General features: G+C 36.2%; 1 protein-coding gene across 1 annotated transcript; it reads left to right on the top strand.

Annotated features, from left to right (window-relative positions):
• Positions 1-54,028: 54,028 nt before the first annotated feature.
• Positions 54,029-133,502, top strand: ofcc1 (orofacial cleft 1 candidate 1). The gene is made up of 20 exons (XM_026200818.1): positions 54,029-54,341; positions 54,691-54,834; positions 57,688-57,792; positions 58,506-58,595; positions 61,116-61,294; positions 66,453-66,539; positions 67,533-67,594; positions 68,332-68,458; positions 70,813-71,052; positions 75,072-75,335; positions 76,901-77,042; positions 83,215-83,309; positions 87,302-87,393; positions 98,615-98,851; positions 103,045-103,297; positions 104,157-104,320; positions 112,101-112,260; positions 126,483-126,665; positions 132,136-132,250; positions 132,359-133,502. The coding sequence occupies exons 1-20, from the start codon at positions 54,338-54,340 to the stop codon at positions 132,430-132,432; spliced, it is 2,817 nt and encodes a 938-aa protein (XP_026056603.1). The 5' UTR covers positions 54,029-54,337; the 3' UTR covers positions 132,433-133,502.
• The last annotated feature ends 10,677 nt before the right edge of the window (positions 133,503-144,179 follow it).

Below are 144,179 nucleotides of genomic sequence, written 5' to 3'. Positions count from 1 at the left end.
AATAATACAAAAAAATAAACTGATCTGGAGGCACAAGTGTGCATATATTGACTACAGTTTCAGTGAATGAGGACTCATTTATTTTGGGCAGACATTTTTTATTTTGGGCAGAAAAAAAAAAATCCTGGTTATCATAATAACTTGCAGTTTATATTGGGAATATGAAGAGAAGAGAGTGAGTGTGTGTGTGTGTGTGTGTGTGTGTGTGTGTGTGTGTGTGTGTGTGTGTGTGTGTGTGTGTGTGTATATATATATATATATATATATATATATATATATATATATATATATATATATATATAATGCCCACTAGGCATGCTGCTTTCTGGTTTGTCTGTAAATACTTGATGGTGATAGCTGGAAGGCCAACTAGTAAACTATTGCTGTAGTCCACTCTTCAGGTGACAGGAGCAGGAGCTGCACAGCACAGCCAAATACTATCGTTATTGTCTGATTTTCCTAATATTATAGAGCTAACATCTGCAGTGCTAGGCCATGGAGATTAGCTTTGTAGATGAGATGTTTATTTTTATTTTTATTTTCCTTTATGTAAAAAAATAGATGTTTGTTGACGGGAGAAAGCATCAGCGTTCTCCGGTTTTTACAAGTGCCTCCCTGTGGTTCAGGTAATCGGCCCAGTAAAGCCACCGCGTCTGTGTTTGCTTTAGAAAATGACTTACACCTTGTCACCGTACATCAAGCTTCCATACATGTGCTGCCAATGTGCATTTCAGTATATAAAATGCTTATGTTGGGCTGTATAATCTTTTAAATCGTTTAAAGTAACCAATTAATGCCTCTACTAGCATAATAAATTTGGACATCAAACTCAGGTGCTCCATGGAAAAAGTAAATATCATTTTAGTGTGTTTAGCTCAGCGGTTTTACGGCTCAAAGTAGAGTGCATTTCACACTTCAAAGCATGAGTTTGGTTTTCTACACTCCCATAAAGGATCTCCCTTCATAACACCAGTCTGTTTATGATGGTCATATAACCATAATTAAACAGAGACATGTGTTTCCTTGTGTTGCCTGCAACAGGGATAACTATGGAGACAGGAAAAGCTCTCTCTCAATTTCTTGCTGTCTCAACTGTTTTTAACATTATTTTTCAGAGTGAGCTCTCTTTAGTAAAGAGTATGCTCTTACATTATTTCCTCCACTAAAATGTAAATGTCCTGAACTAAATGCAGATTAAATTTATCCATGACGGCCCACAGAGAGAAAAAGAGAGATAAAGACAGAATTCCCCAGTGATTCATGTATCTGCATTGTTTCATTCTGTTAGTTAGACTATATTATTATATAACTATGTCTTGGGTTTTTGAAAAGTTATAGGGAGATTAATTTCTATATTTTATCAGTTGAAGAAACACCAATTTATAATGTAAAGCCAAAACATGTACTTAGTAACAAGCTGACTGAGTTATTACTGGTCAAATTCAGCATATGGTAGCAGGCACAAACATATATATCATGTATTGGCAAAGTGTAATCTACAGGAATTTACAGCATCATGAACGCCAACTTTACTGATTACTTCAGCTTCTATAATTTGCCCCATTGCATCATTTCAGTGGGATTTATAGTCATGGTCCACATTTCTGAAGAGTGCCGCCCACTTGTGAATCTGAACGACCTCACAGCAAACATTCACAAGCCTCAACCAGACAAAACTATAAAACAGCTCACTAATCATTTCAATCCACGGCAGGACTACAAACTTGACATAACCTGATTTGTTTTGTTTCATGCTTCCTTTTTGTTTTACCTTTTCTCAACTGACCACTGATTTTGAATGACGTCCTACAACAGTTGGTGCCAAATGCCAGTCAAACTTTTAACCTTCTCAAGGTCAGTTCTTTTCAAACTCTTAACCACATTTTCTCACTTCTGAAATGCAATGACAAGCTGTTATTGAGGCTCTGATATAAAGAATGGCTGATTTGGTTAGTTTTGGAATCAGTTGACACCCACAGGCTTCTGTACAGGTATTTGATTTACGAAAAGGAGGAGTGTCTGGCACAAAGCAGAGTCTCCAGAGAGAATCTTTCCTCTGATTTCCCTTGAAATCATAAACAGCTGTTGTTTAACTAGATCGGATCAGTGTCACACGGCTCCAGGCCAGAATAGGAGCCATAGCAGTCCTGATCATGCAGTCTTGTCATCTCAATATACCTTGTACTTTCACTGTCCTTCTCTCTCTTGTGCAGTTTTATGTTCACTATAAGGCCTATGACATGTTACCTGGGAATGGGAAGAGAAATCTGAGACTGTGAATATTTAAAATTATTATTATTATTTTTCTTTATTTTTTATAATGGAGTGCAATATGTGTGTTCCAAATATCCCTCACAGGGATAGCAAAACCTGAAATATTTGAAATTGTGACAAACAAAGTTTGAAAACAGCAAATAATGTTTATTTAACGTTTATTTTATGTGTAAGGGGTAGTTTTAGGGTTGGATTAGTAGATAAAAAATATAGTTTGGTCAGTATAAAAGTAATATAAGTCTATGGAAAGTCCCTACAATTCACAGACACAAATGTGTGTGTGAGAGAAAAATAAAAGAATTCCACATTCTCCATGCAGCATGTGCAAGCTCCATGCTAGCTAGTGTAGCAAACTTAGCACATATTTCAATAAAGCCCCTTTCACACTGCCATTCCGGAAAATCCATGGGTAATGTGTCCCGGCAATTGTTCCCAATTCGCTAGATTTTGCCATAGACAGTAAAAGAAATTGACACAGCGACCCCATTGAATTCAACGGAGACAAGTGAAGTAAATTAGAAGTACGCACTTCCTGGGGGTTGAGAGTACTGCGCAGACTCAAACTGAGCTTGATGACGTAGATGTGACGTGAGCAACCTGTCGGACAATTGTAATTCTTCTAATAACTGTGCCAAGAAAAATCTGAATCACCCAACGAATCTTGCTGAGAAGGCGAGTGTGAACAGGAGCAAATTTTGGTAAGTATTCTGATTAATTATTTTGTCATTTTGCATAGTATTTAGTATTAATAGTCCCCCCGATTGCCTCATAGACAGTAAAAGATTGCCTGCGAGCTTCTCCTCCTGTCCATATGGTAATTTCTCTACTGTGCGACAGAGAGTCGCAGGTTATGACGCAATCGTTAGCCTATTTTTACAAAAACTACTTCTACGGGACCATAACGTAAGATACAAGGTAATGGAGTCTTTTAAAGATTTTCGTGTTTCTTTAGAAATAATTAATGGACAAATGAAGTCTTTAAATGCCTCAGATATAACGTTATTCACTGTCAAAGTGAAACCCAAAATGAATGGGAGTCAATGGAATGCTAACAGCAGGTGGGGGTCCACTAATCAATGGTGGTGCCCGGGAAAGCTTCAACAAAATATGAAACCCTGCCCCCTGGATTTCGCACTTTCACACTGGCAGTGATCACCCGGAATCTGTGCGTGGGTTCACACACAACCCGTAAAGGTCCCTTAAAGACAGGTGACATTAGGGTGTGACATGTAACGTGTGAGTCGAAAACACTAGGCAAGTTAACTTACACTGAAGCTCGTGAACGATCTCAGATTCAGCGCGGAAAGTGAGGAACTAACTGATCTCTGCTTCATTACAGATTGCACATATTTGTTTCGTCGCAAACGTTGATCTGCCTTCAAAACAGTCTGTAAAAGAGTCACGCGGTAACGCACATCATCACTACAACACACCCTTCATGGCATTAGTTCTGGCTTTTGTTCACACATCACTCGTTCCGGGATTGAACCCGGCAATGTTACTAGGTCCCCCGACCCGGGATCAATCCCGGAATCAATCCCAGGACGTGTTTGCTTTAACACAGAAGGTGACCCAGCAATTTTCCAGGTCGAGTGTGCAGTGTGAAAGGGGCTTTATATACTTATTCTGTATCATAGTCCTTCATTAGCTTAGTTAGGGGAAAACAATATTTTAGTAACACACCCACTCTTCTTGCAGTGTCTAAACTCGCTATACTGCTTCAGATAGAAATGCAGTAGAACTAGACCTTACAGCCAGGACCATTCTAGCCTTCGGATGGTAATTTACAGCTCTGAGAAGAACCCTACACTTGAGTATGGTCCAAATCAATAAACCTTGCCACAATAAATTCTTGTTTGGACCAATCACCTCCTGGGGGCAAATCCTAAAAAGGCAATCTGAAAAGTAGCTTCAGTTGAAAGTTGAAAGAGCAGGTGTCCTATATTATCATTACAATATTTTGCATATACAGGACATAAATGCTGGCAATCTTTTTTGAACCCTGCCAGTGTATTTTATGTCTGTATATGTGAAAGTATCTTTTTAATGGTAATGAGTTATATTATTGTACATGGATGTCATTGTGTTGTGAACATTTTTTTTTTTTTTTACATACTATGAGGTGCGGCAGATGAAGCTAGATTCCTATAGAAAAATAATATGGTTCTCTTGCAGTGTATTATACAGTACAGTGAAATGTTTCTGTATCACATTGAAAGAGACGGCAGAGAAAATAATAGCACATCAGTCCTCTAGTCTGGCTTTCAGTGTCAGTTACTGTCTGACAAAAGACCACAGACCCAAGTACAGATCTACAGGGCTTATTATGAATTATGAAAATAAAATTATAAACAAACATCCAAGATTATTTTGATATTATTTCAGAAAATAGCTACTATAGAAAAATAGTGTAGAGCTGGCCATACAGTGTGTTTCTGTTCTACACAATTGTTAATTGTCAGATTGTATGACACAAATGAGATTTGCCAGAGCAGACTGTGTAACATTAATGGCCATTTATTTCTTACTGGAAATGTACAAGAATAATCAATTGTATCACATTTAGCTATTCAACTAGCTAATGAAATTTTTAACCAAAATTTTTTTTCAGTCTGCCACTGTATGTCTATCTATAAGTAAGGAGCGAAAAAACAGACTGCATCTTAATAATCATTAGAAATCGGAAAATTTGCTGTTAAGAAGTGTCTTAAGGTCAAAATTTGAATAAAATTTAGCTTGATGCAACCATTTTCACGTGTGTGGTCATGGAGGTGAAGATGAGATCAAGGCAGTTCTAGAGAGGTGTGTTATGACACCATCAGCACTGGGTGGATGTTTTTGGCTTTGGTTGTGTTTAAGCTGTATACTTTGTTTAATTGTGTCTCTGTGTTGAAGAATTTCTTTAGCAGAGTGACAGTTTTATGTTCATGTTTCAACAGATCCCGGTCAATGTCAGACACACTGTAAGACACAACAGAAATAAATGAATTGAAACTGCACATTTGCCATTTTCCACAGAGTGTCAAACACCCTTAACTATCAATATGTGGCACTGCAGAGGCGGGTTTGTATAAGATTGTACTTCCTGCTTGCATACCTTATATAAACAGTAACAGTGAACACCTGGTGTTTTATTGCTTTCAAACTTGAATTGTACTTTCCATTTTCTCCACAGATAATTCTTTATAAAATGTTTTCAAATAAAAGTGTGGCTAAATTGTGATTCTCTGTGCTCCACTGAATTTATTCTATATTAATTTATTATACATGATTAATATTAATATGCATTAATATAAATAATATTCATATACATTTATACTTTAGTTATTTGTTATACTTTATATATTTAAAATATATTTAGGGTTTAAAAGACAACAAACTAATAAGTTTATCAAATTGAATGTGCTGACACTATCTGATTAGAACAAAACTTGAAATGATTTGAGCTGAATGAAGGCACTATTGTCTTCTGTAGAGGTGCTATAGCTGTATTAAATGGGTTTCATAATTGACAAATTTTGCAACATCAACTCTGTTTTTGAACTTGAATCAACATTGTGCTGACCCAAATCTGAATAATGACTCTTGTTGTCTTTTGTAGAATTCTATTTGTTTTATAATTGATGAAAAACACTAAATTGATTTGAGCTGAATAATTATACTATTGCTTGTTACAGCTGCTTTACAGCAGAATTCAGATTTGTCAAATTTTTGATGAAGTTTGAATAATTGGTGCAGCTATGAACATTAGTATTTTACTACAAGAGAAGCAGGGGAAGATATGATATGACAACCAACTGTATGCAGCTAAAACACAGTACAACTTACTTTTTTTTTCAGCAGTGTGTGTTTCTCAAAAAGGCTAGCACTGATTCACAAAGCTTTATTTCACAGGAGGGAATTGGCCATCAGACACAGAAACACTAATTTCCCATTATTTAGGGGGGTAGTGGGCGGTGTCAGAAAAAGACATTAGAGCTGAGCGCACTGTTCATTAGCAGACAAGAGTGACGGCAGGTATGTTGTCCCATTAATTAAAATAATCACATCATAGGTACTGGAATAATTCATTAACTCAGATTTAGTTAAGGCTTAATTTAATATGTCACTGTTGGTCAGGAGGACAGAAGAAATGAAGTGAGGAAAGACAATGAGGATATTATGCTACAGGACTGAAATTGTCAATTTGTGTTGGACTGCTCCGTTGGGGACAGCTTTCCCTCTTTCTGCAGATCTATCATTTCATGAAACAGAAAAGAGGCAAATGTATGGGGGAGGAATATCAGTCGCTTACTATTTTTAACTGCCCCATAAATCTGTTTTTAAATTCCCTTCCATTTAAAATACCCTGGTGAAGCGTGCCTTCATACAGCCTGTTAAGTACCACAATCCATGTATGGCGCTACATTTATCCTAACAGTGTAATTGGTCCAGCTCCCTCGGCTGGTGGCTCAGTTACCGGTCCTCCCCCAGGCCTGCAACCAGGAGAAATCCCAAATTGCCCAAGGATCCCACGCACAAAGAGAGAGAGAAAGACAGGTACCCTCTCTGGAAACATCAACTCCACAGTTTCCCAGCATTTTTGTCTCCTGTATTACCACAAGGCCAGCATGCTCTATCACCCCTTCAGCGACGCCAATATCAAAAGCTAAATTTAGACAAAATGGTGCTCAACAAGAGATGCTTAACAAAATTAGTTTTGAATGTTGACATGCAATTACAATCATTAATAAGTGTGCCAACAGCATAACCAAATGCAATTACAAAAATAAGGACTGTTTTCGAACAGGTTTCCCCCCCAAGAAATGCCATATGACATTGCTCCAAACACACTGTACTATTTTAGACACATTCCATTGATAGGTGCTGCATGGGGCTGGTCAGGTGCTTAAACAAAAAGAGCAATGTTTAAAAAAAAAAAAAAAAAAAAAAAGTAAAAACAATTTATTAATTGCAAAGAACTGATGGCCAAATAACATTTTGTCTGTCATTTTTATTTTATATATAACCAAGATTTTTCCTGAAACCTGTTTAAGTACACCTTAGGGGATGCATATCCATGTTTGGGAATCACTGAACAACTCCATGCTGGCTAATAGTTCCACTAGAGGGAAGTGTGTTTGTGTATGTGTGTTTGAGATATGGGCTGGTTCTACAGTCAACAGATGAAAAGCATCACACACAGACACACACACACACACACCCAGAAACACACTATCACCCTGAGCACATTTGCTGTGTGGCACCATGCACGTTACAATTACGTGCAGGAGGACAAAAGCCTGAGAGAGGGGCGGCAGAAGGCCGACTGGCAGCGAGTTTCACCTGCAGCTAAACTCAGAGGAGGGGCCGGAGAGGGTGAACGGCGCATAATCAAGCCCAGCACTAATTTAGAGACTCCAGCTGCTCCTGCCAGAGGGGCCCAGGAACACCTACCACTAACCCCAGACGCTCTCTCTTGCTCGCTTTTCCTGTTAATCATCCAAACGACCTCCTCCTTTTCTCGCTTCACGGATGCCAAAACAAAGAGGCAGCAGTGTCAAACACCTTCAAATGTCAATATGTTTGGGGTGGAACTGCAGGGGCGGGGCTTGTATATATGTTGTGCTTCCTGCATACATACCTTTTACGAACATCAACAGCGAATGCCCAGTTTTCAGATTTGTTTTCTTTTAATTTTCTCCACAGTGAATTCTTTAATGAAGAGTCATCAAAGAATAGCAAAGGCTACATTATTTTCATTCACTTTAATACATGTTTCATTCACTTTATTCAAATGTCAGCAAATTCTGACTTGTGAACTCATGGAGCATAAAGATGTAAAGACAGAGCATTTAAATGTCACATATTAGGAAAAAAAAGTGATAACAATCCCATATAAAAAATTTAGGTTCAGTGTAGAAACATGTTGTCATTTAACCTAAAAGCAATTCATGTGGTAACATCTAAATTTGGTAAAAAAATAAATAAATAAAAAATAATATTTTTTAAAAATAATATTTTTTTAAATAAAATTTATTTTAATAATAATAATAAAATAAAATAACTTGTATTCATATTAGTAAACAATACTGTTCCATCATAATGAATAACTACACAAGAACACATGAGTAATGCAGTGTTAGTGTTCTAGTACCTATTATTAACTAACAATGAACTCTGATTAATGAATTAGTAATTAATAATAAATGAAAAAAAAAAATACTAATTATTTAGATCAGTACTCTAAAGTGAATAACTTGATAGCTCTCTAGTAATGATTGAAATCATTGTAAGATTTTGAAAGGTTTTGTAAAGTACTGGATAGTAATGACTCAAGTGATACTACACCCATCTAAAGAAACTTTACTAATCTAAGGAAATTACTAATTATTTGGATCAAGATTCTAAGTGAAGATCAAGATAACTCAATAGTAATGACAGAGTTTTTTGTAAACTCTTTAGGTTTTTGAAAGGTTCTGAAAAGTAAATCTTTTCAATGGATTTGGTAACACTTGAGTCATTACTAGTGGGTTACCATGATTCACTTTAGAACTGATCCAAATTATTGGTAATTTCTTTAGAAAGATGTAATAACAATTTAGTCATCACAAAACCTTACAAATACCTTACAAAATATAAGCTTACAGTTACTTCAGACAATATTAGGGAGTTATAATGTGTTACAGTTTAGAATACTTATCCAAATAATTAGCAATCCCTTCTGAAATATTTGGTAAAAATTGAGCCATTGCCAGTAGATTACCATAATCTTCATTTTAATTTATTTTTCTTTAATTGTACACTTTGCATTATTCATATTAATTATGGACCTGTATATAGTAGTACACCTCAGTTCTCCAGGAGGTATGAAAAATAGAAGCTACTGATTAGCTAATAGTGAACTTCCACTTTCACTTCCACTGAGTACTATAACTTACCAATTCATTAATCAGAGTTTATGTTAGGTCATAGTTACTAGAATGTTAAATGTGGTGTAGTCATTTGGAACACTATTCTAAAGTGTTACTGGTCAAATAGAACAATTAGCTGTGCTTTCTATGTGAGATTGCATTGATGCGTTATATCGCCTTAACTTAATCAACACTAAATTCTACACAAGATAAATTTTCATGATATAATCAGCCCTGAACATTTCTGCACAGAATTGCTTTTATCTGCATTTTTATTCTGATTATTGGCGATACATTTGTTATATAGTATATTTGTAAGACAAATATTTGTAAGATTGATCTTTTTGATTAGGTTGTCTGACCAAACATTTATATTTAGTGTTCCATTTAGTCTGTTCTGCGATGGACATAATCCACACAGTTCTGATGGGACATTAATGGTCAGTGCCTGTAGATGTTAAACAACACCAATATGTCTGTCCACAAACAATTCATAACATAATTAGCAATTTACAGTACACATCTACATAAACCAGTCACTCATTTAAACTACAAGCACACACTGTAAACATCACCTTCGCAAGGAATAAAACCCTTTTATATATTATAAATTATTTTTATTCAGAGAAAAACTTTTGGTATCTATATAAATGACCCTGCTTTTGAGTTGAAATTGTGGTTGTAAATATAGTGTAATTTACAGTATATATTAGTGTAAGAAAACATGACTCAAATAATGTGCAGATAGTCACACATATGCACACACACACAGCTCTTCAGGTGGTAAAGCTGAAGCCACAGATTTCACAGATGTCACAGATTTTCCCCCATAAAACCTTAATGTGTCACTCAATGCTTCCTAAACACATGAGGCTGCAATTGCTTTCCCTTCAATCTCAACAGCTTCCTGAACATGGCTAGACACTAAATCACGCACACTCTGGTTAACACATATTTTTAACAACATGTGTTGGTTATTGTGTCACTCGCAGAGGCTTAAATAAATAATAATAATAAATTGCGAAAAACACTTTGTTTTGATACAATATGTATGGTAAGTTCATGTTGTGTGTGTGTGTGTGTGTGTGTGTGTGTGTGTGGATGTTGACCAATTTCTTATTTATGATGTAAAATGATTCCTAGAATTCCCTGCATGACCCTTCCTTGACATTTGTCAATATTTCATGTAAATACTTTTTTGTTGGCAGTTATGTATCAAGATGTGTTTAATGTTATTTAGTTAATATTTACTGTGTTATTGTGATGTCATAGGTCATATATAGTTAGCATAGCATTTTAAGGTCATGTTTACTGGCCACAATAAGTTTTTGACCGTTTTTGAAACATAATAATTCTTCATCCTATGATAATACTGTGGTTTCTGTTGTGCCAACTCTCTTAAAAATAAAGGTGCTTAAAAGGTTCTTCACAGCGATGCCATAGCAAAAACGTTTTTGGTCCCACAAAGAACCATTCAGTCAAAGGTTCTTTAAAGAGCCATGTTTTTCTTACATTTTATAATCTAAATAACCTTCTTTCACCACAAATTACCTTTTGTAAAATAGAAAGGTACTTTATGGAATCATTTAGACAAAAAAAATTATTCTATGGCACCATGAAGCACCTTAATTTTTAAGAGTGAAGCAGATTTATGTTAAGCGAAATGTGTTTGTATAATAAACTAATATCATATGATAATAAATGGTTACCATCTCAAAATGTACACAGTAATTCAAGCGCAATATAATTATTAATGCTTCAAATCATATATATATTTTTTAAACAGTAAAGCTCTGAAAAACATACATAACTCAATAACTGAATCATTAAAATAAAATAAACAAAATAAAATAAAAAAACTACGAACAAGAAAACAGGAACAACAAACCCTGCATCGCGTACACAGAGATACACATGTGTAAGAACAACAGAACAACAGTAAATGCAATAGTACTGGATGATTGTATGATGAAAGATTGTGTACTTTTCTCATCTCCCCTCCACAGTTCTAGCCTACACGATTAAATAAAACCTTGCCTGAGTTTCACTAAATGCATTAGACCAATCACATTCCCTAGACAGAGATTAAGGGACTGGCCTCATCGAATTGGATTACTCAGGACAGTGTGCTTGCTCTAACACTGCTGTCTTGCCGAGAAGGAGCGTTTGGACACTCACATGTCCTATATTGCGTCTTGATTTTGTCTAATTTCACATGGCTTTCAATCATTTCTTGTGTGATAGGAGAGGGGCGGGGGTGGGGGGAGTGTTTAAGGTTCAAGCCCCGCAGCAAATAGCTGTGATACTGTAATGATGACGGATCACAAGAATGATTGACATCACGCCACATTCGACAAGATCCACAGGTCGACAGCACAGATAAAAATATGGAGCAATCAAAAGAAAAAAGGAACAGAAATTCAATTGGAAATCACACTTTGGAATGTTTAAGATCAGAGAGAAAGTGAAAAAAAAAAAAAAAAAAAGTATGTTTGGGTTTGCTAAGCTATACTTCGAGTACACATTTTGATATCTGAAAAATAAAATACTTTAGAGATATTTAGGGACATTCATTTCATTAATAAAATGTTTTCATTTTATTACTCTAAAAATGTTTTATCTTAAACATAGGGTAGGGGTTACTCTACTGTCATTAGAAATAAGTAAATTCTATTGCTATGCCCTCATTTAGTTAAGTGTGTGTGTGTGTGTGTGTGTGTGTGAGAGAGAGAGAGAGAGAGAGAGAGAGAGAGAGAGAGAGAGAGAGTGTGTGTGTGTGTGTGTGTGTGTGTGTGTGTTGGGTGTGTCTGTGGGTGTTACACAATCTGTGGGAAGATTCCTTAGATGCCCAGTTTGATTAAAAATCAGGATTCCACACACACACACACACACACACACACACACACACACACACCTGACAGGCGCTGACAGGCAGTCAAATCTTCTCCACACCCTTTCCTGTGCTCCTGCACACTGCACTGTTCAATCTACAGGTTGAATATCATGACTTGGCCACAGGTATGATCTTTAAATGTCTATGAAGTTTGTTATATCCGTTCTCATGGCGCACTTGGTTAACACAGACCTGTGGTGTCACTTTCAATATGCTATAGGATATCAGTGAATAGGATATCAGTGAATTCAAAATGTGCGTAATACTCCACGTCTGAAGAGGAATCTGGATTCATTCCAGAAACGGTGTGTGAATGTAATAAAGGCATGTTAACACACACAAACAGAACGGGGTCAGGCTTAACTTTGTGCAGAGACACATCTGCTAACACATCTGCTCTGCTTTCACCTTGAGTCACTGTACACAAACAAACACGTACATTGGACAATAACACAACAGATAACGTCATGTGTGGTGGCACTTCCTGTGGAAGAACCTGCATCCAGTCAGTGATCATGACTGCCTTAAACACAGAAACAGTAAACAATAACTTTATCTATGGCACACACACACACAAACACACACACACAAACTATTTGAGAAGGCATATTAATCACTGTATGACGTGTAAATGGCAGACCACTCCATCATGTAGCCATGTCACACTGTTCAACCCTCATTCACATTTTAAACATTCAATCATTCAGTTCTCAAAGCTTAAACACAGACCCCCCCACCCCCCACCCAAACACACACACACACACACACACACACAAAATAATACTTTTTGAATTTGTAAAATAATTACTTAATTTGCTTAATTAATGTATCATTATTTACATTGTAGTATAGTATATCTATACAGTACCTACATTTTAACAAACTAGGTACAATTTACACCAAGTATTTTATTGTTTCTATATAAAACTGTATACTCTGTACACATACCCTAACCCAAGCAAAACTAACTAACTAACTAACTATCTAACTAACTAACTAGCAAACATTATACTGTACTTTTGAATAAATTTGTGGTTAAAGTCAAGTATTCTGAGAAACAGTAATCTCAGAATAACTCAACCACTACAACCACTAAGAAAAAAAAAACAAAAAAAAAAAACAACCAAGAATCTCAAAGAATATTTCTTTCTTTCTTTCTTTCAGCCATTTTTGTACCGTATATGTACTGTATTATTATACAATAATACCATGGTACTGGTCCAAAAAATATATGTTATATGTTGTAGCACAGTTGTATTATAAATGAACAAAATAACGTGATGATATAAAATGAGTGACTACTTAAGAGCAGTAAGCAGCTGATGTCACGTCCTCACCCAAAGCTGATTGGTTGGTTGATGGAATAGAAGGTTACCTCAAAGCCAATCAGATGAAATCTTTCTTTAGCTCCCAGCTACCACAAATTGAAAAGATTTGCATCATGACAAACGTGTCAGGGCAGAAGAGCTTTGTGCAACAACTCAGAGTAATAATAAAATGGGCAATAAAACCAGTGGGTGTTGTTTTTGCCAGCAAGTGTGTGGTTGTGGCACACATGTGTTGTGTGTAATGCAGTGTTTGTCTCTTTCTCTCTGTGAAACAGACCTAACACACAGCAGCCTGAGGTCACAGGCACAGCCTCTCTCCCTAGGGGCGTGTGTGTGTGTGTGTGTTAGGTGTTCCTACAGAAACACTGGATGCAACTCTGACACCCTGAAGGATAACTGCACACACACATACACTAGGGTGGATTGAGCTAGAGATTTTAGGAAAGCCTTGCATTTTTCAGGCTCATCTTTCTTCATATATGTATATGGGATTACTTGGCTATCATTTAGGGACAGAATTGTCTATAAGTTAGCTAAATTTAAGTCATCAGTTGTCTATTATAACAAACAACACATTAAGGCGTCTTTGGTGTTTCCATGTTTTCTACAAAACAAAACTGTAAACGAGGGGTTATGATGTCATTGGCAGGCTACAGAATGATACTATGGACACGGTACATTAGTTAAAATTGCTTATTTCTCTGGATTTAAACATTCTTCGAAACATTTGGGATAAATTAAGTACACAAGTCAGCAAATTATGTAACACTGTTCTAGAGGTTTTTGGATATTTGAATTAAAAAAACCTTACATATTGTGCCCTTAAATTATACTTACAGAGTATGCTTTCATAACTATTTCTTAACACAAACACAATTTGTAATGTCAATGTAATTTTTTTTAAGCTTATTTTAATAATCTTTTGTTGAGCTTTAAATGAGTACTCTTATTTTGATAAGCATTACAGCACATGTTTATTACTCAATAGTACATTTAAACACTCTTCAGCTAATTCAGCTTGCATTTAATATAATGTAAACGGTCACTTAAAAAAAATCTCCTAATATGCTGCTAATTAACAGTTAGTAAGGTGGTTGTAAGTTTATGTATAAGGTAGAATTATGGATGTAGAATATGGTCATTCAAAATGTTTTTATATGTAATAATAAATAGACAACATTTTAATTATAGGTATGGTATATAGGTATGGTAATAAGCAACTAGTTAATAGTGTGAATTGGGCCTTTACTAAATACCATGTAAACTCTAACACATTTTTGTTTAGTTGTAAATAACGTGCAATCAAAAGATTGAAATCATTACATTCAGTTTGCTCATAAGTTTATTACTTCCATAATAACTACCCCTACTCCTTAGCATGCTACACATTTAGGAATTGTACTTGTGTACCCACAAGGTGTTAGAATTTATCTATATTTACATCTACATACATACATGGTGCGCTTCCATTTAGAAAACTAATTTGTGCAGGCAGGTATGTATGTGTGTGTGTGGTTGAGTATCATGAAGCATCCCCATAACCCAGTGTGGGAGCTGTCAAACAGCACTAGTCTCAGCTTGCATGACTATTTTAAAGATATAGCCGCCATTATTAGCCTCTGATCCCCCCCCCCCCCCATGCACCTTTAAACTCCATGCACTAAATCTAAATTATACATCTTACCACCACAGTACACAACATTATAATTTATAAGTATGACTGACCCACTCAGTTTGCAATCATTATACACTATGTGTGCCATCCTCTGGGGTCTAATCAACACTGGAAACTACATGTTCTGAAATCATACGGTTTGTCTGTTTGAGGATCAGACCAAAATGTATTTAATGAAAATCATTCCTTTCGCTAAACAGTAGCTCTTAAAGAAAATATACAGTCAGGTACATATATTTTTATACACAGGCACAATGTTTATTATTATAGCTGATGGCCAAAACTAATTCAAGTTACAGTTATATAATGAATATGGGGTTGAAGTGCAAACTCTGAGCTTTAGTTTAAGGGTATTCTCATCAAAACTGTACATCTCTACATCAATTAAGCAGGTAAAAGGTCTGGAGTTGATTCTAAGTGTCCATTTGCATTTGGAAGCTGTTGCTCTGAACCCACATCAGGCAGTCAATGATCTCTCCATACAAGTGAAACAGACAATTCTTAGGCTTCAGAAACAAATAAATCCATCAGAGAGATAGCAAGAACATTTGGAGTAGCCAAATCAACATTTTGGAACATTCTGAGAAAAAATTATGCAACATAAAAAGGCATGGGTTTCAATGAAGGAGTTGTTCTGGATGATCAGCGAATCCTCTCCATGGTAAAGAAAAACCCTTTAACAAGATCCAGCAGAGTGAAAAACACTCTTTAGGAGGTAGGTGTGTCACTGTGAAAGTCTACAATCAAGAGAAGACTTCACAAGTGCAAATACAGAGGGCTCACCACAAGGTACAAACAAGGCCAAAAAAAAAAAAACATTTAAAAAGTCCACTTCTGGAGAAGCATTGTTTGGAAGACTGAAATTAAGATCAAGCTTTACCAGAATAACAAAGAGAAAAAACGTATGGAGAAGGCTTGGAACAGCTCATGATCCAAATCATCATCTGTGAAACATTGTGGAGCAAAGTGATGACATGCTAATGTACTGTATGGCTTCCAGTGGCACTGGGTTACTGGTGTTTAGTGATGATGTGACAGAAGAAAGACTGGATGAATTCCGGAATGAATAGAGTTGTACTCTCTACCCAGCTTCAGTCAAATATAGCAAAGTTGATTGGGCGGCACTTCACAGTACAAATGAACGATGACCCAAATCATACAACAAAATCAACCCAGTTTTTGAAGGTAAAAAAGTGGAATCTTCTGCAATGGCAAAGTCAATCTCCTGTTCTCAATCTGATTGACAATGCATTTTACTTGCTGAAGAAAAACTAAAGGCAGAAAGACCCACAAACAAACAACAATTGAAGTCAGCTGAAATAAAGGCCTGGCAAAGCATCACAAAGGAGGAAACCTGGTCTCTGGTGATGTCCATGAATTCCAGACTTAAGGCAGTCATTGCTTGCAAAGGATTCTCAACAAAATATAAATGAATTAGCATTTTCTAATGATCATATCTATTTGTCCAATTACATTTGAGCCCCTGAAAATGGGGGGACTGCATATAAAAATAGTTGTAATTTCTAAGCAATTTATATTTTTGTTCAACCCCTTGAATTAAAACCTTGAAGTGTGCACTTCAATTGAATCTTGATTGCTTTATTTTTAATTATGTTCTGGTGGCATTCAGAGCCAGGACAGTCTGGCGCTTCTGACTCACAGCCTGTAAGTACGTTTACATATTTAAAGAATTTGCCACTGATGAATCAAATGGGATTTTTGACCAGTGTAGAGTAGCGCTTGTTGTTTCTAATTTCTCTGATCATAAATACAGACATGGTATTATGTTTACGCAGTGCGAAATGCAACGCAACACGTAAAAAGACAGTATAAGTCATTATAATTAGTAATTATGTCCCCAATGGATGCAACAAATGCCTCATTTCTAATGGGTTTTAATGGTTTTTTGAAACTTAAACCGCAAAAACACATTGCATTACACCAATTACACAAAATAATCTACTTATTTAGCAATGTCATATGACCCCTTTAATCAATGCTGTTTTGTCAGTCATATTAACACAGTTTTGTAGTTCATTTCAGAGGACATTTCTATTCAAGTCGAGTCATTCCTATGAAAATGAACTTGAGTTTCATATGCTTATAAGGTCATGTGCAAGTTAAGTTATGAAGAAGAAACACATTTATTAGCTATTTAAATCGAAAGTTTGTTTTATATACAGCTAATTATAAATACAGACTGATTAAATTTTGTCAGATTTAGCACGCTTCTCACTCACGTGCCTGTCTCTAACTTCTGAGGGATCCTAATGGACATGGAACCTCACATATGACTGATCTATAGGCCATCCATTCATAGTGTTTCCCTGACTGTGGTCCTAGATGCTACGTTAGGAGCCAGTTTTCCCACAACCCTACATAGAACAAGTGGTTTGAATAATGGTTGGATGGAAGTGACTCATCTTCATGGGTAAAAACTATTTGAGCCAGACAAATGTCATTCCTACCGGAAAGTGCACAAGAGGCACAACCAACAGAGTGTTATGTTAGACTGTTGCTAAACTAATGACACAATAAACAAAATACTTTTATTTAGCCTATTACTCAAGTAATATAATAATATATTATATATAAGCATATAAGTGTGAACTGAATGTAAAATGTGAACTTAATTGCAAGTCATTTGGAAATAAATTAAAATTATAGTTAAATGGATACTTATGGAATTAGATAAAATTACTTTTTTACCAAGTAGATTACATACTTTCATGATTACTTCTATTGTCTTTGAAATATGGATTATATGAAACTATGGCATTCATTGGAAAACTAGAATAACTTTCACTGAAACTAGTTGTTACGGAATACCACAGGAGGCTGAGGATAACAGAAAGACAGTTTATTGAGGCACAAGCAGAGGAGCGGGTAGTGCTGGGTAAAGTGATATGGAGTATTGCTGTGATGAAGTGATCCGTAGTAGCTGGGTTAAAGGCGTCAAAGGAGGGAGGTTTACCACACACACGCACGGAGATGCCTGGGAACTTCTGGAGATCGCTGGAGAGAGGTAAGTAGAGATAGAGTTAGTCCTTAGAGTTAGCATACAGGTAAGACATTGTTGCGAACGAGACTGGACGCTGACTGGGTGCGTGTGTGTGTGGTATTTGTAGTGCAGAGGTGTTTGGATGATGATGAGGGTCAGGTGGAAGTGCTCAGTACTCAGGTGAGGGCGTGCGTTGTGAATGAGGGGAGGTGGAACCTGGAGTGTTTGTAACACTAGTATGTAAGTTATTTAAATAAATGAGTAGTTATATATTCGTAAGTATGTTTTATTTTAATATGTGCTTTAGTATGTTAGTCAACACATCAAAATAAATGTACTTTTTGAAGCATGAAAAAAAAAAAAACGAAATATGAAATATGATTAAAACATTATTTAGCACTTATTTTTCCACAGAATTATTATTTTTATTTTTTAATTGCACAATAATCTGATATATTTGTTAAAAACCACACAGAAGCCAGAATAATGTAGACAACAAGTGAAATCATAATGGCATGTTTAATATTGAGTAGACTTGGGCCAGTAAGCAGCCAAAATACCCTTGAAATGCAGTAGCAATTCACAACACCACTGAAAGCCATCCAGTAAACCCTAACAACCACAACCACAACCACACACACACACTCACAAACGAACAACTACTTAAAAAAAAAGAGTCAGATTTTATATATATATATATAAATATAGTTTGTTTTTACAGCTCTGCTGTTAGACACGGCATGGAGTGATAGAGCAGCGAGTGTGATGAGAAATGTATTGATCTGAATGGTTTGTTTCCTCTCATCAAAAAAGTGTATGTGGTGACAGACTACTATATTGACTGACCACACTGAGGTCCTTGGCTGGTGTGAGTGTGTGTGTGAGACAGATGGAACACAACAAGACTGTACTCTTTTATTATTATTACCATTCACAACAACTAAAATGTGACAAACCAAATACTGTTTCCATACAAAAGAGTGTAATGAGGTTTATTTCAAGTCGCTGTTTTGTTGATCTTTGCGTTACCATAAAAATGCACTGTGGTGTGGGAATCTAACAAATAACACATATGACTCTCATTAAGATTTCTCAGTTTACTGTTCATCAAGGCTGAGCAAAACCCTCTCTGACCCCTATGGAGGGTTACAAGCCCCCAGAACACCTCCTATCCCCAGGCCGGGAGTTCCTGTGTGACCCTCAGTAGCCTTTCACACAAACCCTTAACGTGAGAACCCTCACAGCTGCTGCAGTGAGAACCACTGTTACATTTCCAACACACTGATTCCACCTCCATTAGCCTAAGCGGCTTTTAGATGGGTAATACTGAAGATACGTCAAACAAGCTCGAGCTTGCTAGCTAAATACGAGGGTTCACTCACTCCTAAAGATGCAATGTTCAGGTAAGTCCAGGCCTGGGCCTGCATGATAATCAGAGGTAATGTTAGAGGCTGTTCCTCTTTGTCTATGTCTATGTGTCCATTCTAATAGAGGCTGACAGTTAGCTTTGCTCTTTTATGATCTTTGCGTCACTTGGAATCAGTCATTGTGAAATCAAGCGGTAAGAGGAGGGCAGGGCAGGGCGTATGTGAACACCCTCCCTCCCTCACTGCATTCACACACACACACACACACACACACACTGGCCACTGTGTGGGTAAAAGCCTGGCCGTTCTTGGGATGTGGGTCACTCTGCCCTGGCCTGTAAAGCTGTATTGATTTTTTTCTCCAGTCAGAAAAAAACTAATATGCAGCCACTATCTCTCCAGTGCTTCGAATCATTCCCTTGCTGCTTTTCTCTTTTCCATCCTATAATAGACAGACAATGGATGCATTTGACAGAGTGGAGAATGATGATTTGAGAGAAAGTCAGACAGACAAGATTTCTTCTTACCCCCACCTCCTGCTTAAAGAGTGTGGAGTTTCACCCATATGTTTGTCTGTCAATGCAGAGAATGCAGTCATTTGGAAGGAACTGATTAGAATCTTTCTGTTTGTGTATACATCGCAATAGTTAATAGACTAAATTTGTCCACAAAAGGTAAATGTGTACCCCAAAAGGTAAATACAAAATAATTAGTGCTGTCAAACGATTAATTGCGATGAATCACACCCAAAATAAATATTTTGTTTACATAGTAAATTTGTGTGTACTATGTATATTTATTATGTGTACAAACCCATGCATGTATATATTTAAGAAAAAAAAAATCATATATACATTAAATATATTTATTTATAATATAAATTATATGAATATAAATATATACATGTACACACATGTAAATATTTTCATTTTCAAGTATTTAATTTAAATATGCATAATAGATATACATAGTACACATATATATATATATATTATGTTAATAAAACGTTTATTTTGGATGCGATTAATTGTGATTAATCATTCGACAGCACTAAAAATATAATTTAGGAACAATATTAGACTACAGTATATCTGAAATAATTTTTGGGATTGGCCCCTTAAAGCAAAAAAAAAGTTATTCAGAAATGTATGTATGTATGTACGTATATATTTGTTTGTTTGTTTGACTGTTTTATCTGAGCTGAATGTTTAACATGTTTATGTGCAATATGTATAGGTCACTGTATTTGATTGAATTAGATTTTTTTTTTTTTTTACTTGTATTATTTTGATGTTTTCTGAACACTAAGGCTTGATAGATATTTGTTCATAAGTTTTACACATTAATACATTTATTGTGTTTTTATGAAGAATCATCTAAGTAGTATTTTATATATTGTATATATAAGTGTTTTAATCATATATTTTGTGGATCACTCCTCTCAATGTATTCCACCATTCTGAAGTAATAAACAAATAGCAGTATCAACATTTAAACATCTCCTTTTGTGCTCCACAAAATAAATAATGTACATCATAATCTCACAGCAATTTGTAAGTATTTTATGCCTTGGTATATTGCTGGCTTATTCTCATGAATTCACACAATCCTTTCTTTTAGTTTTCGTACGATCTCCTTATGCCCCACTGACAGTTAGGTTTAATAGTGGGTGGACCTTTATGCTTAAGTTTTTTTTTTTTTTTTTTTTTTTCAAATAAGTATGTTTTCTGTATGAATCACATTGTACAAATTCATACAAAATCTTCAGTTTGTAAAACAGTATTGATTTGTCTTGAGAAATGTTTGGAAGGACAGATGAGTTTGTAACAATATGAGAAAGATTAAATGATGTCAACTTTCATTTATGGGTGAACTATCACTTGTAAATATTTAATGTTTTCAACATCATATGCTGAAAAAAAAAAAAAAAAAAATGTTGTCAGTTTTGAGAAAACTCTGACATGTAAACTGAATTTGGAACGACAGGCCAAAACCATGAAAATAAAATTGAACAACACATGTCAAGAGTTCAGAGCCCTCCCAACATCATCATGCGATGGACTGACCTTTCCACCCCAAGCTGATCTCCAGTAATTCTGAGCAGCCAATGCTGAATAAACAAAACTAGTACGCATTTCAACCAAAACTGTGTATGTGGCAAGAAGGGAAGGTTTAAGTTAAGAGATGCTATAGCAGAAACGCACCATACTCAGTGCCCCACCAGTGCCAGTTTAGCTCTCTCATTAGCTTGCTATTCGTTATCAAGTATGCTGTAGGCCTTTTCTCAATTATACTCATTTAAGTTCTGCATGGTAATTACATTCAACTCTGCTACCTGTAAGGTGGGCAACTGTAAATTAATTTTGTAAGTTTTTTTTTTTTTTGTCTTTTTCTCTAGGGAGGTCATGCTGATGGTGGGACATTATTCAATACAGCAAAGTAGCAATACAGGAAAAACACCTCATGATGAGAGGCCTGCATTAAAACAGATTTGGGTAGCACATTTGGAATACTGCTCTGCCATTAATGATTAACTAGAAAGGAACAAATGACTAAAGCAAAATTAACACTTTAGTAACTACTGTTAAAAGGTTAGTTCACCCCAAAATGAAAATTAGACTATGTTTTACTTACCCTCAAAGGATCCTATGTGGATATGACTTTCTTCTTTAAGAAGAATCCAGTCAGAGTTATGTTAAAAATTGTCCTGGCTATTCTAAGCTCTATCATTGCAGGTCACCGGGTGTTGAAGTTCCACAAGTTGTCAAATAAACCTTGCATATCCATAATAAAATGTGCCGCAGATGGCTCTGGGGGATGAATAAAGGCACCCTGGAGAGTGTGATTTCACCAAGTACAACATGTTCCTGGATTAACATCCTTGTTGATCCTGGAACAACATTCCAATCAACCAATCAGAGATTGAGATTTAATTTTTCAATAAATATCTGTTTAAGACTTACAATCAGGGGTAGGTGCTTCTACACCCTCATTAATCAATTATCATTTCCCACAGATTTAGGAATAATTATGGCTAGGGTTAGGTTAATCGGTAGGGATTGGGTTAAGTCTATATTTTTGGAAAATAATGTTGATCCAGGATCATCAAATGATGTTAATCCAGGAACATGTCTTACTTTGCAAAACCACAGTGACCATATATATATATATATATATATATATATATATATATATATATATATATATATATATATATATATATATATATATATATATATATATTATAATAACTGATCCAAATGCTTAGTTCTTACTATTACTTACTAATTCATTAATCAGTTTCTTGTTGGTTAATTGTAAGCCTAGTTACTAGAGTACTAATCTTGTGTTACTCATGTGTTCCTGTGTAGTTATTAACTATTGATGGAACAGTATTCTAAAGGGTTAATCAGACTTACAGTAAGAGGCGTATAAAAATGACATGAATCTTTATGCAGATATGGCAGTATTTACATATGGCCACTTTGTGCATTTTGACTTTGGGTATATTATTTAAGACAGCTCCTATATGGATCCAAAACTTCTGCAGTACCCTTTTTAATGCAAAAAACAACCCCCTGAGACAAAATGCCAAACAACTGGTGATTCAACAGAACTGTTTGAATGGGGACACAGCATTACTTAGCTTTGAATGATCTAAATCTTCAATAACTGAACTCTATAGGAAGATAAATGTCCAGGAACTGGAATAAAGTAGCAAACAAACTACATTGTTCTTTTAAAAAGCAATCTACTAAAATGTCACAAGTTTGTTGCATCAGTCTGTCATATTAGCCATTTATCAAAAAGCTTTCTAACACTCTCTTGACCCTTGTCGCTGAATGATTCTGAGAGTCTTTCTTTCTGTTCATGGCATTTACAGCTTGTGTGTTTTGTATGTCAAGTGCACTTGGTGTATTTCGAGTGGCTCTCATTTCCTCTGCGGCTTTAACTGCTTGTTCAAGCGTCTTGCTGATTAGTGGTCAAATAAATCAGGCTCGGGATGGTGACACACACACTGATGAGCTGTAGTGCTTGTTTGTGACACTGGAAACACTCAACATCTACTAATGACTAATTTGCTAATTGCCAAATTCCCATTTTCAGATGGGTTCCTCATGCTTTACACGCAGAGTCCCACCATCTAAAATATATTCTCCAGAATGCTGCCTTGATGACAAAGTTTGTTCTTTTAAAAACGCTGACAATATTCCCATGCTTGAATACAATAAAACATTGTTAAAAAAAACACACACAATATGATACAAATGCCCTTTGTGTTTCTGCTAACACTAACAACAGTTTTCCTGTCACATACCCACACACACGAAACACTCACAGACATCAAGCGTGTTTGTGGTGGCGTACTGCTCTCAGGCATTCAGTGTCAAATGAGAGACTTTAATAAAGTGAACTGCCACTACTTTAATGCGCTGTGCATTCTAGGAGCAACCGCACAGTTCAAAGTACTGCAGGAAAAAATCATGACAGATGCCAAACGTTTAATCTGTGCACAGGGCTGAACATTTGTGCATGCTGTCAGAGAGCTGTATATTCTGAAAAGGGCTTATGATCACATTTCTGCATAGTACTCATGAATCTGTGGACTGCTTGGCCTGAAAGATATACTCAACAATTATACAATTACGATTATCAGTTGCTTTATTGTGCTCTTGAGAACAGAGGTTCTTTAAATATGTGGCTGTTGTACCACAGGCAGATTTTTATTGCAACAAAAATACATATAATTTCGTTGTTGTTATATGGCATCACATTAAAACTGTTCTAGAAACATTTTACCATATTGCCATAATTTAATTACAGAAAAATTACAGATCAGAACAACAACAACAACAACAACAACAATAATAATAATAATAATAATAATAATAATAATAATAATAATTATTATTATTATTATTATTATTATTATTATTCCCTTATGCACGTATGCATAAGAGTCAGAGTATGAAAAGTTTGTTTTTTTTGGTAGTTTATTTCTGGTCTCCACCTGCATACTTGTGTAATGTATGTTTCTGGCCTTTTTCCTCACTTAAACAAATGATGGGCAATAACTCATCCAAGCTTAGTTTACTGACAGATCAGATACTGTGTGTGCATAATTCTAACATCATTCTATGTATAGGGGAAAAGAGAAATACTCCTGACGTCTTTTCACACAAACACAACACTGTAAGGATAATATGACCTTGCTTTGCTCAGTATTGAATGATTAACTAGTTCGGTCTGATGATTAAAAGTTCAAAAGAATCTGGAGTTAATGCACATGAGCTGAATGTGCTACTGGTTAACGGCTCACTCTCTGAGTGTGTACAGGTGCAGCGCTCAGATGATCAAGGGCTATTTTAGACATGCTGGTTTCCCATTTACCCAAGACACACAATTATGCATACATACATCATCTCATTTGTGAGAAACTGTTACCCTTCGTACAAGTTTTCTGTCCATGGTTAATATTTTCCTCATGTCAGACTATTATCTAACAGGGAATCAGGTGTCCATTAGTGGTTCTCAACTCAGGTCCTGGAGCACATTTTGGACATCTCCCTAATTAAACACACTTGTATCAATTCATCAGCTCCAAGATCTCAAATCAGTGTGTCAGATACAGGAGACATCCAAAATGCATTTAGTACTGGGGCTACTCCAGAACCAGGGTTGGAAACCTTTTCATTAGGTCATTCTGTGTGGAAAGAGGAGCTTTAACATTTGCACTTCATTCAGGAAGCGTAGGAGAAATACTTGTCTGACCTTTTTTTTTCATGTGCTTTATTTTACAAACTTGCTACAGCAATTATTTCAAGAGTTTCTCAGAACACTTAGCATAAAGCCATAAACATAATGAGGCCTGGCACCAAAATGAAAGTGTGTCAATAATTCTGAATACTGTAGAAGTTTACACAAGCAGCTACAGTTTGTGCTAAACAAATATTAGCATGCAAGTGCATCACTCCATCTGAAGAAATATGATTAGCAGCATTTGGCTTCTGAGAAAGTAAAAAGTGAGTTTACCATTACGACATCCCAACACACTTTTGCAGCTTTTTATGTGAACATGAGTCTTTGTGATGTCAGACTAGTTTCCTGGTTAGTGTGAAAGTAGGATTCTAACTTATGCGTGCACCATCTTCTTGGAAAGTGCTGTGGGGTACATTTCATGATTAGTATGAATGCAACTCAACCTGGAAGTAACCTGGTTGCAGCAACCTGCAAATTATACTAGATGATATCATTGAATCATTTTTGGAACATGAAAAGTTTGGACCTCATTGTGGACCAAACAAACAAACAAAAAAACAAAACAAAACAAAAAAATATATATATTTTCCTAAATGCTGTGCAGAAGAAAGCAAGCCATACAGGTTTGGAACAACATGGGTGAGTGATGATATAATTTTTTTAATGAAATGATGAAAGAGAGATTCATGGTCCATCATCAGAATACAACCAACCCCTGTCAGGAAGTGATGCCAACAGCACCTCAAGATGTTCTCTAAATGCTCCCTGCAGGTCCTGATGTTCTAAAGATCAACTCCTAATGATGACCTTAGGCCAGTTTCTCCAATTATTTGTGGTGCCCTTTTGACAATCATGTCAGTCTCATGCACAATACGACCACTAAACTAGAGATGCTTTTCCATGCCAGGCTCGTTCACACTATCTTTCCTCTTTTCTTTATCACAGTGAGCAGGCATGCCGCATTCAAAGAAAGCAGAAAATTCTCTAATAGTCTTATTCCTCACTTTACCATGCATATTAAATATATCACGGCAGACACAGCCTCTGAGCAATCCAGTTTGTAAAACACTCTGTAAATATCACACACATCACAGCTGTAGTTTCACTCAGATATCAGCTGTGCTCTAAATCCCACTCACTCTCTACTGTCTACTTCTAAGCATCCTAAGTGAAATGAAGCTTCAGATGTGATTCTTTTGGACCACTCCCTTGACAGCAATTCTGTGTTCATAATAAATAGCATTTCTCATGTGAAACACATTAAAAGACGTGACAAACGAAATGCCCATTTAACCCTGATACAGCTTTTGATGAGGTACCTTAAAGTAGTAACAGTACAGATACACAATTTCTTAACATGTAGGTACTATACACTACTTATACAGCAGTTTGTTACCATGCTATCATTGTTAGCTGTAGTTTATGCATACATATTTAACAAAGTATAGTTCAAGTGAATTTGTTGAAATTGTCAGGATTGTGGACCTGTTTTGTTGTGTTTTCCATCCCCGTGTGCTCCGTGACCCAGTTTCTCCCTTGTATGATTGTGTTGTCATGTAATTCAGGTTTGTCATGTTAATTGTCATCATTACCCCATGTATTTAAGTCTGTGCGTTCTTTCTTTGTTGGATCTACATTGAGATGTACGAGTGTTTTCTCCAGTTCCTGGTTTGGATTCCCCCTTGTGTGTATTCATTAAAGACCGTTTATTCTAATCTGTCTCCATCATTTACAAATAAAAAGTACATTAGTTTAGTTTCACTTTTGTTAGTTAGAATTTTTATTTAAATTGTTTTCATATCAAGTTCAAAATACAGCAATGACACTAAGCCCAGTATATATTTCATATTATAAAATATTAAATATTTCTAAAATATGAATGATGTTTTTCACCATGTGATAAGGAATTAATTCTATGTAATCAGATGCTAAAAAAAAAAAAAAAAAAAACCTTCTCAAATGATATCTGAGGCCTGCAAATCCGTTGTTTTGTGTCATGACCAATGCATTTATTCCCTATGATACCCTGTTTACATCAGAAGTTGAACTGACATAGTTGAAATGCATACAAATACGAGATTTGAAATATTTCAACATAGTGTAGTGCTGCGGCTTTCACTTTTGAGTAATCTAGACATGAATAATAAATTAGCCTTCAGGTTTATGTATTTTTTCCCTGATATGAGCTGTGTTATTTATAGCTTCATCTTTATTACAAGCTTAAATATATGACAAAATATTATGACATTTTGATGGTGGAAGGGGCTGGTGCAGGCCAAACAAACATTTACTTAATCAATCACTGAAATTTAGCATTAGGCAATACCTCCTGCAGCGCCACTGCACGCGCACCCAAACCCACACCAGACTCGTCCTGCCAGACTCTGAAACATGGTTTGAGTATCTTTGAATTCATTTGCATCACTGTTTAATGGTGGATTATTGCAGAGAGTGGTGATTTTATTTTGCTGCATTGTTTTGTTTGAGTGACCTTGAACGCACGGGCCAAAGGCACTGAAGTAAAAAAAAAAAAAAAAAAAAAATCAATTAAACACAGTTTATAGCTGAAACAAAGAAAAAAAAGGGCTAATTGAACAGCTGCAGCCTGATGAAATGCTACTCCATATGCTCAAGTGAAAAAAAAAAAAAAAAAAAAAAACAATTTCTGTGCATCTAACAGAGGAAGAGAGAGCGAAAAGCTCTCATTTAATCAACTAACATTGATATTACTTCTGGCAATTAGAGGCATGCTGATAATGATATGAGTTTTCAGCTGTAAATAATTATGCTGCCTCCAGGCCATGCTTTCCTTCCTCACTGTATCTATAAACAATAATCAAACCACCAGGCGAAAGTTGAGGGGCTTTTGTTTGTTGCCGTGCTGCAGTTTGGGGAAAAACATCGGTGTGGCCCCCTGGTGTTGCCCTTGGCGGCTCTGACCTTCAGGAGCATGGTGCTGGCAGCATGGGGAGCTAATGCATCGGCCTATCGATCCCTACACTTTCACTTCAAACGGCCTGTGTGCATGCACGCTTATTTAGCCCGAGAGCAGGGTGGGACGCGGAACGCTCCTGTGGCCTAATACTGTGAGAGACATGCAGCGGATTGAAGATTGCTCTTTCACTGGTGCAATCTGAGATTTAATAATGAGGAAGATGAACACAGACCTCACGCAGCTCTGTTTTAATTGTTTAGCAGATTCAGCTTTGAACAAATTGCAGTCTCAGTAAGTGCATGGGTTTGGCTAATTTTGGCACATGGATTAGCAGTTAGCACCTATCTCAGTTTTTTATTCATGACCCTGGACCACAAAACCAGTCACAAGTTGCACTGGAAGACTATTTTGTAGCAATAGCCAACAATACATTCAATGGGTAAAAATTATAGATTTTTATTTTATGCCAAAAATCAATAGGCTATTAAGTAAAGATCATGCTCCAGGAAGGTATTTTGTAAATTTCCTACCGTAAATATACATTATAAAAACTTATTTTTTTTTAAGTAATATGCATTACCAGGAACTTCATTTTGCACAACTTTAAATTAGATTTTATCTATATTTATATTTTGTTGCACCCTCAGATTCCAGATTTTCAAATAGCTATATCTCGACCATACTGTCCTATACTAACAAACCATACATCAAAAAATCTTATTTGTTCAGCCTTCAGATATATCTTAATTAAAAAATAAAATTAAATAAATAAATAAATAAATAAATAAATAAATAAATAAATAAATAAATAAATAAAATGGACCCTTATAACTGGTTTTGTGGTCCAGGGTCACATTGGTTACACGAGTCAATTAAGAACCAACAAAGTAAATTAAAACAAATCCAAGTGTATCAGAAAACAATGCACACATGTGTATAGGGGTGAAAGAGGCAAGCTGTTTTGGACCTTTTAGTCTATAAGGAATATTCCTTGGTGTAGAGAGATTTCTGAAGTCAATTTAAATATAAGAAAACACCCACACCTACAAGCACACAAGCAAAGTACAACATTATACAGCCTGTAGCTATATAGTTTACATTCATTTTAACCGTTAAACAATCATAATAGACAAAGCCACTATTCTGATGAACAAAAATTGTAATTAATAATAATAACATGTGACAACCTGCACCGACCTGAAACTCTTAGTTAAACTCTTCATTATACATAATACACTCACAAAAACACACACTAAATTAAACCAAAAGCTATTTTCATCAATATAAAATAATAATAATAATAATAATAACAATAATAATAATAATAATAATAATAATAATAATAATAATAATAATAATCACTTAGTTCTCATTAAATTTGTTAAATACATTTACTATCAGCTCAGATTATACTTTTGTCTCACAGCAAAAAAAAAGAAGAAAAAAAAAGAAAGTGTGGCAATTAATGAAGCTGTAAATGTATCACCTCAGGAAATTCACATCAGTAACAGCAGCTCGTGAGGTATTGTAAGCACTGAGAGCAGCAGACAGTGAACTTTGCTTACTAACTTCATCTGGTGTGAGTATAGACTAAGATGAAGAACATAATTAAGAAAACACATGGAAGGCTACTCGAGGTCCACGATTAATTAGCCTCCTGTCGATATTCTCATCAATACCCGATTAACAAATGACACATTGCCCTATGAATGCTATTGATCTGCCTGCATTTCACAGCATTAATAAGCTGAAGCCTCCTAACAAACTGAAAAGCTGACAAAACAGAGGAAAGTCATTTCTCTCCAACAGCTTGTTGATCCGCTTTGACAGAAAGGCCTGTCTAATATCAGAGAGAAACTTGCTTACTTTACAAGTTCAGACAAAACAACCAACTAAAGCTCATTAACTCAGTGTCAGTGATGCAAGTTCTTTTTTTTTTTTCTTTTTTTTGCTCTACTAATTACGATAAATGATTACTACTGTAGATTACTAGCTATAACCAACTAGAGACTCTGAAGTAAATATGTTTTATTGTTTTAATTTTATTTTAAGATGCATTATATATATATATATATATATATATATATATATATATATATATATATATATATATATATATATATATATATATATTTATTTATATATTTATTTATTTATTGGAAGTTTTTACCAAAAGCAACATGAAGAGTCACAGAAATGTGTTTTATATTATTTTCTTTCAATTACAAGCCTCTACATTTACTGGATCTGTATGTTCTCCTCTCATTACAGAACTATTAAATAAACAGTAGACTCTTCAGCCAGGTTTAGCTCCAGACACATACTATATGGTCTCCCTTTTGAAAAACGACTGCAAAGTGAGGTAAAAAGGGACTCAATATAAATTAATGGTGCCCTAGCAGCCCAAGGTTTAGTCCCCTTACGCTAATGATAGTAATGAATACTTAGATGAGGGATGATCAGGCCTGTCCTCCAGTCAGAGCTTTACGCAGGTTAATTAGGTAAGATAACATCATCAACCTCTTTCATGCCTACACATGGAATTAATTGGATAAGCTGAAGCTGGATTCAGGTCTATATATAATCATGTGAACAATCAACGGGAGTAATGGAGAAGAGACGCTGGCCACGTCACAAGATGTCTTATTTAGATTCTCTAACAACCTGCCTAATAAGCACATGGACACTAATGGCATACTTTACAGTAATGAATCGGTAAAGTAGAACAATAGCAGCGTGGCAGTTGCAGCATCTGTAAAAAAAGACATCATGGGCAGTTTGATGTGCTTATCATAATATTAAGTAATTAGTCAAAGCATGAAGACATGATGAAGTGTGGTTTAATAAAATCATGCCAATGAAAATGTCTTTGAGGAAAACATCAATCAATCCATGATTTGAGTTAAGATATGAAGGCACTTCAATTATTGTTATTGATTTGTATATTGATATTATTAACACTGTAATGATTTATGCCATATACGGGTGATACTTCAATTATTGGAACTCCGTCCTCCAGGACTATTTAATGAAATAATTAGATTAAGACACATTATAGCCGAAACCCACCCGATCAGGCATAATCAGATATTTATTCAAGGACATGCAAACACATTTTAAAATAGATGAAATATAATTTAATTTTTCAAGTAGTAGTCAGAAGTGCCCTAACTGAAGTGACATCCAATAATTAGAATTACACACATCATTTTATTTTATTTTTTCAGAAATCAGAAAAAAAAAAAAAAAAAATCATAAGTATCTTGTGACGGGTCTTGTTATCCTGTGTGTGCATAACGGGTGTGTTCTTAGGCCAAACATTTACCATGCTGTGTTGTGTCATATACAGGAGAGCAGTGTGCTGTGTTGTTTAGCACCTATCATCCATCACAGCAGATGTTTGGCTCCTCTCATTGGCTTTGTGTGAAGTACGTTTGTAAATTATGTATGAGGAACTTTTGTGTAAATTGTCATACTACATAATATATGTTTACAAAGCTGCATGAAAGCTCACCTTAGATGGCAACTCATTACAATAATTGATGCAGAGAGGTAACAAAGGGCTCTTTTGCACATAAAGTCACTTTCTGATCTCCATCAATAATGAAAGATCATTTAGAATAGACCGGATAGGCCATCTGCTACACGCACCTCTCAACTCATCAGCCGAACCGACAAACATAACATTTTCCCTCAAAGATCATTGTGTACAGACACATTATAAATGTATGTCATGAGGGAAAATTAACACACATGAAACAGAATTGTTATAAATTAAGCAGCACTACTGTGGTGAAGGTTTGGCTCATGAATATTAATTACATTACGTGACTGGACACTCCAACAAAGTTACCAAGCAACGGCAGCATCAATTAATATGCATGAGGTAAGCCTTCACCGTAGTTCAGTGAACTCCAAGATACGTCACTGTCACCATAGTAATGGACACCTCACATGACAACTCTAATAACATCAGTAATGTCTGTGTGACCCGGAATGTTTTTTTTTTTTTTTTTTTCTAATCAACTTTGTTTTGTTTGGACCTCTGCAAACAAAAAATAACTTTTCTTAAATTATTTTAGGTTTAAATAGAGTATTAACTGAATGAATGTGCTTGTTTTATTGTCATAACAGCACAATAACATCCCACAATGACATCCCAGTGTTTCATACCTAACTGAGGTAAGTGATGTAAGAAGTGTTTTTGTGTGTCATTGACCCCAGTGTCATAATGCCTCAACATATATGTCCTATTGAAATGCTGTTTTGTTTGCAGTGAAATAATAGAAAAATGCTACTTTTATCTGCATTGTGCTCTGTTTGGTGTTGAAGGAGCAGAAGATTTTAGGTATAATTGTGCAGCGTTATAGAGAGTACACTTTCTCCATGAAACTACCAAAATATTAGTGTTTTTGAACATCTGTAAAAACTAATTTGTTTACTTTAAAAATTAGCAAAATGAATTTACCCTCAATTCAGTTAAGTTTTACCAAATTAAATCAAGTTAAAAAGGAGTCTCATATACCCAAAACACTCTGAGTATTTTTTTTTCCTTAATGTATTTTATTGTGAGTACTCCTTACGTATTCTAAGCCACAAATACTATACTGATACCGAGAGCGCACTGCTATGTGACTAAATAATACATTTCCTTTGTTTTATTCAATGGTTTATTTGCTGCTGTTGTTGTTGTTGATGCCAATATTAGCAATATGTTTTGTAATTTTTAAGGGTTTATCTTATTATGAAAACATTATTTTGTTGTAATCATTGTTGTGAATACTGGATGTTGATGACTGTGCATGTCTACATAAATACTACTGTAATACATTTATTGCACCATAATTTAATCATGTTACATTAAATGTAGATTGGTGTTAATAATCTAGTTTTGAGGCATATGATCATAATTTTTTCATGATCTCTCTTCATTCAATAGCCCAAGTGATTGCGAGGGCTTGAGTGCTTCTAAAGTAGATTCTGGTCATTTTGAAACAGAAATATGTTATTTAAAGCATTTTGAAAATAAACTAATCTCTACACTTCCTTAATTTATAATTGCTTCTCTTGGTTTGCTGGTTAAGGAAGGGGTATAGCTACAGCTACCAGGGCTTACTGGGCATGTGCACATAAATAAATTTGTCAATTTTGTCACACCATATATTATATTATATACTATATTACATACTATATATATATATATTAGGGGTGTAACGATACGCGTATTCGTATTGAACCGTTCGGTACGACGCTTTCGGTTCGGTACGCGGTACGCATTATGTATACCGAACGGTTCGTTGGAGTAATTAATTATATTTAAAAAAAAAAAAAAAAAAGAGAGAGATAGAAATATAATGATATGCGTTCAACAAGGTAGCCCAATAACCCAAACAACGTAACAGGCAACGCCCCTGACACTCCCGAAGAAGAAAAAAACACCATGTTATATGTTTATGTTAGGCTACTCAGCAGGCGCTCGCTCACTCAGTACGCGCTGAAGGCTCGTTGCAAAATAGCCAATGCGTTTAACAGACTAGAAATGAGAAGATCCCCCAATAACCAACAGGTCTGGTGTTTGGGTGCACTTTGGATTCCCTTTAAGCTATAATGGTGATGGCAAGAGAGTGGTGGATAAAAAAACAACGGTATGTCGCATCTGCAACATGACAGGGTACACCAGCGGGAATACAAAAAAAAAAAAAAAAAAAAAAAAAAACACCAGCGGGAATATCTGGGATATATGCGTCAGTACTATCTGGGAAAAGACGAAAAAAAGTAGAAACATGCACGCAGCAAACTATCCCTGCAGCATTTAGACACTATAGCTTACAGGGAATCCAACCCAAACACCAGACCTGTTGGTTATTTTAGGATCTTATATTTCTGGTCTGTTAAATGCATTAGACATTTTGCAACGAGCCTTCAGCGCGTGCTGAGTGAGCGAGCGCCTTAGGGGCCGTTCACATATCGCTCCTAAAAACGCGTGGAAAACGCTAAGCACGTCTTTCTCCTCCTTTCCAAAGCGCTCGGGCAGAAGCGCTCATGAGGCGTCTGTCTTTGCTAAGCAACAATTACGTGCTCTCTCCATGAGACGCGGAAATTTCAGCGAAGGATAAATGGATTTGCAGCTCTAAAAATCGCTTGCAGTAGCTCTGCTACTAAATTTATTTCAAAATTACAATCCATATACAACTACGATCAGCTGTTCCTTCATCTTGGCTGAGCTCTCAACCTTGTTACGGGAAAGGATGAAGCTGATTGGTTGGTTCTTGTCACATGACCCTGCGGTGCGCTTGCGGCATTCTGAAAAGTTGAGATGTTTTTCCATTTTGCTGTATCTAAAACGTATCGAACCGAACCGAACCGAACCGTGACATCAGTGTATCGTATCGAACCGAACCGTGAATTTTGTGAACCGTTACACCCCTAATATATATATTATACTATACTATTATACTATATATATTATACTATTACTATATATCACTATAGTATATATTGGGGTAGGTGTAGACGTTAATAAAATACAATTTAATATTAAGCTAATTTAATTCATTGTTACTTTCAGGACAGCTGTAGCCCATCTATCAACTGACATTCAACTGGCTTTACTATGTACAGAAGCGTAGCGATTTTAAGGCAAGTCATTTCACTTGGGGGCCATTTTTTTAAAAGCCTCTCAGGCATGCAAGTGCAGCCCCTATCTCTTTGAATTGGGAAACATTAAATTCTCCAAAACTGTTTGCCAAGCTTACAATTAAATTTAAATTTAAAATCACCAAAGAAATGTCTCATAAATGTTGTTCCTTTTGCTCAAATAGCGTATAAAAAAAGCATATTATTCAAATTAGACCAGCCACTGTGTATGCACAGTCTTAGGCCCAATCCCAATTCTACCCTTTAGCCCTTTCCCTTTCCACTACCACTCCGTTTCACGCATTCTGAGCGAACAAAAAGCCACATACAGGTGCATCTTGATAATTAGAATGTCGTGGAAAGGTTCAAAATGGTCTCATAGTTTGATTTACTGATCAGTCTATTCAGTTCTCTTTTCACAGCAGTTCAGTCAGTGTACTGTTTGAGTAAATTAATTACTCCGGGATATTGGTTTGTGTGAACTCAGAGGGAGTGTCAGCCGCATTAAAAAAAAAGTTAACAGCTTAAGTCATTTGTGGATTAATGCGTATTAGAGATGCAAACCGCTTAAAACGATTCAGATTTTGGTGAACTGAATGATTCGTTCGCGAACCGGATATCCAGCTGCTTTGTTTTGAACTCTCTCTCACAACAGACACAGAAGAGAAGACAATGCTGAATTAAGTTGTTTTTGCTATTTTTGGACCGAAATGTATTTTCGATGCTTCAAAAAATTCTAACCTACCCTCTGATGTTACATGGACTACTTTGATGCTGTTTTTCTTACCTTTCTGGACATGGACAGTATACCGTACATACAGTTTCAATGGAGGGACTGAGAGCTCTCAGACTAAATCTAAAATATCTTAAACTGTGTTCCAAAGATAAACGGAGGTTTTACGGGTTTGAAACAACATGAGGGCAAGTTATTAATTACATAAATTTGCTATCCGGTTGAACTAACCCTTTAAGTTTACGCCATGGCTTATCTTTTAGCGGAAGTTCTAAAGAATGCTCCGTGACAAATGGTCAGCTGACCATTTGCAAAGACCTGCCCTCCTAAATTCATATTGCTATCTCCGAGGAACAATGCCGCTCACACGATACACATCATGTTCTCACGCAAGTGAAAAATACATTGCAGAGCAAAGAGGAAACTCACAAAACACCGACAGACAAGACAGAGCAGGTTACTTCTGTTATGAAACATGGTCCCAGGACTCTCACCTTTCAAATTTTGTCATTTTTGTTTTAAAGAAATTCAAACAATAACTACAGTTGTGTGGCCCTTTAATTACATATCACTGTATTGCTTCAGTTAAAGTGGCACGTGATCTTTTCATATTTACTTAAAGCACGAAATCATATTTTATTTTAACCGCAGAGCACACCACTTATCAAGTTTAAGTCCACTCAAGTTAATCTACTCTCCTGTCTGATTTGTGTTTGGGATACAGCTGTGACTCCTGGGCATGTGCAATACAATGTATTTTTTGTCACCCTTTCCAACAAATATTTCTGGCCATTGCTCACGGACAAAATGGAGGTTTGACTTTATGATTGTCAGGATCGTCTGTCAATCAAGCTCTTTGCAAAAGGTCAGCTGGGCTGATTTTGTTTCGCAGATCTACAGTAGCAACCCTGCTCCCTGGTGAAGACATATATAGATAGATATAATATTCATAAAATGCATTGAGGAGCAAGAGGAAACGCACAATGCGCAGACAGAAAAGACAGAGCAGGTTATATTATGGAAAAAAAGTCTCACCTTTACAATTTTTTTTTTTTATTTAAGGAAATAAAAACAATAAATACCATTTTGTGGCTCTTTAATGTGTCGTGACAGATTGCTCTAGTGCCTCTGTTAAACCGATCAAGATAATCTCTTCCTCTTAACTTCTTTGGGGATGTGGAAGACATCAATAAACACATTTTTTTTTTCAAGTTAAAGTCATTGTTAAACTGCTCTCCTGTCTGGTTTGTTTTTAGCAGAGCTGTCAGACAAAAATGGCAGTTTCAGCGTTATGATTGGTGAGATCGCCTGTCAATCAAGCTCCTGCAAAGGGTCAATTACCAGTTTTGTAGAATGTTGGCAGGGAGTAATAATCAAAATAATATTATTACTTGTGAAAGGAGCAAGGAGTTGCAAAATATGTACAAAGTGTGTATGTCTGTATTTATTTATTTCGTGCATGGCAACTGAACTCATGGAATGTGATTGACATAACTGCAGCAAGGCTTGCCAAACAAAGAGAAATGGGTTGGAAGAAGACTTACTGTATGTAGTTATTACATTTTGATTAGAGATTTCAAGGTCAGAATATAATTCTAATTCTAATTCTAATAACAATCATAAAATATGTATGCATGAAAAAATACACTTTGGAGTAGCATACCATGTAAATTACATGGTATTAAAACTTGCCAAAGTGAGAATAATTTATTTATTTCATCAAAAAATATTTGTAAACTATTTTCTTATATTAATGTATTATTTTCTCCCTTTTTCTGATAAATTCATTTGAATTCTGTAATAAATATTGGACTGAAAGTTGTGTCTGTTTCACCATTCAGAGATGACTATTCCAAAGAACCAAATAATTACAAGTATGTTAGATTGGCAAAACAATAGTTAAAGCAAAGCTTATGGAGGGAATGTGTCACAACAACTAGATACAGCTATAGGCCTAATTAGAGATTCAGGACATTTACTGATATCTTTTCATAAAAGAAAATCAATATTATAACAGGTCTTTTTTTTTTTTTTTTTTTTTTTTTTGTTAACTTGACTTGAAATTGACATTGTAATGTCTGCATTGCTGAGTATGTAGAATCGTCACAGACTGGTATGTGTTTCATTTTATGAAAGCATTATGCCACTGTATGCCATGCTACATACTGTATAATAACTGTAGCATCTAATACCTGATTACTGAAATTCACTCACTGATGACCATTCGATGTGTTGCAGTCTGTGACTTAATTGCTTTAAGGACTGTTTTAGAGCATGACAAAAGTCAGCAGCCTTTTGTGCAGTTATATATCTGCTGACATGCACATCATTTTCAGAACAATATTTGGCATATAGAAACTAACAGCTTTTACTACCAATTGCATGGACTTTTTGCTGTATTGCATTTTATGGCCCCTATAAAATATTCATCCTCCATAACTTATTAGTTACTGAAAAAAACAAATCAGCAAATGAGAAACATTGGTCTGAAAACCATCAGTAATCCAATGAGATGCACATGTGGAAAAACCACAGAGTACTTTATCAGAGAGAATTATGGGTGCTCTGAGCACCGAGCTGACTTACAGAATGAATTAAAGCACAAAGTGATTCTGCAAGAGTGAGTGAGTGAAAGAAAGGCCTTTTTCTGTTTCTGACTATTTATCTGAGTGAGCTGTCGTGTCTGAGAAATAAGACAGAGGGATATCCTGTGCTCTTTACGTTCACTTTTGCAGGAAAGGTGGCAGATAGCTTTTCCTCTGTTATTGCACACAATGTAATTTGAAACAATTACCAAAACACTGGCTCACTTGTTACTACACACTGTTCTCCCCATATATACAAAGTGCAGATTCAATAGCTTAACATGTTTTACAATTGCACCCGGTGGAGTAGCGTTTAGTGTGAAAAAGTATAGTGTTTCACTGTAACGCGCATAGTATGGGATAATCTTTCACATTTTGCCTGGGGTTTGTTTTGCTATTTCTGCAGAAACTTGTGCAGGCCATGTGAATTACAATGGAGAGAACCAATAGAAATACTAAACATGCTGTATCTGATAGAAATGAATAAACAGGACTTAAACAATAAGGGAAAATAAGTTGTTACCTTTTTTAATAAATATTTTTTTTTCTTATATTGTCATTCAGCTAGATGAATTCTAAGTAATTAACAGCATAAATATACCCCAGCACAGCCAGGATAATACACTTGAACCCAGGTCTGAATTTGTGGAGTAAATGCATATTGGTTGCAGTACTACACTGTAAAAAGTGATTCTAAGTTTTAGTCAGTTTTTAGTGACATTATGTCCTGTCAACTTGCAGTGTCTCACTACGCAATAGGATGAGTTATAACAACCTCAACTTGAAGGGAAATGCACAACTTTAAATAATCTGTTCATCCTAACTACAAAACATAGATTCTATACATTTTCTGCATAATGTGTATGTGCCAGAAACTCTATGCCATGATGACGTACTATTTTAACAAATTTGAGCCAGAAGCGCCATTGATATTTTCTGCACGAGATCACAACATGAGTTGCTGATGCAAGAAAAAAGACAAAAAAGCTCTTATTTGAATGACTACAGGTGGATTTTTATAGACCACAAATAATGAATAAGTGTACCCCAATTTGTGCTTTTTTTATTTTATGTAAAAATTAGGATTGTTTCGTTTGCGCTCACCAACCGCGTATTGATTTCAGGCTATCAAATTTGACAAACTTGATTAGTAATAAGGAGCCACACACACTGCCAGGCACATTTTCTGCTAGCTATACAGTGTGTTAGACACAGAGCCGCTGCCCAGACGTGAGCAGAAAGATAAGTTATGTTGGTAAATTGATAAAAAAGTGTACATATAAGTAACTTTTTAGAATGATCTCATTATCGTTAGAAACACAGAATGATAAGTAACTTTAATATATGAAGCACTGCCTGCAATCCATATTTGGGTTTTACCATTATGAATAAAAATGCTTGATTTACTTATGTTTTTTTTAAATGCCCAGTTGGTATTTTTTTAAATGACATACCATATGAATGTTTCCTTTCAGTTGGTCACTCTTGACGCCATGTCGGTGACCAACACAAAATGGGATTTCGCTTCAATAGACCAAGCTACTTCGAGTGTAAACTAAACGAGCCAATGCACATTGGCATGCAATTAATTCACTCTGTTCAACTATGTCTGCTGTGAACTACGAATTCAGCATGGTCTTGGAAGCTTTGTGTAGAGTGCATTGTACACTTCAGGCTGCACTACCCCTGTCATGTTGCAAGTGGCCAATTCCCCTGTCCTCCTCAGCAGTAAAATAACATTTCCTAAAGAGAAAATTTATCTAAAAGAGCTTCAAGGGGGTGTCTTTGTAAAGATGATGGATCTTCCTTTAAGGATGCCATTTCACCTGTGCGTTTCTGGGTGCGGTCATTACCTGGCAACGGGTGATGGTCACGATCGCTGCCTTACGTGTCTGGGCGAGCAGGCTGAGGTGGCCTTCGTGGATGAGTCATGTTCTCACTGTGGGAAGATGACCATCTCGGAGCTGAGAACCAGGCTCTGCTACTTTCAGGGGGCAGAGTCCAGTTGCTGCTGCCGTGATCTTGGGCTCATTCTGGTGGCTGACATACGAGAACCACTTCCAGCAGTAGGAGGACTGGATGGAGAATCTTTTGTTTCATTTTTCCCGAAATACTCAATAAAAGAGTAATTTCCCTTATCTCTGGGTCCCAGGAGGGAACGGAGAGTTGCGGACAGCAAAGCTCCGGACCTCACTCATCCTCCTCCTTCGCCGGTAGTCAGCGGGCGGTTTGAGGGCGTCAACAAAGACCCTACTCATGCACCCTCTGCCAACCCGTGGAACCAGGTGAGCCCTGCACCACACTGTCCCTCCAGCCGATATGAGGTCAGAGTTTTACAGCCCTTACTTTATTGTACCCAAGAAAGGGGGTGGATTACGACCGTTCTTGGATCTGCAAGTTTGGGGTCTTTACCAGCTACCCTTCACGATGTTGACAGAGAAACGCATTGTCGGGTGCGTCCGTCCCCAAGATTGGTTTGCAGCGATCGACCTGAAGGACGCGTACTTTCATGTATCCATCCTTCCATGCCACAGACCTTTTTTGCAGTTTGCAGTCTTGCCGAGGCAGAGGATCTCTTTTCTCGGTATGGAGTTGGACTCGGTCAAACAGACAGCACGCCTCACAGAGGAACGTTGGGTGCAGGCGGTCAGTGCTAGCCTGCTTGCATATGTTCAAGGGCAGGACAGTGGTCCCACTGAAACTTTTCCAGAGGCTCCTGGGGCATATGGCAGCTGCGACAGCACTTACACCGCTTGGCCTGTTACATATAAGACTGCTCCTGCTATGGCCGAGTCCCAAGTTGGACGTGAAAGTGCGGAACTCATCGGGTCTAAGTTACACCGGCCTGTTGCCAAAACCTGTTGCCAAAACCAGATCTTGCATTTCTTCGGGCAGTGGTGCCACTAGAGCAGATCTCCAGGCATGCTGTGGTTTACACGGATGCCTTCACCACCGGCTGGAGGGCCAAGTACGACGGGCATGCAGTCTTAGGGGTTTGGACGGGCCCGCAGCTGCAGTGTCACATCAGTTTCCTAGAGTTGTTAGCAGTGCACCTTGCCTTGAACTGTCTTAAAGGTATCTTACGAAGCAAGCATGTACTGGTCCGAACGGACAACGCAGCGGTCATTTCGTACATCAACTGACAAGGTGGTCTGCACTCCCTGCGCATGTCACAACTCGCCCACCACCTCCTCCTTTGGAGTCGGAAGGTTCTGAGGTCGCTTCATGCTGTTCACATTCCGGGCCTGCTCAACCATACAGCCGACGAGCTGTCTCGAGCAATGCTCCCGGGAGAATGGCGACTCCATCCCCTGACATTCCAGCTGATTTGGAGACGATTTGGAGCCACTCAGGTAGACCTGTTTGCTTCTCCAGAGACCTCTCACTGCCAGTTGTTCTACTCCCTGACCGAAGGAACTCTCGGCATGGACGCACTGGAGCAAGTCTTGCTAGTGGCACCGTATTGGCCCTCTCAGACCTGGTTCCCTGAACTAGTGCTCCTTGTGACAGCCCCTCCTTGGCCAATTCCTCTGAGGAAGGATCTACTGACTGGGAATTGGGAATTGAAGACACTGTTTTATAGTTGTTAAAAACAGCTTATTGAATTCTTCATGTACACCTGTTCCTACAATGAAAATATCTAATAGTGACAAATAGAGTTATTTGTACTATTCTCTAAGAATGGCTCTAAGATGGGTCTGTGCTAAGTTTTCACGTGCTTGTGTGAGCTGAATATATGTGAGGGTTTTTATATCTTTGCAAGCTAATTCTTTTTTTCTGTGTTTTTTGGGTGCATTACATCTGTTTAAAAAAATAAATGCTGAGAGTTTCAATTTTGCAGTTGTGTTGATTTCATAAAAACATCTGGTTCCAGGTAGATATCTAGAACTTCTTGTCAAAGCAAGCATTCGAGTCCAGTAAACTCAAAAAATTAAGTTGAGATGTTGAGGAAAATTACTATTTTATGTCAATTGGACTTGGTTAATTGTTGTGAAAACATGAAAAATTAAGTTCAACCAATATGCTTTAAAGTTGACTTTAAGTTGAAATTAATTCAAATCTCAAGCTGACAGTTTATCAACTGAGCCGAAGCCTCTTTTACTAACTCCAAAACATCACTTTAGAACTAGTAATGAAGGGATGTTGAGTTGCTTCATTGAAAGCTTATATTACGGCATAAAAAGTAATGTATTATGAGAGAGATATGGACTCAGAGTGATTACCTAAATCTGACACAGCGTTAATTTTTTAGCTCAATCATATTGTAGTAAGTTCGTGAGAGGAAAGGAAGAGGACAAGGGGGTCGGCTGGACTGCTGACAATTTTATTAACTGAAACTCTTTATAAACACCAATGTTGACTTTTACTCTGACATCAACACAGACACAATCGCACAAAATTTCCGGGTTACTCGTTTCGGTTCCATTTCCGGTTCGCGTCAGCAGTCTGTCTCTCTCTCCACTGCTTCGGTCTCTCCTGGCATTTTATACTCTCTCCGTGTCAATTACTGAAACAAGAGACAGTTTTTGATCGTTTTTGCCCAAACCACTCACTTACCGCTCATATCCTGATTCTCAGGATGCCCAGTTACTATTGGATTGTTCTATTTCTCCCATGTCAAGCATTGTGCCTAATTCAGCCTGAATTACATTTAACTTGTGCTCAGGTAAGCGATACGGCCGGCTGCGAACTACCACGCCCGGCTCGGTCTTGATATGGTGCTGAATCAGGTTAGTACGGCCCGGTAGGGGAGAGAAGATGTCGGCAAACTCTGCCTGTAGTTTCGTTAGATCAGTGAGTTAGGGCGGCGAGAGGTGATCTCCCCCTTGGGCCAGGGCGGGGGATTGTGGTTTGACATTCGCCTCTGGTCCGAGATCATCCTCCCCGCCAATCACCGTTGCCAACATCACTGATTCCGCCTCATTTTTTAGGAGGTTGAGGTGATAGATCTGATGTGCCCTGTCCCTATCGGACCGTATTACCTCATAATCGAGAACTCAGACTTGTCATGCGACCTCAAATGCTCCCTGCCACTTAGCCATTAACTTTGAGCTCAACGTTGGGAGTAATACAAGTACTTTCTCTCCCGGTGCAAATTTGCGTTATCTAGTTCCCCTGTTATACAGCTGGCTCTGGCGGTCCTGGGCTTGTAACAAATTTTCCATTGATAGCCGCCCCAAAGTGTGGAGTTTTGTTCTCAAGTCCAGCACATACTGAATTTAGTTTTTGCCCTGAGATGGCCCTTCCTCCCAAGTTTCTCTCAGTACATCCAGCACCCCTTGGGGCTGGTGTTCATAGAGAAGCTCTAAGGGGAACAACCCCGTGGAGGAATGTGGGACCTCTCGCGCAGGGAATAACAAGGGATCTAGCCCCTTATCGCAATTCTTGGCGTCTTCTTGAACGAATTTACGGATCATGGATTTAAGTGTGCAATTAAATCGTTCAACCAGGTTGTCGGTCTTTGGGTGATAGATGCTAGTTCAAATCGATTTAATGCCCAATAATTCGTAAAGTTCACATAGCGTACAAGACATAAACGCTGTGCCCTGATCGGTGAGTATCTCTTTCGGAACCCCCACCAGGGAGATAAGACTAAACAGGGCATCCGCAACACTCTTAGCGAAAATGTTGCGGAGGGCCACTGCTTCAAGATATCATGTTGCATAGTCAACTATGACTAATGCAAAGCGATGTCCCCGTGCAGATCGCTCTAATGGCCTGATGAGGTCCATACCAATTCTCTCGTAGGGGACCTGCATTAAGGGAAGAGGGTGCAAAGGCGCTTTTGGGGTGGCAGGTGCATTCACAAACTGAAATTCCGGACAAGACGCGCACTACCTGGCTCAGTTTCTCCCACCTGCACCTGTGCGGCCTCCTTCCATGCCTTTTTTCCCCAAGAAGCATCCGACCCAAATAAAACAGTAAATGCGGGCCAATTCCTTCCCAAAATTATCGGATGCCGGAGGTTGGGAATTAACCGCCACCTCCACACTATTCTTTTGTTCCCGAAATTGAATAATAATCAGGACCACCGGATACTCCACCACATCTCTGTGTATGCACTGCACCTTAACCACGCGACTTGTATCCATTGCCCCCGGTTGAATCAGGCTTTGATGGATTGATGTTTGGTTACATCCTGAATCCATCAAGGCCGGATATGTACCCCCCTTGATACTCACAGGTATTTGGTACTCGCCAGCCTGACCGGGGGTGGCCTGTGGGTCATTCGGGACCGGGATCATTCGTCCATTACATTACATTACATTTAATCATTTAGCAGATGCTTTCATCCAAAGCTGCTTACAAATGAGAACAATAGAAGCAGTCAGGGCAACAAGAGAACAACAACAGTATACAAGTGCCATGACAAGTCTCAATTAGTCTAGTATAGAACGCATGGCCAAGGTTTTTTTTTTTTTTTTTTTTTATTAATGAAAAGACAAGAAAAGGAAAAGTGCTAGTATTAGTTGGTTAAGTTGGGGTCACTTCATCTACAGCGATATCATTGACTTGATTGCAAATGAATGCACAGACACTATTTAAACTGAACAGAGATGACATAACTGAATTCAATGATGAACTGCCTTTAACTATCATTTTGCATTATTGAGACACTGTTTTCCAAATGAATGTTGTTCAGTTGCTTTGACGCAATGTATTTTGTTTAAAGCGCTATATAAATAAAGGTGACTTTGACTTTGACTTTAAGTGCTGTCGAAAGAGAAGAGTCTTTAGATGTTTCTTGAAAATGAGTAAAGATTCAGCTGTACGAATTGAGATTGGGAGGTCATTCCACCAGCTCGGCACAGTCCAGGAAAAGGTCCCTGAGAGTGAGAGTGATCCTGTCACGCCGCCCCAGTGGCAGGAAGTAGATTGGAGAATTGGCACGGAGAGAGAGGAGAAACAGAAGCGTTGTCCCCTCCGCCAGCCATCAGCTCCGCCCCCCTGGGTGTGGCCCTTGGTTTCGCATAATGACCTTGGTCAATCCTGCTGGCGGGACACGAGGAGGGCCGGGTGGACGGGACCTAGGGAGAGGGACAGGTCGAGAGAGAGGGAGAGAGAGAGAGATGTTAAGGGTTCGCCGACCCCTGGGCACGCCACCATGTGGTCCTCTGCTAGATGGATGGCCGAGTACAGTGACGTGGGACGGTGGCACTGGACCCACTCTGCTTTTTTCTTCGATAGCCGAGCGATAAATTTCTCCAGCACCAAGAGGTCGATGAGGTGTTCCACGTCACTCCCCTCGGCCAGTAGCCACTTGCGGCAGGAGTCCCGGAGCTGCTGGGCCATCGCGAATGGCCGACCGGATTCCCCCAGGTCCAGGGAATGGAACCGCTGGCGATAATGCGGCTTGAAGGATGGCATGGAATCGCCGCTCCTGAACCATTCTCAAGTCCAGCAGGGCCTGGTGTTGCTTTTGATGTAAGGCCGCAAGGGATGAAATGATGTCCACAAATGGCGTAGAGGACACTTCCAGGTTACTCGTTCCAATTCCGTTTCTGGTTCAGGTCAACAGTGCATCTCTCTCTCTATACTGCTTATGTTTCTCCTGGCGTTGTATACTCTCTCCGCACCAATTACTGAAATAAGAGACAGGTGTTGATCGTTTTTGCCCAAACCACTCACTTACCGCTCGTCTCCTGATTCTCTCTCCTGCTGCAGACTTCGCTAAACCACGCCCCCCCGCCACACATATTTTCACAATAATACATAGTTTGAATGTATGCTGAGGAAAGAGATGCTATCTTTGTCTAAACTTGGATCTGTTAAGGATGATTTAAGATGATTTGCTGTAATATCACACTCCAGGGATCCGTTCTTCATACGTCACTAACTTAGTCAGCAGGATTTGATAGTTGACAATTTTACTTGTTCTTGATTGGTTGCTTCTTCAAAGCTGATCACAGAGTTGCTGTCATAGTACTCCAGTCCTGGATAGTTTATCTCCAACCCTAATTAAAACTCACCTGCCTATAGATTTCTAATAACCCTTCAGATCTTGATTAGCTTATTCAGGTGTGTTTAGTTTAGTCATGATTTTAGGGCAAAAATAAAGATGGCGTCTTAAAGTTGCGATTGGTGATTAGTTTGTGTGTTGACTAACATTTTGCACTTTTGATGTTATTTCTAGTGAGAAATCAGTATTATAGTATGTTTAACTATTCGATTAGTTATCACCAAAACATGTTCTATGCACTATTTTGTTGTAGATCATTAAACCATTACGCTGCCTCAGAAGTCTGTCCGAAATAAGTTTCAAGAGGTGCCTTCATGCAAAGTCATTGCCTCATAAGGCAACGAGGCAGCAAGTCAGCAGCCTAGGCTTTCGGAGGCAGCCCTGATCTATGGTTTACATGCTGTTGTTGAAAGTAAAAATAACTTCCTTGTTTCAAACAGTGCTTTTTTCTCTTTTTTTTCTCTTTCTCTTGCAGTATCTTCTTGACTAATGTATCACTAAAACCACCATCACGAACACACACTTTCCCAATGCTAAATACTATTATGTATCTAAATATTATTTATTGAATAATAATGATATTTTCAAGGCAATTCAGTCAAAAGTACAAAGGCAGCACACTAATATACAGCATTGGATTTACATGAAATATAATGTGATGAAGACTTTGCCCTCAGCCAAAACTATTTGCTCTGGAATACAGTTTAATGAGACCAAAGACTGCCCGTTAGATTTCCCCAAAACTAAATATATCTCATGCTTAACCACTATAGAGACATCAGAGCCAGTGGCAAATTCTAGAAGAGTTGGCCGAGGTGAGGCTACTCTCGATGGGTTAATGAGGAGCTGGTGCCCTGGAGCTCACAGCTCTGTAAACGGTGAATACAATTATCTTAATTAACAAACCACATATTTGAAGTCCAAACAAGTACATTCTCACCTAAGCAAACAAACAAACAAACAAACAAAAATCTCTTGAAACTACATTCTGTGACACAAAAAGTATATATATATATATATACATATATATATATATATATATATATATATATATATATATATATATATATATATATATATATATATATATATATATATATAGAGTGCCAAAGATGTGACATCAGGATTCTGCACAGTGTGTTTATTTTGAAATATACATTTGATTTTTTTGACTTTTATTTTGTATTTGCTGTGCGGTTTGGATGCTGTGTCCATCAAAAATAGACTAGGTTCCTATCTTTAGTGAAGCTTTTGAAACGTGCCTTGGCACGTTCAACAAGGTCAGTTCCTGGATCTGCGTTGGAGCCGTAATGTGCCAAAGACGTGTGCAGTGTTAATCACGGGTGGTCCGGACATCACTAGACGAGACAAAACCAATAAAACACATTCAAAACAAGAAATTTGTTACATTCAGTGAGGACATAATTACTGATTATAATGACTTGTTTTTATACTGTCTTTTTATGCGTTGGGTTGCATATCACACTGCATAAACGTAAAACCATTTCTGCATATGTAATCGGAGAATCAGAAGTCACATTTGATTCATTATTGGCAAAATATTTAAATATAAAAGACTTCATGTTACTTACAGGCTGTGAGTCAGAAGCGCCAGAATGTTTTTGTAGTTTTTAAAATGCTATTTGAGCAAAGGTAACAACATTTATTACACAGTTGTTTCTGATTTCTATGGTGATTTCAAATATGAAATTTAATCATAAGCTTTGTGAACAGTTTTGGAGAATTTGATGTTTCTCCATTCAAAGAGATAGGAGCTGCACCTGGGTGCCCAAGAGGTGTTTCAATTGATGGCCGCCAAGTGACATGACCTGTCTTAAATAGATTTCGGTGTGGTTGACTTAAGTTTTATAAAGGATATCTCTTTGGATTTAAGACTTTAGTCTTTGCAACTTTACATATCTTCTTTATGCACCAAGAGCTTGTAACACTCCAAAGAGAAAGGAAAACATTTTTTATCACATCATATGACCCCTTTTATATGTAAAAAAATTAATAAAATTAAAATGAAAACATAATAATAACAATAATAAAAATAATAAATAAATAAAATACATCCACATAACTTTTTAATTTTGTAAGCTACCTATATTCATATATATATATATATATAGTGTTTATTCACTGTGATGCAAAGGTAAATTTTCAGCAGCATTACTCCAGTCTTCAGTGTCACATGATCCTCAAAAATAATTTGAATTTGCTGATTTAGTGTTTAAGAAACATTTATTCCATTGTTATGTAGAAAACCATTTTTGCAGCATTCTATTTTTGTTAAAAGCATGATACTACCATTCAAAGTTTGAGGTTAAAGAAATATAGAATAACATATTTATAAAACATAAACCTAAATATTAATATTGAAATAAATCAATAAATATTATTTTTACTAAGCAATTATGCACTATTTTTTTATTCATCACTTCTTTAGCTTAATCACTTTAATTAATCACATACTAAATTACTTAATTGCTAATTACTAAAATATTATAATTTGAAATAAATGTTGTTCTTTTGAACTTTGTATTCATCTAATAATACTGAAAAATGGTTTCCCAAAGTTAATAATCAGCAAAAACTGTTGCATTTTAATAATTAGAACCATTATTAATAATTAAAAGCAACTAATATTTGATGATAACTGAATATTTTCAATGTGACACTTAGGACTGAAGTAATACTGTAGCTGCTGAAAATTCAGCTATGCCATATACAGTAGTTCCTTTAACTCCATGAAAGTCTTTCCCAAAGTCAATGCCATGTTTGTTTGTTTTTTTTTCTCTTTTTTTTTTGTGTGTGTGCCTAATTTCTGAAATAAATAATTTGAAACACAAACACATCCTTGTACAAACTTAGTTAAACACAGGTAGCCAAATGTCACTAATAACCTGTAAGTCTGTATGTGCTGTTAAAGGTCGAAGATCATCACACAAGGAGTAGTAAAATGTACTCTCTGTGGCGATGGATGTGAGCATGCTTTCAATACAGGGTCAGAGACTTCAGCTTACAATTTTCTATTAAGTCAAAGGCAGACTTACCATTCACATTTAACATTTGCTGCAGTGGCCTGTGAGAGGTCAGCTGGGAATTGAGAGAAGGAAACGGCATAACAGAAAGCTGAGGAATTCTCAAGTAGCTGAACAAAAAACCTATTTAAAATCCCAAAGAGCTCCCATGATCCCAACCTGGCCCCTCATTCAGCTGGGCTAGACTTGCCACTTGGTTTTGCACACAAAACAGTACATATTGACATGTTTATTATACCTTGCCTTGTTCAGTATTATTGTATTGCTTGAATGTAAAGTAAAGGTGTAAACTAGCTTACCACTCTTACTTCCTCTTCATTGTGTAGTATGTACTGTATATTGTTTACAGCATGCAGATTTCCTGCATGGAATACCCATATAGACACTGTCCAATGCACTTTCCTCAACTTGACCTTACATTTGATAAGTGAACCAAAAATAATTGAAGATGCTGTGTTTTAAACATATATTTTTTTAAACAAATTGCTTGATTAGACTGCCATTTAAAAAAAAATATATATATATGATAACTGGACACCACCCACGAACTGGACAGAGAGTTGGGTGAACGCACCAATCAATGGGACAAAAATATATTGTTTGAATTGTACTGTTTTTATATTAAGGAAGCAGGTACTATGTCAGATATTCTGAAGTAAACTAGGTATTCTGAATAAATAATCTGTTATCAAATATGTTTAGCTTATGAAAGGATTAAGTTTTTTAGTTGCATTTTTAAATGACAAAGAAAGTTCTGTAATTTTTCAAGGTTCTGTTTTCCCCTCGTAATCAGTTAGCATCAAAGGGGCACACACGCATAAATAATTGGCTAATTCACTTAAAGGGGCCAGCGTAGATTAATTAAGTCTGAATTCTAATTATGTTTTCCTGTTTTCACCAACTGACATGGTTGTTGTTCAACATAATGATATTAGTTTAATAACAATTAGTATTTTGTAAAAATGCATGCTCTAAAAATACATGAAGACAGAGCTGCAGTGAGGGTTTGTACAAAGCGAGCTAGTGCTTTCATCAGTCTTTTTCTTTGAATTTATTTTCAGACAAACCATGAATTTAAAAGATCTAGTTCTCATGCAGTGTTTGTGAAATAGTCGCACACACTGTATATTTGAGTGTCATTTATTGATGCAGGTTTGTGCTGACGAAATTCCAATTCTGAATTATCTTTGGATAAAGCAGCTTTAAAGCTCGTAAAATCACTATAAACATATATGATTTTATTTTTAAGATTACGCCTGTCATGATTCCTTGATTAAATTTTAGTACTAGGTTCAATAAATAAATAAATAAATAAATAAATAAATAAATAAATAAATAAACCCTTGATTGCATTTTGTTTGTGTCAAGTAACAAGCAAAATACAGGATGTGGCACATTCCACGGACGAGAATCCATGAAACATAATTAAACCATTTACCAAGGCTGCACGATATATTAAACCCATTTAAAAATCATAATAACTAATAATGCTATTGATTAAATGCTTGATATAATGCCATGATTCAATTAAATAAATACATGCAAAGCAGGTTTTGTATGCACCCTAATTATTTACATGTGTGTATGTTATGTACGTGCTTGTCAGAGTGGCTCCGTTTACAGTAAATAATGCACGAAAACAGTTATCACTTACACACAGGATAATACATCAGTAGTTTTCTCAATATGCTAACTGTTCATCGCAATTTCAAAATAAAAGTTGAAACTCTCAGTCTGAGTTTACACCTTTTGATGTCCACATATTCAAGAAATTACAGTGGCTGTAGCATGTTTGTCATAAATAAATGGCCAAATATTATAGATGAAGTGTAAATAAAATTAAATGTTGAATTTAATGTTAAGTAAGTATTAAACAAGAATTAAACTGCAAGTGTAAAAAATTTACAGGCCATTGGTGCTATCTGCAGTCATTTGTTGTAATGCATAATGGGTATTAGCTCTATTGTTTATATTACATTACACTATAATAGTTTTGTACTTCATTCTTTATTTGATCTAATAATTACTTCCTCATTGGTATTATATATATATATATATATATATATATATATATATATAAAACATGTATATTTTTTGAACATGTATGTGGATTCAGCATAGTCCTTGGATTTTGGGTTATGTGCACGTAAGTGTTTGTGTTTGTGTGTGTGTGTGTGTGTGTGTGTGTGTGTGTGTTTAAGCTTGAGGTTAAAGCTGCAACATAGAGGACAGAAGCTGTCAGCACATCAACAGGGTGAGAGAGAGAGAGAGAGAGAGAGAGAGAGAGAGAGAGAGAGAGAGAGAGAGAGAGAGAGAGAGAGAGAGAGAGAGAGAGAGAGATTGTCGTAGGGCTTGTTTACCGCAGCCAGCAGAAGAAAACAGTCAGACGTAAATGAGGGTTGACGGTTTCATGAAGCACAATTGGTTGAAGGCAGATTCAATGTGACTGCTCTGAACTGGGCAATGATCCGTACAGTATGCAAAATTCACTCTGGAACTGGTCTATGCCCACCAGCCTTACGCCTAGCTGCTGCACTCTGAATGGATCCCAGGCTGAAGATGGCCTCCGTATTCCCAATTCTTTTCGACAACAATCACATTCTTTTATAAAGCTCATACATTTCTCTTGTCATCCATTAGAGAGGTTTTCTTGCTCTCTCTGTCCACGGTGCAGCACATAGTGGCATCTTGTTAGTGTCCATTGAGAAACATTTTCATTTCTAACAGCAGACGGGATGCCTCCGGATGTCAGCTGAACCATTTTTTTCATACTTATTTTATAGTGTGTTTAAAGCAGATATAAGTGGGATTACTTGGCACCTTACACCAGTCCTGACACTGAATTACTAATGCACTGGCCATGTAGATTTGTTCAGTTTTTAAGATATTAAAAGGAAATGGCAGTTGCTCAGCGTTTTGTAAAATAATTTGGCACAGGACCCTGCTGATGAATAATGATAATTACCTTATTTTATCATAGTAAGATTGATTAATTAATTTAGATGCTAAACAGATGATAGCTGACCCTAGAGCCTGTTTCTGTGTTTACATCCCAAAAGAGAGATGAGAACACTAGAATTAGTGACAGTAAAATAAAACTAACTCATGGTCTTTCAAAATGTGTTCCTTAGCAAGACTGGCCAACAGTACAATTCATTATGCAATTTTTTTCTTGTCAAAAAACAAAAAAAAAAAACAAAAAAACAAATTGGGATCTTAGCATGAAATTATGATTGTGATAACAGATTAATTTTAAAATATTGTTCAAACAAAGCAATAGTTAACATTCATTTCTAAAGCCACTGTTTTATCGACTCAAAAAATTATTTTGGGAAAAATAGAGGAATACTGTATGACAATGCTGGTGCGACAACTTCAGAAAATAATTAAAGAGATATTTTACTGGGAGATAATTGAAATCCACCAGTGTAAGAGAGCGCTGGATGGATAATATGAAATGTTGAATTGGTGAAGATAATTATGTGTCATTCTGCTTTTAGCTAAATCATTATTTGCTTATTCCTCAAGTGGTGTCCCAATTATCACTCGTAAATTTGCATGCGGGACATGCACCAAAGTGTTATATATATATATGTATATATATATATATTCTAGAATGACTATACATAAAAATAAATAAATAAATAAAAATAATAAAAAGAACTTAAATGACACATTTAAAATTTCTGGTCAGTCTTTCCATCTTCCTGTTGGAGAAATTGATTTGAAGACAGTAGGGGGAAAAAAAGCAAATGGTTTTTAAATAAGTTACAATTAGATTAGCATTAATCTCAGCGGTGCAAATGAATGTGTGGCTTTAGGGCTTGTTGGATGTTAAAGCAGATTTCTAAACTCTGCTCCAGATTGGAGTGTGTCCTGCTCAACTTTAATTGCTCTGTCATGTAAGATGAAAAACATTCCCCATTTTAACTGCTGTCTTTAAGATGATGTTTTATGTTTTGTGCATCTGTATGCTCTGTTCATATATATAGCAGTGTTTATCACTGTAATCTGTGCAATTCAGGACTCATTTACAAGTGCAAGAATTGAGTACTACAGTCATGGTTCTCAGCTTTGAGTGTCATCCAAAAAAAAAAAAAAATTAAATCAAAATCAAAACAAAAAGATATTTATATATAATATTTATTATTTTAACACATGCAGATCCATAGTGTGTGGATCCACAATATATGGCATAAGCACTGTAAGTTTGGTATGGATTCTGCCTTTTTTTGACAGATTTGTATGCTTTTCAGCACAATTTAACAGCAAAAGATATGTAAAGCCCAGTTTCCCCTATTTATTAAAGACAAATGATACTATGAAAATAAGTGTGGTTATTGATGTGTCAGATTTGATCTCGTAATAGTAACAATAATGAATGTCTTATTTGCAGTATTCAAAATATATATTGAATCATGCAAATATTGGACATTGCACGTCAGATTTTTTGTTGTGTGCTTCATTCAACATTACATTAATGTTGTACATTTATAAACAATGATATATTGCAACACCCTATTTAATTATAGATCGTATGCAGTATATAATGCTAGGAAACCTAACTTGTAGTCCTAAAACAATGAACAATATTTTTAAAATATATCCTACTGTAAGTGTTTTAAGTCAAAACTTCAATTTTAAATGTTCAACCTTTTTTTTTTTTTATATTCTTTCATGGAAAGTTTCAGTTTTAGTATGCAGTAACCAGTTTGAGAACTGTTTTATGTTTTTAATTTGGTGCGAGATCTCTCGTCCTATTCTCGTCCTCATATGTTTGAGCCTTCATGCTGCTTGCAATGTGTTTATAATGATTTGCATATTCATATGCACGGCAAACCTCCAACATTTTCATGTAGTGCTCATGAAAATGTATCTTTTTTTTTTTTTTTGAGGATACATTTTTTTTTTTTTTTCGGGTTGGAGGTTGGGGTGGGATTTGGGAAGGTGGGGGTTGGACATTGTAAGTATTTTAATGTGACCTTCATCAGGCATTCATGTCAACTTATCTATTTATGATTCCAGTTTCTTCCACTCTGTTGTTCAATTAGTGCTTGACCCCTTTAGCGGCATTGTAAATTAAATGACATTTCCGTGTCGTCCCATATTTAAAATACTGCGTTAGTTGCGGATCAGAAATGATGATCTTCATTCTGCAGCTAATTTATTCATTTAACAATTTCCCTCCAGAAGTTGCAGCAGAAGGCTGTGGAGCAACCTGAGCAGAAGAAATCCAAGTCGGCTGAATTTCTGATGGGTGAGTCCCGCGTGATGAGTTATTGCTCATAATTTGTGTAAGGATTAATTAACTAATTACAGACAAATGGCTCTGGGCTAAATTTTGCTCTTGCTTGTCAGGGCGCAATTTGTAATTATTTTAATCATTTCTTCTTCTTCGTCTCCTTCATCTTCTTCGTCTTCTCTCTTCCCCTCTTTTTCACACACCCTTCCTATTCGTGCTTTGGGTTTAATTTTAACCTCGTTGTGTTTCTGTGTCATTAAAGTAGGGAAGAATTTTCAGTTGCCATTAAATGTGCTTTGGAATAATGTGCCACTCTGACCTTCTCGGTTTTATTTTCACATGTGCTTTTTCTTTTTGTCCTCAGCAGACAGAGTCTTTATGGAGGGTGCTGAGAATCCTGCATTCCAGGAGGACTCGGAAGAAGAGCTTGAAATGAGAAGTGGTGGGCACGATAGCACGCTTGCAGCTCAGAAGTGTGCGGGGCTGCAGGCCGCTGCTATGGCACAAGGTGAAGCTTCATGCTGTCCCTCCCTCTGTAACACAGGCCCGGCCTCACATTCCAGTGCAGCCTGTCCCAACAGGTATCTCGGTGTAGCATAGGTGCATCTGCAGATGTTGCAGGACAGAATAAAAAAAGAAAAAATACATTTTTGTGTTTGCTGGGTCTGCATGAGAATATATCATGTTGTGCTAAACGTGCTGCTCATCATCTAAAAGAAACCAGTTTAGACTTACACCTGGAACGTACACCCACTTGTCATAGCAGGTTATGAATCAGAAATATAGTTTGTAAGTGTATAAGTACTTTATCGTATCCTTGTTTTTGTGCATCATCAACAAAATGCAAGCCATTGGTCAGTTGATTTTGTAAGAACACCCTCAGGCACTTTCTAAACATTAGTCTTGTCCAAGCAGATCGTAAAGTGTGCATTTTTTTCATGCATGGTGAGCTGATTACTATATATGACAGACAGAGTGTTTGGGAAATGTGTTTAAAAATAGTCATTAGATTTACAATTTTGTTTGGTGATACTAATGGTACATAAATACTGGTCATTGTTAAGGTATAAAGAGCAAATGGACAATTTGTCACTATAAATTAAAATGACTGCATTTCACAGGAACAGTGACAGAAAATTAATACTCATTTCAGGAAGAGCACATCTTATGCTCAGCTTGGTGGTAGGAATATCATTATGGATGAAAAGTTAAGTAGCACGTTTGTGTAAGCAACAGACATCAAGAAAATGATGTATTCATTTAATGGATGTTTGTAGACTGTTTAAGTGTCGCAATACCTTTTGTTAAGACTAATTGTAAAAAAGCTTCAGCTGAGTCTTCTTATTTGACTTTCTTAACCAATACTTTATAGTAGAATAACTGAAAATGCAAAATATGTAAAAAAAAAAAATAATAAATAATAATAATAATAATAATAATATTAATACAAAAAAGAAAAAAGGAGTGGAGTTTAAATTTCAGACGGTTTCCGTCTTTGTGTGTGTTGTGAAAGCACAGAGCACTGGAACGAACATAGAGTGTGTTTTAGCTGGCAGGCATATTCCCGCATGTAAATAATTCAAATGATTATCAAATTCAAGCTGAGATCAAACCTTAGCTTTTGCCTATGCATAATTTCAAAAGTAAAACCGCTGCGTTCAATTCCTTTGATAGATACCACATCAACTTTCATTTCACACTGCAAAAGAAAAAAAAAAAGGACAGATCATTTTGTCCTAAGAGAAGCTGTCTTTTGGGTATTTTTGTAAATTTTGTCAGCATGTAGTTGAGAATGTATTTACTTATATGTACGAAAATTGCATGATTTCCCCATCCTAAATCTATAAGCAGCTGCCCTGACAAATCAGTGTTATTCTAGCGAAGTCAGACCGCATTGCAGAGCTGCATTATTGATAGCGTTCATGGAGAACAGAGGAGAGTTTGATTAAGGATGAGAAACACTGGAAGATGGCCAGGCAGTGTAGTTAAATCAAAGATATAATTCAAAGACATCATTTCAAAGACCGCCAACGTTATGCAAATGCAAATGTTTAGCCCCTTCCAACAAAAACAGAAATGGAAGCCAAACTGTGTTTACCGTGGAAAAGAGCTTCACTTCAGAACTCAAGTCACTTCAATTTATTTGATGGGTGAATGTCAGTCAAAAGGGGCGTTCACATTGACAACAATTAAATCGCTTGAGGTTCAACTGTATCAGACGGGGGATCACTGTGTGCACTCCCACTGGTAGTTGCAGACTCACATCGCTGCTCATTTGCATGAAGTCAACTCAACTTTGTTGTATCGCCAAAGGTCGCTTTTGCTCATGATGGCAGAAACAGAGACACTATATGTAGGAGGATATACTCTTAGATAAATGGATAAAATAAATTGCAATTCTCATTATGGCTGTTGTAGGAATGAAAGTCCCAGTTTAGAGCTTAAGGACCTACTTGCCTTTTTGGTAGTATCATTGTTGAGAATATTCCTATTTTTAATTAACTATTTTTTCTTTATTTTTTTTCTGTTTTGTTCTCAATTTTTAGCATAATTCAAGCTAGATATATGTCATGGCTGATTTAAAGCATAATCTTGACAGAGAGGTTTGGAGATTCTGGCCCTTCCCCATTTGAGGAGACAGTAGGTTGAGTACTGAAACAGTGACTGCCATTAAGTTTGGCCAATTTGTAACAGAAATTAAGTTCTAAACATCTTTTATAGATGAGGCTTGCTCAGATGCATCTTTCTGAACCATTTTCAAGATGTAAAACCTACAGTTGAGACATGGACGTGTTGAGTAGTGAAGAGCAGAGAGCAGTGACTGTTTAACAGGAATAACCCCTCTAGCTGCTGGCTTTCTATAAAACTCTGGCAAGACGCTTTGATGCCCAAAGGTCAGCGATTGCTAATAAGGAGTCAATGGGATACAGCGTTTGCTTTGTCGCCCCTCTCTCGCTTTCTCTCCCTCTCTCTCTGACCAGTGACCCCAGAGCAGTGTTAGGGTATTGTCTTTGAAATCCAGGGCTCCTTGGCTTATACACATTTCTTATTAGTTCTTTTGAACACAGGTAACATATGGCAGGTTGTGTTTAAAAGATTGCCTACTCTGACCTTTCCTGGCATGCTAATTAGGCCCCTGAGCAGCGTTGGGCCCTCGTGAGTGCAGCTCAGGGAAACGTGACCGAGCGGGGCCTTATCAGGTAGCCTGTGCCAGCCGGTGAGAGTGGTGTGGACTTTCAGAATTAACATTTTCACTTCATGTGCTTTTAATAATCACTAACCTCACCCGGCCCACAACCATCAACCGCCCACCCCCCTCACTTTCTCTTTTCTCTCTTTTGCCCGCCTGTATTTTCCACAGGAAATGAAGGTGCCCAAAATTACTTTGACCCCTCGTCGGCAGCGGAGGGTGACCCAAGGCGGTGCAGGATGTCTGGGGTCGGAGGCAGAGATGAGCTGGAATTAAGTATGCCATTTTTTCTCATAATAGGCCGTCTCAGTTCATTAAAGCGGGGTGAGCGAGATCACTCGTAGCCAGTTAGAGCACTGGGTGGGCCGGTCTATGTAAATACTTTTACCAGTGGGTCACAAGATAGGGTGGTGCTGTGACTGTCATTGCTGAAGGTCACCGATCATTGGTCAGTTCCATTTCCGATCCCTATGCTTCCCTTAACTTCTTTTAAATGAAGGGGGTTCCTTCCAATACGGCTACATGCACTTCAGTGTGTCTATTAAAAGTGTGCTCTGGGGAGCAAAGTCATATGCATGTTATAATGAAACATGGCTATTAACAGAAAAGCCATTCTGACTATATCTGTTGGACATCACCATCCTGTAATATTCCACAATCCCCACAAACCTACAAACCTTTGATAATGACACTCTAGAGGTGGGGACACCTTCAAATGATATTTTGCATAAATTTCATTGCTGTCAAACGACTTACATTGGACTTACTTGTGTGTTATTATTAGCTCTGAGCTATAATCATTTAATGTAAATGAAGGTCAAGAATTAGTGTCAGTTGTTGGAAATTCATGCCGTATGCTCTTTTATGTTTGGTTTGGACTTTGCAATCCATGTGGAATCAGTCAGTGAGAGGTGTTTGAAAGCACAGCAATAAAATGTACATGTACATGCCATCCGTAATATTAATCAAGTAAGATGTTTTTCCCCCAGAATTTATGAATGAAGATGAGAGAAACCTTTATGAGAGACTTTCGGAAATGTTTCAAGAAGAAGATGCCTCCACTGTCATAGATTTACCAGGTAATAGTTATTGAAGTATTGGAAAGAAAAAAACACAATTTGTTTAATATTGGAATTGTTTCTCCTAGACATGAAGAAAGTATCAAAGGATCAAACAAAGTATTTGCCTACATCTTCTGCTTGGCCTTTTATCTTAAGAAAACAAACCCAGCAGTCTCACAACTCTCTCATGTAGAGTTTCAGCATAGATTTTAACAATGTTTCAAATTGTGCTTAGTAAAGTCCACTATGAGATCAAATATTTCTCATTAAATTCTTACAAGAACAAATTATTTTTATGTTCCATCAGCCTGTTAATAATAATGAATAAAATAATAATAATAATAACGGATAATAAAAAATTATGCATCTCTGTTTTTTACCTTCATTATCTGATGTTTGTGATTTTTTTTTTTTTTTTTTTCATGTAAGATGTTTTTTACCAAGCAGGTGAGATATTAGCCCACTGATGTGAAGCTTCGGTGCAAAGAGTGTAATTCCCCAACAAAACATTGAGCTCTCAGGTAGGCATGGAGCTCAACTTCCTGTGTGAGAGCTATTGTTGTGCGTGACTCCAGCGTTTGTCCCATTAGCAGAGGGTCGGATTAAGACTCTCTCCCAAGTAGAGTGTTGGGCTTATGCTGCTTTTGTCTTGGTGTAAAATGCTCTCTGTGAATTGGTTGAGGTACCGCACAGCAGGTGTAATTGGTTTGCCAGACTGTCATTGGGTTTAGGCCTCATGGTACACGCGAATACAGTGTTAGCTGTCTAACACTCAACTGGATTTTTGTGGATTTAGCTGGAGTATATAGATTAGCCTCTTCACTATTGTCTTAGAATGCTCATAAAATCCTTCAAAGAAACAGAAGGAAAGAGGATACAGGATTAACACACACACAGTAGAAGGAGGAGGTTGATCACGGGGAGCATCCATCCATGAGGCTTTAACACTGTCACAATAGACATGAAACAATTGCTTGCAAGCTTTCTTTGCCGCCACCTCTTAGTGTAGGCCATAGTCTGGTAATTCTCTAAATATTTCCACACCTCTAACACTTAAAGGGTTTGGAGCATCATTACCAGAATGGACACAGTCCAGTATGCTGTGTGTAAAACTCTGAGGAAACCAGTTGGTTGATTCAGATGTTCCAAAGGCTGGTGCCTTCCATAGCGGATTCACTGCTGCATATTAGCAAAAAAAAAATATATATATATATATATATATATTTTTTTTTTTTTTCAAAAAAAAATAAACACAAAGAATCTATTATCTATTGTCAATAGTGTAGCATTGCATGAAGCACAGCTCATACAGAAGTCATTTTACACCAAGCAGCTTTCTGTTGGTCAGTGTATCAAATTTGTGTGACCACCTGAACGTAATGCAAGATCTCCTTAGGGATCTCACATAAAATTCCCTGCATGGGGAAATCTCATCCTCACACAAAATTCCTAAATGCATCAATTCCTATTGAATGGACTGGTTTTTGCTGAACAACAGTAAATATGACCACACTTTAACTAAGATGAAACCTGATTTGGAACACTCTAGATAGCATGCAATACAAAAAGAGCATCTCCTGTGGAGCAGCTGATAATATATATATATGTATATGTTAGCTGAGTTAGAAATGCATCTAAGTATAATAATATACAACAGGCAAACATTGGATTATGTATATATATATATATATATTCAGACTTACTTGTACTCTTCTTATCTCTCTCTCTCTCTCTCTCTCTCTCTCTCTCTCTCTCTCTCTATATATATATATATATATATATATATATATATATATATATATATGGGACAAATGCTGGAGTCACGCACAACAATAGCTCTCACACATGAAGAAGAGCTCAATGCGGACCTGAGAGCTCAATGTTTTGTTGGGGATTTACACTCCTTGCACCATATATATATATATATATATATATATATATATATATATATATATATATATATATATATATATATATATATATATATATATATATATATAGTATTGTATATATTATGTATTGAATAAAATTTATTTATAGCCAGTATCTTGTTTCTTCTGCCATATTTGATGAATGCTTTCACAGAGCCTGTCACAGTGCATTATGGGATTGCTTTATGTGTGAAGGATAGAGGAGGTAGAGCTTTAGAACTGGGTCAAAAGAAGGCCTTTAAATAATCAGAGTGCCTATGGTACCTTAAAATGCTGTCTAGGTAGGTAGCTTACTAGGTTACATGATTTTTGGAACAGACTTGATAAGTATCTTTGCACTTTGGCCTGTCTTGATCCAGGTGTTTCCTGATTGGTGTATAATGCTGCACTGTGAAACAAGCGCAATCACATTAGAGCTTCATTAACACTACTTAGTTTGATTAACTCGCTGGTTTAATTAAATCATACTTCTGTGTAATTTGGTTCAGATGAGGAATGCGTCTAAACCTCAGAGCAGAGTTTAACATCACTATGACTGACTTTTCAGATTTGTGTTTGTTGTGCATATTTGTATTCGATTTATAATCATAGTTCATGTGTTTTGCAGGTATGGTGACGTCTGAGCATGCTGAGAATGTTCACCCAGCAGCTGAGAATGGATGGAGAGATCGATGGAGGGCTGAGCTGTCGGAGAGGAGAGTGGAGGTCATTCCTCAGTATGTGGAGCAGCTGAAAGAGTGTGTTCAGAGAGACATGATCCCAGTTAGCAGACTCACATCAGAGCAGGTCAGTTACAGTATATATAAGCCCATAACTCTCTGATGGCCAGTATGATCATTGCTTTGAAGTCATCATATCATGGCCTGAACTACATCCAGTCTAAACTCTGTCAGCAAATGGCAAGATAAATGTATATTCCAAAAAAGTTGGGATACTGTACAAATTGTGAGTAAAAAAGGAATGGAATAATTTACAAATCTAATTAACTTATATTTTATTCACTACAGAATATAGATAACACATCGAATGTTGAAAGTGAGACATTTTTAAATGTCATGCCAAATATTGGCTCATTTTGGATTCATGATCCAAAAAAGTTGGGACAGGTAGCAATAAGAGGCCTGAAAAGTTAAAAGGATAAATACGGAATAGCTGGACGACCAATTTTTTGCCAAACTCATCAGGTCAATTGGCAACATATTTCTCTCAGAAGTCAAGATGGGCAGAGGATCACCAATTCCCCCAATGTTTCGGCGAATAATAGTGGAGCAATATAAGGAAGGAGTTTCTCAGGGAACAATTGCAAAGAGTTTGAAGTTATCATCGTCTACAGTGCATGATATCATACAAAGATTCAGAGAATCTGGAACAATTTTTGTGCGTAAGGTCGGAAAACCATACTGGATGCCTGTGATCTTCGGGCCCTTAGACGGCACTGCATCACATACAGGAATGCTACTATAATGGAAATCACAACATTGGCTTAGGAAAACTTCCAGAAAACATAGTTGGTGAACACAATCCACCGTGCCATTCGCCGTTGCAGGCTAAAACTCTATAGGTCAAAAAAGAAAGCCATATCTAAACATGTGCGGGTGTTTTCTCTGGGCCAAGGCTCATTTAAAATTGACTGTGGCAAAGTAGAAAACTCTTCTGTGGTCAGACGAATCAAGCTTCTGTTCTTGTGTCAAAGGATCCGTAATTTGGAGATCCGGCAGCGCGAGTGGTCCGCAGTGTGCCGGCCAGCTCAGAGATCTCTGTGTGCGCCAGAGCTTTTCGTTATTGTTTATGTTATTTTGTGGCGAGAATAAAGATTCTCCTTTTTCTAACTCTGCATCTGAGTCCTCTGTCCAGTACGCACCCCTGACAGCATTCTGTTTGTATTCAAAATTTGTACAGTGTCCCGACTATTTTTTGGAATTGCGTTTGTATATTAAATCAACAAAGAGGTGTATCCTACACTAAAAATTTCAAATGTTGCTTACAACAGGACGTTTGTAGTTTTGATCAAGTCACACCACTCAATTGCTGTTGTGTAGACACATTCCTCTGTCTGTAGAAAAGAAAATTAATTTTCTTTTAATTTAATGAAACTAGTTTGTGTTCTTGTTGCCCACTCTAAACAGGGTTAGTTCAGAACGTTGTTCTTTCAGCACTCTTAGTTTTTATGTTTTTACAGTTTTTTTCTTTTTTTTTTTTTTTTTTTTTTTCGTGGGGTTACAATTTATATTGATAAAGGAGGAAATGGGACATGAAACAGCAATCAAACTTCTGTATCTGCAAGAGCAGTGCAAAGTAAGATGCCATGAACATTTGGACTAATTCCTAAAACCATGGTAGGGGAGAGTTGGACACAATGTAACACTTTTTGACTTTCTCAGTTAAATCCACATGGGGTTCAGAGTCCTATATATTTTTTTATCCACAATGATTTTACACTTGTTTAGTCCAAATGTGTCACTTTTGGCCCTATGTTAATGATCTAAATGCAAAGTGTAAAATGCATGGCGCAGGTGCACTCAGGGCATTTCCAAATCCACTTTTGCTATTTTAACTATGGAAAAATGGTCCTTCCATGGGGCGCATTTTTGGAATGAGTTGTCCCTATTCTCTTAATGAGTAATGGGTGTAACGTTCAATACATCGATCAGAGTGTCATCTCCCATTCCCTTTAAGAGCGAGATGTGCTCGCGCCAGGGCGGATCGCTATTTACATAATTGCAACTCAGTCATGGAATTTGTTGGCGGAAAAGTTAAACGCTTCTCAAGAGAAGAAACCGATCTGCTTGTGCGCGAAGTTAAAGCGCGCATGCAGATCATCTACGGGACAAGCAGGTATCCACCAAAGCTCCGCACGATGAGTCAGTTAATATATATGTGTGTGTATTAGCATGATTGTTCAATTAATTAGCCAATGTCATTCATCATTATAAGTAGTAATAAACTGAATTGCAAATAGGTAGCCTAATTCCAGTACACGCAATGACTACCCATCATTAAATTTTTTATATTTACGTAGCCTACACAATAATATTATTTTACACTATATCTTGTTTTTAATATTTGACATGTTTGTGTGATGTGCATCCCTGTGTGTAATAAGCCAATGAGTCAAGTCAATGAGCACTGTGGACCCGCCAAGAGGCGCATTTTCTACCAACGTGCTCTTTAAATAACAAAAAATATATATATATAATAATATTGTGCCATTGACTTTAGACTGTAGACCAGGTTTGAGTTGGCACATTCTATTTTCAGATCCTTAAAATAACAATGCGCATGAACACACCTCTTTTTTTAGACCAGCACGACCATGGGCACATAAATGGGCGCAAATGCATTTGCTCTTTAAAGGATGTGGCACTGAACCGGAAAATGCAAATGGCGCCGGACTGAAACTTGCAAACACACTTGCGCTGCACGTTGCGTTGCATTGCACCAGTGTATGATAGGGCCCTTTGTTTCATAATTGCAGTGTATATTTTTTTTTCTTGATTTACTCTCGAAAAATTAAAGTGAAATGTGAAAACATGCCCCTTAGGTGGCGTACATTGAGTGGCACGTTTTACATGACCATATGACATCTTAAAATATTATCTGATCTATATCTATTGTTATATATACAAAATAAACTAAAATATTTTGTCAATGAAATAAAATTATTAACTTTATACATTTTTTTTTTTTTTTTTTTTTTTTTTTACAAATAATCTCAATTCGGAGTTTGATAATGAACACATTGCTACCATGATTAGGATGGCCCACATAAATTAGCAAAAATACTTTACATTTCTTGAAAAAAATAACTTCTGAACATTAAAGATTGACTGTCCGTGTTTATTCGCCTGTTTCTTGTGGTTTCTCATAAAAATTAAAGTAAATAGTGTAAATTACATTGTTAATGTCATAGAATAGAACTCACATTTTAAATGAATACTAAAAACATAAATGTAAAATTTACTTAAAATTTACTCCAGAAACAGATCTCCTGTAAAGACCTTGTATCAGACTCCCACTGAGACAAGACCACAGGAACCAGTTTAGTCATCTGCACAATGTGACTTTGCTGCATACTGGAATTGAACTGCTGGTTACGTCTGGCCAGAGGAGAACTGAGGCTGGTTCCTCCCAAGGGTTTTTTCTCCATTCTGTCACTGATGGAGTTTTGGTTACTTGCCTCAGTCGCCTCTGGCTTGCTTAGTTGGTGACACTTCAATTACGGCAATATTGTTGACTTGATTGCAAAAGATTGCAAAGATACTATTTAAACTGAACTGAGTTGGATGATGACATCATTGAATTCAATGATGGACTGCCTTTAACTCATTTTGCATTATTGACACACTTTTATACTAATTATACATATATAATTTTGGTGCACTTTGTTCTTTATATAGTGTTGATATGGGAACTAGTAAATAGTATACATTTTGTTATGCTAGCATGTGTGGAAATATTCAAACCATTTGTGTTATAACTAACCCTGCATTACTTTGTACCCCACATTCCGCTAATGCCATATTATTGATGCAGAAAACGTGGTAAGAATTACAGAATCCATGTATGCAGATTAACATGGGACTGGACAATTATTTTGAAAAAAATAAAAAAATAAAAATAGCACTGTACACCTAATCAGATTGGACAAGTGTCTGTGAATAGTAAACCACAACAAGACTTAAATATAAAGATTATTTTTTTTTTGTGTGTGTGTGTCTCTGTGTAAATAAATGTCACAGTTTCATCTACTACCCAAACTGAAACACAAGTGATGATCATGGTGTTTTCAGTGTCTGACATCTCACTGTATAACAGAGCTCCAGAGCTGCTTTGAGAGTCCATTTCTCAAGCTTTTCACCATTTTATTTGAGAAAACTATTTTTATATCATACACACTGAAATTTCACAACAACCCTTCAAAATTAAAGTTTGGTTTAAGTTGAAGAAATTATGACAGAAATGCATTATTATTGTACAACATACATAATTATGCTGTCTGTAGAGGCAGCATCCTGACTAAAATGGAGCCTTGTAACTGAAGTGATTTGGATTTGGTTTCTAACAGTTTTACTTTTAGCATGTTGCTATATTTACAATCATCTTTTCTCACTACATCCATTATCTTTGCTGAATTCGTTTTTCACTGAACTTTGTCTTTGACTTTTTTTTTTGGTTATTTTTGGTTATTTTTATTTTGCGTTCAATGTGTTACACTGCTTTTTGGTTACTGAAATGCATGGCCCAGATTTGTTGTTTATAGTTAAAACCCCTTTGAATGTAACCTGTTGGTACTGTAATGTACTATAAGTTCACATTATTTATGTCTTATATTATTTTTTGCTTCTCCTTTGCAACCAATACTGAAAAAAATTTGATATTTCAGGTCATATTCTAGATGCTCCACTTTCTATGCAATTCTATACACAGAGAAAATGTCAAAAACACAAAATTACACCGAACAGGATAAGTATTAGCCAGCATATTTAAGATGTAGTCAGTCTTGGAAACTTGTTATGACTGAAATGTGAATGAAGAGTTGCACATTAAATAGAGATTCCGAAGTTGAAGTGAGAAATGAATACATAAGGAGCGGATGGGATGTAATGGTTGTTTGAGTCATGGTGTGTGTTGAATAATCACTCTTGGTTTGTGTGCGGCTGCAGAACTCTCCAACTGTTCTGAAAACACAACATTATCCCTACCACACTCCACAAGCGTTTCACTATAATGTGAGTTTAAGCAGCACAGGATGTACCACTGTCTATCAGCGAGTATAAAGCCTCTTAAACATGCTGACAGAATTCTGCGGTGTGTGTCTGTAGGGTTTGCCTGCAGATTGTATTAACACATCTCTTTAGATGTTCTGAATTCAAGTTAGCCACATGCAGTGGCAGAATACAGTCTGTTGGACCTAAACAAGAACATGGATTTTCCTTTTTGGCAGGAAGAGCATTCGGAGCGAGGGAAGACGGAGGAAAAGGTGTGGGCGAGGAAGCAGAGAGTAATGTCGCTCTTAAGGGGAAATTCAAAGGTACTGATGTGTGTCCAGAAAAGGAAAGATTACTGTAGGTATGTCAAATGAGATTTCCTGAGGTACAGGAGCTGCTGCTGAGACCTTCTGCTGTCTTTGCCTATCAATCACACTGTACTATCATTGAAACACACAGTCACATGCTAATATGGACAGTTCTATGGAGTTCTATAGAACAGTAACACATAAATGTGTGTGTGTGTGTGTGTGTGTGTGTGTGTGTATATATTAATTCTTCACCAGAAATGCTTAGGCAGTCATTGCAATTTTCTTCAGTCTTGGTTGTGTATGCATTGTTTTTATGAAATAACCTACTCTCATACTAATGGTACTATTTCCAGATGACCAAAGCACACTGCATGAAGTACTTTATCCCACAATGCAATGCACTTGATTTGACCTTCTACTTTAAGTCTGATGAATTCATTATGACTAAAAGCTAAAAAAAAAATAATAATAAAATAACTACAATTACTTTTGTGTAATGTGTACTGTTTTTCACTCTTTACAGAGTTTAGTAAGCTATAAGGTATTCATTTCCGAACAGAAAATGTGTTCAATAATTTGTGCAGATGGCAGAAAGCAAGACACAAAATAAGTGTCATAACAACAGCAAAGCACATTATTTTTGCATGCCTTTGCAAGCAGTGATAGGAAGTGAAATGTTTGGTTTCGCTCTACATTTTCATTGTGTAGCATGTTCTGGTTTAATATGGATATCATTTTCCAAATTTTTGTTTCTTCAAAATATTGGATAAAAAAATAAATAAATAATAATAATAATAAAGTATGCTCTCTCTCAGGGACTTATTTATTAAGATTTTACCAGAGAAGATTATTGTATGTTAATATATATATTGGTGGGGGGGGGGGGGGGGTGCTCATTATTGCAACTCAGTTTTTGCCATAAAGATAGCCTTAGTTGTTGACATGGTATTGGTCATATAAGACATTTACTATGTAAAACATTTGATTTATTATTTGCTTCTGCAGATTAGGCGCATAGATGAAGAAGAAGCCATTCTGCAGGACAGACTCTATGCTGTGTTCCAGCGGTGCGTGAATTTCTCTACATCCAATCTGATGTGAAATAATCATTAATCTGTGTTTCCAAAGCCATTTACATTTTGCTGACATTTGTGAGGAGATGTAATATACTCCACATTGTATTGTCTCTACCAGTGCATTCTGGGTAAGTTGCCAAAGGCGAGGAAATCTGTCCGTGTCATTGGACGCAAAGTAGCATCAATTTCATCCTGTTCACTTCAGTCTGCAGCCCTTTCTCTTTCGTGCTCTCTGTTTCTGAGTGTCAGGCCTGCAGGCTCGGCTGTGTTTAAGTTTTTAATAATTGTGCAGCACCACACAGACTGATCTAATGAAATCAGGGCTGTTAGTTGGACACTGGCGCAGAGGTTTATTAGATGACCCTCTCTATGTCCTTTCATATCAACACTGGATGGTTGTTACTCAGATGAGACGTCTGTATCAGATCAGGCCAACACCACCCACATTTACTGAAAGAATACTGTGACGTCTATTTTTTTTTTTTTTTAGCAGATTTCCAAAACAGTTTCTTTGTTCAAGATAGAAACTTTCAGTGGCAGTATTGCAGGATATCATTCTACCTGGTGTGGTGTTAATATCTGATATTATTTTAAATGCTTAGTCTTCTTTTGACATTATCTATTAAAACAAGGCTTCATTCAAATAGAGGAAATTATTTATTTAAAGATGGCATGGCATGTCCTAATTTAGATAAGCTAATTAAATATGTATCCATGTATATTTTCAGGGCGGAAAATCGCTTGCTGAATTCTCTGCGTCAACACCAGGCTGAGGTCGTCAACCAATATGGTGAAATTATCGAAGAGACAGAAAACACAGAACCACTGGGCATTGAATCTGACCTCCACTGGCAGGTACACTCTCTCTCCTTCTTTCTGTCTATCTTTCTTACAGTGAAGATCTCTCTGCCTTTATGCAAAAAATCAGAAAAGCCCAAATGTGGACTGTCATAATTCAAATAATTTTAATAGATTACGTAAATGACAGTTGAAGGCAATAGTAATTTTGGAACAATTGCCAACTAGTAACAGCAAATATTGCACTGCACTGAGTTTATCAAGAACATTATTTTTCCTTTCAAAATGGATCACTCTTTCCTATAACATAGCTTAAAGATGATAAATTAAATATATACTGATTTATACTATTGCTAATGATACAAACTGCAAGAGACACTTGCCTTGTTTGAACCATGTGGTCGGAAAAGACTTGCATGTCACTCCCTTAAAGTAAATCAGATTTAAGAAATATCAAACCATTATTTTAAAGGCAGAAATGTCACAAAATAATAAGGTTGAACTGCAGGTACAAATTCCGCATTTTAGTGAAGCCCCGGTATTTTCATTTCAGATTTAGGTAGAATTTGATTCGGTTTGAACCCATTAAAATGTAATGATGATGAATAGGAACATGCAAATTGGCTGATTTTATAAAGAAAGAATAAAAGGTAGAAATTAAATCAATGTTTTAAATGTTTTTTATTTTTTTATTTTTTATCATGATTAGGTTAATGAAATCAGTCATGGGGGCTTACATATTACACGTTTCATGAGAAGAGGAAGCCACACCTAAATTTTTCTGACCAAAATTAAAGGAAGAGGGCAGCAGCCAATTCTTGTTCAGTTGCGTGAGAGATGTTGTTGTGAGGTTTTGCGTTGTAATGACTTCTGTAAGAGGGCCTCAACAGTAGCGGGAGCAGCCTTGGTTTGCAGACAGAGCATCAGCTTTGAGGGAGGCAGTAAACGCAGTGAGATTGTAGTATAATTCCTCTGCCTGGCATCCGTGCCCCCCAGTCACTGTTCCATTATCTCTCAAATTGCTGTGTTTCAGAGAGATAAAGATATTTTATGGCTTGCTGACTTGAAACAACCCGCACAGCCAGAAAAGCAATGGCCGACCTGCCACGCATAGTAATTTCATTGGTAAATGACAAAATCTTTGTTTATATGACATTTCCAAAATTACAGTGGCAGATGAATCTCAAATATAAAATGTCACATTTGGCATGCAAAACTATGAAAATATATTTCTGTACAAAATTCATGGAGGCATTTAATTTAGAACATGTTTAATAACTAAGCCTGCCTGCATCGGTAATCCTGCCTTCAGGACTCAAAAAGATTGTCATATTTATTCACTAGCTCCCCCCCCCCACACCCTCCTTCATTCTCACGCCAAAAAATTTAAGGGTAAATGTTCATTGTTAATTAAGATTTACTAATTAAAATGAAAATAATTAAGGAGAAAGCTTAATCTCGGAATATTAGGCTATACTTAGAAAGAAAATAAGTTTTTGTGTGTGTATGCATGTGTGTGTTTATATATATATATATATATATATATAATTTGCAATGTGTTTTGTCAGTCTGTCAGTGAGGTTTCAGTGAAAGCTGGCCTGCTTGCCAGAAAGAGAGGGATGAGAAGTGTATAGGATCTGGCGAGCTGCTTTCATGTCATCTAGGCGAGTGTTATGGCGTTACACACTTACGCCACAGCTGCAGGAAATGCGTCCTCTTCACCTTTATTTCCTGAAAATCTGTCTGTTTTGAATAGCATACTACTTTTGCTATTTCAGTAATATATAGAATGAATACTGTGCACAGAATGCAAATATCCTAATGAGTGGCTGAGTACATTTTCCATCAGAACACATTGCATACCATAATACAATATTTGTATTTGAACTTCCATTTCAAATGATAACTATATTAATCTCACACACAAAGTGATGAGGTCATGTGCAATATAACGTTACTTATTTTATTTTATTTTTTACCGTGAAGCAATGCATCACATTTTTATGTATTTCTTTCTTTTTTTTTTTTCTTTTTTTTTTTTATATATAGTAACCAGTATACTGCACATACTTAAAATGAATACTGGGTAATATTTAACTACCTATAAGCTAGTATTATTTCCTGATCATAGTGTCTGTGCATCCTCTTTATATAAAGAAAAGCCAATTTATTATTATATTTACATTTGATTCAGGGAGTCATGATCTTATTCCAAAACTAATCTCAATGCATCTTAATTCTGCAGGCTGCATATATACTGGTAACGTTAACAAATGTTGACAAATTCTGTGTAAACATTCAACACAAAGCTGTAAGAAAAAATAGAAGTGAATAATATTTTCTGTAAAGTTTTCTCTCTTACACGCTTCAGATCTCTTTCACATAGTGAAATATTTCATATTCCTGTGTAGGTGGAATGGATACGGACCCCGGAGCCCATAGAGGTGCTTGTTTTGTGTTTGAGGGCCGTGAGAGAGAAGCTGCCCAGAGGTCTGTACTCACTGAGCGTGTCTCTTCAGACTCAACTGGGCGGCCGCACGCTGCGCTGGTCCCGTCTGCAGGAGCAGCAGTGGGTTGGAAGAACAGAACCCGTGGAACACCAGGGCCGATACTTTGACATAGAGCTCAACATTAACCAGAGCCTCTGCATGGTAAGAAAACCCCAGCAAACTGCCCTCTTGAGACGCCCACAGCACTGCAGTTTATTTAACCCTTACAACAAAAAAGCTAATGTTCAAAGAACCGATTTGATGATTGTTGATCTGAGTGGATTTATGCTACATTAAAGAGCACAGCAATCAAACATCATCACCTTTACGTTAGAAGTTGTGGGATATTTTAGCACTATCAATCATGGGTGCTGCTCAGAGGGGCCATCTGTCATTGAGGACATTTGTCATATTTTTGTCAGAAGTAATGAGTTTTGAAAGCATATTTACTTTGTTTTTTCTTTTTTTTTCTTTTTCTCGGTTTGCCAAGCTAAAAAAATATATTTTTCCCCCCATTATTTTATTAAAATGTTCTGTACTTTTTTTGTAGCTCACGAGGAGATATTATTCTTAAAAAAAAAAAAAATATATATATATATATATATATTTATTTATTTATATATATAATTTATATTTATTATAACAAAGCTACATTTTTCAGCATAACATTATTCAGTGTTATATGATGCTTTAGAAATATTTCTTGTACACCGATTGTTGTTCCAGATGTTAATATTGTTACAAAGCTTACATCGAAAAGACTAACAAAAAAAAAAAAAAAGTTAATATAATACAGGAATAGTTCACCAGTTCGTAAAATCCAGTGAATTTAAATGAAGTATAATTATTGTAAAACTAATCCATATTAATTCTTATGGATTACTAATCCATATGAATCTATGAATCAGTCGCATTATAAAATGAACAGATTAAATGTAGGCTTTGATTCACATGTATACCTCACACACACACACACACCCACGCGCGCACACACACACACACACACACCAGTTATGGAAAACATCTCAATGTACTGTAAATACATGAATAAAAGTAAGCCGTTTTATGAACTTTTTAAGCATCAAAGTGGAAGTTGTGTAGAATAGTGGGACAGAAATCGCTCTGATTATCAGACAGGACTAAATTCCAGAACAGAACCACACTAGTTTTCCCTTCTGCCGTTCCACTTCAGCTATTGAAAATAGAGTCAGAATGAGGCTTATGAAATGTGATATTAAACAGTGAGTGTGTGTATAGGAGTGGAAAGAGACTGTATTAAAAACTGCTGCTGAAAGCTCAAGGTTTGACTTGAGGGACAGTCACTGTGAATAAAACAGCTGCTTTTCTAACGTGACATTCAGTGTGTGAACGTAAATCAAATTTATAATTCATTATACAAGAGCTGACGGTTTATTGGGATAAAAAATGATGTACAAATGCTGTGAAACCAGAATTCCAGAACTCAGAACTACTGAGAAAATAAGAGAAAATAAATAACTATATGATTTTAAAGAACTATCAATGCTGCTCAGAGCAATAGTGTTCAAATTTTAAGTTAGTTGGAGTGATGTTTTAGCGTTAAGCCCACATCTTGTCTTCTGTTGCCTGTGCATGAGAAAGAGCTGTAAAGAAAGAAGAATGAGAATGAAAGAACACCTCCTTGGTCAATGGGATACTTTATTATACATTTTTTAACGATTTCGAGAAATTATTAATGCGTTTTAGTTTAACTTAAAAGAAAAGAACAGGCAAACAGGTTTTTTACCAGAATGAAGTGATAATGTTTCAACAATAAAGCTCTGCTATTATGAGATCTGAAAATATAAAGATCTCTAAAACTTTATTCTCAAAATAATGTTTAATCTTGTCAAATTACTTTATTCTCATAACTTTATTTTTGGAAAAGGCCTATTATGAGATTATTCACAAAACATTGCAATTTTATTCTTGTAATATTATAACTTGATCCTCAAAATACGTTTTTTTTTTTTTTTTTTTTTTTGTACACACCTAAGAAGGAAATTATCTTTAAAACAAAGTTCAAATGGATTCTGTTTGTTAAATGGTTTGGGCTGAAATAATTCCAGAAGTTTAGACCAAACCTTCACCAGAATGTTCGTTCACTAGTGCCTTCCAAGCACTGTAAATAAATAACCTAAAAATGCGATCACGATCAATAAATAAAGCACCAAATCTAGCATGCACTTGTGTAGTCAGGCCTATATCTGCAGACAGAAGCGTCTGACACAAAGGAAAAAAAGTGGGCCGCTTTAACTGAATACTCCTCCTCTCTCGTCCAAAACCGTGGGCTCTTATTTGGCAGGCAATCGTTTAGCGCTCCATTGAGATTGTCTAGTGTCAGTCTCCTCTATCCTCTACCAGCTCTTATTTATAGCCAATCCTGTTGCTGTTGATGTTTATGTTTCGAAGATTTCCATCAGATTTGTCTGTAATTGGCTCATTTGCTTTTTGCAGTTGCCCACATTACCGTGCTCTCTCGCCTCGTCTGTTTTTCTCAACAGCTTTCGCAGAGGAAACGAGGAATTAACGTTAGTAGGAGGAAAGCTACAGCTCATCATGTTTTTCTTGAGTGTCTCTGGCTGGCGCGTAGAGATGCTCTGATCCATCTTGCAGATTTGAGGCTTTCCTTCAAGTGGGATGTGAAAGATGCGATGGTCCAGGCAAGGAAGCAGAAGATAAGAAGGATCTTTTGCTCCTTTGCCAATCTGTAGTCTCAGTCTCATTTTCACATCTCTTCATTCTGTTGTTTCACAGCACTTCCATCTAAAGCAAAAAGAGTCATTTAATGTTAAAAAGCAGAAGGACACCAGCAGTCCACGAGGGAAATGCACTTAAATGCACATTTTTTATTTTAATTTTTATTTATGCATTCTCTTTTCCCCTCTTTCTCTTGTGGCGTTTGCTCAGTAAGCACAGGTCTGTTTTGTATTAAATTTGATCTCTGTGATGCTTTAATAGATTCCCAGCATGTAGCAGTTCTACCTGAGAACTGACACAGGCCCAAAACACACTATTTCAGTCATTTAATTGTGTTTTCACTCTTTCCTTTTTAATCTCTTTTTCTTTGCCAATTGATACAGTCAGCAGTGTTCTTGCTTATTTCTCAGTGAATTGAGCGTCTGAAATATTTTTTTTTCAATATGTATAATGCAGGAGATTATGGCATAAATTTGAGGCCTGATGCAGGGAATCTGTGCCATTTTTTTTTAGGTGTGAGCACAAAGCGATTAGAAGAGAAACACATGATGAATGTGATAAAACAAGACTTCTCCGTTTTCCATTACTCCTAATGGAGGGATAGAATATTCCTGGAGTGACTGATGAAGTCAAGCGCTTCTTTTTGTCAGTTCATTTTTTAACGGTCTGTCTCTTGCTTGATGGGTAAATAAGGATCTCTGCCTGTTAAACATTGTTATTCCCCATGCCACGTTTTTCTGATATACCACATTTTTCTTTAAATGTGCCTGGTTTACATATGTTCTAGTGATGTCACGGCTGTCATGTTGGGATCGTCACATGCTGGCGCTCCTGCTGAGATGGCTTCCTGAAACCAGCCATAATCACACTCCAATGTTTCATCATCTAGGTTCAAACTTTAGATCATATTAAACACATTTAGCTAGAGAGAGGAAATCGGGGAAATTAGATAACAAATATCCATTTTGAACTTACTCTCTTTACATTGCACCATTATTCAACTTTCTCTACTGAGAAGTGTTAGCTGTGTTTTGTGTGTCAAAAAATTAATAAATTAATAAATTAATTAAAAAATTCCAAATAGAGGATGCTTTATTTTAGATTATTATTAAATAAATATATAGCATCACCAAAGGCTGCTAAAAAAAAAACAGCAAATACAAATTAAACATAGATAAAACACTAGTTTAAATGTTTTGCAGGGTTAAATGTTACAGGGTTTCAAAATTTGAATCATTACTTTACTACTTTAAATCTAAAGTTTTATTGAATTTATTCAACTTTTTATGCATTATTTGAATCAGTCACTTTGGTCTTCTCTGTGTTAAATGTGCTAATAAATCATTTTGACTTTAACCCTGAACTCTCTTTGTCCCCCCCCCCCCCCCTAGATTTTTCTAGATTTGTTTTAAATGATATATTTAGATTTACTGTAGGGATTCTTCACACTCTGTCTCTTCCAGGTCTTGCCTGCATCATGTGATCTGTTGCCATCCAGTGTGTTAGTGTTCAGGCTGTTATCTCTGCCCGGAGATCACAGTTCTGTGAGTTCTGTAATGGGCTGGGGTGCATTTCCCGTCTGCGACTGCTCCTTCCAACTCTTCAATGGAAAGTTCAAGACCCCTCTCTTGCGTGGCAGTCCGAACCCCTCACTCAACCAGTTCCGCAGAATTGAGCATCTGCTTTCCACTGACCTGGACAACTGGCTATGCAACCTCTACTTCCAGGTACATATTTAAAATGTACTGAAGGTTTATTTTTGTGAAGATTCTAAACAGTCTAATGGTCCATACTATAAATAATAATAATAATAATAATAATAATAATAATAATAATAATAATAATAATAATAATAATAATAATAACAGTTTTATTTACTTTGTGTTGTAATTGCTTTAAGTTAATAAACCAGTGTAGTTGCCCTAACTGAACTCTGTAAAAGACAGTTTTGTGAGAATAGTGCCTGTTTTGTATATGTGAATGTGTGTGAGAGAGTGTAAATGGCTCTAGCAAGAAAATTGGAAATTGGAGCCAGGTTGTAAACAAACCACATCTTTACTAAACAGATCCAGATACATTTGAGGAGAAGCATTGATCCTGTTACTCAACAGCTTAATGGAATTAAAAAGCAGAGAAAAGGCTTTTCTCAATCTAATGCTTTCATATAATTGGAAGATATTTTGTGCAGTGAATATAAGCAGTTAATATCCTTATGGAATCTGGACTCCACAAACGTCCATTTTACACATTCACAATCTCATGATTATTAAAAATTATTTATATTGGCCACTTTGACCGTTTGACAAATTTTAACGTTCAAATTTAAAATCCAGATACATTTGCAGATTTACTAGCCAAATCGGTGCATAAAGTAAAAAATTTAATAAAAAAATAAAAAGTCATCAAAAAGTCAAGAGCCCCAGATACAGATCTCCTGTAAAGACCTTGTCTCAGACGACCACCAGGACAAGACCACAGGAAACAGATGATTCTTCTGCAAAATCTGACTTTGCTGCAGCCTGGAATTGAACTACTGGTTTCGTCTGGTCAGAGGAGAACTGGCCCCCCAACTGAGCCTGGTTTCTCCCAAGGTTTTTTTCTCCATTCTGTCACCGATGGAGTTTCGGTTCCTTGCCGCTGTCGCCTCTGGCTTGCTTAGTTGGGGTCAATTCATCTACAGCGATATCATTGACTTGATTGCAAATAAAAACAGACACTATTTAAACTGAACAGAGATGACATAACTGAATTCAATGATGAACTGCCTTTAACTATCATTTTGCATTATTGAGACACTGTTTTCCAAATGAATGTTGTTCAGTGTTTTGACGCAATGCATTTTGTTTAAAGCACTATATAAATAAAGGTGATTGATTGATTGATTTTATTCTAAGAATTACAGGTTTGTTTTGGAAGGCTTCCAGAAAGTAAAGGAAATAACAACAAAATAAATAATAATAATAATAATAATAATAATAATAATAATAATAATAAAAAATGTAAAAATAAAATACAAGTAAGTATATTTGTGCAAAGGAGTGATAGCAAAGGAAATGAGCTTATATGGGTTTAAAATGGAGGAGAAATGCTTCCTTTTTTTTTTTTTTTTTTTTTTTTTTTTTACATCAAAGGCTGTATCCAATCAAACTACAATAAATCTGTGTTCCTGAATGATCTGGGTCCTGAAGCAAAACCAGTTGAGAGCCACTGCTGTACAGCATCTATTTGCCAACTGTTTTATAATGCCTTTCATAATCAGTCTTTGTCAATCAGCAGACATCCCTCTGTGCAGGTGAAGAGACTCCCGCGGGGTAGCACTGGGGTGCCGGAGCGCAGCTTCACCCTGCAGATCCCTTCTCACCCCCAGCTGAGCTCCAGCCAGGGGCTTCATCCCCATCCTGACACCTCCATCCGCTCTTCTGCTTCTCTGCCAGGTAGGACTTCTTCACCCCCCACGAAAGGTAGAAATGCCAGCGAATGTCACGGCCTGCCACAAACTCCCACACAGAGGCAGAATGGCAGCTGCCAGTTAGAATCTGTTGGGTCATTCATGCAGAGAAAATGAACCTTCTCCATTCAGATCAAAGCACGTCCGATTTGTGCAGCACAGTAAGTGCCATTTGGGCCAAAATTGTTTGCACTGTAATTGAAGCTCACTAACATAAGACGTTCAGCTTTACACATGATTGAAATTTCTCACTGAATGCTATCATCATTACCACCACCGTCATCATTCATGGCTGCGTTATCAAATGGCATATATTTCCTCTAATCAAAACTCTCAGCCATAAGCCAGTTCTCATTGTTGTCGAACCGTGAGCAGTCAGTGTTAAGCAGGATGGGGTGATTGCGAGATCACTAATAGGGCTCATTCGCTTGTGTGTGCCTCCATTAGCTTATTGATTTTATTTTATTTTTTTCTAGTTCGGTCGTTGTTTGCCAGTTGTTTAGGAAATAGCATGAGTTTGGAACGGTACCCATAGAGATTAAAGCTTTCAAAACACGTGGCATATGTTTGTGTGCTGAACACTGTATTGAAAATCTTCATAGTCACATTGAAACAAATGAAGCAAGCCAGGCATTGTTTTCATGTTACGTCACTTGGGCCCTTTTGCATGCGATCTTGTCTGCATAATAATGCCATCTTTGTTGGCTTATTTTGTTTATAAATGATTTAGACAGCATGTATATGTCTCAGTCTTTTGATGGTGTTTCAATACTTTGGTCATAAGCTCCCACATTTCCAAACAACTTAGTTGAAGTATATTAGTAGCTATGAATGATACCTTAAATTGTATGACGAGGAGAGTCATGCAATTACTTTTATAAGCATTTAGACACAAATATATCCCATTACAATGGAGTTGGTATCTGAATCACATTTAAAAATCTAGAGTCATCAAGTACTTTTTTAAGATTAACTCTCTTCAATGGCCTAGCAACCACCAAGAACACCTTAGCAATTACACAGGATCAACCAACAACAAATGAACAACTGCAAAGTAAAACCACTCAGAATACTGAGTTAGTATTGAATTTAGGAAAGTCTTGGCAACCACCAAATGCTCAGAACTCATTAACAACTGCAAAGCAGTGCCCTGGCAAACATTTACATTTATACATTTGGCAGATTATTTTATCTAAAGTGATTACAGTGCATTTAAATTTATTTGTTACCTTTTGTGTTCCATGTACCAGTTTACCCAGCTCTATCAGTTTACCTGCTACCTACAACACCCTATCCACACAGAAATATGCTAAAAACCACACAGGACACCTTGGAAACTGCAATGTTCTGGCTACCTCCCAGACCCAAGAATTACACTGGCGAGTTTTTTATAGGGAAGCATTCTATTTCTTATTTTCTTAAGAAGAAGGGGGAAAAAAGTCTGGTTTTTATAAGCAGTTGTGTAATTTATGCTCTTAAATATCCAGCACCCCTACTGCATAAAGATTAGTTTGGACAGGAAAGAGGGAAATAAGCAGTTTCCTTTCACTCACGTCCATGTGTAGAGCAGTTTTTACTTGAATAAGTGTGCTTCTCCCAGGCACACCTTCCTGTCTCCGAGCGTTCTGTCCTCACATAGGTCACAGAACATCTTGACGCCAATGCTGTCTCATTTGGTATTGATCTACTGCAAAGACCATTGTTCCCCTTTTTTTTTTTTTTTTTTTTTTTTGACAGTGCTCATCTTTATTTAACAGAGCAGAACCAGGAAAAAAAAAAAAAAAAAAAAAAAAAAAAAGGTTTCTGGAGTGCTCAGCTTTAAACATCACATAGGCTTTTTAATTACAAATGAGTTGTGACAGGTCTGCTGGGTAGCAACCTGTCCCATTTTAAGCGTGATGCTAGCTGACAGCTCGGCGCTGTTCTCAGAGTGCCGCAACATGTGGAAGAAATTGGTCTTTTACATTTCACAGCTTGTCACTTCCTCTCTGCAGTGAACTTTGACCTCCCACTGTGCTCCTAACACCCCACATGGGAAGTGTCCCCATGCCATGGCACTCTGGGAGAGTTGTGTTCTGCTTATTATACATGCCAAAAAAGAGGAAAGAATAGGATATAAAAGAAGCAGGTATCGGAGAAACAGAGGAAAACTCAATCTGACTCGAATAAGTGATCAAAAGGTGTCCCTCACTGGACATCAGAGCGTCAAACCGCTGAGCAGAGATGACGTTAGCATAAGGATCAGTTCAGGTTGCATTACTGCTACACACTCTTATGATATTCAGATGGAGGATTCCCGTCAAGCGGGAGAGCGGGATTGGACTGACAACCTCACATTACTCTGAAATGAAAATCAAATTCAGTGAGGAAAAACTGCAAACAGGGAACATCCAACTTTGGCTCCATGGACTAAAGATTTTTATCACGTGTCTTTTCTGCTAACTATTGTAGTTTTATCTGGCACCCTTATTAAGGTTTTTTTTTTTTTTTTTGAGACATTTGTAATGATAATAATAATAATTATTATAAAAACACACTATATATTTGTGTTTCAGTTAATTCCAGTCTTTTTCTTTTCAAAAATCATCTTAGAATACAGGTACATTCATTGGCAATCTTATCTATTATTGTAATGCTCAGACATGTCAAATAGGAACACTGACAGCTAATGTTATTTCCCCTCATTTCTATGTTCATTGCAACATATGACGTAGCTGCAGGCATTATGAGTTAACTGACCTTTCACATTAAGTGAACGATCCAGTTACAGTAGGTCTGTTTGAATTCAAATGACTAATTAAATTAGACCTTTCTGCTTTGATCACCCTTAGTGGATCTGTAACTGCATGCAGTGGGGCTTTTGGAAGCTGTGTTTGATTGCATCCTGCCCCTTAAGTAAAAGCATCGTAATACACACGGCCTTTCAGCGCAATGACAGTTTCCAAGATTTGCTCTTAGAGTGTTTCTGGAACTAAGCCGTGCTCTGTTATATCATTGTCCCTGAGGGGCCAGTCCCGGTCACTGCAGATAACCCTAATACAGGATCATACCCTCTAAATCACACTGCATTTTTACCCCAATTAATTTACCACTGCCCATCTTTAAATGGATGAATTAACCTTGCTTACATCAAACTCAGTTTTTAGTTGATGTGAAAACCTAGCCTCATGTGGTGAGGGTGATGGAGCCGGACAGACATTCCCAAAGGCTGCTTAGCTTATGTGAAGAAAAACAAACTGTTCTGAAGTGACAAGCCTTGCATAATGCAGATTTTTAAACATGATAGCATTGTAAATGCGCAGATACTTGCTAAGTGTCAAATATTTGAAAAAGCTCACGATTCATGTCATGGAAGCTGGAAATGACTGTAAAATAATGCATCTGTATGTCTCTATATTATATACAGGACAACTAATGATTCAAATTATAATATAATGTGATATACTGTAAAATGCTGTATAATAATTAGACCTTTAACTTTAGATAAATGATACGATGATGATAAATTTATAGTTCTAATTTATGTTGTACATTATTTTAACATGAATAATTTGGTATGATATAAACACACACACACACACACACACACACACACGTTTGCTCAAAAATTTTAAATTGACTTAAATATGTATATATATATATATATATATATATATATATATATATATATATATATATATATATTGAACAATATAATTTTTTATAAATTATTGCTCTAACAAGGAACAACTCAGTTTAAGTCAATTTAATTTTTCTCTACTTTATTTCTCTTTGTTTTGATTATTCATATTACATCGGGTAATTATGAGTCATGGATTATGCTCATGGGTAATCAATAATTCACTGACCTTTGGCAACTCTGGAACCGACACCAGGGCAATTAGAAACCTAGGTGAGCGCACAGGTCCCCGTCGGTCACCCAACCCTTCAGGCCCGGCTCCTACTCTCTGTGTGTTCATGGTAAGCAGAGGATAACAAGCCTCTCTTGTTCACCCTGGGAGAACGTGGGTTGTGGCTGCAGCACTCCAAGTTCATGGACATAGCCTACAGCTGTCAACGCTGCACTAATTCAGACCCGACACCATCTGAGCATCAGGCTGGAGGAAGGATAATTAAAGGCAAAGTTGCAAAGTTGTGTTGGCTGGCCCATTAAAACATGCACGTTCGTGGCGCAAAGGCAGGCAGAATGCTCTGCTGACAGGGATTACAGTCTCTGGACACAGAACAGAGGTGGAGGGCAGGCTTTTGCTCCACATCGCTGCAGGCCGCAGATTGGAACAGGCTAAACCTTAGATAAAAATGTATGCACTTTACACGCCGAAGACAGGGGTCTTCGGTTTATGTAAGGCTAATTTTTTTATTACTGTGTCAGTATCTTTTTTTTGTAATTCTGATGATGCATGTCGAAAGTATCATTGTTGGAAAAAAATAATAAATACAAATACTATTTGATGGCAAATTGTTGCATTTTTTTGATATTTTACATAAAAATTGCATTGCTGTATGGTGCTAAACTTGTCGGTCTTCGCATTGGTTACCTTTTAACTTGGAGATGTAACACCATTGTTGAAGATAATTAATGCATCACTACCGTCCAGACTTTTTAATGAGCAACATGTTGGACAAAATAATAATATAGTGCAGGAAGTTTAAACACTGAAAAGAAAATAGGCTATTAACTCCCCTGGTACGAAACTGGAACAAACTGTTGGAAGCAACCATGTGAAGAAATGATTACAAAACCATTATGAACCAAACACACCAATATTGAATGGTAGAGTGTCATTGGGGCCGGTCTCATAACGTGAAGGTTTTGAATAAACCTTTTTTACATATAACTCCATATGGTTTCGTGGGTCATTAACTGTGTCTCTTCCAAAAGAAAACAGACTGACATATCTTCTGTGGAAGACAGATTTCCTCTCCGACACTTTTTGACTTGTTCAAGCTCCAGCAGAAGAAAATGTCTGTAATTTGTTTCCGTTGTCTATGGTATTTCTTAAGGCTTGTCACTACAGTGAAAAGATCAGAGGTAAGCCATGCTATTGAACGTGATTATGCATTCACTATAATGGAATAACCACCCTTATTTCTGTTAAGATAGGGCACATGTAATGCTTTCACCTGTAGGCATATCAAATGTTTACTAGTATAACTTGTAATTAAAATTTACATCTGCGTTCAGATTAAATGTAATATCAGTTCAAAACCAGCACTGAGGACATACCAGCCCTGCTATTAAAACCTATTTGAGTCTTCTGAAGCCTTCCTGATACGTTGCCTATATTTAAAAGTTATTATTACTGATATATTTAATCCTGCAGCAAGAGAAAAATTATATCATCTGGGAAGTTTCCATATTTATTATATAGATGTGACTGGCTGAGGCGAAGAGAAAAACGCAATGAAAAAAGTTTCTCATGGTAAAATTTTTACATGTATCAAGCTAAGGTTTACTTAATTGGAAGCTCCAGGCAATGCAGGAACCCTCTTTTTAAATTCTGTGAATGTTAATATGCTAAATAATGCAAAGCTCCTGCACTTCAAGCATGAGACACACATCTGGCAGCTTACCATTTAAATTACAGACGGAGAGCGAGAGAAAACACTTCAAAAGTAATTTTCCAAAGGAAGGAAGAATGGCAAAATGTATTACAACTAAATTTAATTTTTTTCCGATTTTTCATCGTGTCTAATTGTGCGCATTAGAGCAATGAAAAAAAGGAGAGGTTGGGCTCAGAGATGTTGATGATGTGTGTGAGGGAGAGAGAGAGAGAAAGAACAGAATAAATGTGAAGAGAAAGTTTCATCACTTTTGCTTTAGCTGTACATTTCATTGTTGTTGAAAGTCTACAGGCATTTACCATTCTCATTAGTTGTGCTTCATATGTATAATATATCATTTATATAATTTCATTTTCACTTGTTTAATTTATTTTTCTGAAATTGTCAAATTGCTTAATTTATTTTCTTTTATTATATTTCATTTTATTTTACTTTACATTGAAGGTGAACTATACCAGAGATTCTGTTTCTGTGCTTCATCTGTGAAGTTAGAGATTATGCAATAGTCATTTATTTAATTAAACCATAAATCACTGATCCTGAGTTATTTTCTGCCATACAAGAACAAAGGTTCATTTGTAATGTCATTGCAGGTAAGAGCCCCAGTGGACCTGTGCCGGCCTCTGAGCCCAGCAACCAGACAAACTGTCCCATCGCTGAGAAAACCAAGGCTGAAATTCATAGCAAGGTAACCTGAATGAGGAAACATTCTGACCTTGAACATGGGCTCTCTCTCTCTCACTTTTCCTTAATATAAAAGTAATATTATTATGTAAAAATAAGTTAGTAAAAAGTGTTTGAATTATTACACATTCTACTGTACTATCATACTATTTTTGGCATGGTATGCATAGCATGCAGAATCATTATGTGTGCATGGAATCTCATGAAACTGTGACTTAAAAAAAAAAAAAAAAAAAAAACCCTACTAGCAAGTGTACTATGGTATTTGTTTAATTATAATTGGATTCACACACACACACACACACACACACACACACACACACACACACACACAGGTTTTAGGTAATTACATGACATGTTTTTTTTCTTTAGTCATGTCTTATTTAGCCCAAGGCACCAAGTGAGCCAGGACCGCCATTGGTGCCCCCTTTACAAAAATAAATAAATAAAAAATAAAGAAGGTGCATGACGCCCCTGCTGCTCCTCCCTTTTTCCTCCCTACTCCCCTTATTATCTGAGATTTGTCAAAATACATTTCACACTAACAGGTATTTTTCAGTCTTCAAAGCTAGTTTTGATGTGCCCGACAAGCCAAAACAGCTCAGGTTCTGTGAAATCAGCAGTATCAGCCCGGTGCTCTCTCTCTCTCTCTCTCTCTCTCTCTCTCTCTCTAACCGCTCTCAACACGCCTTTTCCTGCGCTCCACAGGACTTAAGCTAAATGAATCAAAGCTGCGACATTACCTGCCACACTTTGAAGTGGTAATTGCAAAATGACTTCTCTGTGCCGATCTGGTGCTGCTGTCTTATATTGCACAACTGTGCATTGTGTGTTCTCTCATGCCCCTTTTGTCTTTGTTGTTACTGTTGTCATGGGATGCCAGGAACATGCAAACTTGCATCGGTTTAAGTGCATCTGCAGATTAATCACAGGAATGGAATTGTGCACATAGTCTTAGAAATTATCATTATTATCCATATTACATCTCTCTGTTTATTAAAATACGCTGTAATACAGACATCTTTTTTTTTCAGGGAAAGCTAATGGGCCATTGTGTCAATTGTACACATGTCTAAAATGATATTTAGATTTATTTTACATAAAGTATTATTAATGTAGTAATATTTTGTGTCTTTAGGCCATGCTTCAATGTACTTTTTTTTTTTTTTTTTTTTCAATTTTCAAACTTCTCTCCTTTAAAACAACTATTATATAATATATAACTCACTTTCTCATAATGAAAATATCATCCTTTCAAGTGAACTCTTCAAATCAATGAAAATTTTAAGGGGATTATCTTAAAATCAAGACTCTGATACACATATATGTTGCTTTAATACTTTTTCTGAAACATATTTAACATTTGATGGCATATTTATATTTATATAAGATATAAATATAAAGAATATATATATAAGAATGCCTGTCTTTGGCTTCTCCTGTAATCAGTTATAGTTCAGAAGTAGTCTAGTGATGACGTGAACGATGTCATACCTGCCTAAACCTGGAAGCCAGCCATAAAATTTTACATAACGGTATATATGTCCTGTTTTTCCCCCTCCTTCTTCTTCTACTTCTTTTACTTTTTCTCCAGCTATAATGTTCTTCTCTGTTGTTTTGTTATTCTCTGTAGTTTGCTGTATGTGGTCCAATGTGTTTTTCATTTCTGGATTGGTGACAGTGTTCTTTCATATGGGGGAACTCATTGACATGTAGATGCAGGCAGTATCTGTGCTGCAGCAGCGCGTCTGAGCCCACCCAAGGGCGTAGTGCATCAGACTGAATGCCAGACTCACGAACAATATCAGCACCCAGCTCAAAATGACTTCTGAACTCTGATGGACTCCAATTATGATGGGACAGCTCTAATACACTGCTGTATGTTTGAGCTATGCGGGGTCAGAATTAGACCCCTGTTTTTGCCCAGACCCCAGAATTAGATCCTTCTTTTCTGAGTCAAATTTGAATGTGGTTCATTATGAGGGGATGTCTGGCTAGTACTATCTCCCCTTGTTTTTTGTGTCTACAGTATTTTAGAGGAACTGTGAAGAATTATATTGCCAAACTACTGCTGCGTTTCTAGTACTTAGTGTGTCTGGAGGAGGGGGTCTTCAAGAAAAATTGGGTCCAGTCCCGTGAAGTTAAGCAACTACCCAGAAAGAGGACAACACATAGAATATTAGTTTAGGTATGAAATACATTACATTAATAATGTAAACGATAATCAATCAATTCAAAAGGCAAAATAGGACAGAACAGACGGAATACATTGCGTCACTGGATTTAACTGTCTGTCATTTAAATATCTACTCACCTCTCTTAAATCTTAATTCTGAAGCTTCAATTTCATGTTTGACTTCTGGGAAACAGTTTGGCCATTTCTAATTATTGTCCCCCTCAACGTCTGTGGTGGTTACAGCTCTGGGCCCCGGTGCTGGAAGTTTCAGTTAAGAGTTTAATAACCTGCTGACTTAGTTTTAGGTTTAAATGTATTGAGTGGTGTTGATTTTATTATTGATTTAAGAGGCTCGAATGTGGTTCATTATAAGAGGATATCTGGCTAATTCTGCAGATTATGATTCTGATTGGTTTCCACCATGACTGGCGTTTTAATGGATAACCGGGTCCAAAATGTCGATGGCTGACTCATATTGTTAAAAGAATGGACTAGAATAGAACAATTATTTGAAAGCACTGAATTTCCTTTTTATTGCTTATGACTCTTCTGTGCTTTAAGTGATTTCAGCCGTTTGGCTAACTTCTGCTATTTTTCTAATCGCAAACACATGTTCCTCAAAACATCCTTCAAAGCATACAGTATGTGCAGAATGATTGACTGGCAGAGCGTTTCTGATTGGCTAGTTGCCCTGATTTACAAAAAACACCTGACACCGATTTTGCTGATATTTGTCAAATAGTGGACGGTTTTTATGTGTGGTAAAAATAAATAAATAATTAATAATAATAATAATAAAAAAATAATAAAAGAGGTTCTGTGGCAGAATATGATGTTGATACAGTATTACAGTATATAGGTTTTTTTTTTTTTTTTACAGACGAAAAAATCTGTTTGCTGCCAGTTCATATTTCACATTTATTCTTTGAATATATTGCTTTGATTTCATTGCATGCAGTAATTTTTGTGACTGTAGGGCAGCCCTTCATAAATGACATATAAATTATATGAACTGTCTTCCAAAGTCTACTCAGCACCCAAAAAGCTCTGTTCAACAACCTAGAGAGCTATCTACATTTGAAGTCAAAAAGAACCTCATAAATTACATAAATTAGGAAAAGTGTACACTTAACCATGGGAGAATCAACTAAAGTGAATAATTGTATTTCTTAACATGTTGCTAAGTTATCAATACCATAGTCTTAAAAAAAAAAAAAAAAGAAAAAAGAAAAACACCAAGAAAATTAAACACATACATATTGGGTAATGTAGACTATTTTATTGTACTCTTTTTGCTGATATTTTTCAGCATTGAATTAAGTATTGTTTATAATCACCATATTTTGCAAGAAATGGGCAAAATAATACTGTAGAACCAGAGACAGCATTAATATGAAGCCTCTCTTTTATTCTTTGATTTGAAAACACACTTCTGGTGATTTATTTTATATAGATATCTTCATATATATCTTGACTCATTATGATTTTATAGAGCTGATTTCAGTAGTTTGAGTATTATAGTTGTGTTGTTTTAAACATATAATTTCTTGTTTTTGTCTATTTTTTTTTTTTTTTTGTGACTGCCTTTCTTTTCATTTCATCCCATCTCTGTTCTTCCGACAACTTTGATTAGATGTTGTCTGTAATATGGATGTCATTCGTTTCCTGTACTGGTTTGTGTGTGTGTGTGTGTGTGTGTGTGTGTTTGAGAGATGATGTCAGGATGAAGTGTGCTGCTGTCATTGTATTCCCAAGATAAATCATTGCAACTGTTTCCTGCTATGATTACAAACGACATGCACATGTGTCTCTCCGATCAGAGCGGCAGGCAGAAGAAGATAATCGAGAAAAACAGTGAGGCGCTCAAACCTTTCCCTAAAGATCAGCTAGACCAGTTCACCTTCTCTGTGAGGTAAGTGTAATTTAATGTCTGGTTTCATGTCTAAAGTTTTATATGGTTATGTTCAGAATGAATACAAAGCATACTTACTTGCATACCGCACATGCAGAACAGCAGGCATTATGCCATGATAAACATCATTGGCAGAAATATCTTTGTTGTCACATGACCTGATTCCGTAATGTGTTTAACTGGCATGCAGTTACCATGTAAAAAAAAAAACAATTGTATCTTGTAGTTGTTTTCCACCTTGTCACACTGTTTTGGGAAATGTATTAGGTCACTGGCGAATTGTGTGTATACTGACTACATCATAGAGCAAAGTATGCTATCCTGAATATTGTGTGGCAGTTTGTGGATGAACATTAAAGGCCTTCATATAACACACCAACACCCCCCCCCCACACACACACACAAATGCACACACACGACCCCATTTTTTGTATGTATCATCTATTATACTAAGATTATATATAAATCACAACACCTAATTTTCCAATATTTTTTGAAAATTGTTATTGACCCTATAATACTACATCTTTTTCTCAGTGCATATATTAACACACATCAACTTGAATGATTTATTTGAGGCTGAATGTGAATGTCGCTGTCCACAATATGAATGTCGCTTTATTGTCAGATTCAATGTGTGTTTTTATTGAAGGGATCAAGATAACGTTAACATCGGCAACACATAAAACCTTGCGCTGTGGATAATTGCTTTTTCTCTAGTGATGCGAAGTGCACAAGCAGGCCTACGAATGAGTGTTTTCTGCGTTTTATTGTGGCTTACAGCATTTGATATTAATGAGAAAACAGGAGTGAAAACACACCGACACAAACAGCAGCACCGAACAAATCTTATAAACGGCCTCGTCAAATTGCATTTCACAAAACACTTACCTAAATTTCACTGCACGTGCTTGCGATGAAAGCTGCTCGCCTAAATCCACAGAGGGAAAAATTGAGGTGTGTGTTTTTATTTTGATTTTGCCCGAATTATTGCCGACGCTGTATATTTCTCTGAGAAGAAAGAAAGAGCGACTCATTTTATAGGATTTAGAGCTGCCTACCTCTGCTCATTTCTGAAAATTGGAAATTTGTTGCCGCTGGACTAGTATTAAACAAGATCAGAAGCTGTGCTGCTGTACGTATGAGAGGAAATCAAATGAAACTCAGGCCACACATCAGAGAAGAGAGGGCTGGAGCACTGCTAACCTAAAGCAGGATAAAGGACTTCAAAACATAGAGCCAAACATCGACGGGCTGAGTTTAGCCCCTCTGTCTTTCATGTAAGCCATCTGAAATTCAATTCAATTGACTGTTTCTTTGTTTGTTAATGTTGTTTTGAAATGCAAATAACATGTTATAATATTCTCATGGTTCTCACACAACCAATCCTGCAGAGATCATATTGACTTTAGAGAAAACTCTTTGATTCATTTCACTGGATGCAAACTCCATCACAACACCATCATTAGGGTGTATTATTAGAATAGTGTGTGTGTGTGTGTGTGTGTGTGTGTGTGCATGGGTGATTCTTCAATGAGGTGAACTTTTCTACCCCCAGGATGATTTTAAAATAACCAAGTTATCAATTAATTGCAAATTTTATTCAAATAATGTGCATTAGATTTTATGACTTTTGGTTTTAAACAATACATGCTTTAAATAGTGCGATTATAATTGAGGGTTTAAATAGCTTTAAGCTTTTTATACTCTCTAACAGCTTCTTTGCTCATTTTTATAAGGTTAAACTTTCTATAATTTCTCCATTTTGGCCTCGTCCAAGACTGTCCAGATTGTCAAACTACAGTAAAGTATTATAAAAGGATATCTGCTTTACTTAAAACACCCTGTTTAAAATGTATCTGGTATTTATGTGGAGTTTTCATAAAACAAAGAATCACTGCTCCCAATACTGCTGTAATTATGAAGAAGAATCTACCAGAACGTTGCTCAAGCCCATCTTTTCTTCCCAGGACATGCTATAAACGTTTGAGCATGAAACGGATTGCAGAAGTTTCATTTTGCACGATTAGTCAAAACTGAACTTGAGGTATTATCTCAATTTACTTGAACGTGACAGATCGGACATAACCTCCCTCTCTCACGTGATGCTTTGCTGTCTTCATGCACAGTTTGATGTGTGAATGAGTGAGGCATATTACTGCCATCTAGAGAATCAGCAGAGACTCTGATGTTGCATTTGATTTTTTTTTTTTTTTTTTTTTCTGCTGTGAAATGCGTGAGGCTCAGGCAGAGGTGTTGACAGTTCACAGCCACGAGTTTATTGATAACTGCTGTCCCATTTGTTTGCATGGAAAATCCGTATCCGCTTGTATGACCTCTGAAAGTACAATGTGTGCCAACCAAACAAATTTCAAACAAACAGGGCTGAGCCTGCTGTATTACTAAGTAAACTGTACATTATGAAACCTTAGTTTTACTATATATGTAAAGTATTTCTTGATTATCTTGTTGGTTAATGTATTTGCCACACTGGCAGAGACTTGCCCTGGAGGGTAATGCATGTGCATTGTCTGTTGTGCAGTGGTGCTTGTATTATAAATGTTACAAATTGTGCATTAGTATGAAATTTTTAAAAAAAGAAAAAGAAAAAATACAATTGTGATTAAAGAAAAGAATTCCTTCAGTACTATGTAAAAAGGATCCTAGGATGCACCTCATGATGTAATCTAATAAAATGGCTAGAGTTTGCTGTGGTATCCAAAAAGGGTATTTTATTTTAACTCTCTGGAGTCGATACACGTTATGAGTCATTTTCTCCTGATAACCCCCGAAAAGAACTTAAATTACACTTTCAATTGTAATCGTACACATAAGAGCAATGCATCAATAGAATCTGTAAAGGGTCTACTTTTTTTTTTTTTTTTTTTTTGTATACAGACATAATAACAACAAAATGTTGTGCACTTATAAAATAAAGATAACAAACAAGGTGCGCTGTCTGCAGCCTTTGTCTGCGCTGATCTTGATTTACAAACACGTCATTAAAATTAACTGTAGCTAGAATATAGGATTTGATTTTGTTCCCCAAATTTTGACTATTTTACATTTTACTATTAATGAAAAATGTGGATGCTTACACACACCTGCAAATGGGAAGACGCAGAAGATTAAATTTAGAAACAAGTTTAGAAACATCCCAAGTTGATTTTCATATGTGCCTTAAATTCATAGCAACCATTTCACATATGGTTCTTCAGCTCTGTATAAGCTTTCAATGTAGACCGTGTTGTTTTATTTGAATGGGAACTTTTTTTTTTTTCTTTTTGGATCCACAGTACAACGCTCACATGATATAGAAACAGTGTAAAAGTCAAAAGCGCCTGAGACAAAAACACAGCTCAGACAAAAACGTGTGTCTCAAGGCTTGTGGTATTCAGTGAACTGGGAGCAGGGGATGCTGGGTATCGCTCAGAGAGCTGTTTATCTGAATGGGCAGAGCTGCTCTTGTTCTTTCTCTTTGAGTTCTATTATCCTTCTCTCATTTGATCCTCTCCCAGATTTACATATCAAACACCTTTGCCAGAGTAATAACCTTAAACCATACATTACAATTTCAAAGAACAAACAAAATGCAGCAAAGCACAAATATTGATAAGTGTGCACTCATTTCAAAAGTAGAAAGAATGACAAAAAGAGTTTGAAGACCTTCCACCTTATTTGATCTGGTAGTTTGTTTGTCGTCTCTTTTTTTTTCAGATACAGAAGATCAAATAAAATGACAAACTAGTTGGACGCTAACCAAGAATATATTTAGATATGGTGTCTGGTTAAAATCCGAGGCATAGTCAATTTTTTTCAACAAACACACACACACACACAGCAATCCTAGGATGCATCTTGTAAAAATGGTAGTTGAGAGAAATATTGATTATAAATACAATACAATACATTATTTTTATTTATTTTTTTTGCATTGTTTTTATACTTATCAATGTCTACTGAAATTACTTTTCAAGTCTCTTGTGAGGAGCACTATAAATGTTGTGTAAAGTTGCTACCTGTGTCAATCTTATCAAATTGGTCACTTGTGATGTTTCATGATGATAGTGATGCTGCTTTAGAAGAGATCTGCCTACAGCGAGGCAGCTATTGTTAATGACTTATTTATACTGTGACAGAAGTTTCTGTCATTTATTTATTTATTTTTTTACTTTGAATATTTCCTTTGAATGCTGCCTTGAGATAAAGTATGCAGTTGCTCTGCAGATAAATTTTGTCAAAGACTCTTGTCTCAGTGAGCGGGACAGTGAATATTTTTTATCTGCAAGTGTGTGTTTTACTTTGCAGTCATTTCCACTGTATGCACGTGTTTGTTCATTAATTACTCTGCGTATTTATGGTGCGCCAATGTAATCCTGTCAACTAAATATTTTCCCTCTTATCTCGTTTTGGGGAAACCTGTTTTAATCAAACTCAGTCTCACACAACAATTATATCTAATTAGCCCAATTATCAAGACTCTAATTACACTGAAATATACCCCCCAAATCTCATATCAATTATATCTGTGACTTTTCCTGTCCTAAAAAGAGAAGGATGAGGGGTCTGTGTTTCCTCTTGAGGATGAGCAATGCTTCCAAAATCTGTACAATCATTCCCATCTCTTTCATAAAACTCCTTTCCACCCTTTCACTTTGGATCCTTGTGTGTGTGTGTGTGTGTGTTCCAATTTTTTTTTTTCTTTTTTTTGCCGTCTCTTACCTAGTTTGTAAGTTGTGTGATTTCTCTCATTGTCTACATAGACACTGCAGCTGAATACGGCTGTTAATTTCTTAAACCATTTGACCAAAGCAATCTTCTTACCCGTGATATCTAGAGTACGCATTATGAAAAAACAAACAAAACAACAACAACAACAACAAAAAACCTTTAAGTAATTTACTTGATTACAAACTGAATTTATTTGTTTCATTTTACTTAATTTGCTTAATTGTTTTACTGCTGGTTAATTGCTTATAAATGAAAATGTTTTGTAGTTTTAATTATTATTATATGCAGTTAGCTGTCCTTTTTTAATACACAATTACTAACAGTATATTGTCTTTGAAATATGGTAAAAGTGTGATTCGGAATGTAATGACAGCCATTTATGGTAAACTAAACTATACTTTATTCTATACATTATTATGTAATTACACATTTGTAGGGATGAAGTTGCAATTAAGTGCATTTAAAATATATTACCTTTAAATGTAATGTTGGATAAAACTACAAAATTATTATCAAGCATGTTGCATGTGATTTAGTCAACACATCACAATGATTCTTCACATTTGTAAGCAAGAGATTATATATATATGTATGTATATATATATATATATATATATATATATATATATATATATATATATATATATATATATATATATATATATATATATATATATATATAAAGATTTTCAAGTAAACATTTTAATTTGAAATTGTTACCAAGTGCACTTTTCAAAAGAAACATGGTCACAAGTGTGCTTACACTTAATTTAATGATTTGATGGCTCCACAACAACCAACCTAAAGTCATTTTTGTTATGCTAATTGTAGATGTCTGTAATTATCTTACGGCACTGTTTGTTGTGAGTGCCGAGGTAGCCATGTGCAAGCAGAGCATGCCCGAAGTTCCACATCCCACGTTCCTCGGTCTTCGAGTCACAGGTCAATACATTCTGATGTAATACTGTGGGTAGTTTTGTCTGGAGGTGTGTAGAGTCACCTCAGGGGCTGAAGGGCCCTTTCCTGTGCTAGGAAACTCCTGGGAACCATCAAAACACTGCACACACAAACATGTATATATATATATATATACGCTTCATGACTGGGTTTGTATAGATGCCCTCTGACTTCGCGAAAATCAGAACTGTCAAATCTGACGAGCTGTTGGCCTGAGAGCAGCTGACCGGTCGTGGTATGGTGGGCGGCTGAATCATGGTGTGTTTGTGTTATGCATTTTCCCATAGCCCTAGTTTCAAGTGCACTTGAATGAGGTGTCCATCTGAATAGAAGGCCACGGACTGAATAGTCAGTGTTAAACTTCCAGCAACATGTTCTGGAAGTCTCAGGAGATCGGTGCACTAATAAACAACTAGACAACTCAGATTTATATATAATTGTTTTCCTTAAAATTGTAGCCAAAAGTAAACAGATGTATCTGAATCACATTCGCACTGCAGAACATTAAAAAAAGAGGGACATTTTAGTGAATATGTATTTGGTGCCAGTAAAAACATGCAGTACAGTTTTAAAGTAGTATTTCTTGCCCGTGTAAATAAATGAATATATACATATGGCCCAATGAAGCAGTTAACTGACAGAAGATTTTATCGCAGTTTGATTTACCCATGATGCAAAGTGTGATAGAGCTGTCAGGTCTGTGAGAGCCCAGTTTAGGTGAAACAGTCCTTTAGTTTCTCATAGTCAGGTTTGTACTTTTAAACATTTACACTTGAATGACTAATGATTGACCAATGTGGATTTAATGTGGAAGTTTCTCTTACCTGATGCTTGATTTTTATCTAGAATTAAGCTATTTATAATTAGGATTTGCTTTCCCAGTGATATTCTAAGTTACTACAACCTTTTTAATGAAATATTTAGCCTGAAATGTATGATATAGTCCTTTAAAATAAACACTTTTTTTATTGGTATTTTGCTATCTACTTGGCACAATCTGAGCCTCCAAATATATTTTGTGGCCAGTATTATATGAAATGATCCTGGTGCTGAAATTGCTTATGCTTTCTGATGTTCTTGTGGGCCACACTAGGTTTGGATTTGGTAGTATGGAGCAGGATTTGCAGCGACAGCAGTCTGTACAGATTTGTTCAGTGAATAGTGGGTCAAAACCTGCAGCTCATTTTTATTTTTTTTTATTTTTTTTGATGGCAGTCTGATGTCCCTATGAATGTCCTTCCTGTCCTGTCTTATGCGTCTGTGTTGAGGCTTCTGTTGGGTGACTATTCTTGGGCGCAAGGGCACATGGTTCTATGTTTGAATAAGAGACCATTTATTTTCTAAGTGTTGAGTGGAGGTTTCTTTAAGTGGCTTTAGTTAACAGATTAGCATGACAGTTTAAAATGAATCAAAATGAATGAATGAATGTTTGCATTGTATAAACACTGTGTGCCTGCATATAATAAAGACGTAGCACATTTTTGGAGAATGGTGAATTCAAGATGGCATCATAAAAAAAGCGTAGATAACTACCAGCAGCAGGGGAGATGAGGTAATTTATATTCCTTCAAAAACCACAAGCAGATAAATAAGTATTTTACTGTAAGAAACAATATGTGCTCCAAAAGTAGCTGTACCATTATCAAACTTGTACGAAGATCATAATATCAAATTTAATAAACAAAGAATAGACAAAATAGACAAATGTACGTTTAAAGAACGGACATTTTCTGGTTCTTGGCAGGCTTTAGTTTGTTTGTTTGCCTATTTCAGTGGTTCAGATGTTCAAGATCACATTAACTGATGACTAATTTGGTGCTAAAATCCACCAGTGCAGCACTAGGAAGCACTGAAATGCAATGAAAGTAAGAAACATTATGCCCAGGTTTTGCTGAATAACCTGCTCATGATCGCTCTCAGTGGATCCCAGGTGCATTCACAGACTTCATGTTTCCACTGTGTTTATTAGACTCAGTGGGTCCGGGCATTACCATGTGAGATTCCCTACCGGCAGACGCAACCGGCCCATAAACACACACATGTTGCGCTGGCTTGAACTCGGCTTCCTTGCGTACATGGGGTGTGGAAGTGTGTTTGGACCTAAGAGCCAGAACACTGGAGGGGTGAATCAGTGTGTGAAACATTCACATACTCCATGTTTCAGTTTTTATAGAGACTTGAGCACTTTTCTCATATGTAGGAACTTCACTGGATTAAAAAAAGGAGCGGTTAGCTATTAGTCAAACGAGATCCGCTAATTAAGTGGAACACTTTTTTCCCCCCTGCTTTCGATTAGGTTAAAGTACCCCAGCGCCCATCTCCCCTCTGCTCTCAGCTGCAAATAATTCTGATAATTTGGCAGTGGCAAAATTCCTATTCTAATTATGAGCCGTATTCTAATTCTGCAGCAGTAATTCTCTTTTACTACACCCCGAATCTCATCTCGCTGCTTTTTTCTCAATGAAACACATTTATGTGCATCTCGCCATGCCAGAAATGGGGAAATGGGCTTTCCTATAAAAGCTGGAGATGTGAAGATAATTATGGAAAAACAAGGCAAGATATAAATCTGCATTGTATTGTAAAATATTTGTGGAAAACAGTATGCAAGCGGCCAAAGAGGATGATATCCAAATTGAGCTGAAATGATCTGTGGCTTTGTGGGAAAAGAGAGTGTTGCTTTTAACAGCATTTGGGGACTGTTGGTTTAAACAGCACAATGACTATTGAATATTGGTCTATTTATTATGCGCTGGGGGCATTTTAAGATTTAAATTTGGATATATCACATCCAGTTGTTGACACACTAAAGCATCAAGTTACAGTGAATCTAGCTGATGCCACTGAGGCTGATGTGACCAAATTATATATGGCATGCATTATTTTACTGGCTGTTTCAGAAGTCCATGTTTATCTATAGCTGATTGTTGTGGCATACTTATCACAAACAGCCTTCATTTGCACCGAATATAGCTTGGTTTCAAAGGCACATGTAGTTCTATATGAATATGTGTAGCCATGTGAAATAGTGTTGTTCATATAGAGATATGAATGTTCTTATTACATGTCTGCGCTGCTGTTCTGTTCTGTATGATAACTCCAACCATTCAGAATAAAGGCCTGCTGTCTTTCTGCATTTGCTTCAGATCGTCTGACATCAAAGCTGCACTCCTCACTGTAAAGTGAACGTTATACGGTTGCCATCGGTTGCTTTAAACTCAACCCTGTAGAAAAGGTTATTAAGATATACACTTTGACTACACCAAATCTTACATTATGCTATCAATCATCACACACAGCTATTTTCAACCTATAACACATACAGACACAAACACTCTAATGCTTTGGAATACAGAATAGTTTCCCTTTTTTTCTTTTTCTATCTTTTTGTTTAATATAAAATCACCTCTGGTTTCATTTTACTCCTTCTTTAACACTTTATGTGACTCTGCCTGTCCACTGATGGAGGGGGTAGAAAGTGGCTCTGGCACATTTACAAAAACAATGTCTTTAATTCTGCAAATAAAGAAGATGTCCAGCTTTTAAGTGACTTCAGATTTTGAATCTGTAACTGAAGGCACAGATAGTTCCAAGGGTCATCAGGCCATAAATCAATTCCACCCTACTGCCTGTCCATGCTGCAAAAAACATGTAATGACCAGCTCCTCTGTATGCCACAATTAACACTGCTCTTATCTTACAATTTTTTTTTAACTGCTAAAACACATTTTCACCCCACCCTCCCCACCAAAAAAATTACATTTAAAATAAATTTCAAATACAAATAGAAACAAACAACATGCTAAATGCCTCATGATTCTTGCAAAATGAGGCACAGCATTCAAAATATCACAAAGGTCACATAAATAAATTATGGTTTAGTCAGTATAAAAGTAATAAAAAGTCTATGGAAAGTCTCCACAATTCACAGAAACAAACGTGTGTGTTTGTGTGTGTGTGTGTGTGTGCGTATGCATTCTCCTGATATCACAAATTATGTGGCTGGTTGAGATGAGCAATTTCTGTTTGTAAGCAATCAAATAAGAAGATTTTTACATGTCCATGTTGTGTCTTTAAAAATCTTCTTATTTGATTGCTTACAAAAAGAAATTGCACATCTCAACCAGTAACATAATTTGTGATATCACTCATGTCCATAATACAAACATAGAGGAATGATATGCAGGCCAAAGTGTAATTAGAATTCTAATCACAAACCCTTATTGGCAACAATAATATGAATTTTAAAAGTAACACCACAGATGAATGTAACACATTACCTTCCTCTTTTTTTTTTTCACATTTCAAGTACACGCTTTCATGTCACACTTTCTTTAAAACAAACCTCAAGAGATGGAGCTATGGCAATAAAAATCAGTTTTGTGGCAATAACAGATTTCACATTGCATTAGACATTTTCTCTAGAAAAGCCAGTCTGCGCAGGCGGCTAAAAATACATCTGTTCATATATCATTGATACGTTCATTAGAAAAGGGGATGCAAGTCAGGATTTATTTGCCGCGGTGGCGTAATGCGGCTTGACAGGGATGCGTCCCTGACACATTATCTCTGTCTAGTGTGCTGTGAATATACAGAGAGACAGTTTTGTGTAGCGTGGATCTTTTAGTGATGTAGATGGTATATTTCATATATCGGCAAGTTGTTATTGCTTGAACTTTTTATTATTACCATGTCTCATTTATTTCATCCTTAAGATGCATTGCTTGTTATATTCCTTATTTGTAAGTTGCACTGGACAAAATAGATGAAGAAATATAAATGAAGAAATATTTCAATAAACTGCTGTTATTTTAAACTTTCCATCAAAGAGAGACATTTTTAAATCGAACAAAATTAACAACAGTTATTTCAAGTTAATAACAGTTAATAACAACACACACACACACACACACACACACACACATATATATATAAACATTACATACACAGTCCCATACATGGAAGAAAACATTTTTCTCCTTTCAGGAATGCATCCATATTGTCCATGTCACAGCTAACAAAAATAGCAAAGGATTAATAACCATTAGTAACCATACACTTGACGTGTGTTTTTAAGAAATAACTCCATAAACGCTCATATAATCCAGTTCAATCAATGTTTATCTGTATAGCGTTTTTAACAATACATGTTGTTTCAAAGCAGCTTTACAGAAAATGTATGTTTCTTACAATATGGGATGTTGATTAAAATTTAAGTAAATTTGACATTTTTGTATTGCATTGCACTGGTAATATATAGTAGTCTTAAATTCCATCAGTTGTGTAATATTCATTGTATGGTGACCAAATATTTTAATGAAGTGATTATAGGTAGTATATATTTTATTAATGACAATCACACTCTTTAAGTCAGATGTTTTAAATTAAAAAGGAAGAATTGTGTTTTTCAATTTATTTTATCTAAATTTGAGCACATTAAATCCTCATAAAAACCTCTATTACTGCATTTATTTATTGTTTCGCACTGCTTACAGAATCAACCACATGTTTTTTTTTTTCTTTTTGTCCCCAGATCTCAGCACCACAACCAGCACAGGTCTGCCGCTGTGTGCTGTGGGACGGGCGAGAGAACACGTCTGGCAGTGCGTCTCCTCCCGTCACTGCTCGGTTTGTCCTGCCATCCACGTCCTCATCTGTCTCAGATCAGTCTGACCATTCTCCTGTTCAGCTTAATGTGGTTTCCCCGTCTGTACCTTCATTACTGCAGCCAGTGGCTCTTCCTGCAGGCTCAACACATCCCCATCAACAGGTGAGACATACGTGACCCTCCTCACAAAACAATCATTCGCAAACACACAGTGTCAAGCTCATCATTATTCTAAACACACAAATGCATGCAGAACTATTCCAGGAGAGGATATGCTGACCTTTACAAATGTCTACTTACAATAATTCACTGGAAACACACACTCAAATGCACAAATATGCATGCAGGTGATTCATGCACTGTTGTTGTATATGTCATGTGTGTGCATTTATATGCATGCAAACAAACGCACACACATGCGTAGTCTTTTACAAGACTTGTCTAAACTTTAACTACCTTATGAGGGGAAAGTCAGTTGATTTTAACATGCATGGGTACGGGCCTTTATGTGTGCATTATTTGGAAAGAATTTATCTTCTCTTATTGTGTGGACAGCATTTCATCATAAACCCTGTGTGATACCGCAGCGTGGTTTTATTTTGCATGTGGTGTTAATTTAATTTATCATCCAGGAGTCATTCAGTGAATATTCTTACGCACCAAGTTGTGTTGTTGCCAAACAAATCCGATCATTAAATCGAAGAAAACGACTTACAGAAGATAAGAGGAATGCAGAGAAGGACAGATGAGGGAGAAACAAGTGGAAAACAAAAAAAGCTGGGGTCATAGGCTCATGACACGTTCCACATGTCTGTCCATTTGTCCGCTGCGAGCGTTTCTCTACAGGGCTAGTGACCACAGTAGCGGTCAGAGATCAGCTGCAAACTGACAGCACACACACACACGCTCGCACGCCCCGCAGTCATTAGCGTCTCTCTCTCACTCTACCCCACGCACATTTCATTACCCCCAGCATTCTCACAAATACCACCCCCCTTCACTCCTACACACACAAACACACTCCAAAATCAGCACACAACCTTGCAGTGCCAAATGAGTCCCACCCGTCTACACAACAACATGTGTTCTGTGGATTTTATTGCACCACAAGCATGTGGAAAAACTCTTCATTACCAACACAGGTCCCGTTGTAAACGTTGGAGTGAGTTGTGTTAGGTGGCTAGATCTGTTGACGTAATTTACAGCATCCTAAAACAGAAAGAAAAAGTGCGTATTGACAATGGAATACAATTAGAGATCTGATTCTGTCAGAATAAAAGTAAATCAAATGCAATTGAGCCTTAAATGCACTGGAATCAAGCTGGATATTGAGTTAAAATAAAATTGAATCTCAGACTGAATAAAATATAGCAAAACTGAGTCAAGTTGGACTGAGTTTAATTGAATCAAATTTAAATTTGACTATCAATCAAAAAACACATCTTAAAAATTAAACCTTGATAAAAAGAGATATAACATGCAGTGAGTGTTGGAAAGTTTCACACGTTTTAAATGCTTGAGAGAATGCTAGAAAATCTGGAGTAGTGAACATGTGCAGCATAAATGGGCCGAACGAATGAAATGAAGAGTGCAAAAGATTCACAGGTAACGGTAGAGAGGGATTAATGAGCAGAGAAATGATGGTAGATTAGGAAAGACATGAAAATTTATGTAAAAAAAAAAAAAAAAACACTTGACATCAGCATAAATTCTTAAACATTTCATTTTGCTGTATTTTGTGCAGATTTAGTGAAGGTTCTAGGATTTCATCCTCAGGGGGGCTTAGCACTCACACTGTGAGAATGTGTTGCAAGATGATTCCATTGCCTCTTTGTAAATCAGCACCACTAGATTAGGCTACTATAAAGTCAAAAGTAGCATACCACTAAAACCGCTACCAAGTCAATATAAACATTTTATAAATTATATAATGATAAGAGTCAAATAACAATCCGCAGTTAAGTTCAAATTGGTTTACATCATCAGAAAAAAAAAAAGGTCATCATGTTGTTGTTATTAACAAGTATTTTATATTGACTCAGGACTCAACATTAAGGAGTTTTTCTACTGACCTGGTCAGGCCAGGAGATCAGATATTTTACTTGCCCTGCCAAAACATTCACTGGCCCTGCCTAAATAAATAAGTAAAGTTATTGCTTTCATTATTTTTTGACCTATGTAACCTTACAATACCGACAGTTTGTGTACCAGTGGAATTTCACAGTTCTCGACTCCAATTTAAGTTAATAGCAAATACTAATACTAGCCAAGTTAATATAAAGTTCAAACATTGAAGACAAGTAAGCAAGCTTCAGAAAACAAATAAAAAGCAATAGAACAAATAAATACAGAGCAACAAAGATACAAATGAAAAAAATAAATAAAATAATTTAGTACTGTAGAGTGCCTGTGAAAGCTGTATTACTGTATGAAGGAAATACACAGGTACCTATTAAAGCTACAGTAAGTTGCTTAGTTAAGAGCAGTGAGTAATCATCTCTTTTTCTTTTGTTATTTGATTAACATCATTAACAAAGAAAACAGAAGGCATAATGTATGTGGTTGTTGTCACTTTAAGATCTAATGTACATATTTGTTTATATTGACACACATCCAATATTTTCACATGGATATTCAGTATGAACTTTTTGGTACTCATATGTTGTCTGAGAGGTGGCTTTCTGCGCACACACACAGAAACAATTTGTCACAGTTAAAGGGGGGGGTGAAATGCTATTTCATGCATACTGAGTTTTTTACACTGTTAAAGAGTTGGATTCCCATGCTAAACATGGACAAAGTTTCAAAAATTAAGTTGTACCTTTGAAGGAGTATTTCTGTTCCAAAAATACTCCTTGCGGTTTGCCACAAGTTTCGGAAAGTTTTTTTCGAGTATGGCTCTGTGTGACGTTAGATGGAGCGGAATTTCCTTATATGGGTCCTAAGGGCACATCTGCCGGAAGAGCGCGCGCTCCTGTATAGCAGAGCACTGAGAGGCTGAGCACAGACGATTCACTGATCAGAGCGAGAGCGTCGCGAAATGTCACAAAAGGAGTGTATTTTTGGTTGCCAGGGCAAGACAACCCTGCACAGATTACCAAAGAAAAAACAGCATTAAGGGACCAGTGGAAGGAGTTTATTTTTACAGAGTATCAATGGAGTTGTGCAAGTGTTTGTGTTTGTTCCCTGCATTTCGAAGATGCTTGTTTTACAAACAAGGCCCAGTTTGACTACGGATTTGCATATCGTTTATTTCTTAAGGATAATGCAATCCCAACGAAAAAGGGTCACGATCGTGTGTTGGAACCACAGGCGGTGAGTAAGACTGCTTAAAATATCTCTGCCTCCTTGTTTGTGCGTCCGCCTCCCATGCCGGAGACCCGGGTTCGAGCCCCGCTCGGAGCGAGTCGTTGCTGCTGCTGCTCTCGTTCAGTTTCAGCCTCGGGATCTGATTCTGGATCATAAATATACGCTGAATCTGACTGTTAGCCATGGTTTGTTTTGGATGATGGTTTTGTCCTCACGATAATGTCACAGCTTCCAAACGCTCTCAACGCAAAAGCCTACTGGCGCTTGTGATTCTTTAGCTCCGCCCACACGTCACGCCTCCAGTCGGTGGTGTTTTTCCGGGAAAAATCGGTACAGACTATCTTTCTCTTATGAATATAATAAAGCTAAAGACTTTTTGGAGTTATGAAGGATGCAGTACTACTCTATAGGTACTCAAGATTAACAGGATATTGAGTGAAAACGAGCATTTCACCCCCCCTTTAAAGATAACAGCACTGAGGTCTCTGTCATGTCATCTAGCACTTTAATGGCTTAAATCACTTGAATGTTTAAACTGACAAGACTTAAACACAGGAAACAGAGGGTATACAGTATGTGGTTGTTGTCACTTTAAAATCTAATGCACATATTTGTTTATATTGACACACATCCAATATTTTCACACAAATATTCATGAAGAACTTTTTGGTACTCACATGCTGTCTGAGAGGTGGCTTTATATTAACAGAATATTAATCTCTTTCATGTCATCTAGCACTTGAATGGCTTAGATCACTTGATTGTTTCAACTGACAAGACTTAAACATATGTGAAAACTCTCTTTAGGAAGCAGCACTGGCCCGATCATTCAGTTATAATTATTATTATTATTTTATTTTTATTTTTTCATTATTGTTATAAATACATAAACATGACTCAGGTTTACTTTACATCCTGCCTAAGAACGGCTCATACTGTAATTTGGAATTATTTTAATTCACATATTCACAAATAAAAAATATTTTTTATTTGATTAACTTACATTTTGGACTAATCACCTTCTCATCATGTCTCTCTCTGGGCAGATTTTGGTTGGGTGCGCACACGGTGGATCTGGTCTATCAGGGTTCGCTGCTGTCTACCCTGGAGGAGGTTCTGCTGGTGCTGCTGGGCCCCCTGACCTTGAATGCAGCTACGCTACTGCTGCTCCTGATCAGATGGGGCTGTCAGCTAACGTTTGGCTCACCGCCCTCCTTCCTGTCAAAGTTTATCATGGCTGCGGCGGTGTGGACAGTGCTGGACCCTCTGGCGGTCTTTTCTGTGGATGCCGTCCTAGGGGTAAGTCACTTAAAATAACGTGGACACTTCTGCACTGTAAATAGAAGTTTCACATTATCTTAGCAAAGTCACTTTACAAATAAAACTGAATGTGAGGGCAGGGATGGGATAGACAGACTGTAGAGAGAAATGATTATTCAGGATTATAGGTGTATTTTTGGTTGGAAATATTAAATACTGCACTATACATAATGCTGAATAACAAAATATGAAAAAAAAACAAACAAACTAGAATCCGATATCACATAGACTATTTTACAGATGTCACTATTTGAACTGAAAAACCTAGGACCTAAGCTAGATAGATAGATAGATAGATAGATAGATAGATAGATAGATAGATAGATAGATAGATAGATAGATAGATAGATAGATAGATAGATAGATAGATATGCTGTATGATATTTCAATAGAAATTACATTAAGTCCTATGTGGGTCAAAAAAGATAATAGATACAATTATTTTGTTTATATATCATGTAATAAAAGTGTCTGCATTTCATTTAGTTACATTGAATATTCTTTTAGAGATATTATTTCTGTAAAAGTTATTATTTTTTTAAGCATGCACAAGTGTACTTCTTTCACAATGGTTAAAATAATGCTTCCCCATATTACAAGTAAAACCAAGAAAAAAAAAAACATATAATTTAATAATAATAATAATAATAATAATAATAATAATAATAATAAATGCGTATGTTTAAACTCCATATGTATTTAAAATGGTTTTAATGTTCCTAATGCTTTTATGTTTTTACATTTAAACAGAATAAATAATGGGACAATATGTTTGTGTATTTATGTTTTATATGGAAGAGAAAGTTGTGATTTTGTGAAACGTGTTTTGTTTGCTCAGCGTCTGTCCTACAGTGCAGAGGAACCGTTAGCAGATGCTGCTAAGCTGTACTGGCATTTCTTTCGGACTGAGCAGTCGGGCACAGCAGGCATCATCATCACACTCTTCTTGTACGGTGTCCACTGCATCCTCTCCTTCACCTTCCTTTATGTTTACTTCCTCAGGTAAAGAATCTAAAAAAAAAAAAAAAACAATCTAACAAACACAAAATCAAAAGTTTGTCAAATTCATTTGTAGTTGTTCTAATGTTTCACCTGCAATTTGTAACGTGCCCTTATGCCACTGCAAATTATTTTACATTTTGCCTAACTTCAAGCAGCCACTTCTGCAGCAGGCTTTGGTTCTGGAACTATTTTCCCAATCATTTACACCAAATGCATTTTTTGAAAAAAAAAAAAAAAAAATCTTGAACTAAGTCAAAGTTTTAATCAGAGTCTTGAACTGAACACAAGTAGCTCTCTAATTCACTTCAGAATTGTACACTACGTGCAGTATAGTGAAAATTAAACACTTCATTAATCACTAAATCATTTTGAGATACATTTTGGTTTAGGAATATAATTCTCTCTAGGAGTGTCATCCTGGATGAGCTCCAAATTTCATCAAACTGCAGCCAGAGACAGCAAGCAGGCCAGAACACATACATTGATGATGCAGTGTAAGTGCTTTAAAAATAAGCAAAGTTAAGTGGGAGAGAAAAAGCACCTGATGAAATGAGTGCAAAAAGTGGCCGCGAGAAGATCCTTTCCTCTGAACAGACCTAATTCAGGGCATTTATTTTATAGGAGAACTCACCTGACCTTGACGAGGCATTCTTCATTTGCCAGTTTTAATTGTACAAGAGGGAGAGAGAAAACAGAAGGCTGCTTGCAGGGCAGCCAAGCATGTCAGCAGAGGGATATATTAACATATAACATATATACCACACATTTATATTTAACAGAAAGCAACAAACCTTGTGTCATAAATGTAAATGACTTGACATTTAGGTAACAGCAGTTTTGAGTTTGTATATAGTAGGGGAAAGGTGACAATGTTGAGAAAAAATATGAAAAAAGGGATGCAAGATGAGAAGATTAAATGATTTTGACACAGTATTAGTTTTTTTTTTTTATTCAGCATCCAAGTAATAAATGATGTCTATCTTCAGAAAAGGAATTTCACAATACGAACCAAAACGCAGTTTTCACTTTGCCATTATTTTTCCTGTCAACTTGAGAGTTTGTGTGTGACCTTCCTGGTGGAAGTGTCAAAAGTGTCACAACACTGCAGTCCACACGATTCAGAGTCTGAGATTATGGCAGTGTATTTTCGGACAGGGAACCCCTGAGGGACATCCAGCCAATGAAGTCCTGTCCACCAGCACATAAGCATCATAAACAGGCCGTATCAAGAGCTTTCTGCTCATTACCGTCGTCTGACAGCCAAGTGTTGATGTAATGCAGTTTGATTTAATACTCCCATGAAATTAAAGAATAAATAATCAGAGAAATGACATGAAGATGAGCTGAAATCACCACAGGGTTTGTTAATATGCATGACAGACGTAATGAACATTGGGGTTTATGATTATATTACCAGGAACCAAATTGTGATGTGTTTTGAAATAATGACCACCAAGGATCATGTACAATAAAGTATATATATATATATATATATATATATATATATATATATATATATATATATATATATATATATATATATATATATATATATATATATATATATATATATATTATTTTTTTTTTATGTTCAAATTGCTGTTACTGGGCAAGATCATACTGCACAAAATCATATTAACCAAACATGGAAAACCTTTGATTTTAAGGCTAAATTTGGACCAACAAGTCAAGAAATGCATGTGTAAGATATAGATATGAAATCGACTGTTCATGGATTTCTTTTCATGTACCATCCCTGTTTTGAATATTTAGGTCTTTAATCACACAGACTGTAGCTTTAAGGACTGGAATTAAAACAAAGGACCCAAAACTGTAACAACCTGATTTTTCACTAATCAGTGTAGAATGGTCTCAGAGAAAGAGCTTTCATCTTGTTTCTCAATGGCTGGGCTTTTATCCCACACTGGATGGACGACATTAGGTGTCAGCTGTAGAGGCGGGTGATGTCTCATGCCAGTGCACGGTTCTAGGATGGCAGGGTTGGCGCGTCTAACATGGGTTAAAGCTGAAGGGTGGTTGTGCTGTGTGAATGTAGGCCAGCAGTCTGATTGTGAGTAGGCTTGCGCGTTTTTATGGGTTATCTGCTTCTATTCACTGTGTGGAGAGAAGCACTGACACAGTGCCTGACCTATTTCTAAAATAACGCCTGAGGCTACACGTATAGATAGAATGAACTGTTATCCGTTTTTAATTACATTTTAGCAAGCCCTGATTCACTCCCTGCAAAGCAGGAAAAAAACATTTTTTTTATTTTTCTTTCGTTTGTCAGAAAATATATAAACACAATCAGACATTTGATGCGGGACCACAGGTGAACTTGTTATTTTAAAATAAGAGGTGAATAGTGGCTCAACTAAAGTCTGTTTTAAAGCAGTGAACGGTGACTGAACGATTCTCCTCTTCAACATCTGGTCAGTTGAGAGGCTTTCAGGCTGACAGTCTCATTGGTTGAGAGGCAGATACTAGAATGTGCTAGTTTTCCTGGTTCTTTGTTTGATTCCTGATCCTTAAATTTCTTTGTGTTGAAATTTTGTCAGGAATATTTTGTTACAGGCAATTTTAAATGGTGAATGGCATTATTGTTCAGTGCTGTATCCTTCTTCAGAGTTCGGTATCTAAAACACTTCAAACACTAAAACCTGATGGTTTATGGGAAGTCTTTTTTTTTATTTTATTTATTTTTTTATTCATAGCTTTATATAACATCGGAAAAGTCCTTTAACTGTTGGCTAGACAAAACAACCAACAAACCCGCATTCTCTGGGACTGCTTGAACACCTTGCCATTAAGATGTATTTGAATGCCTTAAGTTATAATAGAAATGTACACACGCAATGTACTTACTGTATAACTGTTATTGCTACATGAGCGGGCTTTTCTGATAATGGTCCAGTGCTATTAGGATCAACTTGACTAAACACAGTCACTCTAATAGAAATTCTAATAAATATGTTTTAGGATGTGCCTAGTTCTGGGTTGTTTGACCCAGTGTTGTCATCTTGGGCCCAGGCTGATATTTTTAGCAGGTGGCTAAGAGCAGGACTGCAGAGTTCTACTGAAAGCATTTGATGAGGTGCACCTGAAGCTATGTCCAGACAGCACATCTGGAAATGTTTGATAAATAGCAATGAACATTTCTCACTTTAATTTACTAAGGGTCCATATTTGGGACTGGGAGTGGCAATGGAGCATTCACAGTGAATGTTTAGGACAGCCTTCCATAATCATAAAGACTACAAAAGAGCACACAAGCTGCCATGACCTTTGGAGTCTATGTGGTTCAGGGGGCAGGGTTTCATATTTTTTTGAAGCACCCCTGGGCGCCGCCATTGGCTAGCTAACCCCCACCTGCTGTTAGCTTTCCATGGATTCCCATTCATTTTGGCATCACTTTGACAGCAAATAACTTTACATCTGCAGCGTTTAAAGACTCCATTTGTCCATTCATTATTTCTAAAGAAACACGAAATTCAAAAAGGCCCCATTACCTTGAATCTTACGTTGTTGCCCCGTAGAAGGAGTTTTTGTAAAAAAAAAGTAGGCTAACGATTGCTTCATAACCTGCGACTCTCTGTCGCACAGAAGAGAAATTACCGTATGGACAGCAGGAGAAGCTCGCAGGCAATCTTTTACTGTCTATGAGGATATCTGGGGGACGTGGAGTCATGACGTCAAGGGAGAAGCCCATAGAGATTCCATAAAAGCAACGGGACAAAATTATTCAACAACGTCTGCAAGATTCGGTGGGGGATTCGGATTTCTCTTGGCACAGTGGTTAGAAGACTTACAGGTTGCTCACGTGACATTTACGTCATCAACCTCAGTTTGAGTCTGCACAGTACGCTCGTCCCCAAGAAGTGTGTGCTTCTAATTGACTTCACTTGTCTCCGTTGAATCCAATTGGGTCGTTGTGTCCATTTCTTTTACTGTCTATGATCTGGTTGAGGCCATCAAACTGACCTTTTTTTTTTTTTTTCTTCAAGGCAATGAACATGATTATCGAGTGATGATAGAGTTTACTGGAAGAACATTTCAGGGAATTACCAAGTTGGAGACATCTCTGGTTTCTGAAACTGAGGAGAAGGGTCATCATTATGGGCCTCCTATGATCATCCCAGATTCACTCACTGTTAGCAAATAAAGAACTTCCAGTTATTATTACACAAAGGATATTAAGGCATGACACACCAAGCTGACCTCCATTCAAATCAGATTTCTGGCTGATTGAACATGTTGAATCATGAGGTAGCCAGTGAGAGAGATCACTCTCAGCCTTCATGTTACCATCACTTCCATGAAAGAGATGTTGTGATATAATGAACATAAAGTAATGTTCAATAAATGTAATGTTACTAAAACCTACAAACATACTAAAGTCTGATTGCTAAAGCAAGTGAATATGGTGTTCTAAATATCCTTAGCCTGGAATTAGTGTAAACATGAAATTAAACGTGAATATACATTGGACTATTTGCCTCCTACTCAGTATGGCCAACTTTAACTTTGTAAGTTAATGCAAGATTTATAAACTTTCTGGCACCTTTAGTGACTTTCCCCACCAAAGAAGCCAACTGTGTTAACTGTGGCAGATGGTTAGGCCTAACAGTTGTTCTTGAGCACCCTGCAAAAGCTATAGCTAATGGCTAACTAGCCATTGATGTGAGAGGAAATAACTGAAACAAGTCCAGGACCTTTTTGGACAACATTTTTTAATTCCTTAGACTTGTTGGTATAGCCCCACTAGCCCAAGGATGGTTCAGTGAGTGGCTGAGAGGAACAATGTATTCGGTTGACAAATTCAAACAAATGTAAAGTGCTGACAGTAGGCAGAATGTAAATACAACGTAACAATGACAAGAAAGTGCTAATTAATCTACGGTGCCTTTTAGTGACATTTATTAACATTTTGTGCAACCTATAGCTCCATTGAAAATAATTGCCAATCAGTTGGCCTAATTTCAGAAGACCTGGTGACCTTGCACTGGTGCCAAGGTCCCCTTGAAACATATCAGGGCCACAATCAACACAGTGATCACCTGACCCCACTACCATGGACCAACTGCCCCACTACATAGCCTGACTTTTGAAAATAAACTTTTTTATAATAATAATAATAATAATCTGCTTTCATCTTATCCTAGGTCCTGTACACACAGAGATTTTTTCACAGAGAAATGTATATCATATCAGCGTTTCACCCAGACAGATCCTGCATTTTGGGAGCCTTAAACTGCTATTTTGTGAAACCAGGTCTCGGATATATCTGAAAACGACAACTTTATGTTTTCATGTGTACAGCCAAACTGTATATTTTGAGAAACGATGATGTCATCACCCCACATTTCAACCCTAGTCAGACACCGCTATGTCACATAACAGCAACAACAACAACAATGGCGGACTACATGCTTGTGTTAATGCTGCATGAAGCTACTGAGCCTATTAGCTTTACTAAATTTACTAGCTTTTCTTGTTGTTGTGTTGAGTTTGTATATAGCATACAATGTTTATGTGCATGGTCCAAGTCTTCTTCTCCATTTTTGGTGTATCTCTGTGGCAGAATTACAGCACCACATAATGTGCTGGCAAGTATACTACATCGTTTTGAGCCAGTTTCAGTGGTTTCATGAGTACAATGATATTTCTTGAGACAATGCCATGCTTACAGAAGAAAAAGGAAAAAAAAAGATAAAATAGGAAAATAGGTCTTTGTGTGGATGACCCCTTAGTCATCTTAAGCCAATTATTGATTTATATCTTTATTTAAAAAATACTAAATTCCATCATGATTCTACATTGTTTATTATAAATTCCTGACATACAGTCAGAAATATGATTTTGAATACATATTGATTCACATTAAGACATTTACTAAATACATAATAGAATATGTGTACTCTGGCAATATCATTATTTTTTTTTTTTTCATTTTGATCTTAAATGAATGGGTTATCATCATTCATGCATACTTAGGTCATGTGCACATGCCATAGAAAAGCAATCATCACACGCTTTTTTTTCCCTTGGTAGAATGATGGATCGTTACATTTCACAAAGCCATACTGCTTTTCATCCTTTAAACTTTGCATGGTAGATGTTTCACTTTCTGGAGTGCTCATTACCCTTTTGAGCGAGAATAATCTCTTTTCCGCAGTGGAGGGTCAAGACATTTTGAAGAGAAGCCAAGCTGTGTGTTTTCACGCCAGATGATTCGTGCACTGACTAAGAGTGATGTCTGAGTAGGTGCCACCTTAAGACTAAATATCAATAACCATTCTGTAGTGGTCATATGAATCACAACTTCCTCACCAGACATAGATTCAGATACCTCTATAAGCTCAGCTTCTTTGAAGAATGTTAGGATCTAGATATGATCTGAAAAGACAGCCTCCCCACAAAAACACAAGCAAACAAGCCTCCTACACTGTCTTAGAATCCAACATTCAATGCACCTTCTCTGTGAGGAGTGAGAGAGGAGGCTTTATTTGATATTATTCAGAAGTTTAAGACCCACTAGAGGTCCAAAACATCAGAGTAGAATGTAGGGAAGAAGAAAATACCAGAATTTGTTAAATGGATTTAAAAAAAAAAATGAAAATTCTGTCATCATTTACTCACCCCATTGCCATACCAACCCTGCATGAGTTGCTTTCTTGTGTTGAACATAAATGAAAATATTTTGAAGAATGCTGATAACCAAACAGTTTGATTTCCATAGTAGGAAAACAAATACTATTAAAAATCAATGAAACCACCAACTGTTTGATTAGCAGCAATCTTCATAGTATCTTATTTTATGTTCAACATAAGAAAGATACAGGTTTGGAACGACATGAGAGTGAGTAAATGATGACAGAATTTGCATGTTTGGGTGAACTATCCCTTTAACAAAGGTGTCAAACCTAGACTAGAGTCACTTCTGTTTTGCTGGTTTGACATTGATGGGTCAGGCCTGCTTTTCTGCCGAGCTGAAGCTCATCAGAATTTCACTCTGTTGGAAAGGTCAGATGAGCTGTTCGTCAGACGTTAACAGCCTTGACAGCAAAATGACCAGGATGTGACAAGGTGGCATAAAACACGTTTTAACTCTGAACCTCTATCCTGCAACTTTTTGTCGAACGAAGAAATAGTTTGCTGATCATCAGGTCATCTTTACAGGCTGCCCATGCCATTGAAACCCTTTAACCCGTATGAAACAAAAATATATTGCAGTATATTGGAAAATATCATGTAATATATTAGGCATATATTCTTATATATTGGATTTAATATTTATATTTTCAAATCATTTGTATATTTTGCAATATATTATATAATATATGTATCATCAATATATTATTAAATGTATTCAAATATATATTAGAAAATACAAAGGGAAAATAATATATTACAATGTATCACAATATATTTTAATGAATATATTGGTAAATATATTTTCCTTTCGTAAGGGAATAGTTGCTAAATTCTAATAATATGTGAGAAACGGATGGAAACATTGGTTAATATTCTTTAGGGTCTCTCAAATATAATTTGTACTTGTGTTTGTTTTTTTGTTTTTGTTTTTTTAAAAAGTCACCTTTACGAGCAGAAGACCAATATTAACATCACCAACACCAAATGCCACTGGTTCCTTCATTTTACATGACCAATATAGATTTAAAATATAGTTTTCTTTTTTTTTTTTTTTTTTTTTTGGAGCTTGGTGCTATAAATTAATAATTTTACCAAACCTTTCCTAACCTTCTACTTCTTTTAACAGACTTCACAATGATGGGAGACTATTAGATATCTACCAGCGGCTCCACAGCACTGAGGGAGCATTCTTTGTTCCACATGACATGGAGGTTTCCAACCAGGAGCTCAATTACATTGTAAAGAAGGCAGAGCAATGGAGAGGCTTCAATGGAGAGAGACGTAAGGTAAGTCTGAGGAAGTTCTTACCTGTGTACGGTGGTAACAACCAGCGCTAAACACTGGTCGAGAGAGAATATATTTTTGCATCAAGGCGATCCAGCTGTCATGGGCTGCATTGCCACACAACGCCTGAATGTTGCAAAGCTCTGCTCAAGTCTTAAGTGCTTAATTGGATTAATGGCTGTTTTAAAGGAGATGGGCAAAATGGTAGTTGATACTAATCCATCAGATTGCCTCTGCAAAAGATTTCTGTCTGTTTGATGGCTCATAGATGCCCGCTAGCATTTGTGAGTCAGAAAGCCTTTGTGAGGGTTTTCAGAAATGGACTGTCACATTGAACTGTTCACTGAGCTTTCTAATATGCATTATAATTAACATAAAATGGATTCAAAGGATATAACATTATTATTTCAAATCATTCTGTTTTCTTTAGTTACATTTGTGAATGCCAAAAAATTTGTCACAGAGGTTTTTAGCTAGTCTAATTAGTTGGGGCTAATTATCCAAAAAGGAATTCGGCTTGATTAATCCACGGAAATCAATTTCCAGCAATATTTCATTAAGAAAAAAGACTGCTCAATCAACAGTGGCACGCATGAGGACACACACTCAACACACATACACTGAGTTCACAACTTGGGTGGCAACTCCTCTTTAGTGCTCTTGATGAAGAAATGTTATTGGTTTTCAAACAAGTCATTAAAAAGGAATTCTGCAATTCCTAGCTCAAATCGTAGACTTTTGCAAATCATGTTATTTTTGCAGCCCTTTGCAATGACCCCTGTTTATGTTTTAGATTCAAAAAGTACTGCTACAGCTGTGGAAATATTAGTAATGTAGGTGCTACTAATTGGATGCAGTTGTTTAGATTGTAATTAAGAAACAGCATCGTTTAGCCAACACACTTGCAGAATCTTTTTCGAGCTAGAGCCGTCTCCATCCCAGAACCGCAGTCATAACCTCCTCTCTCATATTGGCCCTAATTTGCCGTTATTGAACTGATAAAATGCTAACACATTAAACACATTCGCCAGCATGATGAAAATTTAGGGTTATTGCATTTCACAATTTTTACATTATTCAGGCTGACGATTTTTCATTTAAATAAGACGGGCTAGGCTATTATTTCATAATTATTGTGGCAATTTCTCTATGCAAAAAGGGTCACTTTCCCAACTCAGCAAAGACATATCCCTATTAAACTAATTTGCCTACATGCAAATTTTTGTCATTTTTCCCTCATTAACTATTTATCAACACAGTAGAAAAAATATATGTTGGAGGGGAGGGAGCAGCTAGACAGTGCTGAAACTAATATTTTGCAACTATAATGATTTTTTGCATCCTTAATTAGATAGAACATGCTTGATATGATTAGGCCAGGATGTAGTAGTTTTCATTAAAAATAGATTTCAGAAACTGTATTCCAAAGGTTCTCTCACAATTAAATAATGAATCCGGCACATTCCTTATTATGGACCCAATTAATATCGCTGAAAGAGGCATGATTTTAATAACAAGAGGCCACGAGGCCTTCATTAGCAGAGAATGGGGGTGGAGAGAGCATAGACAACATTTACAGGTACAGACAGAGCCACAGGACGCTTGGAAACTTGAAAAGTTTTAGCAGCTCATGGGCTGTGGCCAGTACTGTACATGTGCTGATCATTTCCAATGAATATTACAATTTTGCCGTAACTGACATAATTTGTCTTGGCCTCGGCACATCAAATATCAACTAAATATCATCATTACAATAAATATAATTTATCTCTCCTTTTTTAATGCATTTTGCATATTTAATAGACTTTAAAACATTAAAAAGTGACTACAGTGTCCTGGTACATTTTATTTGAAACTGCTATCCTATATATTTTTCTAATGTCTGTACAATTGTTACTGTACATGAACATTTTATGAGCTCATGATAATTAAACTTCTTTTATTTTATTATTATTTTTATTTTTTTCAGACCATGTCATCATATGAATGGATGGAACAGAAAAAAAAATGACACTCTGATTTACTCTGACACTGACCAAAAATAAACATTCAAAATAAATTTTTACGTAAATGAGATTCCATGTAATTTGTCATCTAGCCTATATTAGGTTATTAAAGCCAATAATTTGCTAATTTTAAGTAACTTGATTCCTGATATGAAGCACATTTTTCTTTATAGAGTAAAGAAACCGTTCTGACACTAAAACAGTTATGGGTAATTTATCATTAATGTAAGTTTCTTTTTCCGAGCACTATAGCAATAAAACAATCCACAATAAATAATTTTGCACGTGGCCTGGCTTTATTATTATCAAATTATGTATGCTTCAATGGGCCATCATAAAAAAAAAAAAAAAAAAAATACTAATCTGATTTTTTACTCTTTAATTAACTTCCTATTAAAGCTTATTTCCTTCTAGGCCATGAGATCAGCATTACTACATTAGTAACACATTGTCATACTAGCATTCAGACCCCACTGAATAAAAATAAACGCTTGCACACACAGTATGGATGGCCACACTGTAGGTTGTGGGTCTTTTGCTGAGAAACATTTCTATGGTGGTGATTGCAACCACATAGGCTTTATGTTCTAACTGCACTCCTATAGAGTGTAGCCTATGTCTAGCGAAGGGGCCTAAAGTCAAAATGTGTGGATAATGAGCTCATTAATTATGTATAGGCACTGCTGCAGATGGACCTCATTAATTGTATGCCGTCACCTTCTTGATTACTGTACCTGGAAGGGAGGTGCTAATGTCTGCCGTGCTTAAGCAGGTAACGCAAACTGTTTTGTCACCGTCTGTGTGACAGTGACAGAGGAGTCCGGCGTCGCCGTAATCTTCTCCGTAATTCACCAGAACGTTACGCTAATGGCTGCTGATAGCCCTGGAGATGTTTTCGCTACTGAATCGCATCGAGATTTGCACTCTGTCGTGCTATTTGTCTCCACATGTCTCAGTAATGTCTTTCCACGGGCTGAATTTAAGGAACACCCTAGGTGCTTTGCAAAACAACTGACAGGGGGCCCAACCTGTCGCAGGAAGGAGAACACACACATTGAAGATCTAATGACGAGCAGACTGCCGCTGTCTTCCTGTGCACCCCCCACCACTCATCTCTCTGTCTCTCCGTCTGTAATTATTAAGACGGAGGTACATGGGACCTCTTCATGCTGTTGCTGTAGTCCAATTCTGTGACATCAAATAACTCACTCCAAACTTTCTCTCTCTACAGTTACCTTTGCTCAAATGATTAAATACTGTCACCTATATGCAGTATTTAAGAGTTGGAAAACAAATACTGCATTCACAATTAAAATTCCCCTACCTTTATGATATACTGTGAAAAAATGACAGTACGAGTGATTTATTTGTAATTATGTATTTTACCAAAATGGAATTATGCTGCTTTGCATTAAAGGAATAAAATACATTTTCATTATTTAAATGTTGAACTGTTAAACTGTGGTGCATTTTTGATAAAGCAGAAACAAGCAAATGCAGCCTTGTGAAGTGTAAGAGACTATTACAAAAAACACACAAAAAAAAAATCTTACTGACCCTACATTTTTTACTTGGAAATATATATATTACATAATTACAATTAAAAGACACTGTATTACTAAATAACCACAAATACAGTTAATTTACTAAATATTTAAATATTGATCTGCATTATAATAAGCAGAATTTTTAGGATTATTTTGCGTGCTACACTGTCACATTTCAAAATGTTGTATTTTATTTTTATTATTATTATTATTATTTTTTTTTTATTTATTTATTTTTTTTGTCCCATATACAATTTATGGCTTTTTCCAAAATGATCAGCTTTAGTTCTCACCTACAAAAGCTGACTAGTGGCCCATGACCGGCAAGCTCCGGAGACACTGTCAGGCAACAATGGGCCTGAAAAAGCCTTGAAAAAATACCCAAAACAGGAACATAAACACTGAAACGAAGGGGGAAGCTGCCCAGAATCTGCCCTGATATAGGAAGGGTCACAGGAAGGCACCTGCAGCCCTCCCCCCTCCACTCCGTCGGCCTGTTTGCTTGCATTAGTTCTGAAAGCCGCTTCTTCAATTACAGGAGGCTATTAGTGGACAGTGCACAGAGGCTGCAGGGCCCCAGGCTACAGCGGCACAGCCACACAACAGAGCTCAATACGACATGACTGCAGAGGGGACACGCCTGCCATGCAGAAAAGGTCAACGGCTTTCGGTGGGCAGCAATGTGTGAAAGTGTTGCAGTCACACAATGGTTTGGGAAGAGAGAGACACCAGTCTGGATTTGCGTGGAAGCCCCTCAGATTTTTTCTTGGCTAATTTATTGCTTTGGTGTGTTTATAAAGCTGGTATCTTATTCAACATCTTCATTTTGGTCACTTTTTTATGGTCACGGTTAAGTCTGGATTCTACTATGGATGGGTAATCAGTAAAAACAGAATCTTAGCAAGTGAGCAAGAGTTAGTTCACTCACGCGCTCTGAAAACATGGCAGCACTATGATTGTTTTTACACAGCGCTTGTTTTCCACATACCAGTTTGGTCGTTGGTTGTATCAGAGATGGACGTTTCTTTTAATTTTATCCGAACATATTGCACACGGTCAGCTGTCAAAACAATTGCAGCTGGGAGTTTGAAATTGAGTCCACATGTTAAAACTCATATAGATCCTGTAATCTCTCTCTCTCTCTCTCTCTCTCTCTCTCTCTCTCTCTCTCTATCTCTCTCTCATAATGTAAAACAGAAGGAACAACTTGGATGGTCAGTAAGTCAGTGAACATAGTTTAAAGTTGCAGCACAACAGGGATTTTTTTATTTTTATTTATTTTTTTATTTTTGAATTTTTGAAAAAAATAGTTTTTAGGCAACAACTTCAACTGATTGTATCTATCATGCAACAGAGCCTGAAAACAGATGTAGTGTATTGCTAAAACAACAGTCAATTAGAATTAGGCACATATATGGGATAATGCATGGCTAGTTATGCATCAAACAATTTTAATGCATTACGTGAAGGCCAAGAACCACCCGATGCTATGTTTTTGGCCTCCACGAACAAGCTGGAATCAATACAGTTGGACAATTATTAATGTATTTATTTATTTATTTTAGACTGACACTTAGGTATCTATCTATCTATCTATCTATCTATCTATCTATCTATCTATCTATCTATCTATCTATCTATCTATCTAATTGTTTTAGTTTTAGTTTTAGCTATGATAACCCTTCCTTAAATACTGTAAAGAACAATTGTTTATTTAAAGTTGTATTCATAATAAATTAACTTTACAATTATTTAATTACCTTTAACAATTTAACAGGATCTGGTTTGTGTTGTGTCTGAAAACACCCCGTAGCTATAGTAAAATTACTGTAATGCACAGTTGTGTGTTCTTATTGCTTTAACAAAGTGTTAAGGTGAAGGAGTTACATTTTTTAATTTGTGAAGCAAATTTTCAACACGCTTACAATTTGTATCTATTTTATTTTTTTAGTAAATTGGTCACTTATTCTCATTTGTATGTTATTATATGATCTACTTACACCCCACTGATGCTTAGTTTTTTTTTTTTTAATCACACTTTTCTGTACGAGTCAGTCGTCAGGGTATTTTTTGGTAGTCAACAAGGACAACAAAGGATCAGTGTAGACACAGTCTTTAATCAATGAGTCAAAATACGGAGGAGAATAACAAGAAACTCAGAGATACATATTCAGGAAACAAACAAAAGTAAATACCTTAGTATTTACCTAAATACCTTAGGTAAATACCTAAGTTGACACAGGTGAAACTAATTAGCAACTAGCAACTAACAAGGGGTAATCAAGAACCAAACTGACATGGGACATAGGAAACCGAATGAGAGGAATGAAATAGCAGCTAAACTAAACATAAACATTACACCACCTTGTAATATATTTATTTTCTCATGATATCTTTTGTTCTGTTGAAGATCCAATCTGTAAATTAAAACCCAAATGAATCACTCTGATTGGTTTTTAGTTTTTAGCCAGTATAGTTGCTGATCCTCAAGTAAATCTATGAGCAGATTGGTGCATGCAAAACCATTTTTAATATGAACGTAAATATCCCTGACTCTCTCCCCTCCAAACAAACCTCGAAAAAGTTTCACTTCCAGGCATTAGTGCTTCATGCAAGTCGCTGTTTCCTTTCCGGAGTTGTTTATGGATTAAATGGGCTTTTTAAGCATTTATAAAAGCAGATTAGTAACAGTGAATTATGCAGATGCATGAAGCAGATTATCCTGAGCTCAGATACTATCTCCTCTTTATCTGTCTCTGCTTGGAGTCTGAAGTTAAATATTCATGCCTGTTTAGTTTATAAATCTCTCTACCAGCCCAGTTTCAGTCAAGCACACGTCACAGTAGATTGGCATTACATTAGCATGGGTTCATTGAGGTAAATGAGTTGCGCTGTCAGAAGAGCGCTCACTCTGTCCGCTGCTAACAAGCAATAAATAAACAATACAAATGATCTTGAGATGACTCATTTTGTACGTTCTGATGTTCAGCAGTTGTTTGTCAAGTCTGTGGGAGCAGTAGGGCAGATATAAAACCATTCCACAGCCATATCATACTCGAGCACTGCAGATTCATGTTGCCCTAATTACACAAACAGCATGCTCTACCATGCGTGCGGTGATAATGCACAGAACATGCAGCCAGAGAAACCCATTCAGAGAAATCTCAATGAATCAATATTATAGTTTTGCATAGAAAGAAGCATTCAGGTTTTGGAAGTATTCCAATACCTAATTATCTATAGACCTATTCCTTTTTTTAAGAATCGCATGTTTTTGACTCACAGTTCTGACTTTATATCTTAGACTTGTGAGATAAAAACTCTAAGTTGTGACATGAGAACTTCCAAATTTTGAGAGAAAATAAAAAAGCAGAATTCTGAGAATTACTGAGAGTTCATTTCATCTGATAATTGTGAGAAAAAAAAAGTTTTAAAAAATGTGAGATAAAAACATTATTATTATTATTATTATTATTATTATTATTATTATTATTATTATTATTATTATTATTATTAATCCTGTGGTAGAAATTGACTTCCATAATTAATTGATGGTATATGCTGTTTTTGAATCTCTGTATCTCTGTGTAGATACACACACCCTCTATACACATAAATTTAAAACGCGCACACACATTTTACATATACATACATATATACCTGTATGTATATATAAATCACACACACACACACACACACACACACACACACACACACACACATATATATATATATATACTCACACAGACAGACAGACAGACATATAGACAGATAGATAGATAGATAGATAGATAGATAGATAGATAGATAGATAGATAGATAGATAGATAGATAGATAGATAGATAGATAGATAGATAGATAGATAGATAGATAGATAGATGAATATGTATGCCTGATTTTGCATAGGCCAGTGTTTACCAAGGTATCATTTCGTAAGATTAGTTATCACATGTTGCAAAACTACACATTTGATCGTTAAGCAACAAACATGGGATAGGAAACAACAATTGGGCAAATAGTTTATTGTTAATTCGATGTAGCTAGTTTATTAAAATGTTAGCAATGTTGTACTATTTCAGTCATGAATCAGTAGTAGTAGTAGTTGTAGTAGTAGTAACTCATTACAATGCGTGCTGGGATTGCTTTCTCTCCAAAGGATACACACACTTTGTGAAATTTGGGCCAAAGTTAGTATTTTATAAAATCTTAGAACATACCATATTGTTGCCTACAATTCCAGGCTTCACATCTGTGTGTACCTAAGATAACAAAAGACCGCACTAAGTGGGCAGCTCACTAGTTTGTATAAAAAAAAAAATAAAAAAAACATATATATATATATATATATATATATATATATATATATATATATATATATATATATATATATATATATATATATATATAATTTTTTTTTTTTTTTGTATAGTTGTGTATTTTTGTTGAACAGCTTAACCCAGTATATCAGTATCTTGGCCTCTGGATGCCCTCACTGGCCCCACATTCACCCTACTGTTTAAACCCCAGCTGCAGCTCCGCTTTACTCTCTTCCAAGATCTTCTGCTGTAATCTGCCCATCACATCATACTGTACCAGGCCTGCCATGTGCAACTGCCACATAAATAACCCAGGCTGTCCGCCACACACACACACGCACGCACAGGCTCATTCAAATGCACCTGTCAACTTGATGAAGCACTCGCCCGCAGGGAAGCATTGTTTACATTTTCACTCCACTCTTCGCAAAAGTGAGATTCTAATTATTTTCCCACTGTAAATTAAAGCCAAGTGGGACAGAACTGAGAAGCTGCAGATTCCAGCGGTGGAGCGGCACTATATATAAACCGCTCTTAGGGAGAAGGGTGGGTAGAGCGCGAGAGGAAGGTCAGTGGTGTTTTGTCTTGAAAATACGCGAAGAAAACAGCAGAGGTACTTTTGGTGGGGAAAGCTAAAAATCTGTGCTGGGGAATTTATTTGTGAACCTGTGAGTTTGCCAAGTTGCAAGCTAGTTACAAGCTATTTAAAGAAATTCACTGTTTGTAATGAGAGCAGTATTTATAAAGCCCCAAAACAGTCATGTTCTCAACTGGAGTGTCAGCTTAAAAAAAAAAAAAAAAAAAAAAAGTTATACAAAATACCACTAAACAATATTTAATTTATAAATGTATTAAATTTAGTTTTTAGTTTTTCTGTTAAGCAACTTTTAAAAGAGGAGGGACAAAGCAATTTGTCAAAGAGCTAACAACGTGTTTACTAAACAATGCCAGGTTAATTAGACAACTAAATTAGGAAGCAAACTTGGGAAGAGGAAAATTGTAGAGAATTTATGTTGCTAAGCTAACAAATGAGTATTCTATTAAACTTCTACACACTAGCACACTATTTTTTTTTTTTTTTTTTTTGGCAAAATAAAACTATTTATTGATTGTATTTGGTATTAAATCAATAAACAAATAATTGCATTTCACACACTAGGGTTTATGCTGTCAAAGAACAATGTACAGTAAAGTCAAAATGGAGTAAATGAATATGCTCCATCATGCTAAATAAATAAATAAATACTCAAAATATCAATCAAATGCTCAGTCTGAACTTAAGAGTCTGCAGATGCAAATTTGGGCATTTATCAAGCCAAAATAATAATAATAATAATAATAATAATAATAATAATAATAATAATAATAATAATAATATATATATATATATATATATATATATATATATATATATATATATATATATATATATATATATATATATAGTTTTATCTGTTGCTTTTTATTTTATTCTTAGAGATGTTATTCACCCTTTAGATATGTTAAGACAGGTACTTTTTACAGTATAATTAACAGTTGCATTTTGTTTTACACAAGAACATTTGGGTCCATTTGAAATCACTGAATAAATTTGGCCCTTTTATGTCAGTATTTAAAAGCTGCTCTCATCTGACTGTGACTAGGCACTGCAGTTATTACTCCATTAAACAGCAGCTTTCGTACGTGCTGGCCAGCGTATTAGGGTTGTCGTGAGGAGGCAACCGCACTTAAATAATGCACTTATCAAATTTCGGATATCCATTTTTACAAATATGGAGATGTGTAATCTCATTTGCTTGGGCACAGGCACAGGCTCATTTGGAGTGGAATGGAGCACCAGTCTGTATTTCCACTTCCTGGACCCCCGCCTGTCTGTCCGTTTGCCGTAACGCCTGCAAAATCTGAATTTATGTTGCGACTGGGAGACATGGTTTGATGTTTATAGTCCTCAAAGAAGCAATGGCTGTCTCTCCAGATTCAAATAAAGAGACTGATATGGACTCTATCAGATTTCTAAATACAGACGGCCACAATAAATCGAAGCTTGATTGGTTGGAATTAGGTTAGCTCACTTGAATGCTATCTGCTTAACCCACAGATGGGTTCCCTGAGAACAGCCAGGCATTGAGTGTGAGTCAAGCACTTACCGCCACCACGAAGACGGCGCTGGAGAGAAGCGTTCGCCAAGTATTCTCGCGTTTAAGAAAAGGTTCAAAGGAATAACCATGATGCAATGCGTGAAACGCGCAGAATACAGACTTTGTGATTTCTGACAGTGGAATTACACATGCAGATTAACCACACTGAGTGTGAACAACCAAGATGAGATGTTGCTAAAGCGACAAAGAGCCGTGGAGACACTTGAAATGTCACGGCATACGAAGCGCTAAACAACAGAGTCTTCAGTATCTGTCCAGGCCACACATGAATCGTTCAGAGAACAGGCTTTGAGTGTTTGCAATTTGCTCGCTCATGTTTTTCCGATGACGTTTGATGTGTCCTGTGACAATGCTCAGTGTGGACCTACTCTCCAGGCACTCTGTATTTAAGAAGTGTCTAATTACGTGCAGTAATGACTCTCAATTTCCGACCTACCAGCATGACCTGTGTTTAGCCAACAGTCTTAAGTAGTTGGAAAATCAAGACATGGGTACACAGTGAAATTAAAGTTCTCCTTCGCTCTGACCCTGCCTGACAAGACCTATGTTTTTCCAGAGGAGTCGTAATTACAGAGCCAATTAAGGGGTCACCTTGAGTTTATAAACTCGGCTGTGGCCTGAAAAACTTCCTGCTAGAAGAGGGGAAAAGGGAAACAGAGAGAAAGTGAGTCATGTGGTAATCTGAATTCAGGCCTGTCTGAGCCTGCTGACTTTTTCCCAACGCCCCTCAAAGTGTTTCCAGTCTCAGAGGATGAGATCCTGTTTTCTTCTCTGCATTCATTTTGTTGGTCATCCAGACCTGCTGGACTGAGTTTTCATTGTCCTTCATTAGCCCAAAAAAAGTCTACTATAGAGTGCCGGACCCTGGTTTCTTCAACAAAAACCCAGTAGGGTTTTTCCATTTTGGATTATTGCAGGAAATAAGCTCACACGGCCAAGAAAAGATTATGATTCCTACATGTTTTATTCATCATGATAATCTTCGTAAATGAACACAACTTTTATGAATTTTGAAGCCTAAATGCAGTCACCAGAAAAAAAGCTAAATAGTTTAGAATAGTTTGCAAAAGTGTAATTATAAACAGTGAGGCTATAAAAGCGGGAAAAGACATCGTGATGTTTAATGTCCCCAGCAGCCTCTGTATAGTCTCATTTAGCCACTTGTTAGAAACTGCATTTATTCAAGAAAAGTAAAAGCTTAAAAAAAATCACAATGGGGTAATACTGATGTATTTTATATCGTAGAATAATATGTGAACATATCTTGAGCTTGTGTTATCCACAGACCTTATTACAGGAATTTAACCACAAACCCATTCAATTAGAAATACAAAAACTCATGCCAAAATACCCATATGAAAGTCAAGTCACTATTATTTATATATGATAATGGACCACAAAACCAGTCATAGTGGTCAATTATTTGAAATTAAAATGTATACATCATATGAAAGCTGAATAAAAATAGCTTTCCATTGATGTATGGTTTGTGAGGATTTGACAATATTTGGCGGAGATACAAATCTGGAATCTGAGGGTGCTGAAAAGTTGTCCAAATTAAGTTCTTAGTAATGCATATTACTAATCAAAAATTAAGTTTTAATATATTTACAGTATGAAATTTACTAAATATTTTCATGGAACATGATCTTTACTTAGTATCCTAAGTTTTTTTGGCATAAAATAAAAATCAATCATTTTTACCCATACAATGTATTTTTGGCAATTGCTACAAATATACCCCAGGGACTTAAGACTGATTTTGTGGTCCAGTGTCAATTGTTTTACAATTCAAAAAGCAGCTTTACAGTATTAAATAGGGAAAGTCTGCTGTTCCCGTCTAGCCAGAAAAAAAAAAAAAAAAAAAACAGCAGTTTAATTCTAGGTTGCGACAAAGTCAGATTGTGCAGAGGACTCATCTTGTTTCTGTGGTCGACCTGATGGTCGTCTAGGTGATGAGGTCTTCAGAGGGGATCTGTCTCGGGGGCTTATCTAGTTGACATGGTCAACAAAAATATGTCATCACTCCCATATCACTTTATTTTCCCCCACATAGTCACAGCTTACATGCGCATATACAAAATATAAAATTGCATGTAAATAATTTATTTCAGGGTTATTCAAGACTCTTTCTACAATGCTGTAATGTCTGCCTTTTTATATATAGAGAGAGAATTAGAATGAAATATTGTGGCTTTTTGATATATCATGCAGTTCTAAATCAAATTCATGTACCACAGTATTTTCATGATACTCCAATGTACATGTCCACAACACCGTGGTAATACATTCAGACCTAAAATGAATGGTGAGTCTTTGCACATAACATGCTGTGACAGCGCATTCACACATATGTTTGAGAAATGATGAGTATATGTATAGTGTGCATGTGTGTGTTTGAGGTCAGAAGGGGTATGTGTAGCAGTGCTGACACTAGTGTGAAGCTGGCCCAGTTGGGTGAGAGGCGCTGTGATCTTCACACACCAATGCATCTGAGATCCATGACCTATATAGCATGTTACACGCTCTGCTTGTCTCCTGTGTTCCTCTAATAGAGCAGGGCAGTGCATTACAGGTACAACACACACAAGGGACCCGTATACTCGGATCAGAGCCATCCCTCATGACATCAAACCTGCTGAGACACTTAAGATATGATTTAATCACAACTGATTTTTTTTTTCATCTTGTATTTTCCTTTTCTTTTCTTTTCTGTTTTTTTATTTTTTTGCGTTTGTATATTTATCTCTGTTGCAATCTGCTATGAGTCTTTGATGTTCAAAGCTCTGCCTATGTTCTGAATGAAACACTAGCATACTGTTTACTACATAGTGTGTAATATACGTTGTCTACTGACAGCAATTTGTTAAAAAAAAGTACAGTATGTGAAACTGAATGCTGTATGCAGTGATAAACAATATTATGCATTTATTAAATACATAGAGAAGAAAAGTTATGAACACATTTTGATTCAACCGTATGAACAAATTTGTATAATTTTTGATCATTTCATCTTCTTTTGTGCACAATAAGATCTGAAGCATGGAACAAGTGAGCAGAATCCATGTTGAGGTTGATCAACATTTCTGGTTTCATTCATCCAGCTGAAAATGCAAGGTCAAGTTAAGCAGACTGTAGTAAAGTAGTAGGTCTTCTGAGTATTCCATGCATAAAGGAAATTTACATACTGTGCAAAAATAGAACAAATAGCATGCTATTCCAAGCATAGCCCTTAACACTAGTATTAATGATTGATACGGGCCACTAGTTTCTTTGTTTTTCCTTTCAGTCGTTTAAGGATTAGGCTGGAGCAGGTTATTGTAGGCTGATGTGTGTTAGTGTCGTGTCAGGGTCAGAGGCTGCATGAGTCATGCAGAAACCTGACACGCTGCATTCCTGCGTCTCTCAGCCAGAGCTCATCACCTCACAAGCACAGCTGTAAATTACAGACCATTACTGTCAACTATCCGGGTTTGCATTCATCTCAGTGAGTGCTGAACTGTGGCCGCAGGTAGGGCAGGTAATTGCGTTAGGCTAAGCATTCGTGCAAGCAGGCAGTTGCACTCAGATACACCCTTGATCTGAACACACACATAAACACATGCAGCTACATGAATGTGTGGTCATAGTGCCTATTTTAATTTCTATGCATTAGCATAACAGTAAAATGTAATGAATTAAATTTTTTTATTATTATTACTTTAGGATGCAAAGCAGTCTAAAAATATATATATTTAGAAGTAGTTTCAGTTAAATTAATAAAACAGTTACTTACTCCTTACTCTTTTTTTCCCCTTCTTTTTTTTTTTTTTTTTTTGATCTACGTCTTTCAGAAAACTACTGAAATTGAACCGTTTTGGAATCCACCTGTGTGTAATTAGTGTGCAGAAAAAAAATAAAAATAAATGTAGAGCTGAACATTTACTTACCCCTCATGGCATTACAATAATTAGAATAATTTTCTTTCTTCAATGGAAGGCAAAAGAAGATATTTAGAAAAATTTTACTCTACAGTGAAAGTTTGTGGAGTCCAGTGTTATTTTTGGCCCAAATTATTAATATACACTCTCTGTAGAGTATGTACTGTATACAGTCACTCATGTAGCATGCTGTGTTAGTACTTAGTATTGCAATACTGTTTAAATACTCTAACAAGGTGTGTATATGTGGCGGGGGGGTGTATGTGTCTCAATAGGTGGCAGTGTACGACTACATCTGGACGGAGGAGGAGCCTGTGGTAGAATTGGCACAACCTTCGGGCACGCCTAATACCGGATGTGAGACCAGCACCCATGTATCCATCTACACCCTGCACTTGAGCGGCCTGCGCCAACATCACAGACACTTCCTGAGACAACCTGATGGAGCCATTATAGAGGTGGGCATCTTCTATGTAGAATCCAAGACTTTAAAAAAATTACTTCGAATACTTCATATGCACACAACAAAATGGGGAGAAGTTCACATACAAATCCACTCACAACTTATTTCAATAGAACCTGACATTAGCATGTTGTGAAGCTAACAACACAATACAGAAAATAATGAAAACAAAAAAATCAATAAAATCAATTAAATATATTATAATGTATATATATATATATATATATATATATATATATATATATATATATATATATATATATATATATATATATAAGAAAAAATATAAGTGTACATAATTTTGACTTTTTAATCATGATACATTCTGGTGTTGCCTTACCTGTATGAATACATACATGCTACCTCATGTTTTAGTCAAAATGATCTTTAAATGTTGCTTTTTACCTTGTGAAACAATAGCCTAATGATGCCTAAAATTGCTCCCTAGGTTTTGGAACAGAGCTAAAGTGTGTAAAGAAGCGAGCATTGTCACCTTCACCACAGGCAATCAGTGCATTTCGCTCATGATTGTATCCCTCACACCTGGACTAGGTGCTAATTCTTTCTTCCTTTGGTTAATCTAAGACTCTAAAGCGGGATATATTCGCTAACCTCCGCCCATGGCTTCACACGTTATTAAACGCAGAAGAACAGCAGGGCGCAGACTGCCGTCCAGATTGCTGTCTAATTAAATGTACCACTGATTCTGCTTGGTAACAACTGCAAGCACATGAATTAACTCCCATCCCCCCTGAGAACAACCTGGATCATCCTAACAAAATTAATATTTCAGAACTTCCGTGTCAAAAACAGCAGATTTATGCTGCATGCACGTCAACGGTTCGCTCGCAGGCAGTGCGGTCGGTTAATGGCGTCCTGAGTTGTTTTGTGACTGATGAGAGTACCATAGAATGCGGCGCATATTTATCAGTCTGAGGGGCGGCCCTGAAGAGCCACAAACACATCAGTGATGATACTAAACAACAAATGGCTTGAGAAGCTGTCAAGAATTTCTGAACTTTGTCCATGTTTGGAAGACAAAAGTCTGTACACCAGCCATTCGAATGCACTAAATCACACATCAAAGATTCAGGTTCCGTACATGGCAGAACTTTACGTTTCCCTTTTGCAAAGATTCTGTGATTAACCCTCCGAGGTCTAAGGGTATTTTTAGGGGCCTGGAGAAGTTTTGTTATGCCCTGACATTTGTGCTTTTTTCAGTTGCTTGTAAACATCTAAATGACCTGTCATAAATTAGCAATTGGCTCAAAATCTGCAGAATTCATAATTATTTTCATATTGGATTTTGTTTTTGAAGGCAGTCAATGTAATAGATGAAGTTTATACACAACAAATATCTCTATCTATCTATCTATCTATCTATCTATCTATCTATCTATCTATCTATCTATCTATCTATCTATCTATCTATCTATCTATCTATCTATCTATCTATCTATCTTTATTTCTTTTTTTGTTTGTTATAAGTGACTCATAAGTCGCACGAATATAGCAATAGCTAACAATACAATGTATCGGTCAACATTATTGTTTTTTTTTTTTGTTTTCTTTTATGCCAAAAAGCATTAGGATATTAAGTAAAGATCATGTTCCATTAAGATATTTGTTAAATTTCCTACCATAAATATATCACTACATTTTTGATTAGCAATATGCATTGCTAAGAATTTAATTTGGACTTTGAAGGCAATTTTCTTGATATTTAGTTTTTTTGGCCTTCTTAGGGGAGTCCATGGGGAGTCATGGCCTAGTGGTTGGAGAGTTTGACTCCTAACCCTAGGGTTGTGGGTTCGAATCTCTGGCTAGCAGTACCGTGACTTAGGTGTCCTTGAGCAAGGCATCGAACCCCCAACTGCTCCCCGGGCGCCGCAGTATAAATGGCTGCCCACTGCTCCGGGTGTGTGCTCACAGTGTGTGTGTGTGTGTGTGTGTGTGTGTTCACTGCTGTGTGTGTGCATTTCGGATGGGTCAAATGCAGAGCACAAATTCTGAGTATGGGTCACCATACTTGGCTGAATCACACGTTGTCACTCAAAAATTGTCCTACTGTATCCATACATCAGTGGAAGGCTTTTTTATTCAACTTTTAGCTGATGCAAACATCTGAATAAAAAAAATTATAATAAAATAAAATAAAATAAAGATCCTAAAGACCAGGGTCACAAATGAAATTATAGTCATTTATAAACACATTATTATTATTATTAACGGTAGTAGTATTATTTGAATAACATGCACCAATAAATCATGGACAAAATGAATGTGTAATAAGAAAGTAATTTTTTATATCATGTGTACTTCAGCACTGAGTGACAATGGTTATTTAAGGAGGGGGTTGTGTGTTGTGTTTGTGGCTGGCTCAGCAGAGGGAAGTGTCAGGCCATATCTGGAGTGTGTGATGGGTGTGGCGATGGGCAGGCTGACACACGAAAGACGCTGATAACATCAGTGCCGCCCACCCCAGGGCACAGGCGACAGCCATGCCAGCTCCCAGACAGCACTGCAAACCTAAAACTCCAGCCTAACTCATTCTCAGTGTATATAATGTAACATCGAACAAATAAATATGATTTAATTTAATGTTTGGGAAATCCATATAGAAGTAACTAAAGGTTTAGAACACGAAGTGACCAGAAGATTACAGCTTACACAGAGAGAAAAATACACATATGCATATACTGTATACTGAGGCACGGATCTCAAGCTGTTGGACACTGGGATATGAAAAGTATATGAGCAGGGTTTTAAATTACTTTCCCATATAATATATTATTTTGGGAGGAAATGTGTACTTTTTCCCTTAAGTTAGCTTAATATTTGTATTGCAATTGTCTGAAGATTTGAATATTTTCCCAATTTTCATCATGGCCTATAAGAAACCCTCAATACAGTATATCTAATATTTGTGCATCTAAATGACAAGCTAAAAGTTATAAAAGATAAAAGTTCCTTCTGTGAACTTTAATGGTCTTTTGAATAACCAATCAAATCCATTTCCTTGACTTCAACTATAGCTGTTCACCCTCATTTTAATCAGTCGCCAAAACACACATCGTTGAAAGTGAGTTTTCAGTCAGTCTGTAAAGAACTGTGTTTACTCAGCTGTCAAACAATTGCTGTATAAAAATATCTGCTGCTGAATTGAAATAAACAGCTTTACCTAGAACACTCATATGACTGGAGTCATCTTATCATTTATTTAGGAGTAAAACGCTTTTACTAAGTAGATTAGATCGAAATATATTTCTGTGCACAAACCCATCACTACAGGGGATGTAGGTTTCACTGAAGAAAGCTTTGTCAGCATGCAACAGAAAAGAGTGCGGTTTAATCAGTTGCAATTCTGCAGAAACTTTATGACGCTCCCATGATGCTTCTATTAAAGTTATAGATGCTTTAAAAGCAAACATTACTTAAGCAGATGTTTACCGCTCTCTGAGTAACTACAAATTGGGGCAGATAATAGCTCAGATTTGAATGCAGCACCAATAACTTTTTCATTTCCGATTGGGCCAACATCCGCCCCTTATGTGGAAACAAGATGGCGATGGACATAAACGTGTGTGAATTCATTAGGGCGCGTGCTAAAACGGCAGTAGGTTTATGTGCGTGAGCGCGTCTTTCCTCTCGGGCTAGCGTTTAAGTGTCTGCGGCCTAAGAAAGCAGCGCTCTGACCAACTGTGCTGCATCATCTCTCGTTCCCATATGCCGTCTGCAGCATATGTGAAGCCTGCCGCCACTTCTGTAAAACTTCCATTAAAAATGCACAACTACAGCTCCAACAGCTTGAGTATTACCTCCACACAAATTATTAATGCTCGGCAAAACCGCTGATGAGCACCCAGCACGCATTAAACACACTCACTTACGCCATCCTGTTTTTATCATGTGGCTTTTGAGGTTTCAGAGCATGCGGCGCTGTTTGTGTTTCTGTGTGTCCTTTGTCTGTCCTTGAATGCAGCAAACTCTTTAAATAGACGCTGTGTGACAGTCATCTGGTATTGAAAGGTGCTAACGATTGACTGCTAGTGGCTTACGCCGAAAAACAAAGATGCTAGTTTTGAGTAACACAGTAATGCAGGTTTTTATCTACTGCACGGTTAGAGAAGTCTTGAATAGTGGAGACGAGGGCAAGTTGGGACTCCCGTGAATACTTTCAGGGTACTTTTCTTTTTCAAAATTGACTACAGCAGATCAATTGACCATTTTCAAAAAACAATAAAAGGAAATTCACTCATTGAGCATGTTATGCAACATTAATAAACAACTGAAGTTACTTACGATTCATTTTGTATTTAAATTATTGGCTGGCATTATTAGCTGCTCAGCAAACATTTAATTCCTCAGGATAACAGCTTATTAAACAGCAAAAATGGAAAAAAGTAATATACAACACAAAATCATACAAAATATTAAAATATAATTTTGCCCAACAAAAAAGTGTAATTAATGAATTATATAAAATTCTGTAAAATTGAACCAAAGCCTTTTCAAAGACCTCTTTTCTAACCTACGGTGATCATTTGCTCCCAGTCAGTGTGGGCAATGAGGTAAAAATCATGACATTTGATGTATCATATCTTCATTTGGATTATAGTGTATTAGATCCTCCATTAAATTCTTTCTGTTCAGCTCACATTTATGAGTCAGGGCTCATGACAGCTGACTGAAGCCACATTGACCCAGATTAGCATCTGGATATGAAATATTTAACCTTTAAAATAATCCTGCAGCCAGAATCATTGACAAACGACCTCGGTTCGTCTTCTCGTGACTGCTTGTAATCACTGTTCTGTATGTTTGACTGCCTATGTCTCATATGCCATGAGGTCAACTGAAAACAGAAAGAAAGAAAAAAAATAGTTATAATTAACTTTTTAGTTTTCTTGTTTAACAGGGCTAGATCATTCAAATCTCTGGCATGCGATGTCCTTTTTTCCTGTTTTTCCAAAGTAACCTTAATGATATGAATTTTACAGTTAGCTTGTACTGTGTCCTAACCAGGTGTGACATGAAAAAAGTGATAAACACTCTTGGGTTAATCTTGAGTTTTTGTTCTGACCAGCTGTGATAAGCAACAGGACATTTTTCTATTCTGTACTCTCCCACTGTGAAATTCATGGGTCAAAATTCCACATTAGTTTATTTGCAAAATGTTCTTATTGGCCGTGATTGAACATTTTTCTTTTCAGTCAATTATTATTATTATTATTATTATTATTATTATTATTATTATTATTATTATTTATAACATAAATTAATCTGTCAATGCAATCATTAAATTAATAATCTATTTGACCTTTTTATGTTATGTGTGGCCCATAATTCACACATTCAAGTTACCAATAATATATATATATAATAATTTTAGTAGTTTTGATCATCTTCTTACATTATGCAATGAATGCATTAGTTTGAACTTTTGTATGGTGTATTAATTACAGGTGATGCATGATTCTGACAATAAAGAGTTTCAGAGATCAGAGGTGCACGGGGAACATGGGAGGATGAAGAATGCAATGCATCTCAGAGAGAGGAAGAGGAGAAAACCTGCCTGGCGTGAGTTGCGAATGGATGTATACTGAGATGAACTGTTAAATGATCATGATGCAACAAGCTGTTATTTGTTCGTAAGATTGTCTTTGTTTATGTAAATGTGTGTTACAGGATCACACAGGGTTGAGCCTCTTGGAGGAAGTGCCTGTGAATCAAGCAATGGAATAAAAGAGACCAGTCCATAACCATAATATGTCTAAAAATCTACTAAACAGAGAAAGAGCTCTCACAGCATTTGTTTTCAGATGCTACTTGGTTTGATATTTTAGAACTTTTAAGTGTGACTTATGTATCCAAATACTTTTTGATAAAACTGTATACTTGTGTACAAAAACATGGCAGCATAACTCATAAAGGACTCCAGTCAAACTTGCACTATCATGAATTTTAATGAAAGTTTAAATGCAGCTTTAATTACATTAATCAAAAGGAACGTACAATCTGATTTTGACTTTCATTGGTTTCCAGTTTTTGGTGTCAGATCTCCTTGCACAGAAGTAGAAACCAATACCAGAATGTCAAAGAAAAGTACAATACATAAATGCAAAGCTTTTCATCACTCAGGAAACAATGTAAAGTAACAGTTCTATGAAGACATGAATGCGGGTCGTTTGGTCTTCACTGCTGCTTCAACACCATGAAAAATGACGATTCTAAAAGTCACTTATCAAGACACAGTGATAAAATATCAATATTGGGGCCACATTAAGCAGGATAATATTCTGTCTGCCTTGATTTGTATTGAGTATGTGTCTGCTGCCCGGTGCTTGACGTAATGAACTCGCCCACAAATCAGGCCTTAATGGGGCCCTACTTATATATACTGCTTAATTAAAGGTTGTGGGCTTATTAACATGTGTCAGCGGTGGCGGCCGGGTGAGATTGAATCTGTTCGTACGGTGCCAGGTTGTAAAGGTTTTATAGATAACCTATCATTATTAAACCCCATTGCTTAATATCAGATCTTAATAACCTGTCATTTTCATTGATGATGATTTTCTTTATGGGAGGCCATTATGGCCCAAAGTTGCGGCTGTTTGGGGAAAAGCTGTTTGGGACTCTCGGCACCTCAGCGCTTATGACTCTCGTGTGCTCATTGAACTTTCTGTCTTTTATGCGACGAGAGAGCATCAGTGAGTAGTGACCAGAGGGCTTTTAGCTCAGAACAGCCCAGCTGAGATGAGCCTTCATCTGTTTCTCTCAGTGTAGAGTTCAAGAGAGCTTCTTCCCTGACCAGCATCAGAAAAACACATCCAACCCATCATACGCATTCATATCCATCATGCATTCTTGGATTTTATTAGAACTGATAGTAGATGGCATAAGTACAATATACTGAACCACATGTGCATGCGTGTGTGTGTGTGTGTGTGTGTGTCTATATATATTGCCATACTACAAGACTGTTTTGAATAGGATCACATTTATTTATATACAAATATAATATATATATAGTAAATAATATACAAATGTTCTCAAGGCATGTATTTTAGTTGCTATTCAAGTGTTCATTATTTTTTTATGACTATAATAATTAATCAGACTTAAGATATTAGATTAATTATTGTAGCCTTAATAAAAAGCAAAAACATGTAGTATGGATAGCATACTACATTAAGCACAGCAATTATACAATTATACACAACTGTGGATAATATATATATATATTTTTTTTTTTCAAATCAGTATATTCTAAGTATATACTAATAATCTGGCATCACAGACATGAATGAATGAATTGCAATGTTATTTATGACTGCATTTTTGATCAAGTAAATACAGACATGATGAATACATAAGAATCTTACATTTGAAAAATATTATTGACCAAAAAAAAAAAAAAAAAAAAAAAGAGAAAGGTTTAGTAGGTTGTATTTATGTTTTATTTTATTGAGCATTTGAAACTGAACTTAATCTGTATTCAGCTGTAACACTGAAGGTGAAACCAGATAGAAAATATACCAGCACTTCAAATATTTGATCGCTAATGACAAATACTATTTCACATTGATTTAAAATTCAAATAGATCCCTAGCAGCAGTTATTTCTGTGAAAGATGCCAGCGGGTTCTCTCTGCTGTGTATTTGCTGATTTCAGTGAAAAGAAAAGTCGAACTATGATATGGGAACTGTAACTTTTTGAAGTTATCTACACAGTCCTGCTGCTAGTTAGAGAGAAACATGAAAAGAAAACACTTTGTTTAATTTCACATTCAAGTAGCCCTGCTGGTATTGAACAGAGAGAGATGGTGATGGGTTCAGTGCGTGTGACATAGGCCATTCTGCAGGCTTGCTCTGCTCAATCGAATTAAATTACACAAATGATTTTTAAAAAAGAGAGAGATTTGACTTCAGGAACTCTTTACACTTTCTCTTTAAGATATGTCAGCTTAAGAGCATTAAAACAAGTGTAATAGGATTCATAGAAGTGAGTTGACTAAGAGAACCTTTTGTCATATCAAGAAAATAATAATGTTTGACCAGTAAGGTAGTCTGGTGAAGTGCATATATCGTGCTCTCAGGGAAGTCTGCTGCACAAACAGCATCTGGATATATCATGTGGATTTTGCTCATTTATTTCCTGTTTTATTTATTTATTTCTGGAGTGGCAGAGGCAGATGTCCTGTTCACTGAGAAAGAAAATGTGTATATTTGCAAGGAGAGGAAGAAAAAAAAAATTATATGCAAATCCTGTCACAACATGGAACTTGTAGTGATGAGGAACGTTCTGTCGTATTCATTAAGCAGAGGTCAATGCCTAATGTAGGCCACTCTCTTACAACTACTTTCCTGCCATTAAAACCAAATTGCTGTGTGGAATAGTGAAGCCAGAGAACCACAACACACACACATAACAGAGCTCAAGTAAGAGCAAATGCACCAGTGCATCAGAATAAACCTGATGGAGGTGCATCCATCCCTCGAAGGCTTAAAAAAAACTCAGTGCTTGTCCTACTGCTGTTTTACTTGTCCCTTCAAAACACTCTCTCTCTCTCTGGCAGCAACGTGTCTTTGTGGCACTGATCATTAGGTAAAACCCTCTTCTCTTCAAATAATCCTGTGCGTGAATGCTAAAAATGTAATGAACTTCACGCTCCATTGTATCTGACATTGCTTAATTAATGGGTGCATTTAAAGTACATAGGCTCTGGTAATTGATTTATATGCATGATTTGCACATACAGCTGTTGGTTCCTGTAGGAAAGTCATCACTCAAAGTGTGCACGCTTTACTGATGGACTAGAGGTGCTGCTAGCGCATCCTCTGCAGCACACATTTATTACCATACTTTCATTAACGCTAATACCAGCATTAAAAACAAAAGACACCACAGAGACATAGCTATCTTTCAAAAGAATCCAAATATAAAATAAATGGTCCGAGGGCCTCTGTTTCCTCAAAATTAAATAAGAAATAAATTGGTGAAAAAAGTATAGCATAAACGTATAATAGTATATACAGGGTATTTGTATATACATATATAACACACACATACAGACACATTTTTCTAAACTAACACTGTCCAAGAGCAACATAAGAAATTCAAAGGCAGGCAACATCTCTTTTGCCTTCTTATGAATTTTGTTCTCACTGAGGTCCTGTACACTTGTGCATTTGGCTGAAATTTTTATCCAAAACTAGTACTGCATTCAAGATGCACACTTTATAAGTTCATGTATTCCTTGGGATTCAAACCCTTGACCTTGGTGGTGCTAGCACCATGTTCTAACTGTAGAATGGCATGAATGTGTTGGGGTGGCACCAAATTAATCATGTAAGTGCATCCATAGGTCTACAATTGGCTGAAAAACTCCAGTCAATGAAAAAAAAAGTGTGCCTGTATATATTTGTCAGCACCATATTTACTGTAAAGACTAAGAAATATTTACTGTATGTCCCCCACTTACAGCCTTGTTTTCATCTGTGTTAAATTCAATATATCGTCTAACCTGATTAATATCTCCAATCAGCCTGAATGGTTCAAAATGAGAATAAATGGAATGACGTACCAGGGCATGACACCTGATTAATACATTCAAATATTGTCAAATTAATTTGGACATTTAGTTAATTAAAACGCTGATATGACTTGATTTATATATATATATATATATATATATATATATATATATATATATATATATATATATATATATATATATATATATATATATATATATATATATATATATATATATATAATCATGTAAATAAAACAAATAGATTAGAAATATATACACATACTTTTGATGCATGCAGTTCAAATTGGGATTGGATCTTCAAACATTTTAGATTGAAAAAAGGCAATATTTATTTATTATTATTTAAATAAATAAATTCTAATGAAAAGACGAAGGAAAAAAAATCGAAAATTGCTTCCAATGCACTCGTGTTGTCTAAATAAAGCATTGTTCAGTGATGTGATGCTATAATTATTGAAGCACTGGTGAGTGTGTGTGTGTGTGTGTGTTTTCTTCTGAGATTTGGAGGTCGGTGGCCTCTAACCATTATTTGGAGCTTGGGCAGATCCTCAGTGGAGCTCCGATCAATCTTTTACCTGGGGAACGAGTGTTGCGTATTTCTATCACCATTCTATTGATTTTTCCATGTGCAGAGCCCTATGTGAGAGAGAGAGAGGTATTTTCATGTGGACACCACAGAGGAAACGCAGCCTGCAGCACACACTCATTTATTTATGCTTGCAGACACCCGTTGGCGCAGACCCTTGCAAAATGCACACATCGGCATATTTAGCCGGTTTTTAGATCTCACATGTACAGGTCCATGAGACCTAACGTATGAACACATGCTTTTTAATTCAGAAACATGCTGAATGCACCGGGCGCTTCTTTACATTCGCTTCACTTCACACAGATTTACTTGTGGATAGAGGTGTTTTTTGTTACCCCAGTGCTCTTTAGTGTTTATTACAGTGATCAATATGAGAGTCATGATCCAGTCAAGTGATGTATCATCATGGCTTCCATCGTGGCACCTTCTCTTTGTGCATGCCAAATTGATTCATGACAGTAAAATTGTGGGTTCAGCCAGAAAATTTAAATTTTGTTATCATTTACTCACTCTCATGTTGCTCCAAACCTGTATGACTTTATTTATTCCCTGTAAAACACAAGGAGAAAAATAAAATACAAATACTGTTAAAGTAGTCCACGTGACTTTTTTGACGGAAATAATCCCAAATTTAAATTGTCATTCACGGGAAACCATCCTCTCCTTCCAAACTCTCAAATATCATTCACACATGTACATATAGAACAGTTTTGGGTTGAGATGTCAACTTTGTGTTGAGGTGTTAACTTTTAAAACATGGTCTGGAAAATTAGTACATGGGACTATAAAAACAGTGTCTGATAAAGAATAATGATTAAATCTTATATCTGAAGATAACGTAGTCCAGTTAACCAAGATGTTTAAATTGCATTTTTTTTAAGGTTAATGTTTCATGTCAAGATGAGTTGAGTATCTTCAGTTTATGTGTATTTTATTCAAGCAATGGCTATTTCTATTTAGTCATTGGTTGTAAGTTTTGTATCTAGAGTTTTGAAAAATAACAAAGTTCATTACATTCATGACAATTAATGAATAAATAAATACAATCCTAATACACGCATGTTCCTGGTTGAGCTCTGCATGATTCATCAGTGCACGTTAGTCCATTGGGAGAAAAAAAATGCATTACAATAAATATACACATCTGATAATTCAGTTGGTACTTGGTCTTCAGACCTATTTGCTGTAATTCCATAATTTTAGCACTGTAAAAATGTGTTTAGTACTGTACACAGCAAGAGATTGTGTGCAAGCAGAAAGACATACAGTACCAAAGCACAGCGGAATCCATCAACAGCCAATAATCACTCTCTCTCTCTATTTCTCTATTTCTCTCTCTCTCTCTTTCTGTGACTAGTGTTACAGTCGCGATCAATACTGCATTACATAGAGCTGTCAGTATATACAATACTCATCAAACTGATTATTTTTGATGCTAAACTGGCAGTTTCATTTGCTGTGGAACAAAAAGCCACTGTGGTAACCGCTGTTCAATTAGCCAACCAAGACAGCAGGGTTGCAAATAAGACAAATGGCTATTTATTTGGCTGAAATCATTTGTTGCCTTAAACAGACATAAGGAATGAAATGTCATCGTTGCACTCTGCTTAAAAGATGACTTGTTTCTGTTGAATATTGAAAATTCATGAATATATTTCCAAAGGCTTTGGGAAAAAAAAAAAAAAAATATATATATATATATATATATATATATATATATATATATATATATATATATATATATATATATATATATATATAATTCATCATGGAGTTTGTGGCCAGCAATGACACAACAGGGATTAGTCACTTTGTAATGTGCATGTATTGCATGTGTTAAGATTTGTTACCATGCAAATACAGTACGTTTCATGGCCAGTGTAAAAAAAAAAAAAAAAAAAAAAAAAAAAAAATATATATATATATATATATATATATATATATATATATATATATATATATATGTATATATATATATATATATATATATATATATATATATATATATATATATGTATATATATATATATATATATATATATATATATATATATATTAAAGGATCAGATCTGATGGTGACAATATATTATAATAATTTTTACGTTATTTTTTAACTGTATTACATGAGTCGTCTTTACGGAACTCAAAATATGCTGTATATGTGTTAGATTTCCTAAACTTAAAGACTAGCTATCCTTAATGACCACCAATATCCCCAGACTCATCAGATGAATCCAGCCATTCAAATGATTAAAAAGTCATTTTGTAAACTGTCCTCCTAGGACCTTTTTCTGTTCTTCTTCTGTATTTCTTAAAAAAAAAAAAAAAAAAAAAAAAAAAAAAAAAAAAACCTTAAATTGCTTCAATCAAGCAGGGCTGTCTCCTGCGCGTAGTGTAATTTGTAGCTCCGTTTGCATGTGGTGCGGTTATTTGTCATTGTTTTCCTGTAGCACATTTCCCAAATGGTACAATCAGCCTTTAATACTCTAAATTGCCGCTCTGTTACTAATGGTGATGTGGACAGATGTGGATTTGCACTATAGTACAGCATGTGTGTTTGCAGAGCTAAATTAATGACTAAAAACAGAGCAGAAGAAAGCATATGCCACGTGCAACACAGTACGATGAACAAAATTAATTAGGAAAACTGTGGCTCTCTCACTCGCTAAACCTATTGAATCACAGCTTAAGAAATACAGCCCGGTTCCCATGACATTAGCTTTCAATTACCGTAAAGGCAGAGAAAGACAATATATACTGTATAGAGAGAGTTTTGTCTGGATGTTTTCTGATTCACAGCGTGCTGAGAATTATTCTCTTGTTGCAGGCTCACACAACACAATATCTGACAAAAATCTAATGAAAAGCCAGTGGAGTATATTTCTCCTGCACTATTACTCTCCCCCACCAAATGACCTTTCATGCTTTGTAGTCCAGGGTAGCAGGGTCGGCTCCTTATATAATCAATATTCTATTATGATAGTGTGTTAAGCGTGTGGAGGTTTACAACTTCACTGTAATAGCGTCCTTATATCATCTCCTGGCAGTCTGTATTGTTGTGTTTGTGCTGGGACTGAGGTGATAGACCCAGTCTTGACTGTTTGCTAAAGAAGATGCCTTCCCAACAGCAAACGTGACTGGGAATTTTGGCTGGAATAATAATGCATTTATATGATGTGACAACGTCAACATATTTCCTTCATCTAAAGCGTAAACAATATCTTTAGAGCTTTAGATATGTACAAGACTTTATCTGCAGCTAATAGCACCAGAGGTCACTGAGTTCAGTGTTCAGATGCTAACTCATAGCATGCGCTAATCGGTTAGTGATGGAGAAACTGGGATTTTTAGTCCGAAAAAGATGGCACTAATGAAGGTGAAGTCATTGCAGCCATTGTATGGCTGAATGTAATTATTATCAAAGCTTGATAAATATGATATTTTTCGATGTCAGTGTTTGGGAATCTCAAAGAACACAGTCTAAAACAAAATAAAATCAAATTAGGCAAACAAGTTATTTTTCTGCTGATCTGCAGCTGTGGCTGTTTCAGAGTGTTGCATGCTGGGTGATTTAACATTGCTAGCGAGGCAGAGAGCTCAGAAAAGGTTACAGCTACGCAGAGTCATTAAAGATTCATTTCATTATGCCTCTCCCTTTCTCCGATAATTAACTTCTGTGAGTATTTCACCCACGTAAACGTTGTTGGCTCTCTGTCACTGCAGCGTTTGAATGTCATTTCCACAGTTAGGTTGAAAGAAATGTTTTATTTATAACACAGAGAGGGTTAACACTAGACTTTGACACCAACGACTAAAATGTAGAGAGATTGCACATCGTTGTAATTATTTCTGGCTTTTTTTCTGTTGTGGGATTTGTGGCATTATTTGTATTTCTCTATGGCTTAATTCTGCTAGGTTTAAATATTTCCCTTTGCTCGTTTTGTTTTGTTTTATGCCCCCTTGGGTCATCACAGTCTACGAATATTTTTGTCGCAAATTTCTTTTGATAAAATGACTGAGTTGTCAATTAGTATTAATTCAAGCAGATGCAGTAAGGAACGAGTGCGAGAGTTGCGTGTTGTGCTTGTTAGCTGCGTCTGTAGGTGCACAATCTCGCGGTAAACATCCGTCATGATGTAACATAGAGCAACCGGGATCTGTATTCCTTGGCGCTGGCATCTCTCCAACACATCCTATAAATGAGGTAATCGTCCTTGACTATAAAATTTGCATTTTCAAGACTTAATTGCTATCATTACATTTTTTCGTAATTCTATTAATTTAACAGAATGGGGCACTGGGTTTTATGGTTATAATTTGCATTAAAACAATGCACTCCAAAAATAGAGCCATCGCTGATATTGGATTGAGCAGGAGCAGTGAAGGGGCGACAGGGACAGACGGGGCTTCCGGGATTGCAATGAATATGTCGAAGTGTGTTGGCGTACAATGGATGCACAAGACACACACATACACAAAAAAATCATTTAATCCGTCTACTTTGTGGATGTTAGAGCATGCAGCTGTATAAAAGCATCATGAAAATGGGCCAGGCCTCATCACATTGTGTAAACTAAGTCAAGCTTGTGTCTTAATGGATGCTGTCGTGGTTTAATGCTGCAGATATGTGTGTGATGTCAGCGTCACTTTGTTCCTCTGCTCCTAAATAGACAGAATGAGAAGGACATGTCCATTCCTTCATCAAAATAACCTTTTTAGGACCTTTTATATACTTCCAAGCTTTAGATAAAGAGAATGAAAAGAGGGACTCAATAACTACATAAGTGCCTTAGTGCATCCTTTCAGAACAAGAAGCATTCTGCTGTGGCCAACATCTCCACATTGCGTGACCGAGTGGCTTGGGACTATAAGACATAAATCATAAAAAAAATGGAAAAGGCACTGGTATTTTATTTTTTTATTTTTCCTAACCAGGACATTATCCGTTAAGTTTACAGATTTACTTTGACCCCAAAACATAACTCAACGCAAGGCAATGTGTAATTTAAAATATGGCAACAATTTACTAAAAACTACATTTGAATATGAAGACCAAACCCAAACCAACACCCATAAGCCAAACCTGATCGAACCTTAATTTCCTACACAGTAACCTTAACCTACACCTAATACTAACACCTAATAGCATTTTGTGGATATATATATATATATATATATATATATATATATATATATATATATATATATATATATATATATATATATATATATATATATATATATATATATATATATATATGTAATAATAATGTGAAAACCAAAACTGTAATTTAACTGTAGTGTGTTACATTACATTTAAAGTAAATATATTTTAAATGTAATAAATTGCAATTTAATCATAACAAATTTGTAATTACATATATTTATCTAAATACATGACAAGCAATTTTATAGATTCTTATAGATTATTTAATAAAACTATATTAGGGTATATATAGTTATATATATTCATTTTACCATGAATACTTGTTAGTGCAGATGGCAAAATATTTTAGCCATATTTCAAAAACAGTAGAAGTAATTATGAAATTACATGTAAAGATGCACTTAAGTCCTACTTAAGTGGGTCATTTAAGTTATACAGTACGTAACACGTTTATATAACACATAAAATTGATTTAATGTGTATTTATACATTTATACATAAAATGCATATCAATTTAATTGTTAATAATAGTGTCCTGTCCTAATACATAATATTTAGTTGTCACTTACAGTAAGCATGTTATCTCAAATGTGTATCTTATGAAAATTTTAAAGTTTAATTTCAATGCACTTGCTAAAATGCATCATGTTAGATAATAAAGTGGATAAATTAATGAATGCAATAATGCTCTTATTGGCATTGTTTGCACTATTTCTTTGTAATGAAGCTATTATATACGTCCAACAAATTAACAGAAGTTAGCCATACTTTTAAACTCCCAAGGCTGTATTCAGTGAACTAAAATCTTTGTCTCAATGTGTGGACTTCCTTTAGCACAGCTCCTTCTAGTAACCTGACAGTCATGGACACACAGCAGGTTGTCCAGTCAAGAAGTATTTCAGAGTTGAGTGTGTCCGCATAGGTAGAGCTGATGTGTCTTTGTACGTGCATGTTAGTACCTTGAGCAGGACTGATGGGCCACACGGTTAGTGTGTCAGAGAGCATCAGGTCAGCTTCACACGACCACCATGTGTGGAGGTGAATACGCGATCAGAACTCTAAAACACGCTAAGTGAGCTGTCAGCTAGCTGCAGCCGGCGCCGTCCATCATAAAGCTCCCAACGGAGTTCAGGTTATGAAAGAATCAAGGCTGTCATGTTCAGAGATAAGACGCCACACACAGGGTTACTAGATAGTGGCCTGATTCACGCTGCTTCATATAACTCAGACTTACACAAGCTTTAAGAAATGACCCGTGGTCTGTTCGGAGTTTAACACTTTATTTTACCCAACAGGTAAATATTTTTATTTTGTCCCACCTAAAATGCAGAATATCAAATTTCACATTTAAGTCCCCAAAATCTTGAATATTTATATTTACATCCTTGCTACTAAATGATAGAGAGATATCATTGCAGAAGATCTAATAAACATGATTTCTGAGGAGCAGTGAGCATTAATTATATCGTGGTAAAAGTCTGCTTTTATCAGCACTTTAGAAAAGCAGAATCTGCTCGAAACTGCAGCTGAATGTGACAGTCATTCTGTATCCCAGTGCTTGTTATGAAGCTAATGGTTGATGTTGTATTAGACTAGTCTCAATAAAAGTGTGTTATGTGTCTATGCAAATAATAATAATAATAATAATAATAATAATAATAATAATAATAATAATAATAATAATAATAATAATTTGTATTATTATAAATACAAAACCCGAAAAGAAGCTGCACGATATTGTAAGACCAGGCAGATTCTTCATGCAACCTTATAAAAAGAGTACCTCTATTATTACAAGCCAAATACCCCAATTTGGTATGGTTTAGAATATATTATTTATTTATTTATTTTTATTTATGTATTATATATATATATATATATATATATATATATATATATATATATATATATATATATATATATATATATATATATATATATATATATATTATTATTATTGTTGTTTTATTTATTTTTGCATAAGAATGCACACTTAGTGTTTATTTTATTAAGTACATACACTTACACTAAGCGATGCTACATTTAAATTAGTTTTTAAAGTGCAAGTTCCCAATGTACTTGTAAGACAAATGCCATCATAACAACAAGTGTTTAATCACAACAATAAATGTAAACTACTTGTTTAAATATTATATATATATATATATATATATATATATATATATATATATAT

Source organism: Carassius auratus, chromosome 24 (genome assembly GCF_003368295.1).
Source record: "Carassius auratus strain Wakin chromosome 24, ASM336829v1, whole genome shotgun sequence".
NCBI lineage: Eukaryota > Metazoa > Chordata > Actinopteri > Cypriniformes > Cyprinidae > Carassius > Carassius auratus.
The sequence above is the reverse complement of the archived record's forward strand: the minus strand, read 5'-3'. Positions and strand labels throughout refer to the sequence as shown.

Bases quoted from the DNA above. Each gene is read 5' to 3' on its own strand.
- ofcc1 (XM_026200818.1), top strand. The intron at 83,310-87,301 runs GTAACCTGAATG...CTCTCCGATCAG, and splicing joins AGGCTGAAATTCATAGCAAG to AGCGGCAGGCAGAAGAAGAT. The intron at 104,321-112,100 runs GTAAAGAATCTA...TTCTTTTAACAG, and splicing joins CTTTATGTTTACTTCCTCAG to ACTTCACAATGATGGGAGAC.